Here is a 144179-nt window from a genome sequence, read left to right as displayed (position 1 = left end):
GTCTCGGCTAAAAAGGCTCAACTGTGTCGCCAGGCCGTGACTTACCTGGGCTATAAATTACAAGAAGGAAAGAGGACTTTATCAAAAGAAAGAATCCAGGCCATATTACAAATCCCATCCCCAGAAACTAAGAAACAGGTGCGGGAGTTTCTGGGAGCTGTCGGATACTGCAGACTATGGATTCTAAACTTTACTGAAATCGCTCGCCCATTGTATGACTCTTTAAAGGGAGAGACTCAAAAGTCGCTCGACTGGACAGATGAGTGCGAGCAGGCTTTCCAACAGCTCAAGCGAGCTCTGACTGAGGCTCCAGCCCTGGGGCTCCCTGATGTTACTAAACCCTTCACCTTGTTCGTAGATGAACTCAGAGGCATAGCAAAAGGGGTTCTAACTCAAGATATTGGCCCTTGGAAGAGACCTATAGCCTATCTTTCTAAAAGACTCGACCCAGTGGCAGGAGGGTGGCCTCTGTGCCTGAAAATTTTGGCCGCTGTGGCAATGCTACTCAAAGAGGCTAAGAAGCTCACTTTTGGACAAAAGATTTCTGTGGTAACCTCCCACAGCCTAGAGACTCTTATTAAAACCCCCCCAGAAAAATGGCTTTCAAATGCCAGAATTCTACACTATCAGGCCTTGCTTCTAGACCCAGAATCAGTAGTTTTCAAGACCTCCTCAGCTCTAAACCCAGCCACTCTCATGCCCGACGATAACCCAGAAAACCAACAGATGCCTCTCCATGAGTGTGCTGACATTCTCGAGTTACAGCAGAACTTGCGAGCTGATCTAACTGACCAGCCTTTTAAGGACGCTTACAATTATTTCACCGACGGAAGCAGTTTCATTCAGGACGGGAGGCGAGTGGCCGGCGCAGCAGTGACCACCGAAAAAGAGGTACTCTGGGCTAAGCAGTTAGAGCCTGGCACTTCTGCCCAAAAGGCAGAGCTCATTGCTCTGACAGAGGCATTAAAGCTAGCCTCAGGAAAGAGGGTAAACATCTACACAGACAGCAGATATGCTTTTGCTACTGTACATGTACATGGAGCTATTTACCATGAACGCGGTCTCTTGACCTCGGCCGGGACTAAGATTAAAAATGCCCCACAGATCCTAGACTTGCTAGCAGCTGTCTGGCTACCTCAGCAAGTCGCTATTATTCATTGCAAGGCACACCAAGTGGGAGATGACCCCATCATCATAGAAAACAATTTGGCCGATCAGGCTGCCCGAAAAATAGCAACCACATCAGAGGGGCCTGCAGAGAAAATGACTGCCCTGATGCTAGTCCCTCAAGCCTTGTCAGAGCCTGTTTATTCGAAGACAGATTTACAGCTAGCATCTCAACTTGGAGCCAAACCCCGCACTCCAGGGGGCTGGTATCAGCTGCCCGACAAGCGAGTGCTGTTACCCAAAGCACTAGGACGAGAGCTTTTGCAGCAAGCTCATCAGGCTACTCATTTAGGAGGAACTAAACTAGCAGAATTGTTCAGAGATCGATTTTTCATTCCAAAGCTCTCCAAACTAACTGCCTCTCTGAGCTCTAGATGTCCACAGTGTTTGTTGGTCAACCCAACCAGGAAACCTCCACTGGAAACCACCCGGTATCGAGGAACCTCCCCAGGAGAACACTGGGAAGTGGACTTCATGGATATGGTAAAACCTGGCTTACAGGGACACCGCTATCTCCTGGTGATGGTAGACACATTCACTGGCTGGGTAGAGGCCTTCCCCACTAAGTCTGAGTCAGCCCTGGTTATAGTTAAAAAGCTACTACATGAGATTATACCCCGATTTGGCCTCCCATTATCAATGGGGTCCGACAATGGCCCGGCTTTTATAGCCCAAGTTACTCAAAAGTTAGCCCAAGTATTAAAAATCAGTTGAAAACTCCATTGTGCCTATCGGCCACAAAGCTCGGGACAAGTAGAGCGCATGAACCGGACCATTAAGGACGCTTTGACTAAGCTGTCTTTAAAAACTGGTGACAATTGGGTGAGCCTTCTTCCCTTTGCATTGCTGAGGGCCAGATGCACCCCATATATTTCTGGGATCTCCCCCTTTGAGGCTATGTTCGGGAGACCCCCACCTATAGTTCCTAAGTTGTCAGAAGACAAATTAGCCGAAGTAACTAACCAAGATCTCATTAAGTCCTTACAGAGTCTCCAGCCTGTACTGACCTCAATTCACCGGCTGTTCAGACAAAAACATCCGAACCCCCCCTTGGGAACGCTGCCCCAAGCGTCAATTGAGCCAGGAACGTCGGTCCTGGTGCGACGACACCACCGGGATTCGCTTGAGCCGCGCTGGGAGGGACCGTTCACCGTGGTGCTCAGCACTCCCACCTCCGTCAAGGTAGCAGGAAAGACTGCGTGGATCCACCACACACAAGTCAAACCACTGGAAGCTACAGACGACGAAAAGGGTCCCCGATGGACAGTACAACGGACTGGTAACCCGTTAAAGTTAAAGTTTGTAAAGGACTCTCAGCCATAAAATTATGTCTGTACTATGGTATTTGGCTTGGTGCTCGATTATAATTGTAACCCCGGGAATGGGGACTAGATTGTTTCAGACGAAAAAACTAAAAGGGAACTAGGGAGAGCTAAAGGCACGATAAATCAAGTCACCATTGACCTATGTATACTTTTCAATGGGATAATAATTAATGATGACAGCCCAACTGGCAGGGTAGGTGGGTCGGTCCACCGTAACCTCTGCTCGGGCCGTGGGCCTAAAGCTCTGCAAGTTATGTTCCAACTCAAGCAGACATCCCTGTATGTATGTCCTAAAAACCAGCCTGACCCCAATTATAATGTGTACTGTGCCTCCGATCCAAAACATCAATATTGTTATTCGTGGTCATGTGTCACAGGAGGCCTAGATGGATACTATAACTCTGAAAAGTATCTCGCTGTCAAGTACATAGAAAACAAAAACTGTTATGGTGTTTATACTTGTAACCCAGTCCAGCTGACCTTTCTAAATCCAACGGATTTTAGGTGGCTGGGGCAGGGACTTACTTACGCTGTTAAAATTTATAAATCTAGACATGATCCTGAAATTAGTATCAATATCTTATACAAGCCACCTAGAAAGCCTCCTGTAGTCATTTACAGGAGAGGACGCCGCCCAGTGACAGCCCCCACTCAGAAGGCACCCATTAATTTCCCACTCAGTCGACCCCGGAGGCACACTCCGACGACTAAAGTGACTGAGGCCACATGCAATGGGAGCATTTACCACACAGACCAGCCCCAGATAAAGCTGTGTAAATGGAGGGGGGAAGGGGGCATCCCATACTGGATAGAGATTAGAGTGCCTAGCCTCGATCCAACCTCGATGCAACCTTCAACAAGGGCTACAAAAACTGGTTTGAGAAGGTCTAGACGGGCACAGACTGAGCCCAAAGCCTCCGCCCCACCTTCAATGATAGCGGAAATATTCCAACCTTTGGAAGTAGCAGCTGAGCTACTTAACAGTTCCCTCGATAGCGATTTAAAAATCCCATGCTGGCTGTGTATGTCCCCAGAGCCCCCCTTCTATGAGGGCTACATCACGGTCACTGACAAACTAGCCTCTGATCCCTCTAGATGCAAAATGCTCCTTCCCCAATCGCTATGGAAAGGCACCAGTTTAGAGGGGATAACTGGTACCTGCATATATCATTTTAGCCACACAGCCCCTGAGTATTGCGACCTTTCTCACTCTTATCGCATCACAGGAGCTGGTGACGCTACTCCCCTAATAGCCCCGGCCAGCCATTGGTGGGCTTGTACTTCAGGATGGTTCCCTTGTATGATTTCAAAAAAGTTTGTTGTTGACCAGGATGAGGTGTGTGTACTAACCCAGGTTCTGCCTAAAATCTACTGGCACTCCGAGGAAAAAGGGAACCGGGTTCTCATCCCAGCCAGTCACCAGATCAATAAGAGAAGTCCAGCCCTCCCTATTATGGCTGGGATCAGTGTATTCTCAGCCCTCGGGATGAGTGCTGCGTCCATGGGAGTTAGCATACACCAATACAATATGCTATCCCAACAGGTAGATAAAAAAATAAAAAGAGTCCAAAATGCTATTGAGGCCTTAGAGAGTTCAATGGACTCATTAGCTAAAGTAGCTCTCCAAAATCGCAGAGGACTAGACCTCTTGCTAGCTGAAAAAGGAGGACTGTGCTTGGCCCTGGGAGAGCAATGCTGCTTGTACGCCAATAAGTCCGGGGTAGTTAGACAAAACTTAGCGGAACTCCAAAGAGGCATACAAGAAAGAGAGAGACTAAGACGAGGGGCTCTAGGGTGGGCAGAGCAAATGTTCTCCTTCCCACCGTGGATAACCAACATAATAGCGACCATAGCCGGTCCTATCATTGCGATTCTAGTGCTAGCTACTTTGGGCCCCTGCATAGTAAATAGGCTGACTGCATATGTCAAGCGTCAGGTACAAAGTATAAAATTAATGATGGTCAGGCAACAAGCGTATGAGCTTGTCCCCAGCAGACCTTAAGTACGGCCAAGGATTTGGCCCAAAAGTCACAACATCAGAGGGGAATGTTGTACTCTAAGAAAGTAGCTTCATCATTTTGTGTATTATAGCAAACCTGTACCGCGGCTTACTAAATGTTTTCTTTTCTTAACTGATATGTTAAGTGACCCAATTGATATGTTGAGCAATACTCTCCCCTGTAAAGAATTGCAAGAATTTCACTTAATTGAGATGTTAATCACGGAGCGGCCCTCTACAAACAAGAAGAGTGGTGCTAAAACAAGCTAACAAGGGCTGTTAATCACGGGTAGGCGCCTCTAGTCTTCGCTAAAGAACTAAAAAAGACAAGAAGGCCCACGTTATAACAGGGATCAAACCCACAGCCTTGCATTCTACCAACAAATTACACCCCAACCCAAAAAATCTGATGCTCAGTCCTCTTGCCTACAGATTGATTTAGTGTTTGAGGTGAGTTCATATTAAAGGTATCTTGCTTGCTGATTTATCCGTTCCACATCCAGAACCTGCTTTCAGGGCTCATACCTTGTGAATTCATTCACTCCTTTCATTACTCAAAAAAAAAAAGAAAACATGCTGGTGGGCATTAACAGTAGGGAATTATACAGTAGGCAGAGATTCAAAGATAAACATGTAGCCAAGAATGGTAATGCAGTCCTGTAACCCCAGCAACTTGGAGACTTGGGTGGGAGAATCACAAGTTGAAGGCCAGCATGGGCAAATTAGTGAGACCCCATCTCAAAGTAAATGATGATGATGATGATAGCTAGGGTTGTACCTCAGTGATACAGTGCCCCTGGGTCCAATTCCCAGGACAGCCAAAAAGAAACAGAAGACAAGAACATATAAAACTTTGCATCTCAAGAAAAAGACAGTCTTGCAGCAGAGAGAGATATACAAACAACTGCAATGCACTCTAAGTACTGTAGTTCTTAACTACAGAACTAAGAACTAATGGAAAAGCTACAAGGAAGGGACTAATCCACAGTGCCTATAGAAGGATTGCGAGACCTCAGCAGCAGAAGGGAGCAATGGCCACCTGTAAAGAAGCCACACTGACTCCATTTTGTCCTGCACACATCTGGTTGACGGTGTTTTGGTAGAAGGTGCAGACCTTCAAACATTCCCCCATCAAGGTAAAAACAGGAGGTCCTGTAAGGACAAGCAGCAAACAAATTACATAACCTAAGTATGTGCAATATGTTTCTTTGTTCTTTATTTTAATAATGGCTGCTGGTTTACACTGGCATGACCATCCCTTCCCTCAATCCAAAGGATCTCAGCAGCTGGCTGGAGCATATAAGCTACTGCTCTCCACACTTATAGTACCTCAGTGGGCTGCCATCAACTACCTTTTAGAAGCCATTTTAGGGACAGCTCAACTGATCTGAGACTCTGAGCAGCTGCAGGTTGGCTTCATCTCAGTCCTCGTAGTGTTGAAATCCCACAGTGGCTGGGTGAGGGACAAGTGCAGGAGGTGTCCAGGGTCAGGGAGCCGAAGTCAGCCTGGTGAGACACATCCAGTGTGTCCTGGGCTGAACAGTTCAGTCAGCTCCACAGCCAGAGGCCGGGATCAGCCTAATCTTCTGTGGAGTTGAAAACACCAGAATCAGCACTCAGCCCTGATCCTATTGATATAGGGAATGAAATTCCCAGCCCACTATGTCCAGTGTGAGTTCATGTCCTCTAAAATCAAAGAATGCATTTTAGGAACCACAGAGGTTAAGAGTAGAATACATTTATTGAGAGAAAACAAGCTTCTGTCTGAGAGAGAGACAAAAGCGGGTTGCCAGGGACTCTATATTTTCCAGACAGTTCTAGGAAATCATGGCATACAAAGGGTTTAACATGGGGAAACTGGGTACTCACAAGGCAGATGGGCATAAGGTGGTACAAAACTAAGGCTAACCAATAAGATTAATAGTTCAGGTAAAATTGATTAAACTGAGGACAAAACAGGAAGGGAATCACTTAGAATGCAGGAATTCTTAGAGAGCAGTGAATCTTCCCTAAAGGTTTGGAATGTCACTCCTTACTTCCTCAGCGTGCTGGGGAACTCTTTAGAACTTCACTCCTTAGGATATGGATGTATTTGTATGGTCTTTTATCTTGAGGCTTGGCCCACAGCAGCAGGTGCTTGTCTTCCCCTTAGTTGCAAGGTATCTGAGCTTCTGCACTGGCTCCTTTGAGGACCTAGCCCTGTCTCACTTCCTGTAGTATTTCTAACTAACTCAGCTGCTTATAACAGTCCCTTCTCTGAAGAAGTAACCAGAACTACCATGAGGGCGTCATGGGTGATGACCGATCTGGCTTCTTCAGGCTGAAGAGGGTTGTAGTGGTGACCAGCAGTCAGAGATACTTCTGCAGAGATCCTGTCTAGAGGCCCTCAATAGATACCAGGCATTTTCATCATGGGTAGGCATACAGCTCTAAGTCTGGAGGAGACAAAGACAAAGAAACAGTTGAGTATGTATGGGCCAAAGAATAAAACCAGTAGAACAATTATGAGTATAGGTAACAAAGATTTCCACCAATAGGAACTAGTAATAGATTTCCATAAGAAGGAGAAAGACAAGGTCCAGGAGTCTTAAGAACCTTACATATTGTTAACTTGGTATCTAATGTCTTGAATAGCTACTGAGATATTAGCAGAAGAGTCAGGAGTATATATACACAGCATTCAGTTTTTACAATGGCACAAATGCCTCTGTGTGCTGGTGTTAGAATGTCTAATGTCATCTGAGTTTGAAGGACAGCCTGTCTCATTTTTTTTCCCTTATTTAAGAGGGACCAGCAGCAGTGTCATTTAAGGCCCACTCGGTATAGTTAGTCAAGGCCTCAGTACATTGCAAGATGTCTTCTAATCCTAGGGAAGGGATAAACACAGAAGCCAAATGATCATACCAGTGGAACACACTTCTGTACCTTCGATGTTGTACATGGGTAAATTTGCCGGTTTTTCGACATTTTTGATACTCCTGCCTTGTAACCATGCAAATCCTAGTGTGCATCTGCCTATCCATCCAGAGCCCAGGCAGGGCCACAGATAGGCTCCACAAGACCAATGAGTGCCATTCGGGGCTCCCCATTTGATTCCAGCGCCATTAAACCAGTCTGTTGCAAACCAGTCATTAGCCTGAAAAGTTACTTGTGTGTCCACATTGTTCAAGGGCTGTCCACCCCAGGTGGGTAGTGGCATTAGGCCAACCAGAATAAAAGTGGTGTTTTTGTTCCCAACATAAGGGGGATTTTCTACTGAGATATCCTATGGTGGGAGTTAATCATAGATACTCATCCCATATTTGAAAATAGCCATATTGATATCTATGGTTGTTGGTCCTTAGGATAGGACCTTTCTTTTTATCTACCAGGGGCCTTACAGGCCTGTAGAGAGGCTCCAGTGGCATTATAAGAAAAAAATCTGATTATGTCCAGGATCATTAGCAATGTAATTTACAGGATCATTAAGAATATAATATTCAGAGGCCATTTTATTACTATGCAATTGTGGGCTGAACTATGAATACTGAACTTCTTTGTTATCTCATTACTATAGTCCTGTAATTTATTCCAATCACATCCTTGAAGTGGAGACACCCACCAAGGAAGTCCTGATGTACTGGACAAGGGCAGTGAGCCACATATCCTGCAAGAGGTGTGTTGTAATGATTTTGCATATGCTTGTGCCCACATTAAAAAGGAGTTGCATCCTCCTTTCAGTGGTGAAGGGAACAGTAAAAGGGCTAATAGTAGCCTTACTTACCTGAAGTCTTTGTTTTCTCCTTGAAGAGGAATCTTAGGTCTTCTGTGGGTTCACAGGAGTATGTGGGTGGTTGTTCACATCCAGTGATAGTCTCAAGTTTCCAGGGTTTGTGTCAGGTGTGATGCATCCGAGTGTCCAGGCCTCTTGTCTTCAGCATGGAAGAAGTCGACAGGATCACTGTGTAAGGTCCTTCCCAATGGCTGATGAGGGAGGGGATTTTACCAGCACTAAATCTCCAGGGTGGAAGATAGGTTTTCCTTTCTCTGTAGGCTGAGCTTCTGTAAGCTCTTGAAGAGTTTGCTGGAATTTAGCCAATGAGGTGATGTCTTTTTATAAGGCATCTGTTTCTCTGACAAAGAGAAAATCATCAGTGAGGAAAGGGCATCCATAAGGCATTTCAAGCGGACTGAGGCCTAGGTTTTGAGGTGTATTTGTTATTTTGATAAGAGGTAAAGGTAGGATGAATCTGAACCCTGGTGGGGCCTTGGGCTGAGAGGGCAGTCTGACATCCAGTGGTCACCTTTGCAGTCAGGGCATGGCCCAGGGGGCTTTTGAGTGCAGTCCCTCTTAAGGTCACCTGGCTTGTGGCAGTGATGGCAGGTGAAAGTCATCGTTGAGCTCTTCTTAGAGACCTGAGAATCAGACTTAGGGTCTGTTTCTCTTAATGCTGTGCAAAAGCAGCTGCTTTTTCTCAGTCTCTTTGTTTTCTCTCTTTGACCTCCCTCTCATCACAGTTATAAAATACTGAGGAGGCAACTTTTACTAAAGTATCAAGTGAGCTGGGGGTTTAGCTCAGTAGCAAAATCACTTGCCTGTCAAATGTGTGTTGTGTTTGATCCACAAACTCCAACACACACAAAATGAATGAATAAATAAAGTATCAAGTGGACTATCTGGAGGAAAAGCCATCTTTTGTAGCTTTTTTCTAATAGCTGAGGCTGACTGTGTAATAAACTTATCTTTAAGGATAATTTGTCCCTCTATTGAATCAGAATCTAAAGAAGTATGCTTTATCAATGCCTCTCATAATCCATCTAAGGAGGCAGAAAATTGTTCCTTCTTTTCTTATTGAATAACTGATAACTTAAAATAATTGAATGGTTTAGTTCTCACTCTTCTTCAGCCTTCAAGAACACATGTCTGGAAATGATTTCTAATCCAATCACTCACCTGGTTGTGGGCCCAGTAAGAGTCTTGCATAGGGACTGTTTGTGATCCAGTGGGAACACAGCTTTTGCAAACTCCAACTGCACTGTGTCGCTGGTCCAAGACAAAATAAATCAGTGCTGCTTTTTAAAAATAAAAACATGTCTTGCCCATTTTTGAACTCAAGTTTGGGCTTTGGGGGCTCGTTTGTGGATTACAAGATTTAATGGCATATTTTTATTATTTTATTCTTGCACAAGTTAAATTTAAACTAGTTGCTAAAGTTATTTCCCTTTATCTTCTGGCCTTCTAAAATTGACAATATGGTATTCATATCCAAAGGCAATAGCAGCCTGTAATGCTGCGTGTCTCTCACTAGAAATGAATGTCTGATTTAAGAGTAACACTACATCTTTCCAATCTACTTAATATGCCTGAGTAAGTCCTCTAAGGACCTGAATGTACTTGTCAGGCTCATCTGAAAATTTCCCAAGATCTAATTTCTTTTTTTTTAGGTCACCAAGAGAGAAAGATACATGAATTCTGGAAGTTCCAGATCATCCATGTACTCCCTGCAAAGGATACTGCCCTTGAGGAGCTTGCTTAAACTCAGCTAAGGATGGGTATAGTCCTGGAAAGGCCTGGATTACAGCTGGCCTAGAAGCTTTATCCTTAAGGCTGGAAGGGCAGGTGGGGGAAACCTTAGGTTCAGTAAAAGTGGGGGAGGATTTGATTAAGGCTATTTTGTCCTCAGGTTCTAAAGGTTCAGGAGGTGCAATTTTTGGCTCTTGGGTAGAAGATGCCTTAAGAGCCCAAGGTGCTGAGTTTTCCTGTTACTCACATTTACATTTAGAATATAAATAAGAAGTATTTCCCAATGCATAGAAAGTCTGAATGTAGGACAGCACTGACCTTTTCCCCTCCTTTTCGTTGTATGTCTCTAGTTGTAAAAGAGGATCATAATTAATACTTACCTCTGTATTCCACTAAGGCTCTTGGGGGTAGGTAGGCCACACACTCATGCAGAGAAATACCAATTGGATCTTTTTCAACATGGAAGGCTCGAACATCTAGTGCCTAAGAATGTGTTCCAAAGGAGAATGGGCTTTGACATTTTGTTGTCCATGTCTATAATGTAAAAGCAAGGCATAAGTATGAAACCTTTTCTGTACCCAGGCATTGAACTAAGGACCGTTTAATGAGCTATGAGAGATATTGAGCTATCTAGTTATACATAAAATGAGTTAAAATAAGGTGTCCTTTTTTTCCCTGTTTGATAGATGTTCCCCACGTGTCTCTTGGGTTGAAACTGCTCCAGGGCAGGTGAATGCCTTCTGGAGAGAATGGACCATAGTTTCTGTCAGCCTATCCACCCTGGAACTGGCACACAATCCTATATTCCCAGATAGCTCATGAGCTTTGTTTCCATAAAGAATGTTTAGCGAAGGAAGCATGACTTTGTAAACATGTATTATAAGGGAGCATACATTAAAAGGTGAGTTGGTGGTAGAGTACTTTTCAGGTTTTTTAGAGTAGCTCTCCTCTAGAGATAGATAGAACACCTGACTGGAGGAGCATTACTCCTTAATCTGGGCAAAAGAGTCTCCAGACATTTGTCTCTCACTTAATTATCTAGGTAACTTTTCTTAGTAACAGGACAAGGCTATACTTCATTTAAATTTCTGTATCTTTGAAGCTCACAGGTTAAATTTATAAATTATCATCTAGCAGTCACATTTTAAGTTAGAAAGAGGCACATCAGTCTTCTAGTCACACAGAAAATCCTAGTTACTTTTTTTTAAAATTTTATTTAAGGAGAAAAGAGAAAAAAACAGTGAAAGGGTACAAGTTATACAGATTTACAGAAAAAAAATGAACAGTAGGAAATCACTAGTTAATGGATTACATATTGCCATCTTAGAAATAATTGTTCAAGTCACAAAATTAAAGCTTGTAGAGTGGACATTCCAACAATGATACTGCAAACAGTTCTGTTCAATGATTTAAAACTCTGTGATATCATTTTCTAACTTATACACTTAAATATACATGCAGTTATATAGTTTAGAGCACTTTCTTTTCCTCTCTTTTGTACAATGACTATTACACATTTTGGGTTTCATTGCTCCCACGGTTCTTATTGCTTTTTTGGGAGAGAGTAAAACCAAATGTGACATAACAACAGAATCGGTCAAGTCAAAAGGGTGGACATAATAGATAATGTAAAAACATAATACACGGTGATCAACAGTGGTTACCATAATGCCTCCAGCTATCTCTAATTGAATTGCCTATATCATTAGTTATAATACAATTGAACAAAACAGTAAAGAACAAAACCGACAAAAGCAAACCATTGGAGACTTTGTAGGTCTTCAAAAGTAGATAAAAGTCAACGAGAATGGGCGTCATAATGAATCTCATTATCTTCACAGCTGATGCCTAAACTTTCGAACCTGATACTATCCAGCAAAACAGAATAGGGGAACATCAGTCAAAAACAAGATGGTGAGAGTAATACAAGGCTTCAAATCGAGATAATAGAAAGTCAAAGTGGGTTACTATAATATATCCTGCTATTTTTTCCCTTTAATTAAATGGATAAAAATAAAAGAGTAAATAATGGAGTGGAGATTGGGATAAAAAAGGGCATAACAGCGAAACAGCGCAGATCAAAACATAAACATTTAAGCAGAATAGTGTTTCACCACCAGATAATTCCAACCCAAAAGTAATTACCATATTGAATCTTTCCTTGAAGTCCTTGAGTACAAGTTCATATACGGTAGCATTCAGTTTATCAAAACAATGTAAAACCATTTAAGAGAATGACAGCATTACAGAGTATTTAGAATCGACTAACAGAAAATGAACAATGGTTTCTGTATAATCTCCTTGTCTTTAAAAGGTTTTTGCTTATACTATCGTACATAATAAACTCCAATAAGATACAACCTATTTAGACCATTGGAGACAGAAGAACAAAAGCTAGATGAGACTTCAAAGCAAGATGATACTAAATCAGTATTACCTATTAAGATGTCATTTTCTCCAAAATAGCTGTTCCTATCATTCAATCTTCTCTGTCTCATTTCTGTTGAGCTCTTTTTCTGTCAGTAGCTGTCAGTTTGTCTTCTTCATTTTGTTCTCTGCTCCATTCGTTGTGGCCTCCCCACCACTATTTCTGGGTTCTTTGTATTTTTTTTTTTTTTTTTAGAATATCCTGCAATACTTTCTATAGAGTTGAATTGGTGGTTGCAAATTCCCCCAGTTCCTCTTTATCCTGGAAGCACCTTGTTTTTCCATCAATTTCCAGGGACAGTTGTGCAGGATATCTCAATCTTGGCTGGAGATTATTATCTTTCAAAGTTTGAATTGTCTCCCCCCATGCTCTTCAGGATTTGATGGTTTGTGCAGAGAAATGTGCTGTAATTCTGATGGGTGTTCCCTTGTAAGTGGTCTGTTTCTTGTCTCTGACAGCTTTTAATATTCTGTTCTTGTATTGAATTTCTGGAATTTTTATTATATGCCTGGGTGTTGCTCTGTTTGGGTTGTAGGTAGCTGGGGTCCTGTATGCCTCATACATCTGAATATCTTTACCTTTTGCTAAATTAGGAAAATTCTCCTGGATTATTTCTGTGAGTAGCTTTTGTAGTTCACTTGTTTGTGTCCCTACTTCTTCTTTTATGTTCTTAATCCTTAAGTTATGGATCCTCTTATCATCTTCTTGTCTTTGTATTATTGCTATTTGTTTCTTTGTTATTTTTAAGAAGTTTTTCATTTATTTCTCCCATATTACAAGCATGCCCTCCAGTTCAGATAGTCTGTCCTTAGTTTCCTTCAAGCTGTTATGCCAGTCTTGGATAGACTTCTTAGTTTCTTGATAGTCCCTTTGAACCTGCTTCACGTACTCTACGCTTTCTCTGTTTTCTCCATCAAACAATTCTCCCCTCTTTTTCTGTTCTTCCATTCTACCATCTGTTTTTTCCAGGGTGGTGCTTAGCATTTCTCTAACTATTCTGCATACTTCTAGCTTCAGGTCATTGATAACTTCATTCCTGAATTGGTCTATGAGGCTCTCTATATGGCGCTTTATGTCTATTGGTGCGGTGTCCGCTATTGCCTGTTTCTCAGAATTGGGGGCCGAGGAGCCTTTCTTGTTGCTGCCTTTTCCCATATTCTCTGTTCCTTATATATGCAAGTTTACACAGGAGGCCCAGCTTCCCTTCCTGTCAGCCACAGCCTGATCGAATTGTGCTGACTAGGTGTTCCTGCCCACCGCAGCGCACCAGGGAGTTACGGACTAGGCAGCCTACGTGGGAGTCGCCCCTCCGGGCCACCATCAGGCTCTGGGATCTGGGTTGGGCCAGCCTACCTAGTCCACCAGCAGCGTCACGCAGGCCAGGCACTTTTCACCAATCCCGTCCGAGAGGGGAATGTGTGGCTGGAGTCGCCACCGCGCCCTGCTCCCGCAGGACTGCCCGGGCCCAGAAAGTCCTCCACTGGAGTCAAACTGTGGTAGAGTGTCAGTTTCTCTCACTCACCTCACCACCAGTCAGTGTACGCCTCCCTGGCCATCCTGTTTTCGACTCCGTTCACAGACTCCCGTTCTCAGAGCTTCTGCGCGTCTCTCTCCTTGCCGAGCCGATGTAGAGGCAGCCAGCCGCAGCACGCCAGGAAACCCAAATCATGGCTTCCTTTGGTGCGGGGTCTAGACTCCACACCGAGGCTTTTCTGTTCCTGTTTTAGCACCAGGACTGCATTCCAAGTTGGTTTCTCTCAGCCCAGTTCGTTCCTGAGTCAGCAGAGCATATCTCTACCGGCTTATGTCTCCTTAGTCCGCACCATTCCTGACTTCTGAACCAAGCCTTTCAGAGAGCCTCCGTAGTATCTGCTATCTGTGCACCATGTTGTCCCGGAAGTCCTACTTTTTAAAAAATTTTATTTAAAGACAAAAGAAAAAACTTTTATTTAAAGAGAAAAGAAAAAACTGAAAAAGAGTACAAGTAATACAGAATTTCAAAAAAATAGAAATCACTAGTTAATAGATTATATATTGTCATCTTAGAAATAATTGTTCAAGTCTATTTAGTTTTAATTAACATAGGTAAATCATTTCCCTACTAGCTGCTATGGAATGTAAGCAATCGTTGCAAGCTACCTCAGTATAATCTCTGAAGGGATGGGTAGTCTAAGTGATCTAAAGATCTCTTGAAAAGTTTAGAATGTTTTTAGTCTACTAGCAGAGAAATAAGGATAATAGAAAAGGGGAGATTTTAAGTGGTCATGAGCAAATGTCCTTTGAGGAAATGTTGGGTGCCAACCAGGGTGTTGCTCTGGCCAGGAACCCTCAGTTCTCAGTTTCTATTGCCTCAGATAACCAGAAATCAGTCTCTAAAAAGGAATCCAGCTGCCTGTCTGGTCAACATTCTGTTGAATCCATTGGCCACTGGCTTCAATGGGGATTCACCTAACAGATGCTGGGGAAAGCTAGCCTCTGATTTTGAGGGTGGCAGTTGCTGTAAGGATGATTAGCTGGCACAGTGACCACTGTGTGTCAAAATTCTATAAGGGATAATTAAAAGACTGCAAGATCATTACCTACACATTTATCAATTTATAATAAAGGTTTTTAAGTCCATAATTTGAGAGGTTGGAAAGCCTCCTTATTCTAAATAGGTTTACGTCCCCTATGTGTGCTGCTTTTAAGGATAGCTGCTTCCATTGCCACATGGAAACTGGTTCTCCCCACTGTGTCTCAGGTTTAATTTCCAAAGGAGATTTGCCCAGAACACTGAGCTGGGACACAGCTTTCATGTGTATTCTCCTGAATAGGCACAATTCTGATGTCTCATCTGACCCAGAGATGGGGTATGTGTCCCTCATCTAAGATGACTTCCCTGTTCTTGGCATTAGCAAATGCTCATTTTCTATGGGCTTAACTCAAAAGGAAAAGGTTGGAATAATCTAGAGTTTTTCCCACTTTTATATGCCTTTATTAGGAAAATGTAAAGTGGCAAGAGAGTAAGAGATAAAGTGAAACAAAGGAAACAGAACAGGCTTGACATTCCTCTGGAGTATAAAGGAGGATCAGAGCCAGTCTGTCTCAATGAAACCTGTGCTCCAAATCCGGAAGCATGGCCACCAGCCTAGTGCTTCTTAAATGGTGGAACGAGTCCCATGTTTTATTGCAGGCATGTATGTTTTCTAAGTCTGAACTAGATTTCATTTAAAAAAACCATTTAATAGAAATTTATATTAAAGACTATTCAGGGTGTTCTATTATTATCTGTGGTGCTATTGTCTAAATATAGTTAAGCAAGGAATACCAGTAACTTTAGCAACTAATATAACATGTGAAAGGATAAAATGATAAAAATATGCCATTAAATCTTATAATCCACAAACAAGCCCCCCAAAGCCTAAACTCAAGTTCAAAAATGGGCAAGACATGTTTTTATTTTCAAAAAGCAGCGCTGATTTATTTTATCCTGGGCCCTGTAACACAGTGCAGTTGGAATCTGCAAAAGCTGTGTGTCCTCCTTAAAGCTTTCTAGCCTCTTGTAGAGAGCAGAGTTTACAAAGTAAAGGGGTTATGGGGGTGGATCAGGAAATCTGCTAAGGAAATGTTTTCCTTAGCAGAGGACAGAGTAGTCTAGCATTAGTTAATTCTTTGTCAGCTGATTTTAGCACCACATCTGTTATTAGTAGAGGGCAATGATGTTTAACATATCAATTAGGGTAGGTTCCCCGGGATTTACAATTTTTTACAGACGGGAGCATTGATTAACATATCAGTTAGGTCACCCAGAGGGGGGAAAATGCATACAAAACAGTAGGCGGCATTACAGGTACTTTGGCATAATACAAACGTAACAGAGCTCTTTTTGCTAGTGTACAGCATTCCCCACTGATTTTAGTCAGTGCACCAAATCATTGGCTCATGGGGTTTTCAGACATAAGTATCTGTTTATAACCTTGCATCTTTAAAATCATAAGCTGTATAGTTTGAACCTGATCTTTGACATAGTTTTCCAATCTGAGTATAATACAAGGCCCAATAGGAAGATTAACAAATTGCTTGCAGCTGTCATTATTAAAGCTGTTAACCAAAAGGAGAAAGAAAACCAACATTTAAATTCACTGTTTTGTCACATAATTAACAATTTTTTTAAAAGCCAGATAGAGGTTTCCTTGGGGTTTCTATAAGGGAGAACACAAGATTATTAGTTACATTTGGCAGTCTTGAGCTTTAAAGAGTCCTTGGAGGGAATGACAGTCCACTTATCTGTAGGTTGATCGCCTTTGGAAGCCAGGACCTGCTTCAAGTGGGAATGATGCATCGAGGCAGGCTTTCTGGCTACTTTGATAGCAGTTGGAGTGCTGAGGACTACAATGTAGGGACCTTTTCAATGGCTCAAGAGATCCATGGTGAAGCCTCTTGATGAGCACAGGTGACTCAGGCTCTACAGCAGGGTGTTTGTTCTCTCAGTGGGCTGCAGGTGGAGGATGTTGTTGTCAAAATTAACCAGTGGGTGGAAGTCAGAACTGGCTAAAGAGTTTGGGGAGACTTAATAAGATCTTGATTAGCTAAATCAGCAAATTTTTCCTCAAAAATCTTAGGTATAAGAGGAGTTCTCTCATATAAAGCCTCAAAAGGGGAAATACGAGTAACATAGAGGGTACACTGTGCATACAAGAGGTCAAAAAAGGAAGGAGACTCCCCAGTTCTCACCAGTTTCTAAGGCCATTAGTAATTACCATCTTTAATGTCTGGTTTATCTTTTCTACTTGTCTTCAACTTTGGAGGCAGTAAGCACAATGGAGTTTCCAATTGATCTGCAAGACTTTGGTTAGTTTTTGAGTTATCTGGGCCATAAAAACCGGCCCATTCTAAGGCCCCATTGATAAGGGGAGGCCAAATTGTGGGACAACCTCATATAAGAGTTTTTTGACTACTATCAGAGCTGACTCAGATTTTGTAGAAAAAGCTTTTACCCATCCAGTGAAAGTATCAACCATTATAAGTGAATACTCATATCATTGAAGTCCAGGCTTTCCCACATCTGTAAAGTCTACCTTCCAGTGTTCTCTAGGCATAGTCCCACTTAGTGAGTGGCTGCTTTGGGTTCACCAAATGGCACTGAGGGCATCTGAGACTCACAGACTGGGCAAGCTTTGATATTAGCCCCCAAATGCAAGTCTTTTCAAGTGCAAATAGGCTCTGACAAAGTAGGTGGGAATGCAGTGATGTCAGGGCTATCTCAAATCCCCACTGATTCTACAGCTGCCTTTTGGGTGGTGGCATCTGCCAAATTATTTCCTCATATAACAAGGCCATCTCCTGCTCAATGGGCTCTATAGTGGATAATAGCCACTCTTCCTGGCATCCAGATGGCAGCCAACAAGTCCAAAATTTGGGAAACATTTTTAATCTTTTGGCCCCAGAAGCCAATAAGCACCATTCTTGATAAATGGTCCCACGAACATGGGCAGTAACAAATGCATACTGACAACTTGAGGTCTCAGTGAGGGCAATGAGTTCAGCCTGTTGGGCCAATGTTTTTGGCTCCAGGCTTGGTTCCCATAGAATCTGAGAGTCTGTAGTAATGGCAGCTCCCACAACCCACTTACCTGGATAAATGTAATTGCTTCCATCGGAGAAATACAAAGGAACTCTGAATAGTGGCTCATCTGTCAAGTCTGGTCCCCAATACAGATGTGGAAGGGCAAGGAGGGGCATCATCAGGCAGCAGAGTGGCAGGGTTTGAAGCCACTGTCCCCTTGAAACTGATGGTAGTCAGATCTAGAAGTAATGCTTGATAATGCATGACTTGGGAGTTGGGCAGCCATTGGTCCGGCGGAGCTTTGATGAGAGTCTCCAGCCAATAGGAGAAGACAAAATAAGAGTTTTGGTCCACAAGTCAGTTTTTGTGTCTCCTCTATCAGGATGACTACCGAGGAAAACACCCACAAACAAGGTGGCCATCTGGCTGCCACATAATCAAGTGTCTTGGAAAGATAGGCAACAGGCCTCTGCCAGGGTCCCAAACTCTGCATCAGTCCTATGGCTCCTCGAAATTTTTCCACTCGGTTTTTAGTCACAGGGACTGGAATCTGTTGGATGGCTTGCATCTGCTGGGAGGAAAGAGTCATTTATTTTTATTTCTTTATGGAAAGTCCAACAACCAATGCAGTTTTTCTGCCCAGCAGAAACCTCTTAAGCCTGATCTTTAGGGTCCTCCCGGTTGTCAAATATCTTTTAAGCAACCTCTGATAACTGACTGAAGGGCATTTCCTCAAATCTCTCAAACTTTTGCAATTTTTGCTTAATATCAGTGGCCGACTGGGTTACAAAGGCAATATTAATGGCCCTTGCATTTTTAGGCACTACTAGTGTATAAATGTGATAGGCCTTTTGCACTCTTTTCAGAAAACCCCGAGGGAAATTAGTAAGTCTCTGTTGAGCCAATTGCCTCACCTCTGCTCTCTTGGGCAAAAGGTAGGTTTTCTGGGGTGCCCTAATGGCTACTGAGAACAACTGGCAATACCCATAAGGAACCTCCTCATCTCTGGTTGTCCAATTAGGGTGGGACAAAAGGAAAACATGGTTTTGGCATTCTGGATCACAGGCAGGTTTTATCTGGATGGCACACTGTGTTTTTTTGTTTTTGTTTTTGTTTTTTTGTCCCAGGGTGGGCCATTGCCCACATGGCAGGCCACTGTTTTACTGAAAGTACATACTTAACAAAAAAAGGCTTTTTCATAGGTAACAAAAGTAATTGTGCCGCATAATCTCCCAGATATCCACAGCACATGCAAGAACTTGTATTTTATCTCTATAATCACCAGTCACATTAGGCATAATAGTTATTTCTTTTAAATTTAGATCAGCTTATTGTAGTAGAAGACGAATTTTTTTTCTCTGTTTTTTGCAAGCAATCAAAATCTCAACTTTGTCTTTATAATCTATAGCATTCCTGGAAATTCCCCTCCCCCAAACTCACAATATTGCAAATCATCCTGTTGAGCTCTTTGCTCTTGATAGCCATAGCACAAAAAGCATTTTCTCTTTTACATTTTTATTTTAAGACAAAACCACTTTTTAAAATTTATTATCAGTCAATTACTTTTTCTCTTGATTTTTAGGTTTTGTTAAAACCTTTAACAAAATGCTTGAAATGACTTTCTTTTAGTAGTCTAAAACTTATGTAATCATTTTATTTCTTTTCACCACATTAAAATGCTACATTTTAAAAACTAACTTTTTTAACTGGCTCAATTATAGTATGACCTGGTTTTTACTTGCAAAAGTTAATATGATTTTTAAAAACCATAAATATACATATATATGCGCACATATATTCACATTTTAACCATAAAGAAAAATACATTTAAAAGACATGCCGAGGTTGCAAGTAATCAGTTGAGGATAAAAACATTAAACAAGGTGCCACAAAAGATAAAACCAACATTAAAGACATAAATGAAGGTTTTTCTGCCCCCAGTTTTGCAAGCTAAAGGAAATAATTTTTGTTATGAACCTTGAGTCCAATAAGCCACATTGATCCTGCAACAGAAATGGACAACAAGCTCCTAAGTTAGTAAAAAAAAAAATTTATCAGTACCAGGGATTGCTGAGTGAAAATGGGCCCTAAAACACAAACAGGCCCCAACACCCCACATGGGCATAGGTCCCCCACATGGGCCTATGCCATACACACAGCCCCAGGTCCCCCACACGGGTCTAGGCCATACACATGGGCCTAGGTCCCCCACACGGGCATAGGCCACACACATTACAAGTAGGCGAGAGCCCCCAGAATCCAGTGCAGAAAAAGCGCGAGCTTCTTGAAAGCTGTGGCACGTGGTAAGTGTGGAGGTGAAGTTCAAGCATACCCAGGTGCAGCTCAGTCCAGAGCCTGACACACTGTGTTCTGCCTCAGTTGTTGGATGAGAAAGGTGGTCTGGTGGATTTCTGTTATGTGAAAGGCTGCTCTGCCTTTCTGCATGCCCTTCATCTATCTAATTATTCTTCTCTGGACTCCTCCAGCCTTGGAAGTCTTCCTCAGGGTGTAAGGACCACCTTCAAGGGCCTGGGATTATATGTGCACTAGGTTGTGATACTGTGGAGAGTTTTTTGCATGTAAGGGCTGAAGAAAGCTGTTGGGCCAGTCTCTGTTGGAAGTCAGAGTCATTTCAGCCCTACCGTCTGACTTGTAGCTGATGGCTTGGATCCGTTGGCTTTCAGTAGTGGTTTGATTTATTCGGATTTCACGAGGCACAGATCTAATCTGTGGTTTTCTGCTCTATTCTGGCCTTTGACAACTTCCAAGGTTCATCTCGCTCAGCTTGTCATTTCACTGTCCACGTGAGCTGGGGGCATCTGTAGGCCTGGGGACCTTGCTGTGTCACCCCGTGACAGGCAGTGTGTAGGAATGTTAAGTGAGATTGGCCTGGAGATCAGTCCTGGAAGACCCGTACTGTTCAGGTTCTCCACAGTGACAAATGGCAGCTTTTCAGCTCAAGTGGCTTCACATTGGGGTTAGCATGAGAGAATTTTCTTTCCTTTCCTGACCTTGCCCCCTCCTTGCCTCCTGCTCCCTTCCACTTCCCTGCTTTCCTGTCCTCACCTAGCCAGTTCCTGCTTTGCATTTGCTCCACTGCCTGATGGCATTTCCCTCTGCATGACTCACCTGAAGGACACTGAGTCCTCTCAGGCAGTGTCGGCTGTTTTTTCTGTTAGCTACCTGACCCTTTTTACTTCTTCAACTGAACTCTCTGATATTTAGCCATTTGTCAAACACATAGTTAATTCCTTGGATGAATTCAACCTATCTACCTAATGAGCTAGGAATTTTCTGACAGGTGGTCGTAAAGAAATGTAGAGTAAAAGGAACCTTTTTGTTGGACTCTTTTTGGCTTTAAATGGCGCATAAAGAGCCTTCAGGAGAGGAGGTTTGTTTGTATCCACTTTGGCCTCTGACTGACTCAATGTTTCATTCAGAGTTTTTAAGAATGTTCACTTGCATGGTGATGAGGACATAATCCAATGAAATGAACATTGTCGTGGATAAAGCCCCACAGCGTGCAAGCAGCAGGTTCTCTAGCTACTGCTCCAAACCATGTTTGAAAACCTGAGAGGGCACCCCTGCCCCATAAACTCACAGTGATGGAGCTGTAGTTCTTTCTTCTGGGGTTTTCTGAACTTAACTGGGATGGTTCCACTTGTGAAAAGACTTTCTAATGTTTTCAGCTAAGAAGGCTTGTAAGAGGAAATAGCCTTGAACATTTCCACATCTGTCATCTGGTTGCAGCCGTTAGCTAATCTCCTACCACTGAAAGAAACTTGGCCAGAACAGGAAGCAGCACTGAACTCATTTCATGTAACTGTAGTCAAGACATGATGGGATTAGCGGGTAAGGCCGAAGGAGAGAGTAAATGTTTGGGGTACCTTATTGACCATACAGTCATCAACATTGCCCCCTTTCCTTCTTACTTTGAAAATACATCGGTTGTGTGTTGTTGATGAGTGTAGACGACTGCAAGTAGCAGGAGAAATCCATTGTTTGGGGTATTTTTCTCCCCCTGTAAAAGCCTGGAGGAACAGGGTGGAGTCTCAGGATATGGGATGTCATCATTCATCCCCGCTCCTGTGCTCTGCTCTCATTGTTGCGGTGCTGGCTTATCGCCTTGTGGTGATAGCATTGCTGCTGCCCAGGTGGCCGGGGATGGAAAAAGTTAGAAGCATGAAATGTCAAAGTCTATCCAAAGTCCCCTTTTTATCCAGAAATGTGTGCAACACTCTGGGAAGATTTCCACTGGTGCCTGTCAGTCAGCGCTGAGTACCTCCCTCCCAAGCCAGTCACAGGCCAAGGACAATGAGATGACCATGCTGAATTTGGTCAGTGTGTCCTTTGGCCTGGGATAGGGGATGGCCACCTTCAGGAATCCTGTCGGGTTTCATTAGTAGGAATGAAGGAATTTATGTGGCAGATGCTGTCAGCCTTAAATTAAGTTGAAGACATAGATACAGTGGTAATAGGAAATAGTCATGTATTTGGTGATTTTTATTTGACCCAAGCTTTAAGTAGTTGACCAACATAATTTCTTTCACTGACCAATTCCTACTATCTTGGCATAGAAATCCTACTAACACATAACACCCTTAAGATCATTTACTCCTTAGCATCCATGTTGTAAAATTCATTAGGAGCCTTATACACCAACTCAGTAGAAAGTCCTCTCAATCAGTGTGTGTGACTTCTAATGAATTTTATAAATTAAATGACAATAAACAAATGATCTTAGGTTAAGTACAACTGAATTGTAAAGATAAAAGTGTATATACTTTTTTTTTTAATGAGGAGGAGAAAAAAAGTCATGAAATCCGCAATTAATACAGAGCTATTTGCCTCCATGGCAAAGGAAGCAAATACTTCACCCTTATCCGGTCCTCCTGCCTGGCACATTCCGCTCTGTCAGCTTTTATGAGGGACCCTGGCCACCAGCACACACCCCTCGCTGAAGAATGTGGATGTGATGGGGAAAAGATGGTGGCAGCAGATAAAAATAATGAGTCAAACTTAAGCCTAATGATAGGCTATTTTTTCTCACACTTAATTACATAATAGAGAAACTTTTTCTCTCCTTATGATCAAAATAGCCTGCTATTTATCATACTGCCATTAAGGATTTAATTACTAGTGACTGAGGAGGGCGATTTGCAGGAACCTAAAATTAAGGCTAATCTCTGAGAAGAAAAACAGTAATTTAGTGCTCAGATAAGATAAATATGTTCTCATGTTGATTTCATGAATAAAGCAAGAGTTTAATGTGGGAGGCATTAATAGCTAAGAGTCACAGCAGCGAAATAGGGAATTTTGAAATAACCTCACTTAACATGTTTGTGTCTGGTTATACCTCAGGTCAAGTCATGCTCCCCCAGTCAGGTAAAATCTCCACTGCGTGCTGGTGTGTAGCATTCATATTAATGGTGTTGAGAGCCAGGTGGTATACACAATTAACTGTCACTTCTTGGTCGTAATTAGGGAGACTGTATAATTTATCATCAGAGCCGGGGTATTTCTCCCAGCCTAAGTATTTATAGTCTTGGGTAAATGAACACAACTTCATCACAGGGTGAGATAAATTTTAGCAAGTTATCTCCATCCTCTTGACTTGTCTAAGTTTTGGCTCCGCAGCTCTCAGATTGTGCTGCATTTAGTGTGACAATGGGATGGCAGGTCAGGGCCTTCTCCAAATTTCCTGGCTTCTTTCGGTGACTGCATTCATGCCAGGTCTTCCCCCTCTGGAGAAGGAAATGTCGCATTTTACTTCTGAATTTGAGGGAAAGAATGAGCATGTTCAGCTCAACCCCTCTGGGCTGATCTACCTGGTGACAGCCAGGAGGTGCGCTGACATGATGACCACCTGGCAGGCTTTCTGGGCTGATTTGCTCTTGGGGGAGCAGTGGAGAATGGAGAGGTAAGAGGTGCTCATATCTTGGGCAGGTTTGATTTGGGGACAGTTAATTAGTAACAAAGCCCGTGATGGACACATTGTGAGCCCCTCCCTCCAGTCTAGTGCAAATAGCTGAGAATGCCAATAGTGACCTCTATTTGTTCAATTCTGGCCTTTACTTCTTAAAGTGTCACATCTGTTCTGATGACTGCTTGGTTTCTACCTTGAGATTGGCAGCTCTTTCTGTTTGATCATGGACTTAACTGTTAAAGTCATTGGTTTAAAAATAATGATGAACTAGGTCCTTTGTGGGTGAGATGAAACTTGGGTTAGATGATTTCTTGGGGCAAGTAGGTCTCATTGTCTGTAAGTCAATATTCCCAACAATAATGAGACTTCTGCTTATTAAAATAGTCTTTCTTTAGTATGCTTCATTTGCAATTCTGCACTGCATATGAATGTTTAAAACTTATTTATTAGTACATGTTTGTGATACATAATGACTGTTTTCACTGTGGATATCTGGCATATGTATGCGACACATCTTAATTCCTTTTTAATGTCCCCTTCCCCTGTGGCCCTCCTCCGCCCTCCATGTCTTGGTCTCCTTCCCATTTGTAGTAGATCTATCTCCCTGTTTCCATTTATTTTGCTCTTTATTTATACTTTGGATTTCTCACATAAAAGAAACCACATGGTATTTAAGCTTGTGTGTCTGATTTATTTCACTTAGCATTATGTTTTCAAGGTGCTTCCATTTTCCCACGGATGATTCTGCAGCAGAGTAGTGCTCCATTGTGTGTCAGTACCACGTTTTCTTTATCTGTTTGTCTGCTGATGGACATGTAAGCAGATACTTCTAAGACTGAGGCATTATGAGTTGTGCTGCTGTGAACATGGGTATGCAGGGATCACTGTACCGTAATGCCTTTAAGTCTTTTGAGAAGATAGGTAGAAGCGGGATAGCTGGGTAGAATTGACTTTGTTTTGAGAATTAGTCCACGTTTGGATATTTTTTTCCTGTTTTAAAAAATGTTTAAATGAAAAAAAGAATAAAAATGATACAGAATTTCAAAACAAAGTGATAAATTAACAATGTTTAATATATTGCATATTGTTATCTTCAAAGTAGTTGCTCAGATTACAAGATACAGGCATGAAAAAATGATCAAATAATGAAAGCACAAACCATTCTTTTTGATGAACTAGTAGAGATTAGTACTATAATTCTCTATCTCGTGTATGTATATATAAATATTTATATAAAATCTTTTCTCTTTGAATATTGTTAAGAAAATGGACTTTGCCAACTGAATTCTCTGTTCAAAAAGTCCTTTACAAGTATTTTTCTTCTTTACCTTCGTATGTAAATTATTCTTTTTTAGATCCATTATAAAGAAGAATATAAAAAGTCTAAGGACAAGTGTACATTTGTGACTGACACTCCTATGCTGAATCATGTAAAAAATATTGGTGCATTTATTTCTGAGGTAAGATTCTTTACAAAGTGACTTGTTACAGTGCCTGCCTGGCAAATGCAAGGTCATGAGTTCAATTTCCAGTACTGAAGAAAAAGTCTTGTTTTTCTTTTTTATATTTTATATATATATATATTTGTTTTTCTGTTTTATATTTTATAGATAAAAGCTCTAGGTAATAAGATTGGAAAATATTTTTGAAAGCACCACTGAGTGTTGGTAATATCTAACTTAATTCTATGTACTATGTTAACTTATGTAAATTGACTTTATTATATTTGAGTAGATTTAGTAACCACTCTATACTTTGACTCCAGTCCTTTCTTATTTATACAGAATTACTTTTGAAGAGAGATAATTTTATTCAACAAATAGGAAGCATTGGCAAAATAGTTAACTATAAATGTTTCAACTTACTGCTTTCCTAATAGATGTATTAGAGATAAATGATTGAATTTAATGTTGAAAATAAATTATATGAGCTGATTCCATAAAGTGAAGTATCTTTGACTAATAGTTTCAAATTAATGTAAACTGTTTTTAGTGGGATAAAACTCAGCTCAACAGAGATACCCATTATGAAAGCACAAAGTGAGAAATACACTGTATTCATTTTCCAGCTGAAAAATCATGTAGTCTCTTTCTGAGGTCATTTCTAACTGCAGCTTATGCTGCACTATAAAACATAATATTAAAAATAATTTCTGTGTCAAGGCATTATGATAGCCAGTGAATAAACTTGAAAAAGCCAGCTAATAAAATAGCATTGTAAATGGACTGACCTCTAGTGTTTCTTAAGTTATGTTGGAAAAAGATCAGTGTGAAGTTCTCAGTATTATTTCTGCTAACATGAAACCATTTTGAGAAAACCAGTACTTTTTTTTTTTTTTATTATGACCAACATCTTAACTTGTGAGGGCAAAAGGCTCACACAGGATATGTGCTCAGTACATGAACTCCCATATCAGCCTCTGAATGGGGACTGATATGGGACTCTTCCAAGAATATGGTTCTGTTTATTTGTATTAGCTGTATTACTTCTGTGTAGGGCAAGTCTGGTGCTCTTGTTCTCTGTGATTGATTAATTTTCCTGAGGAGTTAACTGCAGAGCACAAATTTGCAAGTGTGTGATCTATTACCTTCCCTTGAACCTAATTTCCCCAAGAGGAAATGGTGAATGAGTGTTTGTCTTTTGGAGAAATGATGGAGCTTGCCCAGAGCCCGTGCAGGCTGGGGGGTGGGGAGGCTCACATAACACACAAACACCTTCCACCCTCGACTGTGACTGCAGGGGGATGAGAAGGTTGGAATAAACACATTTGTTTCTTTCCTTTTTTTTTTTAAAGAAAATTATTATTTTAGTCACACAAATCTACAGCATATAGTATGGTAATTCAATACATATATACAATGTATGATGATTAAATCATTGTAGTTAATGTTTTCATCTCCTTAAACATCAAAAAATCTTGGTTAGTGTGTACTAATTGTACATATTCATGGGGTAGAGTGTGATGCTTCAATACATGCATTGGGAGGTACTGATCAAGTTAAAGTAATTAATGTTTCCATGGTCCAATCACTGCTTTGTGTTTGGAGCCAAGCTTTTGTCTTCTAGTTTCTCATAAAATATAGAATATTTGAGTCATTTGTAGGGAAATGAATGCACCTTGAGACCATAATGATTTTATCAAGGATATGCTTCTCTTTGCATGGTTTATGTTCTTTATGCCATGTTATAGGTTAGTTAGAATAGCAAGCACATAGAAGTAGTGACTCTATGTCACTACTGTATACTTCACATGCATTTATTCCATTTAATCCTCACAATAACCAATTTTACAGTTGTGCGATCTGAAGCAAGAATTTTAAGCAACTTTTCCAAGGTCACAAAGCCAAGAAATGGCAGAACCAGTCCCCAAACATGGGTAGTCTGACTCCAAAGTGTGAGTTCTTAATCACACACCATTTCACATTTTCCTTCCATTTCTACCCGTCTTTTTCTTAGTAAGCAATTTTACTTTGTCTCCAGAATCTTTTTTTAATCAGAGGATACCTCAATGATTATAAAATTGCCTGTAAATCAAATAGTCCAAAAAAATACTGAGCATACTTATTTTTTGCAGAACATCTTTAAGTACTTCGTTATTACAAATTTAAACATCTACTTCATATTGTTTGGCAGTGAGCTAATCTCAGCTATGCGACATGAGGCTAAAAATATATGATGTCAAGATTCTGCATGGCTGGTTTGCCCCATATGCCCTTTATTTGTTCTGCCAACATCTGCAGTCATCAAAGTACTTGCTGGTAATACTGAATACTTTATAAAGCACATAGTTGTAATGCAACATTTGATATGGGGCAAGTAATCATTATGCCATAAATACAGAAAAAGGAAAAGAACCTGTGTTTTTAAGTTATTTGAGAAGCTAACATTTTCAAATATTCACATGCTTCTTTCCTTGGACACATACAGTTTTTCTCACCTTTGAATAGCATGCATGTTTTTGTAGTACATCCATACATGCAGTGTGAAATTTAACATGAAACATAATCCATGGTGGATATTTTGGGATTTTCCTACTGTTTTTGATCAGAACAGGTTCTCACATTGTTAATATGAGTCATCCCGTGATAGAATAGATGCCACTGGAGAGGGAATGTGTCTGTACTCATTAGCAGTGGTTTCCATTGAGGTGAATTTCTGAACTTGTCAAAAGAAAAAGCCTAGATTCTGAATAAAGTGTCTGTCTCAAAGATTTGCATAATTGCAATGATATTTCTCCAGATTTATCTGGATTAATTTTAGTATTGTTGAGAGTCTGTTTCTCTGAGTGCACCTTGCAGTCAGAGGCAGGGGAGCAGAAGAGCTATTTCTAAGTGTGGTAATTAAACAACCGAACTTTTACTGTGTCCACATAGTATCAGATTTATGGCAATATATTTCAGAGTATCAGAGGAATTTTGAAACTTAACGGCATTCTGGGTTTTAATGAGAAGCCTGAGGCTTTTGAGAAATTATTATCTTAAAGTCAACTTCCATATATCTTTAAGTGGTTACATTCAAGCTAATGTGAAAAGGTAAATCTATTTAGATTTTTACTTGTAGATGACTGATAAGGAAAAATGTCCTTGAAAAAAGAGGCCAAGAGAATCACAGAGTTTTAATAGTTACTCCCTATTAAAAATTTTTATGAACAGAGATTCCAAAGAAACCTGAAAATGGAATGGACTGTGTGCCAGGAAGTGGTGGGATCTCCTTCAGTGGAACTGTTTCAGGCGAAGACACACTAATCCTTTATAACTGAAGTAGTGCAGACTGTTCAGGCATCTGGACTGAGCAGCTTATTTATGTGCTGTAGGAGCTACAGGTCCTAATTCTGGAATTCAGAGATGTCTATTTTGCAGGATTAAAAGCACATGTACCTATATAGAATTACAAATACACTAGAAGGTAAGCATACACACATATTACATGTACCTGTGTGAATATGAGGTATGAAAACCTAGAAAATAAAATGTGCACGGTAAATGTATGTTACTCATATGAACATACATATACATGAATATTACAAGTATTCTTAATTCTTTAGGTGTTCAAAACCGGGACAGTCTGAATTCTCAAAGTTAGAAGAAGACAGTTTGAATCTGGAGACATACCATATAATAATGACAAATCCTAGAAATCAAAATTATTAGAAGATTTGTTAGCTTGCCATAATTTTCCATTAACTATTTTAAGGAAGAAAATTAATATAATAAATTTAAGTTAAGCTGCCTCCAATTTGATGTAATCTTAATTCTAAGTGGTACTTAGCAGCAGCTATAAATGAAATGACTATTTTAAAGCTGTGAGTAGAAAATTACATAGCCTTTTCAAGAAAGTGCTTTCGAAAATTGAACTTTGTGAGTCACTGTTTCTATGATTACTCATAAAGTGATCAACTGCACTGGTTATGTTTATAAAACCACAAGTGTGATAGTTGGTTGAAATACAAAATACAGCAGGCAACCATCAAAAAGGAGATCAAGATATACTAGCACTCTTAATTTAAAAGCAGGAACAAATCTCATAAAAGTTTTTCCTTGGGTTTATAGGCTTGGCCACCCATTAAGCTCCTGCTTCCTCCACCCAGAGTTATAATAGAAAGTGTAATGGAAATGAGGTAATGGACTTCTTAAGTTCTTAAGGGTTTTCCAGGTAACATTACTCATTGATGAAAATGTAAAGACATTCATCAGAGTTAGGTATCTTACTGAGTAAGTTGATGGATAGACTACCTGGAATAATGTGAGGTGCTACATTTGAATCCTGGTAGCCAACCAGATGTACAAAATTGGCCTGGGAATCTGGCTAGGGAGGACTGAATGTGACTTAATTGCATTAACTGACTGAAATCTCATTGTATCCATCAAAGGGAAAGTGTTACGACCTGTGGATGTATTCCTAGCAAGTGGGAGAGGCCAACCTGGATTAAATGAAATGATTCTGAATAGGTTTAAATCAGACTATTGTGGGCACCTTACAAAAGGGATGGATAGGTTGGGTTTTGGGTTAAAAAGAAGACATGGTGTCATCAGTTTAGCTCCTTCATCCACGTAGACAGTCTGGAGGAATTGGATTCGCTGACAACTTGGAAATTCTGTACTGTGACCTTGGCTCTTTCCCTATGGGCAGATGTAAGTGCAGCTATTGTGAGATAGATGGAGGTTTGATTAAATGAACTTTCAAATTTTAGAGACGTGATATTCCAAGTTGAGTTCTCTTGCAGTATAAGTTTTAAAGAGAAGGAGCTGGAGAGGGGATTTAAGTATGCATGGTTCTAAGATGACTAGTTTTGGATGGTAAGATTTGATGACTTTATTATAAAAATTAGTTTCATAATCACCACTTTAATCCTTAAATTGGTATATTACCTAAACTAATGGGTGGTTAATTCTGTTTATAAAAGCCAATATGGAGTGTTAAGTTTATGAGAATAAATTGAATAAACTCATTTGTTCATCCACTAAGTATTTATTGCACTTCTATTCTGGGTCATTCACTATGACAGGCACAGGATATTAAAAGATGTGTAAGATAGAGCTCTCAGGGAGCTCATTTTGGTGAAGAATTCTTCCTTAAGGCTAGCATTTTTTTTTCCCCAATGAAAGTTAGACCTGTTTTTTTTCTTTTTTTTTTTTTATATTTTTTTGTCTTTTTCTTTTTTAGTTTTTCTTTTTAAATTGCTTTTACTATGCTAAGTAATTCCAATTCTATTTCATACACTTTTAGTGTATTTAAAACTTAATTTTGTTTTTCCATCCTTTATCTACTACAGTTTTATTCTCATTCAGTTATTTATTCAATCACTTAGCAGATATTCATTCATACCAATTTTTTGTGAGATATAAATTCTGGACTCTGAGGATTGAGGGAACCAGAGAGTTATGTTTTAGTAAGGGTAGGCAGACAATAAGGCATTCTACAAATATTAAAGAAAGGAATTAGAAAATATGGAGGAAAAAATCAAGAATAAAAACTTGACTGTTGTCTTTTGGATGTTTAATTTCCAGCTGTGTTGTCGTTTGGTTATATCTACTTTGGTGTCTTTCTGGTGCCTTGCCCCGGCCTAATATGGAACAAATATGTCCCAATGGTAATGGATGGGATTGATGTGATGTCCAGATTCTCAACAGAGGGTAGAGCTTGACATACCTAAAAAGTTTGCTAATTTATTATATTTTCTCCTACAGGTTTGGCCATTTAATGAGGTTCACAGCATACAATAGCTTTGCCTACATAAAATCAGAGCTTTTCACTTAAAAAAATAAATAGTCCTCTTTGGCCTGGTCAATTGTTTTCTCAAGATTTAAATCTTGAACATTTGTAACCATGAAAACTTTGAGATGTGGGAGATTTCCCAAAACTGTATGTAAAGATTTAAGCTAGATGAATAGAATGGAGGTTTCATCTTCTCATCAAGGACATTTTGAATTAAACAATAAAATTGAAATTATGAATCTAAACTGAAGCACTAAAATGAGACCCTTGTGTATATTACCTTGGTGTGGAGATATAGACAGCTTAACTTTTGGAGGCAGTTCAATCTATGAAATCCTAACAAAACACTCAAGATTAACAGGTAACAATTTTCTATGCCACCAAAAGAAGCGAATAATTCTTGTATGTGTTTTAAGGTCGCCTATAAACAGAAACACGATGCTACCAAAGGACTCTCGGATTATGCCCGCATGAAGGAGCCACCTGTGGTCAAACACGCCATGGAAGTCACTAAACACCAAAGTAATGTAAGAAAGCTTATTCTTCACAATTCTCTGGAAAATTATAGTTAATACATCTTCAGACTTTTGATTACTGAAATTTAAATGTGACTCAGTTCCAAACCAACTTTAGATTTTATCAGTGCAAAGAGCATCTGAATTATTCTGATAATAGTCATTGGAAACCTTCAATTATCAGCTATTGAAAATTTTGTTTTACAGAAGATATTTGGATTCTTTGACCTGTCAAGTTGTTAGTGTTTGCAGAGCTTCTTCAGCTTGATGCTAAGGCTCAGGGTCCCCAGCCTGGAAAAGCAGAAAAAGCAGAAATCAGTGATTCAAAAGGCAGTTCAAATACGAGCTAGACTCAACAGATGTGAAATATAAATGCATCAGATGCCTAATAGCTGAGTTAGAAGCAAAAAACCAAGAAGGAGGGGAGAAACTGTAGAACACAAATTCCTTTTTGGTTACAAGTTTCCTGCCCCAGCGAGGCTTCCAGGGCACCTGCTCAATTACCACCACTGTCCTGTTGGTCTAGAATAATTTCTTCCTTGAGTTATAGTGGAAGCTTGTCTACCTCCTCTGAAAGAATCCTCTAAGAGCTTTCCAAAAGAAATGTGGGAACTCTTGGTGAAGTTCTTAATGGGTTACAACCAGTTCAAAATGCCTGTCCCAGCTGGGTCAACAAACTCCCGTTTTAGAAGAGTCTGTGTTGTATCTTTTTCATCCGCACAGAATCTTTTCCCTTCCTTAGTCCTCCTACTGAAGGTGCTATGCCGACTCGGAGCCTTCAAGGCCCATTTACTGTAGCATCTTTCTGCAGGTTGACAACAGTTATTTGGTATTAAGTTGCAATAGGTTGATGTTTAAGTAAAAAAGAGAGTGAGGCTTGACATTCTAACCCAAGTGTATACATCTGCCCATATTAAAACACTTCTCTGGGATGATTTAAGACTGACAGGAGTTGAAGAAGCTATGCATCTGCAATTATCAGACAGGGTCATTATGGTAAGGGGAGGCTTTGTAAGAACTGTTTGCTTACAGAATTACTATAATAATCATAATAACCACCACTTACCCAGCTCAGTCATGTACCAGGCATTGTGCCAAGACTTTGATCATTCATAGTGCTCAGAAAAACCCTGCACAAATTCCCATTTTGTAGATGAAGAAAGTAAGGCTAAGGAATCAAACTCCTGGGTTCACACTTTCTGTTGTGTATCACTAACTCCTTCCTAAAGGTCGCTGGCAATTAATCAAGATTTTAAATACATTTTTAAAAAGGAAGAAAGAGCATTCAAAGTTGTTATCAGAGTTCAAATGTACGACAGGAAAGAGAAATGGAGACACCCTGAGTTCCCATTCTTTTGATGCAGAAGAGAATTTGAATTCATAGAAAAGGCCTGAGGGTGAGGAGGGGGACTGGGGCTGGGGATGGTATCACACAGATCCCTGGGTGGCCCTTGCTAACTCTATCAGTCAATGAAATTCAAATACGGAAGTTCTTTATAGAACTGGGCTTATTATTTAAACTCTGCCTTGTCTTTTAAAAGGTCTTTGATTGAGGGATTGAGGGAATAGAGTATAAAGCCCTTTTCTCCTCCATTCAACACTGTGTACTTACGGGGGAAGACGTGTTTACTTACACCCCTCTGCCACCCGCTCAACCTTTACATGCAGAGTTTGTATGTATAATAGTATTTAGAAAGTGTTTAAAACTATTTACTCAGATTTAAAGTGAGAATGATATTTGTATTCTACCTGTGAAGTAGCTGATATTCCTCCAGAGCCAAACCACTTAGAATAATACAGTCATTGTCCCTACAGTATGAAATTTAAGTATAGATTTTGAAAGCTGCAAGGAAAGCTACTATGGACTTTCTTGGTTCAGTTGGTCAGTCTACAAGAGTTTTTTACAAAAAGCAGACAAAAGCCCATCTATCATAAAACTTTAGTCCAGTGAAATTCAGGGCGGAGACTTTATTAGTGGAATTATTGTTTTGTAATATGGAATATCTCTTTGCATTTAGCTATAAATGGCTTCAAGTTAAAATGTGCCATGATATGTGAATTTGATTAACCTAGAGACAATAAAAGTCAACATCGTTGCTTTTTATCTCTTCTTCCTTTCCTCCCTCTCCTTTCTTTCCTCCTTCCCTCCCTCCTTCTTTTGACTCCTTCCTTCCTTCTTTTCTCTCATCCTTTCTTCCTTCCTTTCCTTCTCTTTTTATGTAGATTGAATCCAAGGCCTTCACAATGAGCCACATTCCCAGACCTTTTTTCTTTTTTCCTTTCTTATTTTGGAACAGGGTTTCACTAAGTCAAAACTCCAGCTGGAGTGGAACTCACAACCTCCTGCCTCAGCCTCCCAGAGTGTACTTCTTATCTTTTTTATGTGTCCAACACATCAAGTCAGCTTTCAAAGATCTTTGAAACCAAGAAATTAGGACAGCTGTTGTTCAGAGCTTTTATTATTTTTTCCACCTTCTTGGTCAGATCTGTAAAATGGTCATGAGGGAGCCAGTGGTTTTTCATTCATATTCTTTCTCTCCTTTGTACCTTTAAGAATGTAAATATGCAGAACAGGATGGGAAAGAGGATTGATTGTAACTGTACCGCTGAATTCTCACCTCTGAACAACTGAGAGTTGACATGTGAAGAATGGCCTGGAGGGAGTAGTCTCTTGTGACACCCTAAAACTCAGTGATCACAGAAAAGAATATGTTTCTCAGAATGTCTTTCAGTGCAGTGTGTATTTTAAGCATGGCTAAGTGCTTACTTTGTGAAATTATGCAAGTTAATATTTCAGAATGTCAGTTTTCTCACCTATGAAACAGGGACAATAGTATTTACCTCTCCTAGGTTTCCTCACATAGTAAATGAATAATACATGCAAAGGGCTCCATCGAAGAGCTGCTTCATAGAATGCTGGGCTTGCTTGGTTGTCCTCCAGTTTTTATAAGGTGATCTGAGAGTTAAGGGTGATATCATAGTTAATTTAAAACATTTAAAAGAAATTTATAGGCGGGCCAAATCAATGTGAAATTAGTGTTATGAAACATATAGGTCAGAAGGGCAGTTGGGGGCTATTTTGTTGATACTATCATCACAAAATGGTTAAACACAGCCAAACTAAGCCCTTCTATATCTTAAGGGACGCACCTTTGCCAAAATTTTCTAATGTAATTAGAGAAATTGGAAGTATTGTCCTGTGCCTTTCCCCGAAGATGGGCTTATAATGAAAACTTCAGTTACATTATTAGTTCTAATCAGTCTTATCAGAGACATGGAGTCCAATAGTTTTGAAGTAAGTCCAACAAATCTTAAACTTTCATCTTGAGTTTTATAAGTCATGTGTCCATACAGACTTGTGATGAAATTGGAATGATAAGACTTTTCCCGAACTCCAGATTGGTAATCAGTTCAATGTGTATTAAAAAGAAATACTCAGCATGGGAAACAATAGACTTAATGTTCTTTTCAAGAATGATATATATACTGTCTTAAAAATTAATAAAAACTTATCAGTAGACAAATTTCTGTGAAAAAGCTTAAAAGACAAATCAGTGCAATAATACTGGAAAAACGATCTGGCTCTGTGCTGCTTCCCAGTGTGAGGTACAACAATAGTGCTTTAGGATTTAGTATTAAAAACATATTAATGATTTGTTCATCTTGCAGCCCTCTTCACAAGATAGTGGTGGTAATAAATTTAAATTATAAGCAAGAAAACTTTTGTGGACTATAAAATGAAGTATTATCAATAATGATAACTTGTCCTAGTCATACTACCATATTTTCCTTTATCTCTTAGAAGATTGAAAGTTTTTCTGCATGCTGAATATAGAAAATAATGTTCAAATAAGTATAATTAAGATAATTAAATTATTGCTCTATGGTAGAACATTTATTTAGCACGAGGTTCTGGGTTGCATCCTCAGCACTTCCAAATAAAGGGGATGCGATTCCCAATCCTTAGTGACCCCTTTTTTTTGAGAATGGTTGAACTTGGGCTTCAAGCTGTTACACTGTTTGCTTCTGTTCCCCAAATATAATATGTGATATATCCTATCTAGTTTTTTCTTCTCACCAAGAATCATTTCAAAATTCACCAGAGTAACAAAGGGATCGGTTGTGGGCTGGCATCTTGGTTTCCTCCAGGCTCCACCTGTCATGCTGTGCATGGTTGACTGGCGGTCTTGGTAGCTTTCTTGGAGGCTGCCACTCCTCACCCTCCAGTCTTCTTGCCTCCAAGTGATCGTCTTTTACTTCCCATCTGGTGGAGGCCTTGCTTCTCTCTATTTTATTAACTCCTCTACCACAGAGTCTCAAATCACCATGATGTACATATAAAAAGCTTACTAGCCGATCAGCATGAGTCCTCTGACAGAGCACTTAGAAAGTAAAGGCATTTGTATCTACTTTTAAAATCTCATAGGAGTTCCTTTTAACGGCCAAGTTTAATTCATAATGATCTAAGGAAGGGCATGCCAGAGAGTATTATGGAACCTGGTGGTTGTACACAGACCACCCAGGACAATGAGGTAGGGTGAGGAGTTCTTGAATTCATGCACTTTAAGGATGTGGTGCCTGGCACATTGAACAGGCTGTGTGAATGAAGAAAATGTGCAAAATCACAGCTCTTATGAAATGGAGGTAGAAAGAATATAAGAAGAGAACATGACCAGTTTAAGAGAACAATAAAAAATAGAAGCCAAAGGCAGAGGTGAATATGATGAGATAAAGAAGGAATTTAAAGATAGACTTTGATGGACTATAATTCTTTATTAGAAGTAGTAACAAATTCGACACCACAGGAAAACATGAAATATGGAGCTTTGTAGAGTTAGGGTCAGGAATCCATCCCAAGTGAGCTCAAGTTAAAAAGAAAAGTTGATTGTTTGTATACAGTTCCCCTTTAGTGTCTATGGGAGCTTGGTACCAGGACCTCTGTGGATACCAAAAATCTGTAGATGCCTAAGACTTTTATTTAAAAAGGTACAGCGTTTGCATGTAATCTCTGCATATTCTCCCATATATTTAAAAATCATCTCTAGACTGTTTATATCTAAGTGCTGTGTAAATAGCTGGTATGCTGTATTATTTAGGGCATAATGACAAAGTATTTATACATGTTCAGTACACATATTTTCACTACATTTGGTTGAATTCTAGATGCAGAACCCATGGATATGAAGGGCCAACTGTACTTAGAAAATTCCAGTTCCCTTCAGGCATCCCTGGATCTGGAGACCTCATGTAGCAACAAGCAGTCCTCTTCTGTCTTGTATCTTGGCTCTGATTGCTTCTGTACGATGTTACTTTTAGGCAGACTTTGTCTAAAAGGACTCAAGCTGTTGCTTCCAAACTTAAATTTTCTTCTAGTAACTGATCTTAGAAGAAAGAGGAGCAGTACTAGGAAAAAATTAATGCACGTGTTTCACAAAGGAATGAGTTAGGGAAAATGGGAAAGGCAAAGAAATCCAGTGGGGGAAAAAGGGCAAAAACCAGACATCAAATATTTCAATAACAACTGTAGGTAATTTTAGGTATTCCAGTAAGAATCACTATTTGCAGGTAAGACTGTATGCCTTCACCTACTGTTAAAAAGATAAAGCTTATCATCGTTACACTGGGTACAAGATAAATGTATAATAACTACTTTTTTCCATGGTCCTGGGGGTTGAACTCAAAGTCCTCACACTGAATTATAGCCGTAGCCCTTTTTAATTTTGAGACAAGATCTTGCTAAGTTGCTCAATTGCCCAAACTGGGCTTGGTCTTGAGATCCTCCTGTCTCAGCCTCCTGGAGTGCTAGGATTATGGGTGTGCACTACCAGGCCTGGCTGATAACTACTGTTTTTATTGAAAGATGCAGATTTAGAGAAAAGGAATGTGTTGTCTTCTCCCAAGAAGAGACTAAAACAATCCCAATATACCATTTTCTTCCTTAATCATTTTATAGAAGTAATGCGATACCTATGTACTTTACATTTGTTTCTGCTGTGGAATTTGCTAAACTCCTTCTGATGTTCACAACCAAGACTAAATGGTTAAAATAAGAAAAAATTTGAAGTAGAAGAGTAGTATAGGAATTTGGTCATAGCTACTATAGTCATTGAAAAAGAATGTCATTCAGAGTGAATTATATTTAATGTGGCACATGGTAGTTCTAAATGGAGACTATTTAAAACTATTATTACTGTAGTTTCTTTTCCTGCTCCCTTCCTCTTTCTGATTTCCTCCTTTTCCTCCCTTCTTCTTTCCCTCTCCTCCTCCATTCTCACCTGTGCCTGAGGACAGAGCAGGGAATAAAGCATCACAGAAGATGATGCATTACCAACTCCTGGCCGTCAAGTTGGCGCCCATTCTGTGTTGAAGCTCTTCTTTTCTCCCTCCTTAGTTGCATCAGCATTCTGTAGATCCCATATTGTCATAAGAAGACTGAAGAATATAGAGACCAGTTCACTGTTCCAGTATGGTTAGGACTGGGTCTTGGATTGGTTGGGAAAACTCTCTCTGTCTCTGTCTCTCTTTCTCTCCCTCCCTTCCTTCTCTCCTCCTCCTTTTCCCTCCCCCTCCCCCTGTGCTCTGTTCTGCAACATAACATTCTGATTCTTCCTGTGCTCCCAATGCCATGGACAAACACAGGTTGCAGACTTTTGAGGAAGGTCGGATGAGTTCCCTTAAACCTAATAAGGGTATAGGAAGTTAGTGCACGGAGGCAAGCACTCTACTGAGGATGCCACGTTGCTGCCCCTGTATGTGGAGACGCCCTTGTGGAGTGTGAAGTCAGGACTCGCCCTCTGGCCTGTTCTTCCTCATCCCGCACAGTGGCATTGCAGAAGAGCTCACTGGCGATTGGCTCCTGTGCTTTTCTCCTGTGCAGCTCTGTGGCGTCCTCTTGTTTGAATACGCAGCTCGTGTCAATCTTAATATTTGTTTTGAGTTGCATATGCTGGCCTCTAATTTGCAATTTACATGGATGATGGGGCCCTATTCAAAGTCCTGCTCCTGCAGCCTTTGTGCCGTTCACCTCCCTTCACGCAGTCATTAGGCTGAACAGCATATAATTAGATAACCCGTGTAAAGCGGAGATTTCTGAAAGGTTGCAGTTCTTTTCAAAAAGTAAAGATTTCCCTTTTTTCTCTCATTCTTTTCTAAATAAAAAGAGACATCCTCCCCACCCAGTGGTTTTCAAATGAATGCAGTAAGTTAGACACAGTCTTGGAGAAGGATAATAATTTCAGTTTGTTTTCACCTGAGAGGTGGTTTTTGTTTACATGGTTTGTGTTTAACTCAGTGTCCACTGAGACCAAGTTGCCCTCACTTGTAGATGAGTGTGTTGCTTTTTGAGGTCAATGAAATAAGCCTATTTTTAAATCCCTAAAGACTTAAAATTCACCAACAAAATACTTCACTTTCCAGATTATTTTTATGTTTCTTTTCTACCTGTGTGCACAAACTCATCTAAACTACTTGTTAAGGCAAAGCCTGTGAAAATGTAAATACTGATGAAAATAGATGTTTCGTGCTGAAATTGTACTAATTGCATTTAAACTGTGTTCAACTATCAGGCAGTTTCATGATTATAAGCGTGGCTTAAAGATTGTTGGTGAGAAGGCAGATGCAAGTTTATAAAAGAGTAAACCAAAGTGTATATTAATGTTTCGTTGACACAAAATAATACACAGGAAACCTGTTGGAGTATTAATGTTTTACCATTTCTTAACAGCTGATAACTATTTTGAAAGAAGTAAGAAAGTGACAACTTTTTTAAAAAGCTCTTCCAGGCTAAAAGGAAATAAATAAATATTACCTAGAACACTGGTTTGTAGTGATCAAATAGAGGATTAAAATCAGATTCTTAGCTTGATGTGGGGCACATGTCTATAATCCTAGTTGCTCAGGGTCTGAGGCAAGAAGATCATGAGTTCAAGGCCAGCTTGGGCAACACAATAAGCTGGTGTCTCAAAATAAATCACTTTGAAAAAGAAGCAGGAAAGTAACTTAATGGTAAATTGCCTCCGAATACAATCTCCAGTATTGGAGAAAAATCAGATTCCTGGCCTCATATACTGAAATTCTGTTCCAGAGTAGTATGGATGGAGCTTAGGAATCTAAATTTTTAATAAGCAGTGCAAAAGGTGCTATTACAGAAAGTTTATAGGTGACATTGGAAAGATTGTTTGTGCAAAATGTAATTGCATACTTTGTACAGATGTCCAGTGGTTCATATTTCTATGTTCTACCTATGTCTGAAAAAATGAAGATAGGTTTTTAAAATGGTCATTCCTGTCCATTTATCTTGCATTATAACTTTAACAGAATATATTATTACAGGGAAGTCAGCCAGCCTCTGATGATATTGCTGGATAGAATTATATTTAGCAATCACTGGTTTAGCTCAGGACAGATTTCAAGAACTAGAGAAGTGAACAGATGGGTCAGCTGTCGTCCATCAGACATTCTATCAATTTAATTCTGGTCTTTCCTCCCACTTGTCACTCAAGCTAATGTAAACAAACAACGTTAGCTAAAAGACTTTCCATTTGGCAAAATGTGTATGTTTTTCTCTTTAAAGCACTACTCTCTATCCTTTGGCTTGGTTGTATCTAACATGCATTCAGAGAAGGGACATTCCTTAATGTAACTGCTTTTATTTTAGAAGGGCCAAGTCATGGAAGTCATATGCATTTGAGAGTAAAACTACTGATATCCATGATTTGGTCTTCTAGGCATAAACTTTTTGTGAAGTGTCCAGTTGGGAAAGGGATGAAAGGGCGTAGCTGAGAAAGTTGCAGAGCTTCCACTGCTTCCCCTCCCTAAAAGAAGTGACCTGCAGTTTTTGTGAGCTGGGCTTAATCTGCATCCACTGGCGTTGCAAATGTGGGCAGGGGAAATCGAAGTGCTTGATTAGGATTTCCTACACATGAATAGAAGCATATCCAATTAGAAACAAACACATGCTAATAGAGAGGTGTATACAACATCCTTTATTCTTCATTCTTGTATTTTGTAGTTTTGTGCTTCATTCTTGCATTTCTTAGGTAGTATAAATTCATTTCAAAGATATTAATGTTAGTGAGCTATAGATATAGTAAAAAGTTAATATATCAAAACAAATGTTGTATGTCAAAATGTAATAAAGCAACTTAAGGTCAGTAGGGCTCTCTAAGCTTATATGACAAAGAGAAATAATGTTACAGATATGAAGGTTAGCAGCTACATGAAATTATTCATTTTTCTTCAATCTAAACTGTCTCTTTGATCAGATTTCTTATAGGAAAGATGCGTAGGACACCCACATGTACACTGCAGAGCTCGACAGGCCGGATATCAAGAAGGCAACGCAGATCTCCAAGATCATAAGCAATGTAATTTGTCTTTCTTAATCTGGTACAGAAATGATGTCCTTCATTTTTGTAAGAGACAAGACACACAGCTTTGGTGGTCGGGTTGTTAGTAAAATTCGTCTATCTGAATGCATGACATCTTTGATTTTCCCTAAAGTATCCATTTGATTATGTGAATTCTGTGGGTACATGCAGAAATGACCCAAGCTTCATGTGACTATGGCTAGTGGCATACTTTTAGAAAAATTAATTACTACTTAGATATAAAATCATATTCAGATGTCTTGGCCTGGAGGCCAAATTGGTGAGTCTTCTGGGCCATGTAATTTCTCACTTCATTCGATCCAAAGAACTTTGCTTGGGCTTGTTCCCATCTTGTTGCTATTAATTGCGCAGATTCTACTCCACCAACACTCACCTTTGTACATTTCCTGCATGCCATGGCTGTTTTTAATCTCTCCTAACTTTCTTTCTTATTAGTGCCATTTTACTTAAACATACCCAAAATCCTGGTAAAATGATTTTACTTAAACTAAATATTGGAATAATATAGAATATATATATGTACTTTAAAAATTAATAATGACTAAACTCAACTGCATGTTAATCAAAATGATCAGATCAGTTCTTGAGAACAAATCGAACTATAAGTGGTATCTATATGAAGCATACACGGTTCAATTATTGGGAAATTTCCCCTAGTATCTGTTTTTTTCAGTATCTATAAGTAAATATGGAGATGAAAATGACTCGATACTTAAGGCTCAACTTTAGCTATTATTTTACTATGAAAAGTCAAGTTTATTTAAATAGCTACAATATCAAACAAGTTTCTGTTTTAACAGTCATTATTTGATTTGTTATAAGGAATGTTTCTAATGGGATAAGAGTGTTTTATTTTGACTAATATTACTGTAGTTCTTCATTGGAAAGTAGGATTATTTAATACTTTCTTTTTATTCATTGTAGGCAGAATACAAGAAAGGGCAAGGAATAATGAATAAAGAGCCTGCTGTAATTGGAAGACCAGATTTTGAACATGCCGTGGAAGCTTCTAAACTTTCTAGTCAAGTAAGACTCTAGAGTGATAATTCCACAAGGACTATATTCAGAGATTCTGTTTCTAGGAACACAGAAAAATATTTCATTTTAGATAATATCTTTACTTGCAAGAATAAACAGAGATAATGTTTCTGAAGCCATTGCAGATAGGATTGCAATAATTACAAATTTCAGTAAAGGAAAAATCAGTCTAATTTTCAGCATAGAACAAAGTTTTCCTTTCTCCAGGCTCATTCCTGGACGTGTTTCAGTGAGTTTGGTCATGATGTCATATTAAGGGAATTTCCAGAAGTCTATAACAGTCATACCAAATAATTATATCCCTATTTATATGTATGCAAAGTAGATACATATAATTTTAAACTTAGTAATAAAAGTAGTTTGTCAGTTTTCACTTAGGACTTTGATAAGAAAATAAAACAGAGATGATAAAAATGAAGACTTTGGAAATTTATTAAAAAGCATAAAATAAGATCTGAAAAGAGTGTAAGGACCCAAAATGTGTATAGGTTAAGGGTCTCAATAGATAAAAAAAAATCAGTTTCTATAGTTATCATATGAATGTTGTGCAGTTTCACTTACTATTCAGTAGGTTTTTTTAAAAGTTAGATTAAGTGATCTTATAGTTTGTATGGAAAGGAATCACTGAAGAAAAGCCTTTAAAAGTAAGCAAATGAAGATCAGTGATGGAGAACTTAAATTATGAGTTGCCAAAAGAGAATCAAAAACCATTGAAATGAAATCCATGTGGGATTGGTGTAGTGAGAGGTAAAATAACCAGTGGGATAGAATCCATTCCAATATTTTAAAAATTTAATATAGGGGAAAAGTATTGACTCAATGGAAGAAAGTTATATGAGTTCATAAATGGTGCTGACATAACTGGTTATCCATCATGATAAAATAAAAATTGGGGTCCAGGTCTTGAACCATATGCAAATTCCAGGTGAATTCCAGGTGAATTAAAAATATGAATGCAAACAACCAAATAATTTTAAAATGTTGGAAACTCTCTGTGTATACCACTGAAAGGAAACATAGTTGGGCTTACATAAGACTGGAGAATGAGAAAATGTAAAAGAATACTTAGACACACACAGTGATCATACAAAAGTTAAAACCTGTTTCAGTGGAAAAGGTAACATTGTAGAGTCAACAAGTAATGTGTTTTACACATTTATAGTGTTTTCAGTTTTGAGATGATTCATTTGTCATATTGCAAAGGTCTTAAGTGAATTACATTGCAAAATATGAATGCTAAAAGATACAAAATCTGACTTGAAGAATAACAAGTCTTGAGTAAAGGAAGGGATATACTGTGCTCTTAGCTTGAGAGTCTTGATGTTCAATATTGTAAGAATGCTAATTCTTCTTAAATCAAATTTTAAAACTCCATGTAATTCTAATTAGAATCTAAACAGGCTTCTCAAAAATTAGAATAAAATGACATATTTGAATAAATTAAATAATAAGGTAATGTACAGAGAAAGGAAGGTTTGGGATTTATTTTTTTGGTATTGGGGATCGAACTTGAGACATTTTTTTAAAATATAAAAAATAGTGGTCTTCAAATATTTGGAAAAGTATTTGTAAACATATGGTAAAACTACACACACAGACACACATATAGCTCATAAATTCTTCAAAGTATAAACAGAAAAGACAGCCCAGAAAAAAGTGGAAAATGAGATGAAATAGACATTTCACAAAAGAACAAGCATAAATGGCCACTAATATGTCAAAAAAGATGCTCACATTAATCAGCAGGAAAGGAAATGCCAGTGAAATGAGAGAGAAATGTCACTCGTACCCATCAGCATTCTGTCTCTTGTTAGCGTGGGAGAAAAGGGCACAGTATTAGGAAAGGTTTTGTGTAGGAGTAGCTCTGAGCTAGACTGTTTTAAAGAGAGAGAGCAAACTCTGCTCAAGGTAAAACCCCCATTAAAGGAGAATCTGGCAGTAGTGGTTCTAGGCAGAGGATATGGATTGTGAACGTAAATGGATTGGAGTGGAGTTTTTGTAAAAAATGGGTCAGTGCTGTATTGATTTTGACTGTGGTCATCACTTTAAAGACTAGGAACCAGCAGTATTCACTGTATTTTTGACCACATCTCATAAAGACCCTCATGAAAGAACACTTCCAGAACTGATTCAGAAAGTGGGAAGAGGGGCCCCTGAATTTAGCTCAGTGGTGTAAGCACCTGCCTGGCAAGTGTGAGGTAATCAGTTAAATCCCTGGAAAAAGCGACAAGCACAATGAGATAAATGTGCTCAAAGTGAGGGGGTGAATTTTCAAGAAGATTGACAGCAATGTATCTTTTACATGTTTAATCTTTAAGCATTCTCTGTAATCTGTGATTATACCTCATAGATATGTTAACTTTATTTTTTGCCATGGTATGATAGTAATAAAATTTACCATGTTAACCATTTAAAGTTTAGCAGTATTAAGCACATTTATAATGCTGTAGTCCCATCACCATCATCTGTCTGAAAGGCTCTTTTCATCCTATAAAAGTGAAACTCTGTCTCTATTACAGAATAATTCCCCAGATCCACTCTTTCTAGAATAATAAGCACTATGAAATAAATGGAAAAGGAGACATTGATTTCCAAGTGTTAATTATGGTGGACATTTAGAAGTTAAATTCCAAGAACAACTTATACTTTCACTGTAGTCTCTCAGCCTCTACTTGTAGGTAAAAAATAAGTAGTTACCTCACTGAAAATGATGAGTAAGGCAAAGTTGTGCAAGTGTTTCTGCTGCAGAGAAGTTAGTGTAGGAGCTCTGCAGAAAGTCTGGCCTTGCAAGAGACAGGAGTCACCAAGGCCTGCTGGCCTTGCTGTGAACAATCACAAGTGAAGTGATTGGCTCAAAAAGTCCCTCTGCCTGTGGGTATGAAAATGAAGCAGAGAGAAGGGATATACAGGAGAGGCAGAAATGAGAGATTCCTGAATGTCACTGTCTCTTACTAAGAGCGTTAGAGTTTAAAAGGCACTTTGGCCTATAAAACAAAATTGTGACTCAGGAGGATACTGATGGACGAGGTTGGGGCACATGGGATGAGCCAGGCTGCACGGTGATTCCAGGCTCTTTGCGTTCTAGGTAGTGATTGTAGAAGAGATGGGAAGCCTCAGCAGTCTATCCTAGCTCCCTGACTTCTCACCACGCCACGCTTTTCTGAAAGCGAAGGCTTCCCATCTGTTACAGAGCAGACTGTGGCCAAGCAGGCTGCTTTGCTTTAGAGGTTAAGGAAATGGGCTCTGGAGTGCGGTCACTTGGGTTAGGTGCTGTTACTTGCTCACAGAGTGACCTGGACAAATTGATTAATTTCTGTCTTCAGCCTCCTCATCTGTAAATGGGGTTGACATCAATAGTATTTGCTTCTCGGTATTGCTGCTGTGAGTACTCAAAAGTGGTACCTGGCCCATAGATTGTGTGGCTTCATAGAAATCATTGCATTCTGAGGCCTCAGTGTTTTTTATTTTCCAGGTGAATTTACACACAGCAGGGAACAAGAACAGCACGCAGGCTGAGCCTGTGGTCTTACCTTCATTCTTTACCCATCCTGTTTGAAAGCCCTTGGAAGAAAAATTGGACATTTGAGCTTTTACTTTCACTTTTCAAAGTTTCTCTGCAAACATCCTACTACTTGATCTCTGTTCGAGTTTTTAGGTAGATTTTCTTTTAATTTCCAATTGTAGCAACTGAGTGATCAGATACTTAGGCAGATTATAATTTTTGAGTTGCATTCTATCTGTAATCTTTATTTTTTCATGAAACGCTTATTTACCTTATGGCATAGAAACTCACCAGAAAAAGGGAATCTGGGTAGATGGATAAACAGAAGTACTGGAATGACCTCAGTATGTTTGATTTCCATTCTCAGGGCTCTTACCTTGAAATAAAAGCAAAAGGTACAGTTTCTTATTTTCACTGACATCTCTGAAGACCATGTGTTCTTTGGTTACCCAAATGAATGACAAAGGCACATGAATACATAGAAGGGGAAATGAATGAGGAATTCACTTATCCAGGAAGTAGGGCAGGGGCTGGGGAGCCAGGAAGCAGGAAGAAACGTGCAAAGTAGCACCAAAGGAATTCTGAGGGGCCAGCCCCTGACAAGGCGGTGGGCATGGTACCAGGTGATAAGATGCACTTGATGAAAGACGACTCAACCAGTGGGCAAGTTGGCTTGCATTTTACCTGTAAATTGAGCTCGGTGGGATTTTGCTCATAAAAGCTCATGGAAACACATACCAAAACCTTCTTCTGTTAGCTCTTACAATAGCTTAGCTCTCCTTGTTGTAAACTTTCTCTTTTTAAACTTGGAAGGCACATAAAATTACGGTCAAGTCGTTAAAAATAATCAGTAAAAAATAAGCCTAAAGTTTCAAGTGCTAAGAAAACAAGATTGGCTTGTGTATACCCTGAAGTACTAATTGTTTTTTTTTTTTTTTTTTTTTCAATTTTATTTTGTCTTTTTCCTTTTTATCGGTACCGGGGATCGAACTCACGACTGCCTGCTTACAAGGCAGGCGCTTATGCCGCTGAGCTAAATCTCCAGCCCCTGAAGTACTAATTGTTAAAGCCATCAATTTAAAACAACACTCAGGATGATTAATTTTTTAACATATTTATATATCATATGAATTCTTTACTTGAAATTTACATGAATGAATGAATGAATGAATGAGTTCTTTGTTTAGTTTTATAACAGCAAAAAAGCTTATTTACAATATGGTGGTACCTCGGTTCATGAAAATTTTGTTTTTGTTTGTGAATTCTGCATTGGGTGACAAACATGATCATGGCCATCTTTCTCTCAGGAATGTGAATGTGGCTGTCTTTTCCAGAATCACAGGATGAATTAAGTTCACGAACTGAGGCATCACTGTATTTTATAATAATTAATATTGGTGATAGCAAACATTGCATTTGTTCTATCGATAAGAATGGGTTGTAAATTTAAAAATTACACCGTGGATTGCTGTAAAAATTTAGCAATACATATTGCCCTTAAATTGTAAAACGTGTTCATTGGTTTGGGGAATCTCCTATTCTCTCTTCCCAGCCCATACTCTGCCAACCTCCATATATATATATATATATATATATATATATATATATATATATATCACTTACCACTTGCAGGCTGCTGAGAGGGCTTCTCTATCTTTGATCTGCATTTTAAAATGGCACAGATTAGGCTGTCAAATATACAGAGCCCGATTAAGCAAATTCTTTCTGGGTTATTGACATTTGATGCATAGCCAGTTAAGGTGTTATTTTTGTAAAGAAAATGAGAGCAGAGATAGTATTTTCTTTAAAGTTCAGGCTTAAAAATATGATTGATTTGTATCATGGACTTCAGTAGAAATCTGTGGTGTCTTTTTACTCATTTGTAGTTTAATTTCATTCAAAAATGGTGAGGATTTATACAGATAGATACATAAAGATTTTTTTTTTTTTTTTTTTTTTTAGTTTTCATTTTCAGGGGGTAATTAAGATGCACTTAGTAAATTTCAATTTCCTGACCTTTGCTTCTGTGGCAACAGTGAAAAGGTCTTGTTCAGGGTCTAGATTTTTTCATTTTTGCTGGCTCTTGGTGCATCGCCTTATAAGTGAGATCATGGAGAAGCTAGGTACCTCTCACAGTGTGAGCTGTAATGCGTTTTGAAATCATGCTTATGCCAAGGTAACCCTGGCTCTGTCCAGATGCAGTTATGAAGACCAGTTTAAATGAAATCATTGAAGCTTAGCAATCACAGCCTCTGAAAGTCTCGCAAAGATTAAAATTCTTTAGAAAACTTTTAGGAGTTTGATCCTATATATCCATCACATGTGTATGTGTATATGTATATGTATATGTATATGTATATGTATATGTATATGTATAGATAGATATCAGGCCACTAGGTACAGCATTCATGATGTAAATAAAGCCAGTGATATGTAGTAAAAGTAACGCCATTAGTTTCTAAAATAATTAATCTAGGTATAAGTAGTATTTTGCTTTAAAACCAACACTTATCTTTTTTCAATGAATCATAAAAGTGAAAGGGCTATGCCTCAGGGAACCAGTTACAGTCAAAGCAAAGCGTTGTTGGAATCTCTGGGTGATGAGTGTGGGTAAGGAGATAGGACTCAGCTGTGTAGCTATTGGTTAAAAATAGGACAGAGGTTCAGTGTGTTTGTGCCAGTAGTGAGTGAACTAGTGAGAAAGGGAGAAATGTGACATGCTTAAACCCTTTGATCATTTATTAGTTCATGAATGCACAAACTTTATGGAAAGAGAAAAGCGAGAAACAGTTAATGTGTTTGTGTCTGGTCAATATATGTTAAAAATAATGCAGTTATTTTACTTTGCAGTTAATTAATAAGAAAAAACTGTATCTTTTGAATCAAATCACTCAGACTGTTAGAGATTAGAATGAAATAAAATTTTCCATGCTTTGTTTATTATTGCACTCAACATATCAGATGAGTGACAGATTGATTATTGTTTTTCAGACATACATTTTCTTGGAAGAGCAAATGCCAGGTTTAATAACTGATAAGCTACCATTTTTATTTCCAAATAATGCTACCCTAGAGATAGCCTGTGCTCCTAGTGTATTCATCCTGTGAACTCCTGGTTGCACAAAAACAGTGCAACAGCTCCTTGAACGCTGCTCACAGAATCTGTTCGTACCTTTTAGCTCATACGTACCAAGAAACTCATGATACATGAGGCTGGAGAAATGACAAACGCAGAGGAAACTCAGTGCAGGTCAGCATTTCATAGCTGGAGCAGATGGTGAGGTGTAAGCAGTTCCCAGCTGAGAGCAGTCAGTGGTTACTGGCTGGCAGGAGAGTTTGACTCAGAAAGGTGCTGCTGAATCTGGTGGTCAGGAAGCATTGTGTCAGTGGAAGCCAGTGGAAGAGTCACTACCTTTGCTGAACAAACGCCCCCTAGACATCAAAATCTAGGTGAGACAAAACCAGCCCTTAAGTGGTGGACTGTGCATTGCAGAGAGGACTGGGCTGAAGAACCTTTGTTTCTGTGACAGCCACGAGAAGAGAAGGGGAGGAAGCCTGCCTTAGCAATCTGTGCTCTTATTCCTGATTTCAGGTTATAAAATCATTTTTTTAGAGAGGCTTCTGTTATTGTCAAGTACAACTGCACAGAAAATATTTTCTGCAAGCTGCCTTGAAATATTTTCCAAATGCCCTGTTCCCACCCCGATTTTAACTGAGTCTCTCTCGTCGGGATTAGACATGGGTCTCCCAAAGAGGCTTGATTGAAAAAGATGACATGAGCCACTCCCAAATTGCTGTTCACTAAAGATTTCTGCAAGACAAGGTCTTGTAATGCACATGCATTACAAGAATGATGCAAGAAAGCAAAAATATTATAAGAATTGTATTGTAAAAATAGTATAAAAGAATAAAACAGCTTACTTTTCATTTTTGAAATCTATATCTTTTTTAACCACAAATCAAAGTGGTAGGAGATGTAAGTTAAGTTCATTTACTTACTTATTTTATTGGTAAAAGCCTTGTGTCTATATTCCAATTAATTATAGCACATATTCACATATTTCTTTACCAGTGGAGACAGGTTCAGTTCTATAAGGTAAGTGAGTAGTCCTTTTTGTTATTATATGTCTACTTAAAAAATAAAAATAATTTAGAGCAAATATGAGTGATGATTTTCCTGCTGAATAAATTATGGAGTTAAAATGGAGAAATTTAAAAATGAAGTAGATCTTTTGTAAATGGGGAGGTAAGTGGAGGGCTCCCCAAAAAGAATTGAGATGTGCTATGTACATGTACAAATCCATCGTGATGAATGTGATGATTATGTGCTGCAAAGATGTACTAATAAAATAAATACATTTAAAAAGCCCCCTGCCCCCAAAAAGAAAAAAACAAATACATAGTAGACCTAGGATATTTCAGAAATGTATTTCCTAAAAGTGAATTTTCTAACAAATGAACTATAGGAAATGATGAGAAAAACCACAGTACACACTTAATGCTTTATTTGGAATAATTTCCTTAAGTAAATTCATATTCAAATTCTAGGACCAAGAATCCATTGTGCATACACAATAGACTGTAAGAGATTTGTGCTCCAGAGTTCTGTTTGATCTAGATTGCAGAAGTGCAGAAATAGAAGCTGGCTTTTAAAATTTTTGATATTTTGATAGTGCTCATGAGTAGCATTTGAGTGCATGACTAACTGCATTTATGGTCAATCTTCAGGTGGCTCATTTAAAACAAAATTGTGCCTAATTAAGCTTTATGAAGGGTCATGGAAACTGGGAACTTAAATTGTGTTGCCATTCAATTTTAAGGTAGCTTTCCATTTGATCTCTTTAAAACTCAAATGTGTTCCTTTTCATTTTGAAATGTGTTATTTAATATAACCTATTTTTTGGGTGATAGGTTAAATATAAAGAAAAATTTGAAAATGAAATGAAGGATAAGAAACATCATTACAATCCCCTTGAAAGTGCTTCTTTTAGGCAACACCAGCTTGCGGCCACACTGGCAAGTAATGTAAGTTGTAATTCACAGAAAATTACTTTCACTATCTTTTGATTCTTGTTTCCTCAGAACTGTGTTGTAATTACCGATACTTAATCAAGATCATGTAATTTCCAACTAATTTGTAGTTGAAAACACTAAAGCATATTCTCCTGAAGCTTTTTTTAGAAAAAATATATTATTATAATTTACTATTAATGACTACTGATTACTAATTAGGTAATAAGTACGAATAGTAATGCAAATAAAATTATTATGCCTGAATAACAGTAGAAATAGATTATAGAGTTTTGCAGAAAAGCAGTGTTATCACAAATTAGTAGTTAAGACAATAATTAACTCACAATTAGGCCCATGACATTGGGTTCATTATAAAGTACTACCTGGTACATGGTAGTTTATCATAAAGAAATTTTTAGAAATTATACCATTAATGACATATAATTTCTTTTGTATCTCCTATGTAAAGACTGTTAAATACTTCGTTGTAAGATTTATTTTTATTTCATGTTTTAGAAAATAATCAGGATTCATTTGATAAGAAATAATGTCCTAAATTCTTACTAGAAGTAAGCAGAATATAAAACAGAAACATTGAAAAAATTGATTGCTTTGCTGTAGTTGAAATTGTTCAGAGAACCTTCTCAAGTATGAAAATTAAATATTATCCAACTGTTGCCCTGTTAGATCATTTAGACCTTTCAGTTCCCATCATCTCATTGGGAATTAGTTTATTTTGCTTTCATTAATGCTTGAAAGGTATCGTTTGTGCCCAGTAACCAACTTTTACTTATTTCCAGCAATTGAAATGAGTTTTTGTGTCTTAGGACTCATGAGAATATCAGAATGATTTTTATTTGATTTTTTTTGTTTGTGAATATACAAATGCAAAGGAACTAGAAATGAAATTTACATAAAGGAACCTTGAGTCTAGTGCTGAAAACTCAAGGTTTAGGGTCAGATTGCCTCAATTTAAATCCTGTTCCATTGCTCAGTATTATACCTTCATCTCTCTGTGTCTCAGTTTCTATTTGGTAACATAGAGGTGCTTAAAGTACCTACCTACTGGGTTGTTGTTGTGGGGATTAAATACTTCACATTTGTGAAATGTCTCTGGCTTATAGTAGTGTTTAACATGCAATAATAGCAATATTATTAATATTTTGTAACTTTATTATTAGTGTGATATTTCCAGAGCAGTTGGCAAAAACAAAACTCCCATCAAAGCAGGTCTGTATGGCAATAGGAGGAAAGATACCAAAGGGCTAAATCACCAGAAAACAAAATTGAAATAATACAGTCATGTCTGAAGAATAAAGTGGTTCTTCTCCCTCTTTTTTCTTTTTTATCTTTTGTGGTACTGGGGAATTGAACTTAGAGATTTTGCACTAAGCTACATCGCCAGCTCTTTTTTTAAAAAAATGAAAATTTTGAGGCAGGATCTCATTAAGTCACTAAATTTTTCAGGCTGGGCTCAAAGTTATGATCCTCCTGCCTCAGCCTCCCAGAATGCTAGGTTTACAGGCATGCACCATCACACTTGGCATCTCTTTATTTCTTGAAAGCAAGTTCCTGTATAATTACCTGATTCTGTTGATATCCTCTTTTCTGAATATGAAAACAATAAAAGGAATTAAAATATTTCAAGTCCTTAGAAAGGAAACTTTTAGTCATTCAGTAGTGAATCAGCACCATCTAGTGGTTGCTTATCAATCCATTTGTCAATTGACCCCTAAATGGTAATACTATTTTTATATCGTGTTAAAAGTAATAATGGCAGTAATGCGAAAGCATATTTTCTTCTCTTAGATGGTATTTTGTCCCATGTTATTTTCATAGGTGAGTTACAAGAAAGACATTGAAAATATGCACGATCCGGTTTCAGATCTCCCAAATTGGTTGTTTTTAGACCATGCCCTGAAAGCCAGCAAAATGCTCAGTGGAGTAAGTGGGTTGTTGATAGCAACTGTCTGTGTCGTGTAGCCCTGAGACGCCGGGCTGCCTGCTGTGTTCATGAGCTCATCTGTTCCTTAGTTGTCCTTGGCTGCACCCTCCGTGACTAACTCATTGAAAAGTAGTGAATGCTTGGGTAAACCCCACCAAAGCGCCCCTTTCCCCTCTGTACTCCAAACTTAGCTCCCAAACAGAGCGATGAGAAGCGGCTTCAGTTCTGCGTTGCAAGCCCTGTGTCTGAGGCTGGCTTTGATATGTTGGAACTTCTGCTCGTTATCTCGGTGTCTTATTTCTTCCACTTCACCACTCCTGTCATCCTTCACCACCCCTTCTCCTCCTTCTACTTCTTCTTTAAACTGGAAACATTTTTTTTAAAAAACTATGAATTTCAAAACAAAATAATAGGAGATTAGCAGTGGTTAACATATTGCACGTTGTTATCTTCAAGGTAATTGTTCAGATGACAAGATATAAGCATGAAAAACCGATGAAACAACGAAAGCACAAACCATACTTTTTGATGAACTAACAGAGATTAGTAACATAATTATCTATCTGTGACTTTTCCCTTTTCTTTTGTCCTTTTGTCATCCTTCTTAAAGTGTGTAATGCATATAAGTCATTCAAACTCCCAGAATTTTAATTCAGCCCCCACACAAATTGCTGATATTGTGTGAAAAACAATGTCATTCTTTCCGGTGTGGAGCACAAAATGAGAGATGGAGGTGTTTTGAGAGGCTCAGAATTCGCACTTGGTTCCTAACACTGAAGTCGTACTGTCCTGCCCTGCCCATGCCATGCCTACTTTTCTGTCCACATCCCATGACCCCTTGAGTGTCCCTGTTCCAGTTCCGTGGCTTTCCCCATGACTGAGGCACACGTATGATTCCATCTGTTCCCTTTCTCTGAAACCTCTGCTTTCTTCACAGTCACTTTTGGTCATTGCAGTGACATCTGCTGTTGCTGGTTCCTCATCCAGATTCAGGTTAAATTACCTAGGAACGTGGAGATTGAAGTGTACGTGAGCCAATAAAGATGCCATGCCGATATCTGGTACAATGTATGCCCACGTAACAAAAATACCTGAAACAAAGAACTTAAAAGAAGGAGAGAGTTGTTTTGGCTGAGGATTTTGCACCAGGTCACCTAGTGCCGTTTCTGGGGATGGAAGAGAGAGCATCATGGTGGAAGGGGTTGGTGGCAGAAGTTGCCCACCTCTGTGACAGTAGGAAGGAGACAGTGAAACAGAGAGAGAGAGAGAGAGAGAGAGAGAGAGAGAGAGAGAGACAGACAGACAGACAGACAGACAGACAGAGACACAGAGATAGAGAAGAGGAAGGACGAGGAGAAGGAAAAGGAGAAGAGAGAGAAAAGAGAGAGATGGAGGGGGAGGAGGAAAGGGCCAGAGGAAGATGTGGTCTGCAAGGCCCTATCCCTAGGACACACCCCTTCCAGCAGGTTCTGGGTCCCGTGTTTCCATTCCCTTCCCCAGCCCATCATATCATTAATGCCCATAGTGCATTAATTTATCAGGAAGGTCAGAGTCCAGTCACCTCCCAGAGTCTCATCCTTAAGCTTTGCTGCTTTGGGAACCAAGCTTGCCACACACGAACCTTTGGGATACATTTCATGTCCATAGTCTAGTACCCTAACAGGCTGTTTCTTTTCAAGAATGTTGACTTCTATTTTGTAATAATAATGAAAAAATTACAGTTTAGCATAAACTGTTTTCAGCATCTCTTCAATGAATAAAAAGCATCAAAATCATATGTGCAACTTTTTGGGGGGGTACTGGGGTTGAACCCAGAGCTTTTTTACTGACCTATTCTCAGCCCATCTTTTCTTTTTAATTAAGAGAGAAAAAAAAACACAGAAAAGAAAAACAAAAAGCAAAAGAGACAAACAAACAACAACAACAAACCCCAAACAATGACATTATAGGTTTTTCAAAACAGGATGATAGGAATTTAACAATGGTTGTAATATTGATATTGTTATCGTCAAAAAGGTTACTTAGATTACCAAATATAGACATGTAAAATTGATCTAATCATATAAATATTAACTGTTCTTTTCCAAGAACTGTTATAACTAGTAGTATAATCATGTTGGCTCTCTTATATATATAAATACAAATCCATGTCTTTTTCTTTTCCCCTTCCTCCTTTCCTCCTTTCCTCCTTTCCTCTATCCCACTTGCTTTTCCCCTTTGAGTAGCTTCTTAACTTTATGCAATATCTATTGTAGATTTTTGGTCATATTTGCTCTTTCAGTTTCTCACACTAGGAAGACAATATGGTATTTACACATGTGAGTTTGATTTATTTCACTTATGAGTATGATCTCAAGTTACATCCATTTACCTATAAAAATCTCAATGTGATCATTTTATAGCTGAGTAGTACTCCATTATATAAAAATACCACAGCTTTTATATCCGTTCTTCAGTTGATGGGCATGTAGGTTGTTTCCAAGATCTGGCTATTACAAATTGTGCTGCTATGAACATGGGTGCACATATATTACTGTGGTATGATGTGTTCATTTTTTCTGGGAAAATGCACAGAAATGGGATAGCTGGGTCAAATGGAACCTCTAATCCTAGCTTTTTGAGGAATCTCTATACTGACATGCGGGTGGTTGCACCAGCCTACACTCCCACCAACAGTGGAGAAGGATTCCTTTTCCCCATAGCTGCTCCAGCATTTGTTATTGGTTGATTTCTTGATCTTGGCAGTTCTTTCTGAGTGAGATGGAATCTCAGTGTCCTTTTAATTTGCATTTCTTAAATGGCCAATGATGCTGAGCATTTTTTCATATTTATTTGACATTTGTATTTCTTCACCTGAGAAGGTTACATTTATCTCAGTTGCCCATTTTTGGACTGGCTTTTTGAAGTTTGGGGGCCTGATTTTTAAAAAAATTCTTTATATGTTCTAGATAGAAGTCCTTTGTCTGAGGGACAGTTGGCTAAGATATTTTCCCAATTTTGGGGTTTTCTTTTTGATCTGTTGGAGATTTCTTTTGACATGCAAAAACTTTTTAATAAGATGAGATCCCAGGTGTTGATTCTGGGAAGTATTTCCTGTGCAGTTTGATTTTTGTTCTTGAACTCTGCCTACTCCTATGTCTTCAAGATTTCTACCTACTTTGTCTTCCACAAGATTTAGTGTCTGTGTTTTAATATATAGATCTTTGATCCATTTTGACTTGAGTTTAGTACCTGACGATAGGCATGGGTGTAGTTTTAGTCTTCGGTGTGTGGACAGCCAGTTTTTCCAGCACCACTTATTAAAGAGGCTGTCTTTCTTCCAGTGAATACGTTTGGCCCCTCTGCTGAAGATGGGGTGGCTCTCCGCCCGTCTTTCTTCCGTTTGAGACAGTTTTCTCTAAGTTGCTGAGTTTTCCAGGCTGGGCTTCAACTTGTGATCCTCCCACTTCAGCCTCTGAGAGGGCCGAGGTTACGGGCACGTGCCACTGTGAGTGGCTTGTTTCACCTCTTTTACATCATTTGTGCCGATAAAAATCTTTATTCAGGGAGTGTTTTTGCTTAGATCATAGATATTTGTTCTTCCCACTGAAAAATTGTGGCTGGATGATTATTTTACATGTCAGAAAGTTTGAGTGAAAAAAATACATTACTCCATAGCACCTGCTTGTTAAAATTGTACCATAATACATTGGCTCAAATTTATCCTGCATTAGAAGCTAGTCATCTTTTAAATTTTAATGTAAAGAGATTGAAATTTTCTTGATTTATAAGGACAACTTAATTTTAGTAGAAGATTGAATGAGAGATTTGTCAGTAAATACTTTGGCTAAGATTATTTGTCAGTTTGTTATAAATAGCTGGGTTTTTTTAACTTCTAGATAGAGGTCTTTGGTGTACATTGGAATATTTTTTATTTTACCATGTGTAGGTAAAATTAGTGCCTTATACATTTGGACAGCGGTACTCATTACATTTTAAGGAAATATTTTCCCCTGAAAAATGGAGTTCTCAAAAGTTTTCAGTTTTCTTAAAACTGTACATAAATTTAAACAATATATATTGTGTTACTCTGTGTGGCTTCCACTAGGAGGCAACAGAGACTATTATATATACAGAAGTACAGAATCATGTACTGGAAATTTCTTTCACAGATTTTAGCTCAAGTAGGTTTTGTTTTTGTTTTCTAAAACAGGATTTTCTTAATTTCTTCATAGCTGAAATAGCTTATTGTGTTGGGAACAATATTTAGCCACCCTTTCTTAGTTCTCTCCGTGAGTCCAAATATAATACCCTAGCTATGTTTAATTCCAATTTTAAACAATAGCATGTTTTAACTTACTACTTTCAAGTCATGATTATTATATAAATATATTATAAAATAACCTATCCAATTATAAAGTATATTAGGTACATCATTGTTTTTCAAGGTTTTTTTTTAAAAAATTTCTTTGTTTATTTATTGTTTTGAGACAGGGTCACACTACATAGTACAGGTTGACCTTGAACTCACTCAGTAGCCAGGCGGGCTCAAGCTCATGGCACTCCTCCTGCCTCAGCCTCCTGCCTGCTGGGGTTACAGGTATGTGGCACTGCACCTAGCTTTCTTTTTCTTTCTTAAGTTAGTAGAAAAGCCAATATTTAGAAGTTGTTGTCTTTGGTCAAGAGGTGCTCTGTGAACGGTATTCCTTTGGTGCTTTTCTCCCTCATTTTATTTTGGCTAGGGTTTGGGGACCGGAGTCTTGGCTTCCTAGTTGCCTTGGTGGCCCATTGCTTTGTCCCCCAAGGAGCAGCAGCTGTCAAGCTGCAGGTGACCTGGGTGTCCTGTCTGTCCGTCCCTGGTGCCCTAACCAAACCCACTGCCAACGAGAAATCCGCATTACCTTCTTCCGTCTCTGTAGCCTTGTGTGCCTGACAGCTGCTATTTGTTTCTAAAGCGTTTTCCAAACAGGGCAAAATAACCAAGTGTCCACCCTCCAGGGACAGCAGTCCCAAGCAGTTTGGCCTTAGTGCTGCCTGTTGCGTCTCAAGTACTGCCGCTGACAGACTGGATGCCCTGTCCATCCGGCCGCTTCTTAAGTAACCTTTTTACTTGGGTCTAAATGGTAGCCTAATTTAGACCCCCCAAAACCCCCAAATTCTTCATTTTAAAAATCAAAACAACTGCTCCCAGATTCCTCGGTTTCTTTTCCAGATACTTCTTACCCTTTGGAATTAGGACCTTCAGCGGACTCATTTTTCACTGTCTTGTTTTCCTTGTGACTGTCAGTCCTCGAGGCTGAGCCACCATAGATAGCTTTTTTCCTTCCTTATCTCCAGGCTTCCTTCTTTTTGTTTTCTTTCTTTCCTTCTTTCTGCCCTTTGGCCTCTCATTGCCAAGCCACCTTCTGTCACCAGCTCCTGCATTGCCGCTGCTCGGTGCTGTAAATGTGCCTAATGCTGTGTTCACAGCTAACTGTCCCCGGAGTGCTCCCTGTGCTGGCCGCCCTGCCAGCTGCCCAGTGTTGTGCTGCCTGTTTATCTCAGTGTGAGGAATCCCCTGTGTGCCCGCTGATCACCGATGGAGACTTGGTACTGGCACTGTCCCCTGTGGTGGCTTGCATTTTTGTTTGCTTTCATAAGCATTAATGGCTCTAATCAGTCTCTTCTACCCTAAAGTTGTTTCCATGTTCTGTGTTTTAGCGAGAATATAAAAAGCTGTTTGAGGAAAACAAAGGCACGTACCATTTTGATGCCGATGCCTCGGAACACCTGCACCATAGAGGCGTTTCCACACTTCAGAGCCAGGTAAATGCCCGTCACCATTGTGACACCCACTACTGCTCGCCACCACTGTGCACCTCAACTGATGAGGTACAGTCGTGAAAAGAACACCGCCAGGCAACATAAATGTTGCCTCGGGAAATCTCAGGCACCGTTTCCTATTTATAGGATCAGAAAAGCCTGACCTGTGTGTCCATACAAAGGCATTCCATAAAGTAGCAGTTACTCCACATAATCAAGAACTTCTAATGCAGGAGTTAAACTGTGGTCGAAGCTCAGTATTTACATGACTTGTTATTCTGAGCCCCCCAATTTTCCAGGTGCAATGTTTATTATTATAATTTCTCAGCTCACAAATGTGATTGAAAAAGGAAAACAATCTTGCTAGTATACTCTAAATTAATGTGTTTTGCAACTATGAAATCTTACGTACCTTAGAAAAGGCTTTTAAAAATATCTTCTTATGACACTTTAAAGCTGATAGCCATGTTTTAATTCTGAGTTTAGCTTGCTGAAGGTGCCATATCTAGCATCTAAGCATTTAAGACAAAAATTTGCATGATTCTCTAAAATGTATTCTGTGAAACATTATATGCCTACCTTCATTTATTTTAAAAATATGCAAACTAGCTCCTCTTTAATGTTTAAAATATACATTTTAATCTTTTTGGTTATTTTCATTTCATTTTTTCTTTCACCAAACTTTAAAATAGTACGCTGTTAGCTTCAACACTTTTGATGGTCATTCTGTCATACTTTTCTGCAATAAAAATGTCTACTAATGGATATTTATAAGTTATTTATATTTCCTGTTATCATAAAGTTCTACATATTGAAAATTTTCTCTGTTTAAATTATCAATATCCTTATTATTATAAAACTTGAAAAATAGTTTCACAAAGTTGTTATACCTAAGAATTTTAATGAAAATGTATTTCTGTATAAAGTAAATTCTGATCACAATTACTTAATTTAATTTTAAACGGTATATTGACAAAAAAGTCAACCGCTATTTTGTATTGTATGGCTAACATTTCTTATTTTTATATAGAAAATTTCACTCATTTTATAAACTAAGATAAGATGAGGACTGGTGATAATTGTAATACTAATTCACAATATGATATCATTAAGTAATGAATAGGAGAAAGAAAAGAAATCGCCTAAAAGTTTGTTTTATTCAGTGCCTTGTAGAAAAACGTAGCAGTTCTTTTGAAAAAAAGATAGAAGATCAAACCTGTAGTTTCTTAATAGGATTCCTCAGTCTCCCTTTCCAACCCTCCCTCCATGTATATCTTGTCAAATACCTGCTGTGTGCTTACATATCATATAAATGTATATGCACTATATTATTTGATGAGACTTTAGTCTCTTATGCAATTATGTTATTTAGTAGTTCTAAGTTATTTTTATTCCTCAAAATTTTTTATATATTACCCATTTACCTCCTTTACATGGCATTATTCTTAGGGAATTTAGTGATGATCCTAAATAGCTTGAATAACTTGGTTTTAGAAAGCAGTACGACTAATTTTGGACACTTATTTTACTTTGATCTGTATAGGGCTTTTGATTTTTTTAAATATAGTTTTCTTTCTTTTCATTTTCTCTTTTGGTGTGGACATTGAACCCAGGCTGTCGCACATGCTAAGCACACCCTCTACCACTGAGCTACCCCCATCCTCATTTTTATATTCTTTTCTTACTTTTTTCTACCAAGGTTAAATATAAAGAAGAATATGAGAAGAATAAGGGAAAGTCAATGCTTGAATTTGTTGAGACTCCGTCATATCAAGCTTCCAAGGAAGCTCAAAAGATGCAAAGTGAGGTAGGTCTCTGGTCTTGTTATTAGTTGTTTAGTGTTTATGGGATGTTTTGCCATTTGAAAAGGACTGGAAGGTGGCTGAGAATGTGTAATGGGCCTAGCAGCAGGAGCACAGCTCTGCACAGATTTTGGAACCTACATTCTAGGCCTGGTGCCCACTGGCCGGAGTCTTGTCCAGGGCTTTGATGTTGGCTTTAGTTTTTCTCATTTGGTAAATACAATTACCAAACCAGATAAGCTCTTAAAGCTCTTATCATGATTCTGTGACTATAGAACTGACATTTTCAGATTTTACTGCTGTAAAACTATGGTGAATAACTGAATGTTAAAAAACATTGAAAGGCTGGTTGCTTTTCCTTTTTCCCTTCGCAATAAAGTAGAACCAATATTTATTAAGTTCTTATTCTATGCTGGGTAATATACTCAGAGCTTTATGTCTTCTCATTTAATCCTCAAAGTAATGACACTCAGAAGGTATTATTTCTGGGTTTGTAATATATCCACTGGAATTAATCCTGTCAAATACAATTATATATCTAGTAAATTCCAGTGCTTTAGGATGGAGTCAGACTCATCTACAATTCCTTTTTTGCTACGAACTTATTTCTTTTTCTTTCTTAGTGAATACTTGAATTATTTTCCTACTTACTTTGTTCCTAACCTAAGATACAGCTGAGTCACATCAAGATATTACTCGCACTGGGTTTTCTTTGTCCCAGTGAGATTTCTTCTCTTCTGTTGTGGAAACCGGACATACAGGTAGAAGGTTTTGTCAGTAGCCAATATCCAAATTCTATGGAAACAACTGAGTCATTACTTCCAAAGGGCAGAAATATGTTAAATATGTGTATCAACTAGTTGTGTTCAGTGGTCAGGCCTTTTTTCCAGTAATAACATCAAAACCTGAGGAAATGATGATATCTGGACAAAACCTTGCGTGGGAATTTTGTCAGCATTTGCTAGTTGTGGAGATGTTATAGTTCATCTTCAGATACTCCTGAGGTGTGTCAGGAGGGAGACAGCACCTCCACATGGTCCCAGGCAGCCTCCATCTCGGTTTCCCTCTTCCCTTTGTTGGTGTGTAGTCCTCATTTGTGCTGAGGACCCTTTTATCGTTCTTGCCCCATGGCCCCTGATTTCCATACTCTTAAGAAGTTAACTCTGCCACCACCCACAAATCCTGGACCTTACAGTTCATGGTTATCACATTATGATGCCGTATTTGTGAATTGGAAATGATAGTAATTTATGGTGTTGGATTTTAGCTCTACATCTCTTACCATAGTTGCTGTCTTTTCTTCACCCAGTTGATTCTTTCGGTCCTGTCGAGTGAGACCTGTTTTCCCTTTCATTATAGCCCCAAGTATTAGATTCTTTTAGTTCCTCCTTTATCCCTTTGCTTGGTGGGGCTGGAGGAGAGCGAATTCTTGCAGTAGAAAATATCTTTGGACCACATTTATCCTCTGAAGACCTGAGAAAGAAAGTATCCAGAACTCTTTAAAAAGTTTGCCGTAGAAAGGCTTTAAATATAGGACCAGTGAAGGGCCAGGAGAGTCAGCTGTCACTGCAGGGTTTCATTCCCTAGACAGGTGCATCTCCGCATGCTTGTGCAGCCTTCCTGTGAAGCTGAGTATTCAGACTCGGGCAAAGCCTTTCACACTGCCTCACACTTTCTTCTAACGCCGGGCGTAGGTTTCATCATCGTGTTTCTTTCCTAGAAGAAATTCCTGTATCTGACCTTGAAAAGTTTCTCATCTTCCCTCACACAGATGTAGCTCTTCTAGTCAGAAGTTTGAGGATATTTTCCTTTTTCTTCAGGCTCTCGCTGGCTGGTTCCAGTCGCTGTAACTTTTCTTAATGACTTACTTCAGTAATATTGTTCAGCATTAAGTGCTTTTTGAAGTGAAATAGCAAATATACATAAATAAATGCACAAACACATATATTTATATTTCACTTTATAGAGTCCCCTTAGCCTGGAAATGCCCTGAATTCAGCCTTATAACCATACTATCTTGATTAGATTCAAATTTTAAAAAAGAGAAAGTTTTTCACTTTTGTTTTTGGGATATCTATAGTTCTTTAATTTTGAAGCCTCCTAGAGCAACTCCATAATTAAATTTACAAGATGCTCATTGTAGATGTACAGAGATGCTCAGAGAGGAGGTGACATACTTATTTTATTCTCTCTCATGGTTTGGAGAATTTCTTTATTCATACAATTGCTTTCTCTGTAATAAATACATAATAAACATAGATAACTTCTCCCTTTGTGAGAATAACATTCTCATTTAGAATTTGTTTTTTATGATATAATCTGAATAAAATATTTGACTAAGTAATCTGGTCCTTGCTTAGTAAATACTTTGCATAAGTGGATATTTTTATAATTTATAGAAACTGTGTTTTCAGTCATAAAACATGATTTTCTTTTTTTAAATCCATTTTTTCAAGGGTAAAATTTTAAAAAAAAACAAGAAAAGAAAAAAACTACAACAAAATTTCAAAACATGTCAATCAAGGGGCAACAATGATGCATACATTGTACATTGCCATCCCCAAATCATTCACCCAGAGCACAAGACAGCTGCATTCAGTTATCTGAGCAAGACCAGCACAAATCTTTCTCTTCAGTGAACTCAGAGAAATCAGTAGCATAACTGCCTTAACTATTTTTTGGTACACATATACATACACATATATATATATGTTTTTTCTTTCAGTTTCTCACACTAATGAAACAATACGATGTTTACACATGTGTGTCGTATCTCACTAATGAGTATGTTCTCCAGATGTATCCATTTAACTACAAAGGTATCCATTTTATCCTTCATTATAGCTGAATAGTACCCCATTGTATAAAAATATCACATCTTTTTTATTCATTCTTCATTCGATGGGCATTTAGGTTGTTTCCAAGATCTGGCTATTACAAACTATGCTGTTATAAACACGGGTGAACATAAATCACTGTGGTATAATGTTTTTAATTTTTCTGGGAAGATACTGACAGAGAAATAGCTGGGTTGAATGGGACTTCTAGTCTTAGTTTTTTGAGGAATCTCCACACTGATTTCCACAGTGGTGGTACCAGTCTGCACTCCCACCAGCAGTGGAGAAGGATTCCTTTTTCCCCACAGCCTCTCCAACATTTGTTATTGATTGATTTCTTGACAGTATCCATTCTTTCTGGGGTGAGGTGGAATCTCAATGTTGTTTTAATTTATGTCTCGAATGACCACTGATGTTGAACATTTTTTCACATATTTATTTGTTGTTTGTATTTTTTTATCTGGTAAGTATGTATTCATCTCAGATGCCCATTTTTGGATTGAGTCTTTAAATCTGGGATTTTTTGCATTCTTTATATGTTCTTGATAGTAATCCTTTGTCTGAGGAACAGCTAGCAAAAATTTTCTCCCATGTTGTGGGCTGTCTCTTCACTCTGTTGGTGGTTTCTCTTGCTATGCAAAAGCTTTTCAGTATGGTGAGATTCCAGTTATTGATTTTTTGTGATAGTTCCTTTGCAATCAGGATTTTGTTCATAAAGTCTTTGCCTATACCAGTGTCTTCAAGAGGTTTACCTACTCTGTCTTCCAGAAGACTTCATGTTTCTGCTTTAATATTAAGATCTTTGACCCCTTCTGATTTTAGTTTAGTACATGGTGAAAGATAAGGGTCCAGTTTTAATCTTGGGCATGTGTAGAGCCGGTTTTTCTAGCACCACTTATTAAAGAGGCTACCTTTCCTTCACCTAATGAATGTGTCTGGCCCCTTTGTTAAAGATAAGATTGCTCAGGGTGTCTGGAGTTGTTTCTGCCTATCTTCTAATCTGTTCCATTGATTTTTAGGTCAGTTTTTTTTTTTTTTTTTTTTTTTTTTTGCCAGTACCACACTGTTTTTATCACAGTAGGTTTATAGTATAAATTTAAGTCAGGAATTATGATGGCCCATGTCTTGTCTTTGTTGGTCAGGAGTGTCATTGCTATTCTAGGTCTCTTCTGGTTCCAGATGAATTTTAGATTTTTTTCTCTATTTCTGTGAGATATGCTATTGGAATTTCAATTGGGATTGCATTGAATCTGTATAACAGTTTTGGACGTATGGGCATTTTCACTCTATTGGTTCTTCCTACTCAAGAGCATGGAATATCTCTTTTTTAATATCCTCTCCCATCTCCTTTTTCAGAGTACTATAGTTTTCAATGTAGAGGTCTTCTACCTCCTTTGTTAGATTGATTCCTAGGTATTTCATGTTTTTGGATACTATTGTAAAAGCTGTTATAAAACATGATTTTCAAAGTCATAGCTCCAGTGCTAGAATTTTGAGAATCTTAGTGAAAGGGTGTCAGGGCAGATAAAGGGCAGGCATTTTCACAGTCTTTTAATTTTTAATTTCTGGTGGTGAACTCTTACCTAAAGAAGGATTTATCCAAGCCAAATGTGGTGGCACGTGCCTCTAATTCCAGAACTCTAGCAGGCTGAAGCAGGAACATCACAAGGTTGAGTGTTGCCTGAACAACTTAGTGAAGCTGTCTGAGAATAAAGAATGAAAAGGGCTGGGGATGTAGCTTGGGGATAAGGTGCCAAGGCCCTGGGTTCAAACCCCAGTACCAAGAGGTGGGCGTGGGGAGAGAATGATTTACCAGGTTCAAAATAAAATCTTCCTTAAAGCGTAACCTGATTCATGTTGAATTGCTTAAATGGTAGAGAAATGCTCAATGCCACAATTATTAAAAATTACTCCTCCTGAGCCGAGGATTTAGCTGAGTGGCGTAAGTGCCTGCCTTGTAAGCACTAGGTCGTGAGTTTGATCCCTGGTACCCCCCCCCAAAAAAAAATTCCTCCTCCTTCCCCAGGGCCCCTCCTTTGCATTTTTGAAATGCTATTTACTGAATTCACAAAAGATGGAGGATGAGAAGGATGAAGGTGCTGTGACTGTGAGTGCTACTTTGGTTTAAGTGGATCTCAGCGCCACAGAGTTTCTTCCAGGGCACGGGAGAAACTTCCTTTGGAGTGAACCAATCAGATTATCCCATCAAGTAGCCATGCTTTCTGGTCCTGCCCTAGAGTGGGGTGATGTGAACCAGATAGGAGGGTGCTGAGCCCCTGCATGCAGAATGGTTTATCAGAGGGATGGGACGATCCTTGATGTTTCTGCTTCTATTTGGTAGAATCTTGAAATTTAGGATAAAATTGGAATTATTTTCCTGTGTATAAGAGTCTGAGATGGTAGAATTATATAACAAAACATTGATTTGTTCTAAGAATTCTTGCTGTCATGTCTTTGTTTTAATTTCTAAATTTTTATTAGTACCTGTCTGCAGTACATAATATTTCTGTTCCTTGTGTGAAGTTGGAACATGCACAAAACACATCTGATTTCTTTTTTCATTCCCTTCCCCCATCTCTTTATCTCCTTCTCTTTTGAGAAAGATCTACTTCTCTACTTCCTATTATCTATCTTTTGTTTTTCTCTTTACTTATAACTTGGGTTTCTCATATAAGTGAAACCTACAGTCTTACTCTTGTGTGTCTGATTTGTTTCACTTAACATTATGCTCTCAAGGTGCATCCATTTTCCTACAGGAGATTCAAGCTTAACCTTCTTTATGGTAGAGTAGCACTCCATTGCATATAAATACTACATTTTTCATTGTCCATTCTTCTGATGATGGACATACACACTGCTTCCAAGATCCAGCTATTATTAGCTGCTGTGAACTTGAGTATGCATGAAATACTGAAATGTGATGTCTTTAACTCTTTGGGGAAGATATGCTTTCTTTTTTTTTTTTTTTTTTTTTTTGTCTTTTTCCTTTTTATCGGTACCGGGGATCGAACTCACGACTGCCTGCTTGCAAGGCAGGCGCTTATGCCGCTGAGCTAAACCTCCAGCTCCCAGAAGATATGCTTTCAGTAGTTGCTAGAATTTCCTGCTTTTTAAAAGGATATGGTCTCATTTTACAGAGAGTTTACAAAGAGGATTTTGAGAAGGAGATTAAAGGAAGGTCCTCACTGGATTTAGACAAGACTCCTGAATTTTTACATGTAAAGTACATCACCAACCTTCTGAGGGAGGTAGGCTCTTGCTATTTTCTGTTAAATATCAAAAAAAGAAATCTAATGAAATAACTTAGGAAATATTTACTGAAAAATTGTCTACTAATTGAGTGTTTGAGATTTTTAACATTAACCCTTTCAAGTGTGTGTGGACACATCTATTTAAAATTAAGGAAAAATTTACCTAGATTTCTGGAAAAACTTGAAAAATGTCATGATTTTGCTTCTGATTATAGCTCAGAAGCTCTAAAAGCACTGAGTTTTATAATGTCATGACAATTAGTTTTTTAAAAAATTTTATTTAAAAGGAAAAAGAGAAAAAAACAAAGCGGTGTAAGGGTACAAGTAATACAGAACTACAGAAAAAAAAAAAAAACAGTAAGAAATCACCAGTTAATAGATTACACATTATCATCTTAGAGATAGTTGCTCAAGTCACAGTTTCTTTTTTTTTTTTTCTTTTTCTTTTTTTTTTTTTTTCATTTAAGGAGAAAAGAAAAGAAAGAAAAAAAAAACAGTGAAGGGGTACAAGTTATACAGATTTACAGAAGAAAAAAATGCGCAGTAGGAAATCACTAGTTAATGGATTACATATTGCCATCTTAGAAATAATTGTTCAAGTCACAAAATTGAAGCTTGTAGAGTGGACATTCCAACAATGATACTGCAAACAGTTCTGTTCAATGATCCAATAAAACTCTGTGATATCATTTTCTATCTTATACATTTAAATATACATGCAGTTATATAGTTTAGAGCACTTTCTTTTCCTCTCTTTTGTACAGTGACTATTACACATTTTGGGTTTCATTGCTCCCACGGTTCTTATTGCTTTTTTGGAAGAGAGTAAAACCAAATGTGACATAAGAGAACAGAATCGGTCAAGTCAAAAGGGTGGATATAATAGATAATATAAAAACATAATACAAGGTGATCAACAATGGTTACCATAATGCCTCCCGCTATTTCTAATAGAATTGCCTATATCATTAGTTGTAATACAATTGAACAAAACAGTAAAGAATAAAACCGACAAAACCAAAGCATTGGAGATATTGTAGGTCTTCAAAAGTAGATAAAAGTCAACGAGAATGGGCGTTATAATGAATCTCATTATCTTCTCAGCTGATGCCTAAACTTTCGAACCTGATACTATCCAGCAAAACAGAATAGAGGAACCTCAGTCAAAAACAAGATGGTGAGAGTAATACAGGGCTTCAAATCGAGATAATAGAAAGTCAAAATGGGTTACTATATTATATCCTGCTATTTTTTCCCTTTAATTAAATGGATAAAAATAAAAAAGTAAATAATGGAGTGGAGATTGAGAAAAAAGAGGGCATAACAGCGAAACAGGGCAGATCAAAACATAACCATTTAAGCAGAATAGTGTTTCACCACCAGATATTTCCAACCCAAAAGTAGTTACCATATTGACTCCCTCCCTGAAGTCCTTGAGTACAACTTCATATACTGTAGCATTAAGTATATCAAAACAATGTAAAACCATTTAAGAGAATGACAGCATTACAGAGTATTTAGAATCGACTAACAGAAAATGAACAATGGTCTCTGTATAATCTCCTTGTCTTTAAAAGGTTTTTGCTTATACTATCGTACATAACAAAATCCAATAAGATACAACCTGTTTAGACCATTGGAGACAGAAGAACAAAAGCTAGATGAGACTTCAAAGGAAGATGGTACTAAATAAGCATTACCTATTAAGATGTCATTTTCTCCAAAATAGCTGTTCCTATCATCCAATCTTCTCTGTCTCATTTCTGTTGAGCTCTTTTTCTGTCAGTAGCTGTCAGTTTGTCTTCTTCATTTTGTTCTCTGCTCCATTCGTTGTGGCCTCCCCGCCACTATTTCTGGGTTCTTTGTATTTTTCTTTTTTTAGAATATCCTGCAATACTTTCTGTAGGGTTGAATTGGTGGTTGCAAATTCCCCCAGTTCCTCTTTATCCTGGAAGCACCTCGTTTTTCCATCAATTTCCAGGGACAGTTGTGCAGGATATCTCAATCTTGGCTGGAGATTATTATATTTCAAAGCTTGAATTATTTCCCCCCATGCTCTTCGTGATTTGATGGTTTGTGAAGAGAAATCTGCTGTAATTCTGATGGGTGTTCCCTTGTAGGTAGTCTGTTTCTTGTCTCTTACAGCTTTTAATATTCTGTTCTTGTATTGAATTTCTGGAATTTTTATTATTATATGCCTGGGTGTTTCTCTGTTAGGGTTGTAGGTAGCTGGGGTCCTGTATGCCTCATAGATCTGAGTATCTTTACCTTTTGCTAAATTAGAAAAATTCTCCTGGATTATTTCTGTGAGTAGCTTTTGTAGTTCACTTGTTTGTGTCCCTACTTCTTTTATGTTCTTAATCCTTAAGTTATGGCTCCTCTTATCATCTTCTTGTCTTTGTATTATTGCTGTTTGTTTCTTTGTTATTATTAAGAAGTTTTTCATTTCATTCTCCCATATTTCAAGTCTGCCCTCCAGTTCAGATAGTCTGTCCTTAGTTTCTTTCAAGCTGTTATGCCAGTCTTGGATAGACTTCTTAATTTCTTGATAGTCCCTTTGAACCTGCTTCTCATACTCAATGCTTTCTCTGTTTTCTCCGTCAAGCAATTCTCCCCTCTTTTTCTGTTCTTCCATTCCACCATCTGCTTTTTCCTGGGTGGTGCTTAGCATTTCTCTAACTATTCTGCATACTTCTAGCTTCAGGTCGTTGATAACTTCATTCCTGAATTGGTCTATGAGGCTCTCTATATGGTGCTTAATGTATATTGGTGCGGTGTCCACTATTGCCTGTTTCTCAGGATTGGGGGCTGAGGAGCCTTTTTTGTTGCTTCCCTTCCCCATATTTTCTGTTCCTTATAAAATGCAAGCTTACATAGGAGGCCCGGCTTCCCTGCCTGTCAGCCACAGCCTGATCAAATTGCGCTGGCTAGTTGTTCCCGCCCACTGCTGCGCCCACTGTTGCGGAGGAGGCAGCCTACGCGGGAGTCAGTCGCTCCTCCGGGCCACCGTCAGGCTCTTGGATCTGGATTAGGCCAGCCTAGGGAGTCCGCCAGCAGCGTCACTCAGGCCAGGCACTTTTCACCAATCCCGTCCGAGAGGGGAATGTGTGGCTGGAGTTGCCACCGCGCCCTGCTCTTACAGGACTGCCTGAGCCCAGAAAGTCCTCCGCTGGAGTCAAACTGTGGTAGGGGGTCAGTTTCTCACTCACCTCGCCACCAGTCAGTTTTCGTGTACGCCTCCTTGTCCGTCCTGTTTTCGACTCCGTTCGCAGACTCCCGTTCCCAGAGCTCTGCGCGTCTCTCCTTGCCGAGCCGCTTGTGGAGGCAGCCAGCCGCCGGGCGGCGGGAAACCCAAATCGCGGTTTCCAATGGCGCGGGGTCGAGCCTTCGCACCGAGTCTTTTCTGTTCCTATTTTAGCGCCAGGACTGTATTCTAAGTTGGTTTCTCTCAGCCCAGTTTGTTCCTGAGTCAGCAGAGCATATCTCTACTGGTTCGTGTCTCCTTAGTCCGTATCATTCCTGGCCTCTGAGCCGAGCCTTTCAGAGAGCCTCCGGTAGTTGCTGTTGTCTGTCCGCCATGTTCTCCCGGAGCCCAAGTCACAGTTTCAAAGCATACAAAGTGGACATTGAAACAGTGAGACTGCAAACAGTTGTGTTCAATGATCCAACCAAAAACATTAATATGGTCAGCTATTTAACACCCCTAAACACACTTGCAGTTGTATCCTTTAGAGCACTTTTTTTCCCTCTCTTTTTTAACAACAAAATTTACACATTTTGGGTTTTATTACTCCTTAGTTCTTATTACTTTTTTTTTTTTTGGAAGAGAATAAAGTCAAATATGGCAAAACAAAGCTGTCAGTCAAAACCAAGGATAGACATAGTACATGATGTAAAAACAGAGTACAAGGTTATCAACAATGGTTACCATAAGACAATTAGTTTTTTTTAAAAATATATTTTGTATATAGATGGGCATGCTTGATTTTTCAAATTTAGATATTATAAAGGTATATTAGAACTAGCTTCTTTGGTAGCTTGTCTGTGTGGTGTTCTGAGGTGCTCACATGAGAAAGTCTGGAGCAGTGGTGTATCCAGCAGAAGACCTTGTGCTGGGAAAATTATGCAGCTAGCATATGGAACTGAAGAACTTGTATTCATTCTTCATTTCATCTTTCTTCCCAAACATAGAGATACATTTTGGCTTAGAACTGATGTACTGAATTTGCTGATCATTAAGGTCTTCTAACTTGTTAAAAATATCACTGCGTGTGATCCATCCCTGTTAAATGTGTGTTTCTTTTCAGTGGCTGAAAACTACCTCATGCTCTTTCAACTCTGCTTAAACAGAAAGCATTCCTTGATTGTAACTGGGATCATAATAATGGCATAAATATAACAAAGTAATTATATGTCAAGTAGAGCATGTATTTAAAAGATAGTGAAATTCCACCTCAGGTGAATTTTTGAACTGAAGAAATGATTTCTGAAAGAAGTGTCTTCAAGCAGTGAAAGAAATTGAAGCCTAATTTCTATGGAGAAGCATGTCAGCGAGAACTTATTTAATAAACAGACGCCCGCTGGCTGGTACCACGTCACTGAGTACCGTGCATTGAACCAGTGGTGCTTCCTGGAAACAGGCGTGTAATTTCTGTGTGATTACTCTTGGTACTCTATTTTTTTCATTTCTAGTTTCAATAAATTTTTTGAAGTTGAAGTTGAATCAAATGACAATTTCTTACTGTTACTGCCTTCTGTTTAGAAAGTATATATTGCTCTCATGAATTTTTGAAGGGGTGTCTTTATAATTGGGACACAAATGGCAATGTAAGAACTATTTTGAGATCCATAAATGACTGATGCATGCCATTGTCTTTTTCTTCCATTCCTCTTGTATAAGGGGGAGAAATACAACTAATTATTGAAAACAGGTAATGTAAGAATAATAATGCTAGGAATTTTTCCATTTAACAAAATCAGCAGGATTAAGTTGATAACTACATAGACTTACTGATTCAGAATAGGTGCACAGAATAGGATTATTGTATTGGTGTGTTAGTGGCTGCTATAATAAAATACTATAGACTGGGTAGCTTAAGAACAGATATTTTTCATAGCTGTAGAGATTTGCAGTCTCCAGGTTGAGGTGCTGGTAGACTGGTTCCTGGTGAGGTCTCTCTTCCTGGCTTGACAGCTGTCTTCTTGCTGCATTCTTAGAAGGAGAACTTCGTTCTCTTCCAATAAACCCATTAATTCCATCATGGGGGCTGCACTCAAAGCCTCATCTAAACCTGATCGTCTCCCGAAGGCACCTCTCACCTCAGAACACCATTACATTGAGAGTTAGGACTTCAACATATGACTTATGAGCGGACATGAACATTTAGTTCATAAGAGCTATGATTTAGTATCTTAAATTATGGAAATGTCTAACTTCCAATGATTTAATTAAGTTATAACTTCTCTTTTTAAGTGTAACCATTGCGCTGTAAGTAGACATTACTTTCCTTACTTTATGGCTTTTACCTTCACCTTGCCACTTGGGGTGTTCACGAATCATTTTATGCTTAATCTCATTTGATTCCTTGTGCTGGTCTTTGAGATTGGTAGAACAGAGATTTTTTATTTTCATTTTTCACATGGAAATCAAGGCTGAGTCATATGACCAAGTGAAGGAAAGAGCTTAGCTGCCAGATCATTTTCCTCAGCACTGTTTCTAAGATCATGGGCAGACCATGACCATGCTCATAAGCTCTTAGTTGAGAAGAGAATGGGCTAATTTAATTACAGAAGGCAAAAGGGAAATAGCATGAAATGTACCCTAGAATTAACTGGAACCCAGATTCTTATCATTAAATGGAATTTCATCTTTCATCTGGCAAACAATCATAAATGAAACAGTTTAATGGGAAGAAGAGACTAATTATTTTATAATGCACTTAAGGGAGATAACAAGCAACTCATGACCAGAGAACAGCAAGTTCTATAGAAGCATTCGTCAGACATTTGGAGCTACTTGAAATATAATACTATAAAAGGAGAAATTCAAAATATGTAGTATCAATCTGTGGGAAATGATTTGGTTTTATAAATCTTTGAATAAAATGGAAACTTAAAGAAGTATCTTTGGCCACAATAATGCTTTTGATTGTGTAATTTTCCATTCCTTTCCAGCTATATTCTTTTGGTAATTCCTTTTTAATGGACATTTAAAAAACTTTATAAATATACAGTAGCATGCAGATCTTAAGATTTTCCTTACCACATAGAGGAAAGATAGCTTTTTCAGAAATGCATGGTGTCTCCAAAGCTTTGGGAGAAAGCATAAGAGAAAAGACTGAAAATACTAGATGGCACTCTCACAGGAGAAAATGAAATTTCTGTGGGAAATAAGCATGAATATTTAGTAGTTTAATTTCTTCCTTCCTAGTCATAACTTCTCCTATCTGTGATCTCTAGGAAAAAAAAACACTTAATTTCTGGTGAGCTTTGAATGGTTATATCTTTATCTTATAGAAAGAATATAAAAAAGATTTGGAAAATGAAATAAAAGGGAGAGGAATGGAAGTTAGTTCAGAAGTTCTTGATATTCAAAGAGCAAAACGAGCATCTGAAATAGCCAGTGAGGTGAGTACGTTTATATCACAACTTACGTGTACACATTTTCCGTTAATTTTCTTACCAAAAAATATTCTGCAGTTTATAAACATCCCACAATTGGTAGGTGTTGATGATAGTAATCAACTATATTCTTATGTTCTAGTACTAAATAGTCTTCTGTTACACTAGTATGAGAAAAATAACCTTTTGTTCCCTTTTTTTCTTGAGAAAATGTATGTAGTATACCAAAGTAGTTTTATGAGATTTGACTTGCTCTTTCAAGTCTGTAAAAAGCAAAAGATTAGGAAGATATGTTCTCGTGATCTGTCAGAGGTGGCAGTGGAAAGGTTCATGCCATCCCGCCCCGAGCCCTTTCTGTGTCCCCGTCCTCATCCAGCTGCTCAGGTAAATCTTTTCATCAAAGGCAAGTGGCCACCTCTCACTTTCTGTGACATTTATAAGAAGAAATGAAGTTTTCCCCTCCTATTTGGCTATTGTTCTGGTCTCATATAGTGGCAACATGCCTTGAGAAAACTGTAGCTGAATTTAGTGGTCAAAACCTTGAAGCTTCTTCTCCATCTATTACACTGTAGTGATGATGATGAGGAGGAGGAGGAGGAGGATGGTAATGATGACAGCCATCTTACTTAAGTATAGAAACCAATTTGAACTAGGTTATGTGACAAAAGAATATGTTAGTCGACAGGATAGAAAAGTCCAAGATCCAGTTTCCTTCTGGTGTTAAAGGGAATCCCTCTTCTTTATCTGGCAGTTCTGTTATCTTCCCTGTGAACCTCATTCTTGGGTGGCTGTTGCCATGAAATGACTCCTGGGGACAAAAGAATAATTCATTATCTATGGCCAGTTATTCCAGTTGGAAGTGAATGTCTGGTTTATGGAGTTCCAGTGAGGGTCCTAGGATAACATCTGCTCAGATCAGCTGTGTTCTGTGTTCACCACTGACCCAGTCGTTATGCTGGGGGTCAGAAGAATGCAGTGTGCTGATTTGGCTTTTCATGGTGACACATTGGTTTAGTTAACTTCCTATGTTACCTAACAGTGTCCCAGGTACAAAATAGTCTACATTTACATGTAATTAAAAACATATTAATCTTGGCTATATTTATACTCTTTAAATAAATGATTTTTAAAGCATTTTAGTGGAATTAGAAACACATGGGAAAAACCTGGTGGCGTGGTACATGCCTGTATTCCCAGCCCTTTGGGAGACTGAAGCAAGAAGATTGCAAGTTTGAGTGCAATCTAGTCCCAGTTTTGTCTTGTAATAACTTGTCAGTAATATTTGGAAAAATTGTACTAATGGCAGAGCAGTTGAGTGGCAATATGACAATAGGAGCCACAAAAAATTGGTCCTTAATAGAAAGACCTGAAAGGGTGCGGGACATAGTGATGAGAGACCAACGAAAGCTCTCACTGTTGATATGTGTCTTCGGCTCTGTGCTGTGTATGAACTCACAGATTTTCATAATAGACTCTGCATGAATCTATTACCATCCCTGCTTTAGAGATGAGCAACCCAGAAATGATAAGAAACATTCCCAGGGTCACACAGCTATTGAGTGTTCTGGCTCCAAAGTCGGCTCTCTTTCTATATCAGCAATCCACTTCCACCCATGTTCTTGTCCACCCATCCCCAGAACAATCTTCTGTGAAGATTCTCACCTGGTAATTACCTTTTTGACACTGAGAATCTTCAGAGCTTATACATCCTGCTTCAGTAAGAATAGCACTATTTACTTCTATGCAACGCAGAGTATTTAGTTCTAGGTGATCAGTCAGAGCACAAACTAGACTGTGTGCTGTCCTTTTTTAAATGTTTGGCTATTTTTTACTATCAGAGACTGTAGGTACTTGTTTGTCTGTGGAATGTGTGAGTGTTGTAAAATGGTATCTTTAGCAAGGATACAGGAAGGACCTGGAGTCAGTAATTAAAGGGAAGGGAATGCAAGTTGGCACCGATGCCCTGGAAATGCAGCGTGCCTAAAAAGCTACTGAGATAGCCAGTGAGGTGAGTATGTAGAGTTAAGATTTTGAGATCTTAAATTTCTGCTTTGAAACTTAACAAATCATATTAGCAACTTAATTAGTGTATGGAATTCTCAAAGTTCTCTGGCTGGTTTGACAGTTAGTAATGGAAACCATTTCAAAAGCTGTTGTGTTTATTTGAAAATTTATAGTTTTTGCATTGCTCATATTCTTTAAATACATCAAAGAAGGCTTGAGGAAAGGCATTTTAATAGAATACACACACGTGCACGCATACACGCAACATACTCCTACATACTTTATTCCCCAATACAACAAGCCTTGTGTTAATGTAGGTCATGATAAATGTTTTCATACTGTGTTTTCTTTAGAATGGATCATGGTGTGCTTGGCATAGCTGTGTTTCCCACTTACTGAGAACTCGAAAACCACATGTTGAGACACATGAGAACAGTTGCCATTTCTGTGTGACTGCAAGTTCTTAAAATACCCTCTGTTGACTTCATCGCCCGGAGTCACTAGGGTCAGCATTTAGGGCGGAGACATTAGTCATCCCCAATGACTGTGTTTATTCATCCAGCATCATTTTTGCTTTATGCAATATGTGTAAATCCTATTAATTTAGAAGTTTTGTCTTGATGCTGAGATATGGTAGATATCACCTAACAAAATTACAGAAGTTGGAATGTATGTGTGTTGTTCTAAAGAAATATCCTACTACTGGCTCTAAACCTCCTTCACTTCCCCAGAGATTCTGAGAGGAGAAGAGAATCATAGAAGGGAGACTGTTTTGGATGAGGTGTTTTTGTGAGCAGTGTTTGTGGAGAGAAATTTGAAGTGCAGGTTAAGGGATGAGAGTTAGGCACCTCAAAGTTAGGTGGGGTTTCCATGGGACTATTTAGAGCTCTTCTGTGAGTTTTAGGATTAGGAAGACCTGCCTCATTATTGGCTGCTTCCCAGGGAGTCTATGGGCCAGAGATAGCTGACTCACTGCCTGGGGAATTGCTATGTGGGAGCTGCCTGATTCCCAGGGCTGGGCACTGGCTGGACAATGAGGTCCTTGTGATTGGTTCAGACAGAGGAACTAGAAATGGCAGGAATTCCTAACCAATAAGGGTTCTGTTTTGAAGTGGCAGCCAGGCATGAACAGCAGGAAGAGCTGAATAGACTTGAAAACTCCCTGCTGCCCCTCTTTGATTCTGTTCTCTTCCTAGGAAAGAACCATTTTTGTAAGTTTTGGAGCCTTTCGTATCTGTTTTGATATACATAAATGTACACATGTAGCCTTTAAAAAAACTTACATATGATCATATATTGTTTTGTGGTTTTTTTTCTCCTCACTTAATATTATGAGGCTGCTCTATGTCACTATATAGGGGCTAACCTCATTCTTACAGAAACAGTAATGAAAAAATAAAGCTGTGTGCTACAATTCAGTTTGATGAGTCACCATTTACCTTGCGTGTCCAGGTGGAAGATGTATCATGAGATCTTCACTGTTTATCACTCATTCCCAGTTTGTTTTCTCGACCCCATCAGTTAAGTCACTTTGATTCTTGTCAGTACCAAGTGTTATTCTGTAGCCTCATAATGGTGTTCTGAATCCATCTCTTCTTCAATCTAGTCTAAACTGCCACCTCCATCACCAGGATCATTGCAGTGGTTCCCTACCCAGAATACTCTTTGCATTCTTACCCTTTTAATATGCATATTTGAACCCAGCAACCATAATCACAGAATTGTCTGAAAGTTTTTATTGTGAGAAGGAGGGACTGTCCAATACCACTTCACGTTACTGAATTGGCGCATGGGGTAGCAGAATGGCGGGGGGCTTCAGGGCTGGAAGAGAAGCTTTCAAAGTGATCCTCATGGAATGAGAGTGGAAGCCAGTTGAAAGTATCCTTTCCCTAGAAAAAGGAACATGAAAACAGTAGATATTTTACCCTTTTACCTAGAAATAGACTGTTAAAATACATGCCTTTCATGGAAGCTGGCATTCAGAGCTTTCATTACTATGTTAATTAATTTGTTTGTTCCATAATATGGTGATTTAGATTTCTCTTTGTTGTTTAGGACAGATATAAGGAAAATAGTGCAAATTTTGTTCCTGAAAACCGAGGGGCAAATAGGTTTAGGGGAGGCAGTTGTATTAGGGTTACATATAACTCAAGCCAATATTGGTGATGCTACTATCTATAGAATCTGAATATCTGATTGGCAAATAATCATAGTTGTATCCAGTTTTGCTAAATTAAAATGCTTTAAATTTCTTTCAACTAAAGTTTGGGACTTCGTGTGTTTTATTTTTTAATATCCAAAGCTTATTTTTCAAGTAAGGTTAATATAGTACAGTAACACCTCACCGCATGAATGCTTCTGTTTGCAAATAATTCAATTCACAAACAAACATGTTGGGCAAAATTTTGCTTTTGTCGGAAAACTCTGCATCATGTGATAAACATGACCACAGTCATCATCTACACACAAACACAAACTCAGCCATCTCCCCACCTTGTAAAACAAATAAGTTTGTAAAACAAATTAAGTTCATAAGCTTAATTTGAGGTGTGACTGTATATGGTTATGCTGCTGATCCCCCCACTAGTCAAACCTTCCTGCATCTTTGGGCTTGGCCAGGCAACATTAGCAATTTGACGTGGACAAAGGCTACCAGTACACTTGTGCATTAGGATTTGTTCTCTTCGAACACAGAGGGGCATGTCTTATTATGTAGCAATAACAAATACGTGATATAATTGGTGTCTGATGTAGTCTGTATGCTTTAGAACGCTTTTAGATATGACAATTCATATCACAAAATTGAGTGACATATTTCTACCATGGAATCTTGGTGGTGGTTTTTAAGTAGTGCCTCAGGTTCTACGTACATTAGCCTTCAAATTAAGTGTGTTGTTTTAGGGCTTTATATAGATCTACTGAAAACAGAGTGCTTTTATCAGACACTATAATAATGGAATATTATTTTTGGTAGTTAAACATTATTGCTTGACTTTTTAATTAGCAGAGTGCAACTGAGAGTGTGTAATCTATTAAAAACAAGCCAAGTAGGGCTAGGGGTTTAGCTCAGCGTACAATTGCCTGCCTGGCAAGTGTGAAGTCATGAGTATCCCTGGTACTAAACAACAACAACAACAAAAACAAGCCAAGTTATGAACACATAAGGGAAAATATAATATTTCTCTATGATTGTGAATTTTGTTTTCAACTTATTTGAAATTTTTAAATGGCTTTAAAAGGATTAGTCAGAACAGCACAAATAAGCGAACCAGCATTTACCTTATACCAGAGAATCTACCAATCCTAAGTGTGTAAATATACAACAATTATTGTTAGAAGAAATGTAATGTTATAGTTCATATTCTATAAGTAATTTTTTAAAGAATGACTTACAGAAAAAGCACAAATATAAATTGCTTGCTGACTTTTATTATCAAATTTTTTTTTGTCTTTTTCGTTTTTATTGGTACCAGGGATCGAACTCACGACTTCCTGCTTGCAAGGGAGGCACTTAAGCCGCTGAGCTAAATCCCCAGCCCCTAAGCTGTCTTTTAAAAAAGCAGATAACTTATTGTTTTTATGACTGAACAGTAGACAAATTCTTAGCCCTGGCTTCATCAAAGGCCCAAATACAGTCACGCACGACATAATGACTTTTGGTCAATGAAAAACCGCACATTTGATGGTGAGCCCTTAAGAGTGTAATAAAGCTGCAAAATTCCCACTACCTAGCAGCACCACAGCCATCCTAATGTTGCAGTGCAACATATTTGCAGTTGTGCTGGTGTAAACAACCTACTGCCTTGCCAGTTACATAAAAGTATAACACATACCATTATGTTCAGGCTATAATTCTTGAAAATGAACGTAAGTTTCTTTAAACTGATCTGTGTGTTTACCATACTTCTTATCAATTGTGTATTCTTTCTATTTATTAAAAAAGCAATTTAGTATAGAATAGCATATTATGTTATTCTGGCAGCAGCCTCATATATCCTATGGTTACCAAGTCTTCCGATTGCATTGTGTTCTCCTGTGCTTGATTTGACCTTGCATTGTTTGGCGTAGCCTGGTCCTGGGAGCAACAGACTAGATGCCATAAATGCCACATTATCTGGGTGGGTAGTGAGCAATCCTGTGGAAATTTTTGTCAATACACTCTAAGGTATTCACCCAGGAACAAAATTTCAGAGTAACGTATTTTTCAGAATGTATCCCCTGCATTAAGAGATGCATAATTATAATGTGATTCAGTTTCCTTCCTGACTTTCATTTCTAAGGGAAGTTTTATTCTGTTTGTAAAGAAAGTTTCAGCAGCTGCTTGGCTGTATCCTTCTTTGTTCATGTCCAGAAGGAAAGAGGATGTCTGTGATCTTCAGTAGAAAAATAATGTGCCTATCCCTGAACCAGTCACTCAGAGCCAGGGATGGATTATAATCATTTTAAGCCTTACAGGGCCCAGAGAATTGGGCCAAACTCATTCAAGCAGACTGGTTTGGAGTGGGGAGCAGTGAGTTGCAACCACTGTGAAAAGCAACAAATTTCAATGACTTTTTGTTAACATTCTTCAACTGAGTTGTATGTTAACCAGTAATTTATGGAGTTTATTATATTGTTATATAACACCGCCCTGTTCTATTCTCTTTCTTAATTCAGATTTGTAGACAAAATCTTCCTCCTTACTTACGACTAATTCTCTCCATGTCGTATTTCTACAAAAAGTTAAAACTCTCATTCTAATAAAATAAAAGAAATAAAGTATCCAAGTTAATTCAGATAAACTGGTCCTCACCTTCAAATGACAGCATAGTTTTTCAGCGAGATTCTAAGTGATTACAGGGCACTAACAGAGTGTTTCATTTTTTGCAGAAAGACTACAAAAGAGACCTGGAGATTGAAGTTAAAGGGAAAGGAATGCAGGTCAGTCCAGACACTCTCGAAGTCCAGAGAGCTAAGCGAGCATCCGAGATGGCCAGCCAGGTGAGAGCCTCACACATACCGGGAGTCCTGTCCAGAGAGTATAAATGGGCCTTCCACAGGAAGGCCTTTGCTGCTGAAAAATGTAGATGTCTACATTGCTCTTAAAGATGAAGCAGTCACCATGATCATTTTCTACTCTTTTAGAAACAGTATAAGAAAGACTTAGAAAATGAAATTAAGGGAAAAGGAATGCAAGTGAACATGGATATCCCAGATATGCTTCGAGCCAAGAGGGCATCTGAAATCTACAGCCAGGTGGGTAGAAGTTGTAGGTGTTTAGAATAATGTACTCTTTAAAAGTTTTTTATTAACGTGTCTGCAGTACATGATAATGACACTCCTTGTGAAGAGTTGGGACATGGACATAAAACATCTTAATCCTCAGCACATTCCTGTCTTCCCCTCCAGTCTCCCTCTGTCTCTTGGTTTCCTTTTCATTTGTGAAAAATCTATCTTCCTACTTTTCTATTGGTGATATTTTTTCCTCTTTAAATTATTTATACTTTGGTTTCTAATATCCAATCCCTGTGTTTTGTGTGCTGCTGTGAATTATTTTTGAAGACATTGCATCCAAAGTCAGTACATTCTATTATTAAGAAACCGTTGGCCAAATGATTAAATTTATTAATTAAAAGGACACCTCAATTCAGCAGACATTATACTGTGCCAGAGGCCCCCTTTTTGAGTCCCTTTGTTTTGAGTACAAAGACATTTGACCTTCTTTTTAAATTTTTGACTTCATTACATTCTTGGCTTGAATGTTCTCTGATCATAGTCCAGGAAAAAAAATTCCAAAGATTTGACTCTTGACCACTTCATAATGAATATTGTTGTTAGAATAATCAGCTCTGAATAAAATAGTAGTGGCTAAACCTGCACAAAATGTGAGGTGAAATTGAATGTTAACTAAAAGTGAAGGAAGAGCTTTTTTATAGTAAAATTTATATCTCACAAGTACATGCCTGTAACATAGTGTCTTGAAAAAGCTGAGAGAAATAATGATCTCAAAAGAAAATTTTTTGCAGAAAAAAGAGGTTACTTCTATATTGATTTGGGCAAAAACTTTCATTAGTGAATACTATTTTTGCCGTAAAAATGACATAGAAAAGAATGAATCTTAATGGAAAAAATAGTAAAGGAGAATGAAAACAAAAAGAAATTAGTTATAGAAAATAGAGCAAGAGATTAAATTTGATTAATAGAATTTATGCCGAGAATAATTTTTGACAAAATCTCATCACATTTGTTAGAATTCTGGTTAAAACCTAAGTAAAAGTCTAAACATCTCAGATTCAATGGGAGTGTCAAGATGGCAGGGTGGAAATGTCACATGTGGAGTGTTCGAGTGTGACTCTTAGGGTACATCTGACTTTTTGGGGTTTTAATGCCGGAGGAGACAGTGGAATACTGGAGAGGATGTCCTGATGCTGTGCTGCATTTTCACACGGAGAGCAGGTGTTTTCCTTCCAAGCACAGAATTCTGTCATGTTAACTTCACTAGCCAGGGTGCCTAGTTTAAATCGTAGCTCTGACATTTAGTAGCTGGGGTCTCAGTTTCCCCTTCTATAAGACGGGTATGATTAGGGGATTGATTAAATAAGTTAATGTGTGCAAAGTATTTAGGACAATACTTACATTCTAAATATTACATATGCATTAGTACTATGTATAAGCTATTGTTCAGGTTTTGTCATTATTATAGTAGATAGAAAATTGAAATATTTGTATCTCATTTGCAAAAATGCTGACACTGTTACCTTAACTAAACACATCTTTACATAAATTAGTAACAAAAAGCATAAATAGTAGGTATAGGGTCAGGTTACTTCAGCAGTGCTGCTGGGCCATTTGAAAAAGGTCCCGAACCCCACCCGTCAGAGTAGATCCTACAGTTAGGAGACACATAGAGATCACCCGGAGTGTCTGGGTGGACCGAGGTGCCAGTAAGTTTGAGCAGAGCAGAGGCTGCCTGGCTGGACTGTCTTCTTGCTGCTGTTGGCTTTCCTGTTGCATGAACAAGTCTGACTTGGGAGGCACGACTTAGAGCTGTGTGGTGCGCTAGGGTTGGCAGGGCCAGTGCCATTCTGTCCCTCTGCCTCCTCTTACCTCCCCAATTCATATCAACTGTTTATATTCTTAGAAAAAGTATAAAGGTGAAGCAGAGAAAATGCTTTCTAACTATTCCACCGTGGCAGATACTCCTGAAATTCAGAGAATTAAGACGACTCAACGAAACATTAGTACGGTGAGTAGGCGGTACAGAGTATCCCTTTTAGGTCACGCTGGGCACCGTGCATTTTGGAGGTTTTAGGTTTTGCAGTATTTTCATACATACAGAGTGAGCTATTTGTGTTTCATATACACATTATACCCATAAATGGAAAGTAAGTTTGAGCAGTAGTTTAGGTACAGCTGTGTATTCACTGACGTCCATCACATGAGCTCAGGTATGGAATTTTCCAAGTGTGGTAACTGAATGCCACATACAAAATTTTGAATTTGTTTTTGAAAAAATGTTTTCAGAGTTTGGGTTTTGAATAGGGATGCCTGAAAAATGATTTTTTCCCCTTCCTATTACTTCCTTAAAATTTTATGTTTTGTAAGGAATGGGTTTCCTCCCTCCTTATCTGACATTTTGCTGATTGTTTGAATATTCTGCCAGGTATATTATGTTTATTTCTTCAAAACCATAAAAGTTCCAAATATTCTCTTGAATTAGTTTGTCATCATTGTTTGGAGTTACAAATTCAAACTGTACATTAGATACAATTGATAATTAGCTGAATATTAAAGTTTAACTCATGGAAGAAGTCCTAACCTCCTACACAGATTTTACTTCGAAAATGGAGGAATTCATATGAAATCATTTTCTTCCTGCTCTTTGAGTATCCGTGTAGATAACATGTCTACAGATTTATAAGTTCATAGCTAAGTCCTAAAGTTTCGTATTTTTATTTTGAGGAATAATGGGTGCATAACCTTGAATTCTGTTTTAAAATTATAAAAATGGATCATGAGTCAATATCATAATATAGAATTGGCCTGGTCATTTACAGTGAAACAAATGTCTAACTAAAAATATAAATTCTATGAAGCAAGGGCTTCAGGAGTGTTTTCTCCTTCCTGATGAATTAGCAAGCCCAGGCTCTCAGGTGTGTTGGTCAGGCAGCTCTTCGACCTCGACCAGGGGGCCAGGCTGTGCTGAGAAATGGAAAATTCTCTCTGAAAGGGTTAAAAAAAAGAGGTTGTTTGGCTCTTGATGCCTGTGATCTGTGATGTTCCTGATTTTAGCCTGCTGAGGAAGACATTTCTCTTCCACCTGCACTGGGGCCCACGGGATCACCCAGTGTCCTGAGGTGGAGTCATTCTGTCCTCACCTGCTTTTTCCCAAATCCCTTTTCTTTTGCTGGAGCCTGCTTCCGACTTTTATTTCACTTTGTGTTTGAAAGGCACAGACGGTGTTGATAGGCCTGGAGAGAGAAGGGCTAGGGGAACCGAATGAGGAAAATAAACTTTGAATTAATGTTGTAATAGAGCCAATGTTTTCGTGGGAAAGAAGGCATCTTTGCATTTAGAATAGCAGTTGCTGAAAATTTCATGTTATTTTCAAATTAAATGTTAATTTCTTAGTGAGCTTTTGTAATATGTGCTTTGATTTTTCTCTACTCACATGTGACATATATGTATATTTAAAGAATGAAACTCTAGTTTGGCAATTTATATTCTAAAAGCGAATGACCTACAGCCTACTAAGGTGTTGGTCAAGATTTAGAGCCACCATTAGAGGGTTACTTGTATGTTTTGGGGATATGAAACCAAAGTTAGACATTTATGATCATAATGAACTATTTCATTGATTCACATAATGTTGGTAATCATAAATAGAAGCAGTATTCACATTACTATACAACCTGAGAGATGGCCTTTTATAACTGCCGGATCTAGGACTTGAATTCTAATAAGCTTATAGTTCTTTTTCTTCTCTTATAATAAAGGTATTCTATAAAAAGGAAGTAGGAGCTGGCACAGCAGTAAAAGAGACTCCAGAGATTGAATGAGTGAAGAAAAATCAGCAAAATATTAGTTCAGTAAGTTCTCCTTCACATTAATTACTCTTTCCCAGAGCAAACGGGAGCTCAGGAAATGTTCTTCTTTACTCAACAGGCTCCCCTTTTCTTTCATTCTTCAATTTACTGTAATAGGACTTCATCAGAAATCAAAGATCTGACTTTCAGAACGAAAACTATAGCCTTCTGCCTTATGAACTTGAAGCAACGTTGCATTTTGCTATATCAGAGAAGAGAAGACGCAGGCCATTTGAATGAAATCTAGGGTTAGGTTTCATGTTTTTGAATAGAATTTTAACTGTATTAAATTTTGCAGGAAAAGGATACATTTAGTGCCTTTCTGCAGCATGGAGACAACTTTACCCTGATAGAATGATCAAAGGCCCCACAACATTTATTTGGTGGCTTAAAGGAAGGTTATAGACTTAAAAAATACATAGTAGCAATTCACTTTTATCCTGTATCGGTTACATTGCTGAGATTCCTCTTAGATGTATTCCTTCTTATATTTCTGTTTTCTGTCCCCATTTATCATTTACTTCTTTCATCGATGAAAAATGCATGTTTTTACTAGAAATTGTAAGATAACCTACTCTTTAGTTACTTTTGAACTGAGGGAAGGGTAGAAGAGGGGGTTAAGGTTAGAAAGAACAGTCCTTCAATTCAAGGCTTCACACTGTTCTCCATACCAATAGCTGCTCTTCCATATGTGTTTAGAATCCTTTCTTGTTGAGGAAGTGAAAATGATTCTTCCTTAAATCTCCGCCCCTGACCTATCTCATCCCTTCGCCCATGGAGACAGTACTTTCCAGAGCTTTCCTTCAGGTTATGCAAGTAGAACTGCTCAAGCTGCTCCTCCGAGGCCAACCCTGATGGCCTCTTGCGAAAATGAGTGTATGCCTGCATTTATGGAGACGTGCAGGTGAGGCCAGGTGATGCTACAGTAAAATGGTTTAAAATGAAATTACAAGAATTTGTTTGTTTCCTTCAGTTCCAAGTGATAATATTTGAAACATATCTGTCAGTATATAAATGTTCTGCAGTGTGAAATTATGAGTTCTGTTTGTTTCTTTCACTTCTGAGTGATAATATTTGAAACATACCTGTCAGTATATAAATGTTCCATCTCTTAGATATAAATGCTCTGCAGTGTGCATTTCTGCAGCCTACAGTGAAATAAGTGGACCATCTTGATTGGTTCAAGATTTTTGAAAAACACAAATGTTCATCTTTAATCATCTTGTGCCTCCTACCCGAGGAAAATCACACAAAGCAGCCCAGCATACCATTTTTTCTCCCAGCATCCTACAGCCTCTTCTAGTAAACAGTAAATGCCCAGTTCTGTATCTTTGAGGGTCAACCATGAATGCCTGTTTAGTATTCAAATGGAAAGTTGCCCTTTCGAAGATTAGGCAGATCTGTCAAACCAAGAAGTGATTTGCTAACATTTAAACATCTCGGCATTTTCCACGTCTGGGAACAGGCCGTTCTGCTATTAGCTCTCTCTGCTGAGAGCTAGTTTAGAGTTTTATTTAGAGGAACCCTGTCTCAGTTTCAATTTAACTATTCTGGATGCGGACTAGTACAGCCCTGGCATTGTTACTTATATTAAACTCTCAGTTCTTGAGGTGTAGTTGATATCTGAGATGTTGAGGCTTTATGACAAGCAGTGTAGATGTCAGCGTTACTCATTGTAAGCATTTTCAAGTGATTTCTAAAACATGCAGATTTAAGTCTTTGCTAAATTTTAGCATGTGCCCATTAAGTCTAGTATGTGTGCTTTTTTCTCTGAGGGGATCTTCTGTGAGTTGTAGATGTGTGAGCAAACCACCTGAAATGATGACCTCATTAATTATGTGGAAAAGCCAAAGAGCTGCTTCTTGTCTGATCCTGTGTGTGACAGTGTGGTGGCATGGTCACTTGTCCAGTTGATCTTCCTCTAAACAGACTTACAGGGAGGTCAGGGTGGAGTGGGCGCCGGGACACAGGAATGCTCTGCTCTACCTAGCAGGGTTGTGTGGTTTGAAGACACTTGTGACTGTAGTGTGCACCTTCCATGCAGTGGTCGGGATGTGCGGACTGTACTTTCAGTCCATTTTTCCCAAATCCACCTTTCTCTTATTTGTGGTCACTCCAATTTCTTTTCTTATTATAGATGATTGGTGTATGCTGAGACAAACAACAGTCCCATGAATGTATGATTATTTCAATTTGTGACTTTTGTCCCTAATTAATATATTAATAGAAACTGCTTTTCAGATAGGAAACAAACCATTACTTTAAGAGGATATCCAAGGTTTTTTATGCATTTGCCTAATGATGAAATTTATGTTCATAATAGGCAACATTCGCTTACTTTAATTAAATTTCTCTTCTAGTTATGAGCAGGTGAATAGATAACAAATTTATTTGCACTTCAGGATAAAGAAATCCTGAAAGCATCAGAAAAAATAAATTTTGTTCCCATTGAAGGAAAATCAGTGTTAGCATTTTAAAATTTTCATTATGCAATAGTTACTAATGAAGGAATTCATAACATTAAAAGCTGTAAGTAGGCTATAGTTAACGTATTTTTATAAACTATTGAAGTGAAATACAAAGAAGAGATTAAACATGCAACAGCTTTTTCTGATCCTCCAAAGCTAAAGAGAATTAGACAAAACCGAGGAATATCAGTAATATGATAATTTTTCCTTAGGCGTTTTTTTCTATTTTAGTGAATACCAATATGATAGGAGGGCAGTTGCCCAGGTAAAATCCCATTACAGTGGAGACCACTGTAAGGGTCGTCCTTGTATGTGGAGATGTCTCACCCGTCTTTATTTATGTTCTTCTCCATTACACCCAGCCAGTGCTCCATGGGTATTTGTTGTTGAATGTCTACTCTCTCCTTGTTCTTAGAAGAATTAAAAACTGTAGTGTTTGCGCCTGTGAGCATTCTCAAGATCTCCAGGAGAAACAGACATGGAATGAATAACTGTCATGCATTGTTTAAGTGCCATTACAGTAGTTAGCAGTGTTCTCTGTGCTTTTTGAAGTATTTTTCAAGTTTGTATCTTGCTACAAGCACTTGTTTAGTTACAAGTACTATTACCTGTTGTGAAGTGCTGTGGTTTAATGGCAGAGAATGGCTGTGCTGGGGAAGAGGAAGAGAACTGGAGGAGTAACATGGGCATTAGGTCTTGAGGGATTCATAATTGCTTGGGTTGAATTTTATGAGGAAGGACTTTCCTGGCAGAGCGAACTGAATATGTGCAGGATCCACAGCCTGCTCAGAAGGAAAAGATTTATGTGATGAGTACCTGGGGAGAGGTGGCAGGAAATGATAGTGTGGGAAGCTGTGACACAGATCAAAAAGGTGTAGTGTGGAGTCCCTCAGGCTCACCACTAGGATGTTTGAGAAGACGTGGCCCTGTCAATGCTCAGTCCTTGACTTAGTGATTTCATTGTTTTAATGTATGTCTTCTTTTATAAGAAAGGTTACTAGGCTTCAATGGGGTGGAAATTTGTACTTCATTGAAATAACTCTGTGAAAATAATAGTTCATTTAATGAAAAGGTTAAATAACAGCCCATCTGTTGTAGCACATGGAATTCAGTGTGCCAATGGCAGAAATATGGGAACTTTTGAAAACAGTGGCGTGGTGGAAAGTAGTATATATCCTCAACTGTTGGTTGCTGTGGTCTCCAGGCCTTCCTTGTTTAATCTTTCTAAGCCACCAACCTCTGGAAACTCCAAATCCTCATCTATAAAACAGGGCTTAGAGTGTGAAAGAGACATTTCCTGTAGGGGTCTGTGAGTGGAGTATTGCATGATATGAAGATTCTGTCTTTCAAATTGATGGCCCCAGGTTTATATCTGCTAAAAACTGGTTACAAGATTTTCGCTATCAGTGATGCCATTCAAGTTTTCTCCTTCTGGGTTCTCACTAGAGAATTGTCTTAGCTGCTTTTCTCATTACTGAGACAAATATGCTCAACACCTGAAGTTGAGGGAGGAAAGGTTTATTTAGCTCAAGTTTGTAGACCTTTCAGCTCATAACTGGGTGGCTCCAAGGCAGGGTGGCACATGGCAGAAGGGCAACCATTCATAATGGCAGAAGACAGCAAAATAACAAGAGACCTTAAACCATCTTTCTGCCCCACTTACCTTATACAGACTTCTGGGATTAGAGCAGGGCCAAACCAATCAGTGGACTGATTTAGTAATCATACTCTTAATCCTACCATTACACCCTCTAAATTCAGCCACCTCTGAAAAAGCCATATGACTGCATGTGGCTTTGGGGGGACATCTAGACACAAGCCACAATACAAATCTTTCCTTGTATCTTGCTTCCAGTAGTGATTAAATTGAAATTTCTCCTCACTTTAACTCAGTCATCTCAGTCACAAGTGTAAAGAATGGCACAAGGCAGAGACTAGCTAAGACTACTGGATTTGTGTAAAGGCAACATGGTGTGGAATTCATTGTGCCCGAGTGCAGGCAGACAGAGGGCGAAAAGTTCATCTGTAGGGAGCAAAGAGAAGCAGGCTTTTTTTTTTAAATAGGGCTTGAAAGAAGGCAAAGGGACATTCGGTGGGAGGATCTCAGTAAAGCTCAATGGTCAAACTTCCCTGGATGTTTTATGCCTCAGTGGGCAGTGCCCTTGGGGTGTCCAGTGTCAGTGTTTGGGTGTCTTCAGATATCTTGGTGTTTTGGAAGATTCCATGCTCCATCTCCTCTCCTGTGCTTGCCCAGAGCACTGATGCTGAGCTGAGAACAATACCTCTGCTGGCAGACAGGTTAGGTACTGAGAGAGTCGTGTTTGAATCAAGCCTTACAACAAGAATCTCTCTAAACTGGGCATCATGGCTTATGCCTATAATTCTAGAACTCTGGGAGGCTGATGCAGGCGAATTGCAAGTTTGAGCCCAGTCTGGGCAATTTAGTGACCTATTGAGACCTTGTCTCAAAATAAATTAAACATTTAAAAAAAGGGCTGAGGATATAGCTCAGTGTGAAGATACTGAGTTTAATCTCGAGTACACCTAAGCTAAATAAATAAACCTGCAAACAATTTACCTGGTCTCTCAAATTTGACATACCATTGCACAAGTCTCTCATTCAAGATGGAGCTTACCTAGAAAGAAGCCCATCCCTTCCTGTTCATTTTCCAGGCCTCTCTTCATTTGCATATTTACTACTAAGAACATGCATTTCAAGTCCATGTTATTTGCAAGTCCTTAACATCAAGTTTGAATTCTAAAAATTCTAAAAAAAAAAACCATGATTGTGTTCGTCCCTGCGAAGTTCCTTGCAGTGGGACTTTGACTGTAGCTCTACTTTTGCTCATCTAAGTTGATTTGACAGACTTGGCCACATGCCATTCTCTTTCTCCAGGTCCAGTGCTCCTAAGTGGAATCACTTTCTCACTCCACTCTCTCACTCTCTGGGAAAGCCAACTACAAACCGCGGAGTGTGATTCTCTTTAGCTAAAAAGGACACTCGGTGCATAGGCTGGGAATGTCCGTAATTCTGGGTCAGAGGGCAGGCACTCCAGGGCTGGAACTTAGAGAAACACTGAGCTTCATGGTATCTTTAACAGTGATAAAGTGTTACTGAGTTGGAGGCAGAGCTAACTCTTCTTCCCAATGATAAGGGAGAAAAATTATTTTATATATAAAATGATAATTTAACAAACACTGCTTCAATTCTAAGAAGGGAATTCACAGAGGGGATAGTTCTTTATGACAGTTAAGCTCAAACTCAGCGAGGCCACCAACAAATGATACAGTTTGAAAAATAACCATGGAGGGTATCATTTAAACATTTGACAAGGACAAGCTGAGCCATTGGTGTCCCTGAGAAGATGAAATCTATTTGCCATCCATATTCCATTGTTAAATCCTAGTGGATATTCCACTGATGACCGCTCTGTGGCCATGTGACATTTCTTTCCATCTATTCCCATGTGTCAGTAATGTTCATTTCTTATAACTCCAGCCTTCCTCCCATCTTGTCCCCTAGCTCCATTATAAAGAACAAAACTATAAGGCCACACCAGTCAGCATGACCCCAGAGATAGAGAGAGTGAGGAGAAACCAGGAGCAGCTGAGTGCGGCAAGTACAGTTTTTTAAATTTTACCTAAAATTGTACTTTTTTAGTTTTTAAAAATGCTTTTCGATAAGCTGTAAAACCTCCAGAAATCTGAATCCGCCTTTTGGTATTCACTTATTGAAGAGCAAGACCTGTGACTATCACTCTGGCCCGAGAGTCTGTGACAGTGGTTGCTATAGCTTAGCCATGTGTTTTTATTCAGAAGTTCTTCCATGAGCACCTACATGGTCAGGTATTGTCTAGATGATCATTGGGACAAAAAGTGGACAAAGACCCATTCTGGCCTCATGAACCTCATGGTTTATTGGTAAACTTCTAGAAGTATGTTCAGATTAGAACCTAGAGAGAGGAATCTCTTACCCATTGAGGCAGGAAAAAAGTATTTGTTGGAATAGGACAAGAGAAGATCTGGCTTGATTGGCATTTGAAGATGTGTAGCATCTGAAAAAGAACCTTATAAATAAAATGGAAAACATTAATGAATCAATGATGTATTGCTAAAAAAGCCATGCTAGTTAATAATTACGTGCACTTCTAGGAGGCTCTGGGCTTAGTGCTCATGTTTTGTATGAACCCCCAAGTTCAATTCTGCTCATCTTTCCTGGGTCAGTGTGGGTAACAGAGTCACAGCAAATGCTAGGAATCCATAACTGGTAAGGGTAGAGCTGGGATTTGACCCAGGCCTCCTGGAATCCTGAAATTATTTTATGCTGTTCCCAGACAGTTATTTTTCTCATTTTGTGACTCTTTTATGGAGCTTTTTCTTTTCTTTTCTTTTTTATTTTAAAGAGAATAAAACCAAGCAAGACAAAACAGAATAAAGGCAACCGAAACAAACCAGAATAAAGCTAACCAAAACAAACCAACACAGAGCTTCAAAACGATACGAAATCAACACTGATTCCCATAATGCCCCTTGCTATCTTCAAAATAGCTGCAGATACCTTCAGACATAGTAAAAATCAAACAAAACAGAACAGAACAAAACCAGTAAAAACAAAACAATAAATACAATAAAAGACTTCAGAACAAGATAATAGTAAATCCAAAATGGCTACCGTAGTGTATCTTGTTACCTTTGAAATAGCTGTCCATGCCATTGGATATAGCAAAATAAAACAAAATAAAAATCAACCCAATAAAACAATGAAAATGATTCAGGACTTCAAGATAAGATGATAGGGAATTGACAATGGCTACCACCCTCAGAAAGAGATCCCCCCTAGATGCGCATTGTTACCATCTGACCAGATGAGCAGATTACTGGCTTTAGACCTGCAAAGCCAGTGAAACATTAAACACTACAAGCGTTAAACTGTATTCTGCCTCAGCAGCTATCATCACAGCCTGTGTTTCTCCAGATCAGCTGGTCACTCATTGGGTGAGGGGGCAGGGTGGTTGGGTCTTCTTGTTTCCCAGCTCGAGCACTGGAAGGGGCTGGTGTGTAGCTCTTTCCCTGAGGCCCACATATGGCGTTGACTCATTATAGAGCTTTAAAAAAATAAATAAAATCTTTTCTTCCAAAACAGTTAATTTTGAAAGTCTTTAAAACTTAAGAATAAATCCTGCTTCTGGGCATTTTCCCAGAAGAATTCAAACTATCATACTACAGTGATATATGTGCACAATTTGTAACACCCAAATCTTGGAAACAACCCAAGTGCCTATCAGTTGAAGAATGGATAAAAAAGATGTGGTATGTTTGTATAATGGTGTACTACTCAGGTATAAAGAAAGTTGCATGAGCCTTTTTTAAGTAAATGGATACAATTTGAGATCATACTCATAAGTGAAATAAATTAAACACATATGTGTGAATACCATATTGGCTCCCTAGTGTAAGAATCTGACAGAGCAAATATGATGCAAAATCTACAATAAATATTGTGCAAGGGTAAGAAACTGCTCAAAGAGGAAAAGTAACTGGGATAGGGGAAAGGCAAAAAGGAGGAAGGGAAAAGGAAAAAGACATAAATTTTTATCTATATACATAAGACAGCTAAGATGACTACACTACTAATTGTATTAGTTGTTGGAAATGAACAGTTAATACTCATATGATTAGATCAATTTTACATGTCTGTATCTGGTAATCTAAGCAACTCTTTTGAAGGTAACAATATGCAATATTACAATCATTGTTAAATTCCTATCAACTTGTTTTGAAAACCTATATTGTTATTGTTTTGGGTTTGTTTGTTTCTTTTGTTTTTGTTTGTCTCTTCATTTAGCATGTTTTTAAAAATATTTGTTTTCTCTTCATTTAGTATAAATAAACATGCCTTATTTTGGGCTCTGGAGATGCACGGCTAAAGGGCACTGGAAGAATTCGTCTCTGCTCTTTACTGGGAGAAGGGTTAGTGCTCGGTGTCCACAAAGTATTTCTAGTGCAATATGATTCCTGGATAACTCTCTCATGGTGTGAAGACTTAGCTTTGAAACATTCTAATTTACTGTAACCCTCCTGGTTATTATAATGTCTAAATCAACAATTGTTTGATTTTCCACAAAGGTTTTAAATTATACATAGCCCACTCCCAATATAAATATAAAGCATGAGAACACCTTGTTACCTGCCAGCAAGGCTCTGCCTCTCCTCGGCCTCCAATGCACTGCCTATCTCCTGAAAGGGCTTGCCCTTGGCTAACCTTGCGGGAAGGGACAAAACCAGGACTCTGTTCCAAACTCAGGGCCTAGCCACACAGCCTCCTGTGTCCCAGCCTCAGTTTCCCACTTGTGGAAGCACTGGGGCTGAGGTTGGGGATCGAGATGTTGCTTATTGTGCCCTTTGGCACAGCTGAGAAGGTGGCACGCCCTCTTTCTGTCCCCTGAGGATCAGGGTGGCTTGTGCTGGGCCTGCTCCAGGTGGGGGATGCGGGGATGACACGGGCTGCTCTGTAGCTGCGTGGCTGCATGGGCTGTGGCTCCAGTGGGAACCAGGAAAGGCTTGCTCTTCTGATCTGGTTTTGAAACTGGAGACCGGAGGTGACCTGAGGGCTGTGGCCAAGTGGACCTACTGCCACTCATCATGCCAGCCACCCAGATCCCCAGCTGCTGTCCCTGCCCAGGTGTGGACAATGGTGAGGACATTCCCCAGGAGACACTGATTGGGCTCTATGAGCGAATCCAGCAGCAGGAGCGGAAGACAAATGAGGACCACATGTCCCAGCTGCCCCCAGAAGGTGAAGAAGCTGATCGTGGGGAAGAAGCCCATACATGCTTGGCCCTCAGGCATGGGGCCGCCTGCCCATCATTTTGGCCTCTGGCAGGCAGAGCTGGCGGGGGACTCCCAGGCATTCAAAGCAGTGCCTGCAGGCTTGAGGAATCCTGGCTGTTTGCTCGGGTTGCACTTGAGGCCCTCAGGTCCTTAGTGATGGCCCAACTCTGCTAACTCTAGGCTCTTTCCTTAGTGATCTGAGCCCCCTGTCCCTGACAGGGCACTACAGTGAGCTTTACACCTTGGCCACTCCCTGGTATCCAGGCTGGTGGAGCTGAGGACCTGGCGCCCTGGCTGGGCATTGCTGTGCCCATCCCCAATGTCCCAAGGTGATTGTGGACGTTAACATCGGTCCCTGTGCTGTTTTGCCATAGATCAGATCACTGTATCACCAGCTTGGCTTGTGAGTACCTCTCTGCTTCTCCTTCTGGCCACTGACCACCCACCCTGGGGAGCCTCCATGTGTCCTGACGTGTCCCTAGCCAGTTCCCCGTGCTCTGGGAGCCAGACTTCTGGCTGCTGAGTTCATGAGTGACCAGCATTTTCTGCTTCGTGGTTCCCTGGACTGACCTCTGGCATCCCTAAGACCCACAGCCACAAGGGTCAGGCTTGTGGCGGAGACACAGCTTTCAGCCCTTGGGGTGGCCTCTGTGGGCGTCCACACCATCGCAACAGCCTGCTCTTGGCCTTGAGACCCAGGGTCTATTTCTCCTAGCTCTGTCTCCATCATGCTACTTGTGACTGCTGCCTGCTCTGTGACCCCCACTAGCCTGGCAGATTGAGGCATGTCCCCATCTCTGTCCCCATCCGTGGTGCCCTAGCAAAACATCCAGATCCCCTCCAGTCCTCTTCCGTCCTACTTCTGCCTTCACACTTCCATTCTCAGGCACCAGGGTACACCAGTCCCCTTTGCCCTGTCTCCTAACAGTAGGTCTGTGTCCTTTGAGAGCCAAGGTGCTCCCCAAGGCAGGCCCAGGCCTTCCTGATGGGTCCCCTAGTGCAAGGCCCCCCATCTGGCAGGTTGGCTGCAGGTTTCAGGGCAGCACCACTGCAGTGACAGTAGGGTGCCTGAGCCTGGTGAGCTTCTCAGAAGGGGCCTGCTGCTCTCAGCCCCCAGCCAATTGCTGTGGCTCCTAGGGACAGTGTGTTCTGATTGGCTCACATGAGCCCTGCCCCGTGGACCAGAGGAGGACCAGAGATTTCTCTCCTCCAAACAAAACTGAGGGCTGTGAGGGTCTCAGGTGCAGGCATGGCAACTGTTCCCCAGCCCAGGGAAGGCTCATGCTGGGCCTGTGCGTGATCTGGCTTCTCTCCAGGGTTAGTTCTTTAAAGAGCAAGGGCCCTTACTGCCCGTCCAGGAGAACAGGCACTTCCTGCTTGACAGGGCCCTAAGGGGGCCATGCACAGCCATGGCAGCATCTCTTTGCTGTACCATGGGGCTGAGGTGCCAGCTGGGATGACACTGAGACTCAGATGGATAGGAAGCACTGTCCCCAGCGTAGTGTCTGCCCAGATCAGCTGAGCCCAGACTGCTGGCCTCTGGGCCTGATCGAGGTTCCCAGGTGCCCTGCCATCCTTGGAGTGCTGAGACTTAGCTGTGCCTCAGGTCACCAAGACCTCCCAGAAGAAGAAGAACTTGATGACATACAGCTTCCAGGAGTCCTTGTACGGCCTACAGATCTTGTTCTTCCAAAACCATTGTGAATCTGTGCTGAGGGTACCTGTGTCCCCTGCCCTGAGGCATCTTCTTCCACTCTGTGCCCACCTCAGTACAGCAAGCAGCTGACAATGTGACTGGCCAGGGGTCCCAGGTTCCCAGGCACAACCCCAAATCCTTGAGCACGGTTGAGCCCATATTTAAATCTTCACATCAACATTTAAACATCTCGTACTTCACTTGAAAAATCAGAAGGCTTGGTGTCACCTGGAGTCCCTTCCTATGTGGCAGCAGGAAAGCCGTGGTACAAATGGACTGGTACACATATCCAGCACACCACAGTGGCTTGCAGCCCCACTGGGCCAAGACCCCCAACATATCCAGCAGGAGATGCTCAGCCAAGGGATTCCCATGATGAGAGCCAAAGTCCAGATGGCACTAGGAAGGCACCACTGGGTGTTCCAAGAGCTCAGGGAGAACACTCAGGGGAGAACAACTCCCAGCCTGTGGTCCAGCACTGCCTGAGTGATGGGATGATGCCCCACCCTCTCTGTTCTGCTCTGGGACTCAGATCCTGGCAGTGGGTGAGGGTCCCAAGGTGAAGGCCATCTTCCTGACCCTCAGGCAGGCCTGGGCACCTTCCCTTGCACTGGGCTGTCACCCTCACTTGGTGTGCAGGCAGGGCCCAGGTCAGGGACATGTGACCATCCATGCTCACCCTGATTCTGCTGCTGAGGCAGAGCTTAGAGCACTAGGCTCTAAGGCTACCATGTCCCAGGCCCTGTGACCAGCGTGGCCACTTCATGGATGTACTGCACCCATGCCCACCCCTCTGCCTTACAGACTACCCCAATAGCATTTGGCTCACAACTGCCATGGCCGGGGAAGACCCCAGAGTGTGAATCACCTCCAACACCCCTACCTGCAAGCCCAGAAGTTCACCAATGACCTGTGGGAGTCTGTGGAAGAAGTGTGGGAGATGGAGAAGCAATGGATAGAAGCACAGGGAGGAGGTATCATCCCTCATGTCTCCTGGATTCCCCAGGCCACCTGGGCTCCTGACTTGGCCTTTCTGTCTCTGACCGCAGGAGAGGTGCCTCTTGTCCTTTCTGGCCTCCACAGCCACCTGGAGGGACAGCAATACCAGGTGAGGGGCTGGGAAGGGGAAAGGAGAACCCGCTTCCCTGGGGACACAGTCCTGCCTGTGTGAGCACAGCCCCTGCCTAGGGACACTTCCTTGCTGGTCAGTCACCCATGGACAAAAGCCAGCAGGATCCGAGGTCAAGAACTTTGCCCTCACCATGATCCTTTGCCACTGGTCCTGAGGGTACAGCCCAGATCACTCCCCAGAGACAAGTGCTGTCCCCACCTCTGTCCTCTCTGCAGAAACACCTGACTGAGCTCTGCTTCCCTGCCTGACCTTACCAGCCTTGACCTCTCTGCCTGCCCAAACTGAGCCTGCCCTGGATGCAGCCTGGCCTGCCCTGTGTCCTGCCCACGTCTCCATCTGGTAGATTGTGATGTAGGCCAGTATCAGCCCCGAGAGAAGGCTATGGTCATCTGTGTCTCCTGCCAGAACTGCTTTCCCCAACAGTGACCCCCTTACTTGCCTGTCACCCTCTCTGTTCCAGCGCAGCTCAAGAAGCAGAAGGCTGTTTTGCAGGCCAGCATGTCCCAGTGCTCCAGCCTCAACAAGGAGCGCAGTGGGCCAGGGGTTTAGCTCAGTGGCTCAAGCTTCTTCCTGGAAAGTGTGAGGCTGTGAGTTCAATGCCATTACCAAAAACAAAAAAAAACCAAACAAACAAAACCAAGTAGCCCCAACACAGGAAGCTAAGCCAGGCCTGCCTGGATGACAGCTACATGGGTGTCAAGAACCTCAAGTGCAGTGTGCTCAGAAGCTTTCTGTGCCACATCTCAGAAGCTGGTAGGAGCCTGACCATAGCTGCCTCCTGCTGTAGCATTGGCAGTGGAGGATGAGATGAGGGCACGTGACCCAGCAGCCACATGGCTCTCACAAGGGTGTCTAGCCAGCCAGCTTCCACTGGGGGAAGAGCCTCTGGAGAGTTGTTGCAGGGAACTTTCCCTCCTGATGGCCTGTAAGACCGTCAAAGGCTGATATAGGCCTTGGCCACTGAGATACTCAAAGGCTGATACCCGCCCTCTTCCCTTCCTGGGGCTCTCTGCCCTGGCCTTGGCCAATGTGGGACCCCCAGAGTCTGCTCAGGGTGCCATCCCATTCTCCACCCATGACCCTGCCTCCCACAGTTTACTCATTTCTCAGAAAGGTTTTATCCTTGTTTTTTAGTGGAAAGTTTTCTTTGTTTTTGTCATTTTTCCCCCATAGCAAACCCCAAAATTCATTGCCAGCATGAGGGTATAAGGCATGGCTTCTCAACTGGGCACTGTGGGCATTTTGGCTAAACAACCCTAGCTTTGCATGAGACTGTGCAGCACCTCTGGCCTGTCCTCACCATCCCTGGCATCTCCACAAGCAGCTGGGTGACCCTCAAGCCTGGGTTGAGAACCCCTGGCTATCCTGGTCATCTTGTTCAGCCACCTACATGTTGTGGGACTGCTTGGGCCTCTGCTGGTGTGGCCTGGCTCTGTTTGAGTTTGCACATTGTGGCAGGACCTGCTCCCCTTCCTTAGGAGCTACTAGGAAGCTCCTGTGCTCCACCCAGGTGTCAGGCGCTCCTGGTGGCCAGCCACAGGCTCTCCACTTGATTCCCGCTGCGGAGGTCTGTATGCTGTCCAGGGCACTCCTGTGCCTGGAGAGCCTGGAGTACACCCAGGAGGGATCCTGGGAGGCTGCTGGACAGCCAGCTTGGAGGCTGCAGGACTCTTACTCTGCACCACCTGTGTGGTGAGCACCATGCGGGCAGTGTGATGCCCTGGCACCCTGTGATCCTCATCATGCAGACCCTGGGGAGTGACACCATGAAAGTTGCTGCCTGTGACCTTTCTGGTCCACATCCATCCAGGATATGACACACCAAGGACCCAGCTTTAGCCCCACACAAACTGAACCGGGCAGACTAGTCCCAGTCTGCTGAGCCTGGAAAGAGTCACTGCCACTCCAAGCTGGAAAGGGAAGGGCACTGGGCTCTGGTCTCAGCTGCTGCCTCTTATCCAGGGACATAAGAGCCAGCTGTGCCCAGGCCTCAGTACATGCCCCACCTCATGTTACCCATCTTGTGACAGTGGATTCTGGACAGGTTGTCACCCCCCACTGAACATCCTCCCCTGAGCTGACCGCCATATGTTCCCACTGGAAGGATGTCTCTGGTGGTACTGGTGATGGACAAAGCATCCTCTGCAGGCACTGTGATGTACCTGAGGCCACCTCCGATGTCTCGCATCTGGAGTCAGCCTGCCAGGCCATGTTCCCTCTGCGGCATGGAAGGTCAATGTGTGCAGAGCATGTGGGGCTGGTGTGGCTGCCGGGCCCAGTGAGGGGGCCATGGTATGAGGACCACACAGCTGCGTCCCATCCTGCTGCAGTTGCCCAGGTTGTGAGGACCAGGAGGCCAGGTCTGACCTGATCCAAGAGGACACCACTGGACCCCACCTTAGGTCCCACAAGGTCATGGAGAAAGACCCATGGACAGGATGCAGTAGGTGGCACGTCTGGTTGAGTGTGTGGGTCAGCAAGCCAGCAGGGCTCGCTGACCACAGGGATGCTGGCTGTGCCTGTGAGCCAGGGTTCCCTCCACATCCTGGGCCGAGTTACAGGTTAAAGATCATGCTTTGGAAACATCACTCTGAGCCCAGGAGAGGCCCTGTTGTCTGCTCCACAGTGGGCAGAGGAGGAACAGGGGGATGGGCTTTGTGTGAACAAGGCCTTCCCCATCCCTGTTCACACCAAGCCCATCCCTGCTGGCCCGGCCCAAGACTGCCAGGTACAGCAGGAGGACAGAAGTGGGTAAGGCAGGGACAGGCAGCTGACTGTCCTCTGTCCCTGGGTTTTATTCAGTTGCAGGAGTCCACCAAGCCTTTCAAAGGCCAGGGAGCAGATTTTTAAACCCCAAAGAGCTCAGCATGGTGGGGCACACCTGGAACCCCAGCACTCTAAGAGGCTAAGACGGGAGGACACAAGTTCAATCCCAGCCTAGGCAACTTAGCAATACCCTGTTTCAAAATAAAAAAGGGCTGGGAATGCAGCCCATGCAGAGGCTCTGGACTCAGTGTCCTATACTGCAGTAAATAACCAAATGCCAAAGGCAGGAGAGCCCAGACTGCTTTCATTTCCTATAAAAGCCTCAAGGTCATTTTTATTGCACTATGCCTTTCGAATTTCTATTTTTCTGTAGGAGTTCAAGGTCAAGTTAACGTGAAACCTGTACTAAATGCAATGAGATTTTTGTTAGCTATCGAGGTCAGTGAAGTCTCCTCAGGAACTGCTTTGGAACCATGCACAGCACCTTTTGCCTCTGCAGTCAGTGTCAGCCATCAGGATGAATCACGGCCATTGCTTGACCAAGGTGCTTTACATGAAAGCTTGGGAGATTTTTTTTCTCCTGGTGACTCTCCTTAGGCACACCATTCATCCAAGACTGTTTTACTCTGTGTTCTCATAATCTTCTTGACCAAAACACCAGGGACTCACTGAGTATCTGTGGATGACACAAGCAGAGGTGGTTTTGTGTCCTGGGTCCTCATTGACTTTGAAGAGCTGGGACCAAAACATTGGCTGTCTTCTTAGTCCATCTGTCTCTGATTTTTGGTCTCTTAGTTGTTGAACATCCAGAAGAAAAGATTGATAGCAATATAGTGTATCAGAGGCAGTGAGCTTAACATTGCTGTCTTAGCTAAATATGAAACACCTTAGAACATTAAATGAAACTTAGTGTCTATTATCCATGGATATTTCAACATTTGAATATGTATACAATGTTAACAGTTATATATTTTACACAGAAAATCAGAAGCCAAAACCATATATAACATTATTATCGTGACATTTTGCAATATATCTGAACTTCTATTTTGACATAAAGTTCCCCTTTTAGTCAGTCATCCCTATCTAAAACATGAACGCTTTGAGCTAACTTACTGACTTTTAGTGGAATGTGAATCTCATAAGTTTTTGGTACCTGCAAAGGTTTGAATATGAAACAAAATTTTGTTACCACAAACAACCCCTGTTTTACATTTTGGAAAACCTGCATATATGGGAGCCTGCATACATTAATATACCATGGGGCTAATAACAGTCTGTCACAGCCATATGAAACTTTTGTGTCTGAACATTTTAAAATCAGAGACCCTACTGTATTATTTCTTTTGATGATGACCAATGTGAACATATTATAATAATATATTTTATATAACTTTAGTCGGGCTGTCTCCCATAAGGCTGTGGATCACTCGGGCCTCCGCTCAATAAACAAGAGCTGGTTTAAAAAAGTTAACAGGCAGCTGCTTTCTTATTTGTCAATCAGCGTCCTGTCCAATAATCCCAGCCCCAAGGGATTTTGTTTACTCGTCTTAATAAAATATAGTTTTTATTTTTATTCATTTCATTTATTTATTTTTATTTTTGATGACTGATGAAAAACCCAATCATAACATTTAACCCATTAATTTTTTAAACAATGGGGCTCTGAAATCCATAATAAACAACAATTTATATTATATTTGTATTTCCGGTCTTTGGGTTATTTGGACCAGGTGGCAACCTAAGCTTTGTAAATCTCTAACTCCAGTCAACTTTTGGTCAAGTGATCCAAAAATTCAAAAGAAAAAGGAAAACAATTGTTGAGCTCAAAATAAAAGGAACAGCTGTTTACAGAGTGTACAAATGGACAAACATGGATAGACGATTTCATAAACGATTTGTACAGATTCAACAAACACAGAAACAGGCACACAATTTGTTGGGGTCTGTGCAAGCCCTCTAAGTTCCTCAGGGGCTATTTATATACTTGTATCATGCCCCCTTGATGAGCTGGCTCACTTCTTACACGCTGTGTTCTCAGTGTTGGAGCACCTGTTCACCTCCATCACCCCGTGCCCTCAGGGCACTTGTCAGGTGCTCTGTGCCACTTGGGCACTCCTGTATGGCACTTGTGCTTGGACTCCATATGCATGAATGATCACTAGTTCATTTGACTCCCAACAACTCCTTAAGTAGACTGGGTGAACAGACAACAGATACACAGACAGACTGACAAACATCTTACACATCAAAATGCAAATATATTTTTAGCCAAATTGAATTACAATAATTGCTTACAATTTTAGAATTTGTAACTATAAATTGACTAGTCCAATTTTTATAGGTCAATTAGCAGAGAACTCACATTTAAAAGAATTGAGTAAAGACAAAATCTTATCGATAATTAACATTTTTATATTTTATCTTTAGAATACTAGTAACTCGTGTGTCCCTTTCTTTCATTAAAGTTTCAGTTTGGTGATCTTTATACACTCAACACCTATTTAGACCTTTAGTTTTTTTTTTTTGGATACCATCTCCTGAGCATCCTAGGTCAGTTAAGGTTCATTTTAGTTTCATCCTTTTCCATCAGTTGTGTGGTTTCTGAGGCATCACTGTCATAGGACTGAGTAGCAGCTTCTGGAGAGGTGGAATCACCTCTGTGCTTTCGGGTCCATGATACAGCCAGACTCTGGCACCCAGATAGGCCAGTCAGCGTTCTCCAGAAAAACACAAGCACACCTTCAACCGCACATTAGCACTGGACTGGTGCTTTTAATGTCCAGTATGAAGGTCTTTCCAATGGACTTTTTAGCTTTTATTTGATTATATTATCTTTCTATTGCAGTAGCTACATCTTTATTTGAATTTTAAAAATTTTAGATAGTATTTTCTGACAAGTGAAATCTATTATGAGGTGAACTCTCCCTCTTGTTTTTTGAAATTTAAATTGTGAGCACATTTAATTATTTATGGACCTGAAGATTATAAGTGATTTTTGTGGTAAGGTATAGAGAAAAAAAGAAAACTGCATTTTCTACTTAGGCACTTTGGGCTCTCTCTTGCTGTGGTGACACAGGTTGTGTTCCTGCTCTGGCCTGGAGGCCTCACTGTTATGGGGGACCCCAGGGCCAGTGCAGTGTAAACTTTTGATGCATAAAGTTCATATGCCAGTGATTGGAAAAACCGAGATGGCTCCGGCTGACCAGAGCTGGGTCCCACCTTTCAGGAACCTCCATCTTCCCGGCTCTGGGCCCAGTGCTGTGCTGCTGCCAGAAGGCCAGCCATTGAAAGGCATAGCTGGCCCTGGTGGTGCTCACTCCTCAGCATACTGGAGGCAGGACTGTAAGCCCCAACTCCAAGGCATGGTCCCACCTCACAGAGCCAGGCCAGGCCAGGCCAGGCCAGCAACAGTTCTCTGTGCCTGACACCATTTATATGTACTTTTAAAGGCAAATTTCTGAAATGACGTTAGCTCCTGAAGGCTAGAAATCAAATCTTGGGATGTCTCTCTCACCCACTGAAGAAATTTTCCTCCACACCCTTGTGGCTGTGATTCTAAATTGATCATAAATTTATAGCTCAAAAGTAAGGCAATTGCATATGGCAACAGAGGCATGCTGTATCCCTCCAGGCTAAATCAATTTAGCATTTTTACTAGGGTGAGAAACATTGCTCAGACCTGTAGAGCTGTAGTGGTCACATCCGAGGCCAAGCCACAGGCCCACGGTGCTGGGCAATAGCTGAGGCACTTGTTCCTCTGTCTAAAAGCCCTTTAAATGCTTTTTCTTTACTTGTCAATTGTATATTAGGATTGGCCTGCTTAATCTGTGGAACCCAATAAGTATCAGAAGATCCAAAACCTTTAGATACCCTTTTTTAATTTACAGATTTCCCAATTTTTCTCAAGGGAAGAATAACAAATTGAGCACTGCAAGAATTCGGGGAGATTTGAACAGTGTTTTGAGTAGGTTGAACTGTAACCTTGATTTTCCCTTGCAGCAAAACAAGCAACCTTGTTTCTTTACGTCCTTGTCCTTGCTCTAGTTGGGATTTGATTTTGAAGTGTTGACCCAAGCCAGTTTCCTTGTGGCCATCCCAACAAGCCCATAATCATCAAGACACCTTTTAATCAAAATCTACAAAAGGAGAGTAAATACTGGAATCCAACATACAATAAACAGTTGCATATACATTTGTGATTCTTTAGAATGTATTTGTCCCATTCCTAACAACTGGTAAGATAGAGACACTTTTTTCCCTTGGTTATTGTAAGCCAGTTTTCCCTTTGAATTCTCTTAGCCTGTTTGTGTCTCTGGCTTCTCTCAAGCCCATCTGTCTTTCACTACCTATTCATTTCTCTCCCCTGTCAGGTGCAAATGAGAAGTGTCCCTTCCCCTGCTGTTTCTTCTTACCCTGTCCATGTCTGAATCAGAATTTACTGAGTAAGCGCTCTGTAACAGACTTGAAACTGAATGAAGTGGGTTCCAAACTGAGAACCTCTTAGGGGGAAATGATTTTTCCCCTATTACGTGCCTTTTTAAGATTTTTTTCAACTCGTTCCCAATGATGAATATGTATAGTGCCTATCTGAGGAAACCACATATTATATTTGGTTACTTCTTTTAACCTTTTTCTAGGTCTTTTGTTTGGCACATAAACCTTCGGACCTTTAAGCAGGCCTTAGAGCAGCCATACATACCTTTGCTCCTCCGCTGAACGCTTTTGCCTATTTTTGTTGTTGTTCCTAGAAATAGAACTCATGGCCTTGAGCTTGCCAGGCAGATGCTCAGCCACTGAGCTACATCCCTGGCTCTGGTTTTACTGTTGGATAAAACAGCTTGTTCACAGCAGGAAGACTCAGCCTTGTTCTTCCCTCTCTTCTCCTGGTGTCCCCGGTGAGGTTTTTCATCCTGTGAAGACCTCCTCCTTACCCAGACTTTCCACTCAGGGTGGGCTTACTTCTTCAGGCTACAATTCCTAGTCCAGGGTTTCAGGTTTCCGTTCCAGGCACCAGTTATCAGGTACCTGGCCTAGATCTCCAATATCCCCCAAATGAGTGTACAGTGAAGGCTTAACCTAAATGAGGTAAGTGGTATGCTTTTAGGGCTCCAGGAGGATCACAGCCCTCTACAGAGTTCAGGGACTCTAGTGGTTAAGACAGGGAGTGTCTCTGGGTCACCCATGTTTACTTAGGGGGTTAGAGTAGAAAACCCAGGCAAATGAACAGATCTGGGAGTGGTCCAAAGACTTTGCAAGTAGCAAATGATGTTAACAAGGGTAAGTATCTTAGGAGAAGACCCTCATGTTGCATTTCAGTACAGGGGTGAAATGCCTGTGGCTACCGTCCTTACATAACTGGAGCTGGAGCCAGGTGTCCTCAGCCTTTATCTTGCCCCAGGCTTGCATCTGCCCTGTACATGTGTTCAATTTCCAGTTTTTATATGTATATTTATTTATTTTTCATTTTAAAGATAGTAAAATATAGCAAAACAAGACAAAACAAAGCAAATCAAGACAATGCAGTGAAATTGGTACAGAATTTCAGAGCAGGATACTGGGATGGCAATAATAGCTACCATAGTATGCCTTGTTTTCTTCACAATAGTTGCCCATTCAATCAGGTATATAAAAATCATACCAAAGACTGAGCAATATAAAACCAATCAAACAGAATATTGAACACAGCAAAACAATCAGAACAAAGCAAAAGAGTGAAAGCAATATTTGCCTTCAAAGACAAGATAGAAGGAAATCCCCCTATTTGCCATATTGCATACAGTCATCCTCCCAAGAGATGCTAAGACCCCTGGCTGCAGGTCAGCATAATAAACCAAACATACAAGCACTTAGTTGCTTTATGTATCATAGTTGCTATCAAAGCAGGTTGTCCTCAACACCATCCAGTGACTAATGGGTGGGGCAGCGTGCAGAGTGGGATGTTTGATTCTAGGCCCACATGCACGTAGGCCCACAGGAGACACTGACTTGTTTTCCCCCCTGGTGAGCCTGCAGCTCTCAGTGCTTAGCAGTAAGGATGGCTCGTTGCTTTTTTGGTGGGTCCCCCAAGTTCCAGCATGGCTGATTCTCAGGAGATGCTGCCTTATTCTCTTCCTTTCAGTGGCTCCTAACAGCCGATGTTCTTCAAGCCTATTTGCACACCAGAATCTTGGTGCTGTGTGTCTATATTAAATAATAGAGACAAGTGAATCTTAGGGACACCAAACAGATTATCCTTCCTCCCCCCCCCTTCTCCTCCTCCTCTTCCTCCTCTTCCATTATGTTCCAGTGGACTGGGAAAGCCTGGCTAAGCCAGGTGGGGATACTTCCTGAAGGAAAGTTGGGAGTCAGTAGGTGCTATTGTATTAAGGTTTCTCCTTCTCTTTGGCTTTACTATCACTTTTTTCCTCTTTGTAAAAACTAGTGAGTTAACATGCTGGCTCTGTTTAAACTTCTCCGGGTCTGGCAGTCTGCTTCCACAAAGTCCCTGGGCACCGAGGAAGGGCTGTGGTACAATCTGCCTGGCCTTTCTGACATTTTTCTCCTGTACCGTCTCCACCTTTCCTGGTGACTAGACAGCTGGAATCTGGCCACAGGATGGTGCTTCTGGGCTCAAGTTCTTCCTCATTCCATTTCCCTTGGGGTGTGTTGGCAAGAGGCGAAGATTTCTGTCACTTGCAAGGGAATGTTATGTCAGGCTTTCCTAGCTGTATGGTATTAAGTTTATCATTTCTTAGCTCTTGAGTAACTCCACCATCTCCTTGCTGCAGGGGAGGCTGGCAGTGCCCTGTGTGGCATGTGAGTGCGGCTCTGTGAGCTCTGAGGCTGAGGCCAGACGCAAGGTCTGGAGGTTTGCTCCTTTGCTGGACGGCAGTGTTTGCCCCTGTGCCAGGTGGGCCTTGCGTTGTGGATCTCCATCTGCCCAGGCGTTGGTCTCTTAAGGTCTTTGTTCTAACTAGTTGTGTTCAGACTGCGTTCTCTTTTTCTCTCTTGGTTTTTCCCCTTTCTCCTGGAAGAGACCTGTGCCACCAGGAGGTGCTAATCTGTCCTATTTGGCTCCTTCTGAAAAACTACCATTTTAATGATAATGAAAATCCTTTTCTTACAGGAAGAGAAGGAAGTGCTTAAACCTCCTCTGGCCTGAAAGTCTGTTGTCCTCTTGTCCTACTCTTCATCCTGGGTGTGCAGCCTGGACCCCGGGGCCTCTAGCTATGTGTGAAGCCAGGCTGCCTGGCACAGACAGCAGGCCCAAGGTTTCTGTTGTTCTTTTCTTTTCTTTGGTTTTGCTTTTTGCTTTTCGGGACAGGGTCTGATTTTCTAGTGCAGGGCTGGCCTTGAACTCATAACAATCCTCATGGCTTAGCCTCCTGAGTACTGGGATTCCAGGCTTGTGCCACCATGCCTGGCTTCAAAGTATCTAAATATTGTTCTGTGTACACACCAGCTGGAACTGCATTACAGAAAGAAGCAGGGACTCAGGATGGGGCTGTTGTTCTGAGACCTCATCTACCCTGCTCAAAGCTGCCTGTGGGGGTAGAGCAGAGGTCATCACAACCTGAGAGTCTTTATTGGTAAATGAAAACGGCAGCTCCCAACCTCTGGACTGTACCTAAGCAACTCCTCTGGCAGGATTTCCTCTCCTATGCACAAGTTAAGACTGTCTGACTTTATTTTAATTTTGAGACAAGGCCTTCCTAAGTGGCCAGGTGGGACTCAAGCTTGCAGTCCTCTCACCTTAACCTCCCAGAATGCTGGGATTACAGGTGTGTGCCACCAGGCCTGGCTTACTGTGCACAAGACATTCTTAAGGACACTAGCCTGTGTGTGTGTGTGCGTGTGTGTGCTCCTGCATGTGACACATACATATATGATTACATGCTTGTGTGGAGAGAGTGATAAGATTAGTGCTCGATGACATTAAGCAGGATTCTGCCTTGAGTCTTAAGCTCACAGACTTTCACTGCTTTGGTTAAGGAGTATTGCTACCTTTCTTAAGGTCCTTGCTAAATTCAGTTGGTAATCTCCTGAGACATGAATCTAGCAGAGATAGCATGTGATGCATTTCACTCCCTATGAAGGCTTTTCCCTACAACCTCCAGGATTTGCTCCAGCTCCTCAGATCCATCTCTAGCATCTGAGCTGCTGCACAGTTCCTGCCCAGGTGCAATCTTTTATTGTTGTTATCATGAAAAACTAGAAAAATACCCATTTGTGAAGTACCAGTTGATGTCTTTGTCTTGCACCTGTACTTACTAAGGGTTAGATTTATTGGTCTCTTTTGGCATTGAGTTTCAAGGGCTGCTTCCTACAGTTGCTAGTGATTATGATGTTGCTAGCTCATCCCTGGACAAAGTCCTCAGTGGGCAGGGGCCCTGGCACCCAGCAGTGTTATCAAGCAGGGTCACAAGCCCCTCACTTTGTGGTTTCTGAGTCTTTGAGAAGTGGGAGTTAACCTGTAATCCTCAGTGAAAGGAGCCACAAAGCACACATTGATTCTTTCTCTCGCCACTTCTCTTGGTTACTTTTCTCTTGTTGCTGAGACAAAATACTTGACACCCAAAGTGAAGAAAGGAAAAGTTTATTTAGCTTACAGTATTTGGAGGTTTCAGTCTGTACTCTGCTGGCTCCAAGGCAGGGTGGTGTGGCACAGGGGCAACCCTTCATGGTGGTGGCAGGTACCAAAGATGACAAGAGCTAGCAAAGGGAAAAAAGGGAAGAGATTGCCTTCTTCCTTATATTGTATACAAGCTTCTTGCCCCAAGGTGGGTGCAGCACTCACACAGCCAATCCCAGCATTAGACAATGAACCAATCACAAATGCTAGATGCAGTGACTTCCATGCCTGCATGAGGCTTTGTGGGGACATCCAGACACAAACCTTGACACCTGTCCTGCTTTAGGTGATTATGGTCTCTGAGCTCTGTTTACCCTGTGAGTCCTAGTCTCAGTTCAATACTTGGCTTTGCTCTCAACTTTCATTGTGAGGATGCAAAAGCTTTTAAAAAATATATATTAAGCTAAGTAGGAAGGACCTTAAGCTGAGGCATGGATTTAAATTAGGCATAACAGAGGCCTTACAAGTATTAATTTTATAAAACTCTCTCTCTCAAAACTTGTGATATGTCTGGCCATAGCTGCCTGCTTAGCAGTGTGCATAAGACTGAGGTTGAGCACTCAGTAGGGGACAGAAGGACACCCCAGAAGGGCCAAGAGAGCAGGGCCCTCTGTGGCCAGAAGGGTGTGCTGCATGGGCCAGGCCTCCCCTTTCCCTTCTTCTTTCACTCGGCTTTTGGAAACCACTCCAAGGCCAAGGGCCTGGCCAGCATGTGTCGCCTGTTGTCTGTTCTGCGTGTCCCATGTCTTCTGCTGATGAATGAAACTGAGTGGAGCCCTCTCAGCTGCTTGCATGCTCCTTTCTGGGTCCCTGTACATACTTTCCCTGCAGGGGCCCACCCAGCCCAAGGGAGCAGCTGCAGCCTGCATGGTGGGCGTCAGGGTACTGGGAAAGTCCTGGTCAAAGTCCTGGCTGTTGGTGGTATTTGTTTCTATGTGTGCAGAAATTCCTGCATCCATCGGTTTCCAGAAGATGGGCACCATATGCCTCAGGGGGCTTCTGAGAAAGCCTTTTGTAGCTTTGAATAGCAACAGAGCACTCAGCCACCTGCTGTAGCATTGTCAGTGGAGGACAAGATGAGGGCATGTGCCCCAGCAGCCACATACAACCCACAAGGGTGTGTAGCCAGCCAGCTTCCACTGGGGGAAGATTCTCTGGGGGAGTGGTTATTGCAGGGAACTTTCCCCCCTGATGGCATGTGGGCCCCAGAAGCCTGATACAGGCCTTGGCCAGTGAGACCTTCAAAGGCTGCTACCAGCCCACTTCCTTTCCTGGGGCTTTCTGCCACTCTGCCCTGACCTTGGCCAATGTGGGACCCCAGAGTCTGCTCAGGGTGCCATCCCATTCTCCACCCATGACCCTGCCTCCCACAGTTTACTCATTTCTCAGAAAGGTTTTATGCTTGTTTTTTAGTGGAAAGTTTTCTTTGTTTTTGTCATTTTTCCCCCATAGCAAACCCCAAAATTCATTGCCAGCATGAGGGTATAAGGCAGGGCTTCTCAACTGGACACTGTGGGCATTTTGGCTAAACAACCCCAGCTTTGCATGAGACTGTGCAGCACCTCTGGCCTGTCCTCACCATCCCTGGCATCTCCACAAGCAGCTGGGTGACCCTCAAGCCTGGGTTGAGAACCCCTGGCTATCCTGGTCATCTTGTTCAGCCACCTACATGTTGTGGGACTGCTTGGGCCTCTGCTGGTGTGGCCTGGCTCTGTTTGAGTTTGCACAGTGTGGCAGGACCTGCTCCCCTTCCTTAGGAGCTACTAGGAAGCTCCTGTGCTCCACCCAGGTGTCAGGCGCTCCTGGTGGCCAGCCACAGGCTCTCCACTTGATTCCCGCTGCGGAGGTCTGTATGCTGTCCCGGGCACTCCTGTGCCTAGAGAGCCTGGAGTACACCGAGGAGGGATCCTGGGAGGCTGCTGGACAGCCAGCTTGGAGGCTGCAGGACTCTTACTCTGCACCACCTGTGTGGTGAGCACCATGCGGGCAGTGTGATGCCCTGGCACCCTGTGATCCTCATCATGCAGACCCTGGGGAGTGACACCATGAAAGTTGCTGCCTGTGACCTTTCTGGTCCACATCCAGGATATGACACGCCAAGGACCCAGCTTTAGCCCCACAAAAACTGGACCAGGGAGGGTCCCAGTCTGCTGAGCCTGGGAGGAGCCACTCTCACTCCAAGCTGCAGATGGAAGGGTACTAGGCTCTGGCTTCAGCAGCTGCCTCTTATCCAGGGGCACAATAGCCAGCTTTGAGTAACAGTGGCTCCTCCCAGGGAGGCAGGAGGGAGGGGATTACAGGGAGCCATCATGGCCATGGTCACAGGGAAGGACTCATCAGATTTTGTATAAGAGCTGGTGTGTTTCACTTTGACACCCCGATGACCTGCACAGTGTGGACTGTCCTGGAAACGCTTGGTTCCCACTTCTGCCACAGGTGCTCCTGTCTTTCTGAGGTGATCCACTTCCTCCATTTCCTGTGATCTCACTTAGACCCCAGCCCACTGGACCTCACCCTCCCACAGCAGGCCACAGGGTTGGAGTGGGGCAGTGCTCTGTCTAGTTGTGCTGTAGTGAGGTTCTGGTCCCCGTGGGGGATCTCAGCCAGCCCTCCATGGGATGGCAGGATGGTTAGCAGCATCGTGGACCTCCACCTGCAGGATGCTGAGCCCACTTCCCACCCCTGGGTCTCCACAACCCAAACCAGAACTCCCCAGGCAAGGGGGTGAGATGGGGCCTCGCTGGGAATTGTTGCTCCAGGGCTAGAGAAAGAAGGGTCAGAAAAGTCTCACAAAACCCAAGGCTCCTATATTTTCTTGCTATTACTTTTCCACCCCTGACAGCAGCTCAGCGTCTGACCAGCACCCCCAGATAAACTCACACAGGCTGGGGAGTGGGGAAGCTCTCAGGGATGGTGAGGAAGGCCTGTCATTTAACAGCACGGACACTGCAAGGACACAGGCAAACACCCGACCCAGGCACCATGGAAGGAAGCCAGGCAGTGCTGATCTGTCCCAGCTCCCTCTTTCAGCCCAGGCCAGCTCTAGGCTGGGCACCAGTGGCCGAGCACTCACACAGGGATAGCGTTGTGACCCTGGAGCCAGCCCCTGGTTTTGAACAGTCAGCCCAGGCTCCCATGGGTCTATTCATAGTTAAATTGCTTTTCCTTTTGAGTCTCAGGAACATGGGTTCACAGTGTGTGTGGTCTGTGTCTGGTCCCCTTCTCTCAGGGCAATGATTCTGACTCACACATGTGTCACACAGATATATATCTCCCAGGCCTGCCAGCTGCTGCTGTCAGCACAGAGGCCTCTTGTGATGGCCTCAGACACATGGGTGGCCAGGGTGTCCCTCCTCAGCAGAGCTGCTCAGCAAGGGAGATGACAGGAAAGCTTCCCAGGAAGGCAGTGATATGAGTGTGAGGATCACCAGGAATGGAACAAGTGGTGGTCATAAAAACTCAAGTTTATCATTCTCCCAATTACTCATGAAGTCAAACCAACACTTCATAGAGGATAGCAGCCCTGTGGAGGTGCAGGCAGAGATGGTCACCCAGCACCCTGAGGTGCCCAATGCCAGGGGCTGTGCACTTGAGGGCAATGAGGGTGAGTTCATGTTAGGCACCTTCTGTCCCAATGGAAAGAAGAATAATGGCCAGGTACAGTGAGGTCCACGGTGAGCACAGAAATAAAATGTAGGAAACAGCAGCACACAGCCTGGGAAGGCAGAAATGTCGCACTGTTTCCCTGCACACACGTGGCCTGGTGGGTCGCTGCTGAAGGGAGGCCTGGCTGACCAATGGCACACGCTGGAAGGCAGCAACATACATGCAACAGGATAGAGGCTCAGCAGGGTGAGAGACGCGAATACTAATCCAAAGGGAGGAGGAAAATCAGGGAAGAGCAAACAAAGGGTGGAAGACAGGCTGGAACCCAGCTGAGTGAACACAGGGCAGTGATTTGCATTCATCACCAATTACAAAGCACAGACTGTCAGGTGAGATTAACCATTGCACCTACAAAGAAGCTGCTTATTAGCTTTATTTTCCTTTTATGTAGAAATAGTTTCAGATTTTAAGAAGGTCATTGAGTTCCTATACACTGATCACCTGGCTTCTTCAGACAGGAGGAACGTAAGAGATCCGAAGGACGATGAGTGACATTAGGAAGTGGACGTTCCTGCAGTACTGCTAAGTACAGTGGACAGTTCACCTGGGCTTCTCCCATCTGTCTTTTACAGGACCTATCTAGGACTCCACATTGTGTGCAGTGGCGGGACACCGCTGTATCCTCCCATCTGTGGCTGTCCGCTGTCTACCAGGAACGCTGTCCTTGTTCCTCTGCACAGGTCCCTTGGCTGGCTGCCTGACATTCCCTCATGCTGAGACTATGGTGATGTGTTTCTATCAAGAGCACTGCAGAGTTGACGGTCCCACCCCAGGTGTCACACTAGGAGGGTCATGATGTCCCTAAACACAACAACTGCTGATGTGATGCTGCATCTTCTTGATGGTAGTGTTTGCCAGGATTTGCACAAGAAATTATTATTTCCCAGCTCTGCTATGGATACCATGGGCTGCTACTTGGAAACTACCTACGTAGACTACCCCACTTCCAACTTCTGCTCAGTCAGGGCCCTGTGCTCTACTGGAATGTGCCTGTCTACTGTGTGCCTAAGGGGAATTTTCTCCTTGCGTGTTGCTATCTCTACCTCAGTGGACCAGAAATCCCCTCTGAATATAAGAGTACAATTTGCTCAAAAGAGGATACACAAAGCTCTGGCCAGTTCAATGCCCAAGGCAGTTGCAGTGACAACAGGAGCGTCAGGGAAAGTCAATTTCTGAGTGAAGACTGCATTCCCAAGGATAAAACAGGTTGTTTCAGGAGAAAGACACCAATTGACCACAAGTGTGTAAGAATTCAGAACACATGTGCACAGAGCTTCGAAATGTGCAAAAAACTGATAAAAGGACAACTGAATACAGAATTATAGTCAGACATTTCAATGTCCTCACAATTTAATAGAAAAATTAAACACAATTTTTAGGGATCAAAAGATTGTATTTTTTTCAGAAGATAATTTTTTTTATTTAAGGAGAAAAAAGAAAAAAAAACAGAAAAAGGGTACAAGTAATACAAAATTTAAAAAATAAACAGTAAGAAATCACTAGTGAATAGATTACATATTCTCATCTTAGAAATAGTTGTTCAAATTAGAAAATTGAAGCACATAAAGTGGACTTTCAAACAGTGAGAGTGCAAACAGTTTTGTTCAATGATCCAAAAAAAACCCCACTCAGTAATATGGCTATCTTATACACTTAAACATATATGCAGTTATAACCTTTAGAGCTTTTTTTTTTTTTTGTAGAATGGCAGTTACACAGTTTGGGTTTTATGACTCCCACAGTTCTTTTTTTTTTTTTTTTTTTTTTTTTTTGAAGAGAGTAAAACCAAATGCGACATATCAGAACAGTCAGTCAAATCAAAAGGATGGACATAATAATGTAAAAACAAAATACTAGGTGATCTCTATATTCATGGACATAAGAGGCCACATATACAGAGTTCTTAATGAGTTTTCAGGCTAATAAATCCTAAGTGTCTCACGGAATATTAAAGGTCAACCTATGCCAGTTACAAACAGGGCCTATTTTATATAGGCCCCAGTCCTAAATCTTAAAATGCTTTTATTCCCTTTTAAACTGCCATCCTGATTTCACATCACTCAGGCCCTAGATCTAACCATACTTTTGATACTCATCTCTGCCTTACGACTCACAGGTTTTCATGTTTTGTCATCCACTTTGGTTCTTAATTTCTTACATTCTATTAATGATCATTTCTATAGCAGGACTCTCTAACAGGATTGCCTACAGACTCCAACATCATATATACCAGAGACAAGCCTTACCTACCTGTCGTGAGTGTCTAGGGCACTCTGAACTCCGGGCAAGGTAAACATACACGCACGCCTTGTCGGGACACGGGGGGTACAGCGCTTGGAAAAGAAAGACAGGAGAGACACCTTTGCTGTCTGCACCGCGTTACACTGCACTGCACTGCACACACAATCTTTATTTTAGGATTCATATATAGTAAACCCGATCAATTCACAGAGCCCAGATAATTAAGTAGTGAAAAGGCATTCTTTGTGGCAAGCTACAACGTGACAGACTACAATGTTTATTCTAAAGCTATCTAAGTGAGGTAAATAATCACAACCAGTTCTCATAACCTCTCTAGCCCAGGAAGAAATTCATTAGCTCAAGAATGTTGTTAATTTGTCTGCTGTTAGTGTCACAAAGGGTGGCCAGCCACTTCCTCAAGACTTCTGCAAAACAAAGCCAGCTCACAGTATGGATTCCAGAGGGTGAGGGCTCACTGAGAACAGGCATTCCTATTCTACCTCCTTCTCGCATACCAGGGCGGCTATTGTAAATTGCAGGTTAGAGGGGGTTGGGCCTACAAAGTGACACCTCATCCCCCACACTTCCTTCCTTTTTATTTTTTAACAACAATTTCCATAAGATCAGGTTATTAATAGTATTTCGTCTTATGCAGTAAAAATACACAAGAACTATGGCAATGAGAACTATAATTAAACTAAGTCCCATGCCACTAAAAGTGTGGGTTATGCTCTGCCAGATTCCTTTGGAATCTAATCCTTTCAAAGATTGAGCAAGCAATTGCGCGAATTGTGCTAGGGATTCATCATCATTTTGCTTTGCAAAATCCTTGTCAATTTGATTATGCAAAGATTCTATTTCCTCCTGGGCAGAGGTGTTTCCATTTAGATACATTCTAATCATTTCCCATTCATGTTCTGTTTGATTATAAGGTCGTTGGGTTATACAGAAAGTAGTTGAATTCCAATCACATTTTAAAAACACTTGATGCTGAAGAGCCAATATTTTTCTACCCATCCATTCAACTGTTTGTTTAAGGAGGTCTATTTGTTGTTGTAGTCTGGCGTTTATTTGCCACTGAGTTAACCAAAGTTCATGAGAATTTTCATGCCATAATTCTACAACATGTTTTTCTTGCAAAGAGGTTTGTAAAGCCATTCCTGAGACTGCTGCTAGGGAGGCTACAGTTATCAGACTTAACAGTACAGCAACCACTATTCCAATAAATCTTTTTGTACGTTTTAACAGATGTTTAAAAAATTCAGTAGTAACAGAAATTACCGGGTCTTGAGACCATGGTCGAGTTAAATTTACAGGCAACCAAATATGAGTTTTTTGTTGTAACAGCATAACTGTATAAGGCTTAGTGAAATTTAGTGTGCTATTTAAGCATGTAAACAATTGACAATTTAAACAAGTACAAGAAAAATGTGTAAAATTAAAAGTTCCCACTAAAAAGACATAAGGCAGAGGTGCACAAACAGTAATATTATACATTTTAAACCTAGTAAAATTATAATTAGTAGATACAGATCGACTAGTCCCTGAATATGAAACATTGTACAAGGTTACAGGTTGCATAGCGGCTGGGATCTTCCAAATATGATTTTGAAGGTGATGAGGGTATTCTTCGGCTGCAACAGCAGGGTTAGCGATTCCACCATCTCCCCACCACAAGAGAGCCGTCTTTTGATGAAATATAGGAGCTCCGTCAGTTATTTTCTTTGGATCTGGAAGACTATACACAACAGAGAGATTACATCTTGTCTCATTCCATTCAGCACATCCATTAACGAATTTTCCAAATGGTCCCCAAATAATATACCCATCAATATTTTTAGCAAATTTTCCCATACATAGTTGCCAAATTATGGGATTATAAGAAATATTTTTATAAGTGAATTCAGGGCATACAGGAAATGTATTTGTATCAGGTGCTGTTAAATTTCTCCAGGTAACATTAAAGGTTTGAGCAGCCAAGGCTTGAAGCCTTGTTCTTTTGTTGCCTGCTTTTATTCCATGTTGAATCCAATACTGCCATCCCAGAGGGATGCAAGGCGGTTCCCCAATGCAAATAGGCCTTTGATTACCATAATAAGTAAAATTGAATAATGTCCCATCATCTTGATTGTGGGGGGTTAAATCAGCCCACGGTGCTGACAAAATTTCTCTAGGTGTGGTATAAAGTAAAATATCACTAGTTCCCCATTTTACAGGTTCTAATAAAGGGGGGTTTGGAATATATGCCCAGTACGAATGTGGAGGTACCTCAGTCCCCGACGCAACAGTGAGCAAGGCACATAAAGCTAAAAACAAGTTTTCAGGGTTTAAAGGCTTTCCTGCTTGAAGGACAAGCCGTTGCCCTTCTATGGTCAATTTCTTTAATTGTCCCCATGTAGGGAGGGGATTTAAATTTGGTCGCTGTGAGCGGCGGGATTTTCTTAGCTTTAATCTGGCCATGGCTGCGATAGGAACAAGCTCAGCATCCTCAGCCTCTAGCTGGTTTCGCACTCGCTTCTGAAGGCACGGTTCCGGTTCCTTGGGGAGTTGTCTCCGGGGCTGGCGAACAGGGTCTGGAGGCGCGGATCCTGGTCCATCGTCCAGGGACCCACTGCTGAATTCCATTTTCTGTGGAGATATAACCAAAACCTTTCCCCTTATAGAGCAATGTGCCCCTCTCCCATTCAGCCTCTGGAGCTGTTTTAGTCCAAATAGGTTCATTAATCACAAAGGGCTGTTGTTGCTGTTCAAAATGTTTTTCAGCTCTAGTTAATATTTCACCTTGTGGTAAATTGAGAAAATTTAAAATAAACAATGCTTGATGCAGTAATGTTTTTGGACTGTTTTGCAATTTAAACAGTATTGGTATCTGAATATCCTCCTGACTCCTCCTTTTTAATTTTTTAATTTGTAACTTAAGAGTGCCATGTGCTCTTTCAACAATAGCTTGACCCTGGGGGTTATATTCAATCCCTGTAATATGAATAATATTATGGAGATCGCAAAATTGTTTAAATGTTTTGCTAGTATAAGCAGGTCCATTATCTGTTTTGATTTTAGAAGGAATTCCCATAACTGCAAAAGTCTCCAATAAATGTACAATAACATTTTTAGTGGATTCTCCCTGTTGAGCAGTAGCCCATAGAAATGAAGAATAGGTATCAATAACTACATGTACATAAGAAAGCCGACCAAAAGAAGGTACATGTGTAATATCCATTTGCCATAACTCATTAGGTTGAATTCCTCGAGGGTTGACACCTGCGGGAATAATTCTTAAATGTAATGGTCTACAAATAGGGCAAGCTTTTACAATCTGTTTAGCTTTTGTAAAAGGTATCTTATATTTAAGATGCAAATGTCCTGCATTTGCATGATTAAATTGATGTTCTTCAACGGGTGTGGTGAACATAACTAAGGAATCCACTGCATTGTTACCTGATACTAATGGTCCGGGTAACTGAGAATGAGAACGTAAATGAGTAATAAAATAAGAATGATTTCTTTTTTGAACATGTATTTGTAAATTTTGAAATAAAGACAATAAAGCAGGCTTATTAGAATATAACACAGCTGAATAGATATTTGTCACTACTCCAACAGAATAGGCTGAATCGGCTATAATGTTAATAGGTTGGTTATGAAAATCTAAAAACACTTGTAATATAGCAAAAAGTTCATTTTGTTGTACAGAGTTAAAATTTGTCTGACGTACCCAGTAAGATTTTTGAGTCCAATATGCAGCTTTATTTTTAGATCCATCTGTAAATATAGTCAAAGCTTGTGGAATTGGCTGTACAGCTAATAAGGTATTAACCACAAATTGTTGACGTCTAAAAAAATCCCATAATTTACTTTTAGGAAAATGATATGAAAAAGTTCCCATGAAATCTGCTAAAGCAATTTGTAAGGTTTCAGTAATTGACAACAAATATTCCCATTGTTCCTTAGTTAAAGGGATAACTATATTGTTTATATCTTCTCCTATCAAAGTTATAGAACGAGCTCTACCATTCATAATTAAAGCTGCAACCATGTCAATATAAGGCATAACATTTTTAGATTGCTTAGTTTTAGTGAATACCCATTCTACTGGCATAGCATTTTGACCTAAAACTGCAGAGGGATATTGAAAAGTATTAATAATATATAAAGTTAGAGGCAATTTAGGATCAATCCTAATTAAAAATGCATCCTTAATTCGTTGTTCTACAAACTGTAATTCTTGCTCTGCTTTTGCTGTTAAAGAACGAGGGCTGGATGGATCTGAAGAGCCCTGTAGAGTAGCAAACAAATGCTGTAATGCATGGGTAGGAATACCTAGTGTGGGACGAAGCCAATTAATATCCCCTAATAATTTTTGAAAATCATTTAAAGTGGATAACTTATCTCTCCTAATAGACATTTTTTGTGGAATCACCTTTTGTCTAGTAAGAATATATCCCAAATAATGACTAACTTCTTCCTTTTGAATTTTATCCTGTGCTATTACAAGTCCAAACGGAGAAAAATATTGAGGTAAAGTTTTTAAAATATCTTCTAAAACATTTCTATCACTATATGAGAATAAAATATCATCCATGAAATGAGCCGTATAAACCTGAGGCCATCGTGCACGCACTGGTTTTAATGCTGCATCAACATAAATTTGACATATAGTTGGGGAATTTTTCATTCCTTGGGGTAAAGTCCTCCATTGATATCTTTGATAAGGTCTTTGATAATTTGTTTGAGGAATTGAAAAAGCAAACCGTTTTCTATCTTCTGGATGTAATGGGATGTTAAAAAAACAATCTTGTAAATCTATAACATATACAAACCAACCAGCAGGGAGCGCTGAGGGTAAAGGAATGCCGGGCTGAAGGGCTCCCATTTGAATTAAGGATGAATTTACAGCACGTAAGTCCGTTAAAAGTCTCCACTTGCTTGATTTCTTTTTTATCACAAATATTGGAGAATTCCAAGGAGATGTGGATGGTTCTATGTGATGTAGAAAAAGCTGTTGATCAATCAATTCCTGCGCTGCCTGTAACTTTTGAGTAGTCAAAGGCCACTGATCTATCCAAATTGGGTCATCATTTTTCCAATTAAGCTTTAAAGGATTCATTTCCCTAGGCTGTAGAAACATGCAAAATATTAAAAATGTATATAAGCTCCCCATTGTTCTAATACATCTCTTCCTAAAATAGAAACTGGCACCTCTAAGATATAAGGTTTAATAACAGCAACTTGACCCTCTTCATTTTTTATATGTATATGCATTGTGGCTTGTCCAATTGTATTTACTGGAGTTTTACTTACTCCTTTTATATTACATGGAATAATAGTATAAGTAATATGAGAAGGCCAATCAGTAGGTTTAACAATAGTAATATCCGAGCCTGTATCTATAAGAGCCTGAATTTTCTTATGCTCAATAAAAATATTAATAAGAGGTTGTTGTTGAGATAATTTAGCTGTCCACATTACATTAATAGGGTTAGTGCTGCCGAACCCTCCTGTTCGCTGAACAACAGAGGATCCTATTGGGATATAAGGCAGTAAAATGAGTTGAGCTATACGTTCTCCCTTTAATAATTTATAATCTGTAAGTGAGGACATCAGAATCTGAATTTCTCCAGTATAATCTGCATCTATAATTCCTAAGTGAACAGTAATGCCTTTTTGATTTAAACTAGATCTACCCGTGAGCAAGCCAAAAGTTCCCGCAGGCAGAGGACCAAAAATTCCTGTAGGAATTCTCACGGGAGATTGTCCTCCTCTTAATTCTACATCTTTTAAGGCTGGTATGTCCACCGCGGCACTGTGTTGGGTGGCTGGCTGTAGGGAGAATACGGTAGATTTACCCCATTGATTTGTCCGGGGCCCGGGGTAGGGCCCGTTCTCCCGTTTCCCTTTTGTTCAGCTGAATTAACTTGTTTACTCCTGCATTCACGAGCCCAATGATTTCCCTTCTTACATTTTGGACATAAGCCGGGAGCTCTAGATCTCTTTTTTTGATCATTGCCTACAAGTTTTGGACAGGCCCTCTTTACATGTCCTATCTGACCACAATTAAAACATTTTAAAGACTGTTCCTTTTTAGATTGCCAATTAGTCCACGTGGTTGCCATGGTCTCAGCAAACAGTTGCATTTTCCTAGATTCTGAATTTAAATCTTTACATTGTTTTATAAAATTGTCAATCGTTCCAGTATCTTTTATTGGAATTAAAGCCCTTTTGCATTCATCATTAGCATTTTCAAAAGCTAACATTTTTAAGAGATGCTCTTGTAAGTCTTGTCCAACTACTGTTTTTTCTATAACATTTTGAAGTCTTGCAACGAACTCAACATACGGTTCATTGGCTCCTTGCAGAACTTTAGCCCAAGATCCATATTCTGATCCTTTAGGCCGTATTTTATCCCAAGCTTTTAAAGCAATATCTTTTAATTGAGCATGAATCTCTCTTGGAGCTCCTGCCTGATGCTCAACAGTATCAAAGAAACCTGTACCAGAGAGCATGGGATAAGAAAGGAGTCTAATATTCGGATCTCGATCGTCAGCATTTTGTCTTGCCTTTTCCGCACAACCTTCCATAAACCACATGTGCCACTGTAAATATTCTGGCTCCTTTAAAAGAATTTTGGCCAAGGCTTTCCAATCATAAGGAGCAAGATTACCATAGTGATCTGCTACCGATGTTATTAATTCTCTAGTGTAATGAGCCTGAGGGCCATAAAGGGTTACAGCCTTTTTTAATTTTGCTAAATCATCCATATTAAATGCTTCCCATCTAGGGGGAACTGCCTCTCCATCTATTGGCTGAGGCCTGATTACAGGGAAAGCAAAGGCAGGCTTTTCCTCATCAGAATCCCCTAATTTTGGTAGATCAGCCAAAGCTAGCTTGGCTTTACTCCAATTAGGGTTAGATGGAGGAGGTGCAGAGGGAACTATAGGCGGGTTTTGCTTAACGGAGAGTTGTTTCACCTCTTGTGTTAAATGTTGTATAGCCTGTAAAATTGGGCGATTGTCATAATTTGATATTGCTGCGGCAGCTAAAGCTGAGTCGGCTGTAGTGGATTTTACTTTTAGTTTGGACGCCTTTTCACTACTTAAAGCGATAGCGTCATTTTGAACTACATTCTGCTCCTCCTCTGTGAGGGGCAATTCCTGAATAACTGGCTTAATTTCTAGTTGAAGATTTTCTACAATATGTTCATCTTCCATAGCTTTTAATAAAGAGTACACAACCGACCAAATAGCCCAAAAACGTAAAGGAATCTTTTCCTCCTGTTGCATAGCCCTTTCTATACTAACCCTTGCCTTCCTCCATACTTCTACATCCAAAGTTCCTTCATCTGGAAACCAAGGATTATATTCTTTAATTGTATCAATACACATATCCAAGTCAGCTGACCTGAGCGATATGCCATATATAGATAATAAATGTTTAAGAATTTTTAAGAAAGGAGAAGAAGCAGATTGTCCCATTTCCCCGTAATAAAATTATACTTACCTTCCTAAGCGACCTTCGGAGTCCCTGAATTCGGGCGCCACTTGTCGTGAGTGTCTAGGGCACTCTGAACTCCGGGCAAGGTAAACACACACGCACGCCTTGTCGGGACACGGGGGGTACAGCGCTTGGAAAAGAAAGACAGGAGAGACACCTTTGCTGCCTGCACCGCGTTACACTGCACTGCACTGCACACACAATCTTTATTTTAGGATTCATATATAGTAAACCCGATCAATTCACAGAGCCCAGATAATTAAGTAGTGAAAAGGCATTCTTTGTGGCAAGCTACAACGTGACAGACTACAATGTTTATTCTAAAGCTATCTAAGTGAGGTAAATAATCACAACCAGTTCTCATAACCTCTCTAGCCCAGGAAGAAATTCATTAGCTCAAGAATGTTGTTAATTTGTCTGCTGTTAGTGTCACAAAGGGTGGCCAGCCACTTCCTCAAGACTTCTGCAAAACAAAGCCAGCTCACAGTATGGATTCCAGAGGGTGAGGGCTCACTGAGAACAGGCATTCCTATTCTACCTCCTTCTCGCATACCAGGGCGGCTATTGTAAATTGCAGGTTAGAGGGGGTTGGGCCTACAAAGTGACACCTCATCCCCCACACCTACCTACCTTTTAACTTTTATGCTTTCATATGGGGGAGTAAGCACGTCTCATGACTTCACTCCTCCTAATCCCACATTTAATTTTTCAGAATTCTGCCTTGCCATAAAAATGTTCCCACCTCAACGTCATCCTGATAGAATAACATGTCTAAATCAAAGATACCTTTCCCTCTACCTCTCTTGGGTCCATAAATATGACAGTGCCATGTCTCCTCATAACATCTTGTCTCTTTGTGTTTTTCAGTCTAACATACGTGCATTCACCAGTGAAGTTGTCATGGCTAAAACTCCTGGCACCAGCTTCTACCTAGCCATCAACTGTCATCCCGTCCACTCCCCTAGACTCCAGTACAGTGCCCTCGGCCAGCAGGAAGTAGTTAAAGAGAGAAATCTTTGCCCCTTTTCCTAATAATCATAAGATGGGATATGAAAGGGTTGCTGGCCCAGGCCGGATACTGTAGCCAGTAAAGCCAGGGAGCTCCTATCTCCCCCCACCTTTAGAAATTACTTCTGGCGCCAAACTAAGACCAATGGGCTACCTGTGCATCCCTAATGCCCCTTAGGTTCCACCCCAGGCTGAGGTTACTTATATGCCTCACTCCACGTGTTCCACAGAGAGATCGCTGGCCCCGGGGTGGAGATGCCATGCCCCAGGGGGTCAGGGGTATCTCTCCCCGCATTCCCAAAATAAAGGTTACTTATATTTTATACTTCTTATCTTTTCAGCCGCCGCCAGTCCTCCTCCTCTTCCTTCCACTCCACAGTTCTATCAGTTACCATACTGCCTCTTGCTATTTTAAGAAGAATTGGCAGTTATAATAAAATTGAACTAAACAGTAAAGAATAAAACCAAAGCACTGGAGACAGTACAGGATTTTAAAAGAAAATAATAGTCAATCAGAATGGGCATCATAATGATTCTTATTGTGTTCACAGTTATGCCTATACTTTCGATATTGGTACTATCAAGCAAAGCAGAATAGGGGAAAAATCAGTCAAAACAAGATGGTGAGGGCAATACAGGATTTCAAATCAAGTTAATAGGAAATCAAAGTAGGTTACTATAATGTACCCTGCTATTTTTTATTTATTTTCCCTTAATTAAAAAAAGAAAATTAAAAAAGTAAATAATTTAAAAAAGGGGGGGGGGACTGAGATAAAAGAGGGCCTAACAACAGAACAGCGCAGGTCAAATCATAACCATTTAAGCAAACCAGTGTTTCACCACAAGATATCCTGACATAAAAATAGTTACCATAGTGTCTCTTTCCTTGAAATCTTTGAGTATAACTTCTTATACTGTAGCACCAAAGATATCACGACACTATAAAACCATTCAAGAGAATGACATTATTGCAGGGTATTTAGAACCAATTGACAGAAAATGAACAATGGTTTCTATATAAACTCCTTGTCTATAAAAGTTTTTGCTTATACTATCATATATAATAAAATCCAATAAGATACAACCTTTTAACACCAATGGAGACTGAAGAATACACATTTGATGGGACTTCAAAACAAGATGATACTAAATCAGCACTAGCTATTATGATGTCTCGTTTTCTCCAAAATTGCTGTTCCTACCTTCCAATCTTCTCTACCTCATTTCTGTTGAGCTCTTTTTCAGTCCTTTGTTGTCAGTTTGTCTTCTTCATTTTGTTTTCTGCTCCATTCATTGTGGCCTCTCAGCCACTATTTCTGGAATCTTGGTATTTTCTTTTTTTAGACTATCCTGCAGTATTCTCTGTAGAGTTGAATTAGTGGTTGCAAATTCCCCTAGTTCCTCTTTATCCTGGAAGCACCTTGTTTTTCCATCAATTTCTAGGGACAGTTGTGCAGGATACATCAATCTTGCCTGGAGGTTATTATCTTTCAAAGCTTGAATTATTTCCCCCCATGCTCTTCGTGATTTGATGGTTTGTGCCGAGAAGTCTGCTGTAATTTTGATGGGTGTTCCTTTGTAAGTGATCTGTTTCTTGTCTCTGACAGCTTTTAATATTCTGTTCTTATATTGGATTTCTGGAATTTTGATTATTATGTGCCTGGGTGTAGCTCTGTTTGGGTTGTAGATTGCTGGGGTCCTGTATGCCTCATATATCTGAGTATCTTTACCATTTGCCAAATTAGGGAAATTCTCTTGGATTATTTCTGTGAATAGCTTTTGAGTCTATTTGTTTGTGTCCCCAATTCTTCTCTTACATTCTTAATTCTTAAGTTATAGATCCTCTTATCATCTTCTAGTTTTTGTATTGTTGCTGTTTGTTTTTTTGTTATTTTTAAGAAGTTTTTCATTACATGCTCCCATATTACAAATCTGCCCTCCAGTTCAGATAATCTGTCCTTAGTTTCTTTCAAGCTGTTATGCCAGTTTTCAATAGAGTTTTTAGTTTCCTTGTAATCTCTTTGAACCTCCTTCATGTATTCTATGTTTTCTCTATTTTCTCCATCAAACAATTCTCCCCTTTTTTTCTGTTCTTCCATTGTACCATCTGTTTTTTCCTGGGCGGTACTTAGCATTTCTCTAACTATTCTGCTTATGTCTAGCTTCGGGTCATTCATAACTTCATTCCTGAACTCCTCTATGAGGCTCTGGAGATAGCACTTTATATCTATTGGTCCCATGTCTACTATTGCGTGTTTCTCGGGATTGGGGACTGAGGACCCTTTCTTGTTGCTCCCTCTTCCCATATTCTTTGTTCCTTATATTAAGCGTGTATAGGAGGCCCAGCTTCCTTCCCTGTCAGCCACAGTCTGTTTGAATTGACGGCTAGGTGTTCCTGCCCACTGCAGTGTACTAGGGAGACACAGACCTGGGCAGCCTCTTCTGGGCCCGCCCCTCCAGGTCAACCTACCCCCAAGGCTTCACTGCTAGGGTGCGCCTTCAGGTACTGGGACCTGAGTTGGGCTATCCTATTGGGTCTCAGCCAGCGGCTTCTCACAGGCCAGGCACTCCCCACCAATCCCGCTTGAGAGGGGGATATGTGACTGAAGTCACTGCAGCTTCTTGTTCCGGGAAGTCTGCCTGGTCCGAGTATGTACTCTGCTGAAGCCTCCTTCTCTATGTAAGGGTCCAATTCACTGGCAGGTCGATGCAGGGCACTGGCCAGTCCTGCTCCCATCTCCTTTCAACGCTTCTCACTCTCCGAGGTTTTGCGCCTCTCTCCCTGCTGTGCCGACCGGGATGCAACAGCAGCTGCAGGTAATTCAAATTGCAGTTTCCAGTGGTGCGGGTCCAGCTTCCGTGCTGAGACCTTATCTGTGCCTGCTATCTTGCCAGGATTGCATTTCCAGATGGTTTCCCTTAATTTAGTTCATTCCTGGGTCAGCAAAGAATATCCCCCCTTGCCTGGATCTTCCTGTCCTGCACCATTCCTAGATTTCAAGTGCAGTTTCTCCGAGAGCCTCAGAGGCTGCTGCTATCTATCCGCCATGTTCCTGTGGTAAAAAAGGTTGTATATTATGGACAAACTTATACCAACTGCCACTGACAGAAGCATCCCATCCAAACAGCAGTGCAGTATTCACTGCTGTACATGGAGGAAATGTTTCCAACACAGTCACAAAATAAACCCCAATCAATTTAAAAGAATTTCAATTATGCAGAGAATTTTGTCTCACTATGATGAAATACGTTTAGAAATTAACACTAGGGACAGCACTATTTACCTAGAACCTGAAAGAGTAAACAGTTAAGAGGAAGCATGGGAATGGAGCTCAGTGACAAAGTGCCTGCCCGGCAAGCGCAAGGCCCTGAGTTCAATTCCCAGGGCCAAAAATATAACCTAAAACAAAGGAGAGAATGTTAGCGGATATGTTTGAAAGCTTTGATGCAGGGAAAAAATTTCCTGAAAGACAAGAAGGGCCCAAGTCTATGGGCCTGTGCCTCATTTCCATGGAAGACACTGAATTCGTTAGACCTTTCTGAGTAACTTCAGGCTTGATGAGCTTCACTGCTGAATTTTACCAAACACTGAAGGTAGAAGAAGTATCAGTTTTATACACTGTCATAGGAATTTGAGGAGCAAAATTTCCCAGTTTATGAGGTCACTGTTATTGTGATTATTCAGAGCAGACACAAGTATCAGAGAGATAACTACACATCAATACCCTTGAAAAGAACAGACACAAGTGTTCTTAAAACTTAAACAATGGAGAGAAACACCTCTTAGAGCATCACTGAAAAGCACTAACTAAAGAGATTTCCACAGTAGTGACAGTGAATTATCATCTGAATTATTCAAGGTGATAAAAGCTTAAATTCAACAGAATGATCAGTACATTTACAAAATACACTACTACAAAATTACCTGAGCTAAAAAAAAGACATGATACACAACGTAAATGAGTGACTTAGCAACGAATTTGAGTCCATAAATGGTACCAAACAGAAATCCTAGAGAATTAAACTTGTATCCAAAGTGTGGGCAACAGAAATGACCACAAGGACAGAGCCCTGGAGTTAGAAGACAGGGCTGGTGTCAGTGCCCAAATACTCAGGGACACCTTACAAAACTGGAACATGGACAGTAGATCCAACAGCTATTAGATGGTGCACAGACAACTAACTGGAATAAGTGAAAAACCACAAGACAGCACAGATGGCATAAAAATCTGTGACAGAAACAATAGCAGAAAACTTTCTGAATATGGGGAAGTAACTTGACATGCAGATAAGAAAGACAGATGAAACCCCAAGTAGCCACAATCAGAAAAGGATCTCCCCATGACATATGACAGTCAATACCTGGGAAGTCCAAGGTGAGAACAGAATCTTATAACCTCATAAAGAAAAGCAAGGAATCACTTATAAATGTAAAACCATTAGAAATACAGCACACTTCTCAACACAAACCATTAAGACCAAGAGAGCTTGGAGTGAGGTATTTCAACACATAAAAGAAAGCAACATCCAACCCAGGTGATATATCCTACAAAACTCTCTTTCAAAACCACTCTGCAGGACTTCAGGGCAACCACTTCCCTCGCTGGAGCCCAGCCAGTCCTGTCTGAAACACACTGTGGATGGCCTGGCTGTAAGGCCTCTCTAGCTTCCCTGGCCTTGAAACTGTCAGATTGTTGGACACTGTTAGTGTAGAAACAGGAGAAGTGACTGGGAGGCCCTGGCTTAGAGGAGCAGTGATCTCAGTGCCCAGGGATTTCCCTGAACTCTCAGAGGACGAGCAGGAGTTCTCCCAGGGCCTGGCACATGTATGACCGTCTTGATGTTCACCTCAGAGACAGAATACTGAACTCCAGTTGCAGGAGGTGTGTTGCCTCCCAGGATTTGGCAACTGTAGATAGAGAGCTTGTCTGCATGGCAGGATGTAGGTGAAACCTCCAGAGGAGTCTTCAAGGTTAGATGATGACACTGTGAACAGCATCCCTGCAAACTTTCCTGGTCTTGACTATTTCAGGAGCATAACACTAACTTTGTCATAAAGGTGCAGAAACATAGGTTTACCAGACATACACTCATTCTTTAGAATATTTCTATTGATGAGTTATTAACTTTACTTTTATAAGTGATGTTATATTACACAGTGGCTTACCAGGAAAAAAAACAAAAAAATATAAAGTATTGAATTTTTAATATTTATTGAGTGTTTATAATAAAGCATCAAAATTTAAAACATCAACAATTTTTTGGCATAAAGTCTACAAAAAATAACAAAAATATTCCTATACAAATTACACTGAAAATACCAACAGCAATTTACAAAAAAGTAATCTTCACTTCAATTATCACATCTAAATCAGTCTGTGCACATGACCACAGCGTATTCCATAGACACATAATACTCACACTGGGAGCACACGTTTTGCTGTCCTACTCTTTTTGTAGGATGTACTTGATATCTCAATGGTTTTGCTGTTTTGTCAAGGTTATTGTGCTATAGAGTGTGTAGCCAACAGGAACATAAAATATCAAAAGAAGTTCTTAAATTCTTACTGTGTGTTGTGCCTTTAGAATACACATCAATGGGGCTGGGGGTTTAGCTCAGCACCATAAGCACCTGCCTTGCAAGCAGGCGGTCATGAGTTCAATCCCCGGTACCGATAAAAAAATGAAAAAGACAAAAAAAAAAAAAAAAAAAAAAAAGAATACACATCAATATATTTTCACATCAAAGATAACATCAAAAATAGAAACCTATGTGAACTGCAATGTAAACAGAAACAAAAATCTACCACATAAATAAGCTTTGCTTCAACTGTCATATCCAAAGCAGTCTTTGCACTTGCCATACCCAAGGCAGTCTTGCATGTTCCATACACGAGGGACACTTCCACTGATAGCATGTTTTGTTTTCCTGTATTTTCTTGTAGGACACAGTTGAAATCTTTTTGTTTTCCTCTTATCATCGTGGATCTAGGAAGCTGTGTGTGCCTGTTCACCTGTCAGCTCACCAGTGCACTCCACAGTACTTCACATAATTCACTGACAAGAAAAGCTGGATTTTTCTCTGCTGTAAATAATCTCATATGAACTGTAGTCCCAAACCATAAGAACATTTCTGTTCATAACATCATCTGGTTTATTATTCTATGAATAAACACCTTGTGGCTAAGTTCAAGCTAAATGTCTAAATTGAAAGCACAAAAAGTCCTCACATGCACAAGGGCATGCATTATGCCAGAGTTGACCCATCATTTTCCATGAGGCCTTTACATTCCTGCAATCACTATGAGAAATCCCTCCTAAGCACACAGATCCATAAATGCTTTCAGTTCAGCACCATGTCATAAAACATTTTTGAATATGGCTAATGGTGCATAGAGAACACTTTACTTGAATTTTAACCTCTATATTTCACAGAATCTTGTAACATTTCATGTGTTAAAATTTCCAACTTTGAATAGCAGTATCAGCATTCGTCCAATACATTTCACTCTTGCCAAGTCCCTCACTATATTTTTGGACTTAGTATTAACATTAGATCATTTCATTTGGTTATGTGGCCATTTTGCAACATTTTCACTAGTCAAATATGTATTCACATTGTTTTGTCATCTTAACAAAGGAGGTCAGTATCAGTATCAGTTGATCTTTGCTCCACTTCACTGTCCCAGGAAGTTTGACTCACATGGCCAATTTCAAAGTCCTCTTCCTCCTCTTCATCGACATCCATCCATCCACAACACTCTTCTGTTATGAAAGTGTTTTGTCATAATGGATCATCTTCATCACTCATGCATGAGTAATCTGACGATTCATTCACTTGTGACCTCCTCCAAGATATAGTTTTCACATGCCATTGTACAGAACTGGGCTATTTCCACCAGAAAAATCAAAAGAAAGCTTTTAAAAAGACAAATCCTGGAGTAATGGGGGATTATTGAACCCTCTTTGATGCTTGAATAAACACACAAAAGCAGTTAGATGGAGCACAACGTGGGTGAAAATCCCATTTTGAGACTTTTGCACTTGCTCACACACCTCATTGTTTGACACAGCAAGTTGGTAATCACATAAACTGCTTTCCAGTGTCCCTCAGGGGAAGGTAGTGACATGCCCAGCTGGCTATTGCAGTAAAGTAAAATTTACTGGTATAGGATAGGCCTGCTGCATGTAGTTATGTTGCTACCTACACTCTAATATGTCCCTGTGTCTCCTGAAACCTTTTCTTAACCAAAGACCCACTCCAACAGTAGAGTGGCCAACTCTTCTGTATTTGGCACAGAGGACTTTTACTTTGTACTTTTTCTACCTTCTTGCTTTGCATCTAATTGGGTGAGGTTTCCCATCTCGTCTCCCAGTCTCTGCTTTTGATTGGGAAGACACTGCCCCTTCATTAGAAGGGAATTAGAGCTTGCAAGAGTTTGCCTCTGTCAGGTGGCTGTTTCATGAGCTTGCAGCATCTTGTCCTTGCTCTTTTTCGTCTTCTTCTTCTTTATTTTTTAAAATTTTATTTTATTTTATGTTTTTCGTATCAGGGATCAAACTCAGGACCTCACACTTGCCAGACAGATCTTATGCTGCTGAGTTGAATCCCTGGCCTAAAAAGAGGATAAAACCAAGGAAAATAAAACAGAATAAAACCGATCAAGATAAACCAGTATAAGTGATACAGGTCTTTAAAACTTAGAAAATCAGCAATAGTTACCATAATGCCTCTATCATCTTCAAAATAGCTGCAGATACCTTTGGACCTGGTAAAAATCAAACAACAGAATAGAGCAGAAACAACAAACACAAAACAATGACTGCAGTAAAGGACTTCAAAACAAGCTCACAGTAAGTCCAGAATGGCTACCATAACACGTCTTGCTATCTTTTGAACAGTTGTTCATGGCATCAGATTTAATATAATCAAACAAAATGAAAGAATAAAACCCAACCAACAAAGCAATGAAAATGACATGGTTTCCAGGCAGGGCCCACCCCCTTGTGAGGCCTGGTTGTCGCTCCACAGTCTGCGAATGCTGCTGACTGGGAGAGAGGCTTGGGCGTGGCTGTCCCCACTCCAGCAGCAGCTGTCCCGCTCTTCTGCAGGAGTCATTCGTTTTGGAGTCAATGGGCTCGTCACCTGTGTAAAAGCTACTTATGTTTTCTTTGAGGATGCCGTGGATATAACTTTGAAAATCCCAAGGCCACCCCAGGGTGGTGTGAATCCGTGGCAGTTAAACATAGCCATATACAGGATGCTGCCCCACATCTGGGGAGTGAGTTTGTAGTTTCCTCCACGTATGCCACACTGTGTCTCAGGAAATACAGTACTACAGGGTGCATTGTTTTCTTTTCAATATGTGAGCCTCTAACATGTAGAATACAAAACCAGTCCTGATTTTCATAAAGGTCCACCTATTCAGCTTTAACAGACTTTTCTTCAGACTTGAGTTCCTGCAAAAAAATTCTCCTTTGTGAGCCAGGGTCTTGCTCTGTAGCCCAGGCTGGCCTTGAACTCACAGTGATCATCTTGCCTCAGCCTCCTGAGTGCTGGATCACAGGCATGTGGGACCAGAGCTGGTTCTTCCATTTCAACCTAAGGGACTCCTCTACCCAAGGCAGGCCTAGTAGGAAGGACGGACATTCTTCAGTGCTTGCATCTAGGAATGTCTGAGCTTTCCCCCTCATTTTAAGGACAGTTTTGCTGGATGTAAAATGCTTAGTTGAGAGAGCTTTTTGTTTTGTTTCACTGTTTCATTCACACAGCACATGTCCACCTGTTTCCTTCTGTCCTCCTGTAACAGAATATCCCGCACCCCAGTCAGTATACTGCAGTTTCTTAGTTGTCCAGGTAACAGTTCTGTCTCTAAGAAACGGCTGGTCACTATGATGCCTAGCTGGTCACTGTGATGCACACTGCATAAACCAGCCCCAATCAACAAGCCATTTTGCCCCTGTACTCCCCACTTGCTTATCCTATACAGGCCTCAGACCATCAGAGATCAGGGCCTGATATTCTGGGAATGTACCAATCAGTGCCCGTTGGTGTAAATAAATGTGTCTCCAACTCTTGGGTGTCCTTTCTGTGACTGTGCTTGCCGCTGCTCTCCAAGGATTTTGAGGATAAGTCTAATGACTATGTTTTTGGGGAATTGCTGTCAGCTGCACAGGCATTAATTTATTTGTCATATTTTATACACTGACCGTTACGTTATTCTAATGTAAGTGAAGTTGCAGCATCACTTTGACACCAGTAAGAATTAAGAGCAAAAGGAACTGGAGATGCTGAGTGTAGACATCATGGGATCTCTAAATGTAAGAGGTATTACAGATGCTGAGAACAGATTCTCAGAACAGAAACAAAAGGGATATTGAAGCATCCTACAGGTTTGAATTTCAAAAACTCAAGTGTCAATCTCCATAACTCACATTAGTAAGACATTTTGTAACATTTTTCTGTTAGAAACAAAAGACCCTCATGGCCAAGAGTGTGAGGGGTGAAGTGGAGGTGACCAGCTCTGCCTGGGCCCACTGGTACCATGACTTCACAAGATCCCCTGTGAGGTCACAGCAGATAGCTGTATAAGGTAGGGTTTTCAGCCCAGAGACCCTTTGTGGGTGAAGTGGAGTGGTGTTTGGAGAGTAGTTGGTGATTTGAGATTCGAAATTTTGATAATTGATTTTATAAAGTCTAGTTCCATCAAGGCATCATTTGTGGCGTGTAAAACGTCTTTGCTGGACGTCATGTCATCGTCCACAGGAACATTCTTTGAGGACTATGACATGCTGTTGCCCCTTGGTGAGGGTCACTTTGCCAAGGTGGTTCTCGCTGAACATGTGTGCACAGGGATGCTGGTAGCTGTGAAGGTACTTCAAAAGGAGAAGTTGAGGCCTACTGCTATTATACGGGAGGTCAGCATCCTAAAGGACCTTCAGCACCCCAATATCATCAAGTTGCTGGAAGTGTCAGAAAATAGTACCTGTGTGTTCCTGGTGTTGGAGTATGCGCGCGGGAAAGACCTGCAGCGCTTTATCAAGTTTGCTGAGACACAGAAGCTGGAGGAAGAGAAGGCCCGGCTGATATTCCGAGAACTCCTGGAGGCTGTGCAGTACTGCCATGACAGCGGCATCATCCATGGGGACTTGAAACCGGCGAACATATTAATGGACCGTGAAGGCCACCCCAAGCTCAGCGATTTTGGCTTGGCTTTCAGGTTCCTTCCTGGCCAGGAGGTGACCGCGTGTGGATGCACCCTACAGTATGCTGCCCCAGAGTTATTCTTACAAAAGAAATACCAAGGCCCACCACTGGACATTTGGTCTTTAGGGGTAATTTTATTTGAGATGGTCGCTGGGGTACGCCCATTTAGTGGGACCAAAACAGAATTGATGAAGAATGCCCTAAAGGGGCAATACCAGTTTCCCCAGCACTTCTCCAAAGAGGTGCAAAGCTTAATTAAGGGTCTTCTCAACCCTGACCCTAGCATGCGTCCTACCTTGGAGCAAGTAAGGCAGCATCCATGGCTTCGGCTTGAATCTGTCCCTTGTCGACCTCCTCAACTGCTCCCCAAAGCCAAAGAAAGGGCAATAGTGGACTTTTTGGATGGGAAGGGGTACAACCCGCTGAAGGTGATTGATGCAGTGAAGTACAGAAAATACAATCGGTACATGGCGCCCTTCCTGCTACTACGGGGCATGGCACTCCGGAAATTCCACTTCGGGTCTGAGGTGAAGCCCACACACAAACGTGAGGCTGAACATCTGTTTGAACAGTCCACAAACAAAGGTGACAATCTGCTATCTGCATCTCCTCCCCCTGTGGCTGCCCCACCAGCTAGGAGGGCCAGTGAGCCCTGCCTCTTCACTGGCCACTTCCTCCCCGAGGTGAAGCCTCTCGGCCAGCAAAGGAAGACAGTCTCCCTGCCAACTGACATCAGCAGGACTCCCCCTGCTCGCACATCCTGCCAGCCCGGTCCAAACTTTATTGGTACCTCTGGCCAGCCAGGCCCTGCTTCTCCCATCAAGTCCTATCATCCAGAACCTGCTACCCCTAAAGCATCCCGTCAACCAAGCCCTGCTTCTCCCAAGTCCTACTATACAGGACCTGCTACCCCTAAAGCATCCCGTCAACCAAGCCCTGCTTCTCCCATCAAGTCCTATCATCCAGGACCTGCTACCCCTAAAGCATCCCGTCAACCAAGCCCTGCTTCTTCCATCAAGTCCTACCATTCAGGGCCTGCTACCCCTAAAGCATCCCGTCAACCAAGCCCTGCTTCTCCCATCAAGTCCTACCATTCAGAACCTGCTACCCCTAAAGCATCCCGCCAACCAAGCCCTGCTTCTTCCATCAAGTCCTACTATCCAGGACCTGCTACCCCTAAAGCATCCCGTCAACCAAGCCCTGCTTCTCCCATCAAGTCCTACTATCCAGGACCTGCTACCCCTAAAGCATCCCGTCAACCAAGCCCTGCTTCTTCCATCAAGTCCTACCATTCAGGGCCTGCTACCCCTAAAGCATCCCGTCAACCAAGCCCTGCTTCTCCCATCAAGTCCTACCATTCAGAACCTGCTACCCCTAAAGCATCCCGCCAACCAAGCCCTGCTTCTTCCATCAAGTCCTACTATCCAGGACCTGCTACCCCTAAAGCATCCCGTCAACCAAGCCCTGCTTCTCCCATCAAGTCCTACTATCCAGGACCTGCTACCCCTAAAGCATCCCGTCAACCAAGCCCTGCTTCTTCCATCAAGTCCTACCATTCAGGGCCTGCTACCCCTAAAGCATCCCGTCAACCAAGCCCTGCTGTTCCCATCAAGTCCTGTAAAACCAGCCGTGCCCCTACTGAGTCATACTGGCAGCCCAACCCTGCCTCTCCCGGTGAGTCCTTCCAGCACAGCCCTGGGACTCCAAATGCTGCCTTCACTGCTGCCCCAGCCCCTGTCAGCAGTAGGAGGTGGGGCTGGAAAACTGTCAAGAGAACCATGAGAGACTGCCTAAGGGCCCTGTGCTGCTGCCCCGTATCGACATGCAAGTGTCACAAACACAAGGTGGTCGAGGGTAAGTACTGCACAGTAGAGAACCAGAGGTCACTCAAGGAGTCTGAGTGGTCCGGCTGCTTCCTCAGAATGTGCTGTGTCTCGATATCATTTTCAACTGTCAGGGAAGAACTGTAGGGAGGGGAGGGAGAAGGGAAGGTGTGGGCAGAGGCCAGGTGTGGGTAGGAGGAGTTGCAGTGGGGTCTGCTGCAGAGGAGGCTGGAGTGACCACAGCCACCACTGTATGCTGTGTTTCCCAGTGAGCGTGCATTACACATGTCTCCTTGCATTTGTAGTGCAGATCCATGATCCCTCCTATGGACGTGGTCATCCTGACAGCGAGGTCAGCCACGCAAGTGGAAGCCACAGTGAGTTGCCTTGCAGCCCTTTGTGCAGGGAGCTGGAGGGGAGAGGAGGAGTCAAGATCACTAGTGTATCCTGTGGGTGAGAAGCAGAGGGAGGGGTTGGTGCACAGCATGGGAAGGCTGCACAGGCACCAGGAGCTGAGAGCCAGTGAGAGGAAGACAGGAGGAGCAGGGGGGAGAGTCACCTGGCTTGTATCCTGCTGTCTGAGGGAGGCTGTCCCAGGGACAGGGAGGGCTGGGCACCATGGACCTGACCACAACCTCCCATGAGGATGCAGGGAGACCTGGGTACCATGGACCTGACCACACCTGACCACTACCTCCCTTATTGTGCCTGGAAGTAGGGTGTGTTCTGGGAAGAGCAAGGGGTCATCTACCATCACCCCCACACATCCCCATGAAGAGACATGGACCCAAACCCTGGTCTTCTGAATGCTGTCCCCAAGTCTGTGTCTGCAAGCCTTTGAAAGGAGCCCATTGAAGTCTTGTGTCAGTAAACAGAGACTCATATCCAGCCTTGAGGGCACACAGGCATGCGTGTTGTGGGGACAGAGTTTGGAACAAGAGAAATCTCCACACGTGAGGGTGTTGCTTGCCACCGTGGGAACAGTGACATTTGGTAAAGAGAAGACATTCGTGGCTTCCAAACTGTGGTCTGTGTTTGCAGCACCTGGGGCAGGATCTGAACCAGAGAGTGTTCAGGGCAAGTTGGAACATGCACATAACACATGTCATGGTGCATCTTGCTTCTGCATTTTCTCATTTTCTATCTTTGTACTTGTTTTCTGCCTTGAGGCTTGTAAATTGCTTATGGTCAGTAGTTTATTACTAGTATTGGGACCTCTTTAGGAAATGACTATTTTCAGAGATGTTCTGTAGGGGTAGCTGGCTTTGGATTCTGTCATCCCAAGATTTTGCCTCTTCTTTTCTTAAAGGAACTTTTTTTTTTTTTTTTTTTTTTTTCAAAACGAGAAACTATGGAATTTCTTTTTTGGTACTGGGAGTCAAACTCAGGGTCTTGTGTTTGCCAGGCAGGAGCTGTGCCACTGAGCTCCATCCCCAGCCCTGCCTCTTCAGTTCGGTAGGAATGAAGGGCTGCTGCCTGTTTGGCCCAGCACCCAGTTCTTATAGTTCTGTAGTCCAGAACTACAGGATTGTTTGTGCCCCTCAGACAACTGAGGTGGTGGTGTTCAAAGAAGATCAGTTGATGCCAATAACTCTGTCACTTTGGCTAACATAGTACAATCAGCTATAACAACTGCAACCAACACAGCCAGGAAATGATAAACTCTTATGACCAAGGACATGCCTGCTTTAATCACAGGTATGAGATTTGTAGTTACACAGCCAACTATAAGGCAAAGCAGAATATTATATACAGTAAGAATATACTCAGTAGAGCAATTTGCCCTAAAGGGAGAAAATTTATTAGGGATACCAAGAAAATATAGAAAAATAAAAGAGAGATAAGAAGACTGAAGTACAAAGGGAGATTACCAGGCCTTAGAAAACGAGTGATAAAACAGGAGCAAAAAGCAGGACCAAAAAAGAGAGAAAAATACAAAAGCTGAGAACAATGTACACAGGCAGGAAAAACAAAACACAAAGACAAAAAGTTCTCTGACTTTAAACCTGTGGCAGGCCTCTGCGGTCTGTGGTCTTATTGCAGTGTCCAGTGCAGAGAAGACAGTGGAGGCACTCCAAGCCCAGCTGCTTGCTGTCAGATCCCAGCAAGCCTGCAGTAGTGTTTCGGGGCCCTGAGTTAGCTAGAAATACTATAGGCAGGGAGACAGGGCTAGGTCCTGAAGGAGCCAGTGCAGGAGCTCAGATACCTTGCAGCTAAGGGGAGACAGGCACCTCCTGCTGTGGGCCAAACCTCAAGACAAAAGATCAAACAAATACATCCATAAGGACTGATGTTCTAAATAGCTTCTTAGCACCCCGCGGAAGTCAGGAGTCACCATTCCAACCCCCTAGGGAAGATTCACTGCTCTCTAAGAATGCCTGCTTTCTAAGTGGCTCACTTCCCCATTTGTCCCCAATTTAATGAATTTACCTGAACTATTAATCTTATTGGTTAACCATAGTTCTGCCCTACCTTATGCCCATCTGCCTTGTGAGTTCCCAGTTTTGCCCACAAGTCCATCTCATCCCATGATTTTCCTCTATAAACGTCCCTGGGAAAGACAGAGTCCCACTGCTTGGGACTCCTCCTGTCTCTCTCAGACAGAAGCTTGCTTTCTCTCAATAAATATATTTTACTCTTTACCTCTATTGTTCCTAAAATTTACTCTTTGATTTTAGAGAACACGAATTCACCTTCAGCCGGTTGTACCCCTTCCCAGCCATAATGTGCAGTATTGCCCTTTCTGTGGCTTTGGGGAGCAGTTGAGGAGGATGACAAGGGATAGATTCCAGCCGAAGCCATGGATGATGCCTTACTTGCTCCAAGGTAGAGCGCATGCTTGGGTCAGGGTTGACAAGCCCCTTGATTAAGCTTTGCACCTCTTTGGAGAAGTGCTGGGGAAACTGGTATCACCCCTTTAGAGCATTCTTTGTCAACTGTGTTTTGTTCCTCCTGACATAGTAGGTCAGGAGTTTCACTCCCCTATATCATTTGGAGGTCTTCCACTGAGATCAGCCAGCTTGGTGCATGCTCCAGTATCTTAACAGTATTGAAAGTATGGCTCACATCATGAGTCACTTAGTTAAAAATGTTCACAGTATGTTGTACATCTAAGAAAGCACAATAAATACAACATATTATGGACCTTTTTTTTTTTTTGTCCCAGGGATTAAACTCACAACTTGCAGTTGTCAAGCAGGCACTTATGCCACTGAGCTAAATCCCTAGCCCGATACTACAGACTTTTAAAACTAACTGTGTGGTCCTTGAGACAGTAAACTGTCTGCATTCAAGGCCTGGATCCACCTGAAACTGCATGTACAATTCAGGTGAACTTACGTCTTGGCTTGCTGGCCTTAAGAACAGTAAGGATACCCTAGCAATAATTAAAATCTGTTGTGACTGTCACATCTTTTGTCTTTTTTTCCTTTAGATCACCTTATCTCCTAGGTTACTGAATTAAACAGTGTATGTAAAGGTCCTGGAGGAGTGATGTTCCATCAAGTGTCACACATGTATTTTATTTTAATTGTGGTTTTTGTTAATCTATGTTCAAGCAGAGGTAGGAAAGTTTATGTTCACGTATAGAAAAATCTCTTGCATGTGTATTTCAACAAAAGAATATGTAATAGAGCAGTAACCCTTCTTCACTTATTCTTAATAATAAAATAAACTGATTACTATGTGTACTGTTTCAGGCACTTAATAAAGCCCAATATAACACAATACAAACCATACTGATGCCACTGGATATTAAAGGAATTAAGCAACTGAGCTACACTAGACTTCATTTCAGCATTTTAGATCCTTTCAAAGGACTACACTTGAATGTCTTTGCATGATGACCACTTAGTTCTTTATACTCTGACCTTGGTTAAGCCCAAGGTCAGCCCAGTTATGTTCCTTTTGTTACCAGGGTTCTCCAGGTGATCAGGTGACTGATTGCTCCACTCCTGATTGGTCAGCTTCCCAACCTGAAGAAGAATCTTGCTTGGAACCTGTCAAAATCCCACCTCCATTCCTCCTCCTCAGCCCCACATCACAAGCATCGCAGCAGTATGAGTCAAGGCCTCTCCAGGCAAGAGACATTTGACTCTGAAACTCAGGAGAGTGGAGACTCTGCCTACTTGCAGCCAAAAGATTATTCCCGTGAACACATGGACCACTATGCCCCACATTGTGATCACAACCACCGAGATGAGACCCATGGGAGCAGTGACCACAGACACAGAGAATCTCGACACCGCTCCAGGGACATAGATCGAGAGCAGGACCACAATGACTGCAACTAACTGCAGAGCCATCATAAATCCAAATAGGGATGTTTACGTCCGCCAATGACCTTCGCCTTTTTCTGCTTTTTCCATGGTTTTGTGTAATAGCACAAACAAAACTTTTCAAGTCTACCCTCAGTCATGTGACCCGTCTTGTATATTTTGTATTGCTGTTGCTTCAATAGCAATGGCATGAAATTAAGAGCATTAATTTCCATTTTGATTTTCCTAAGTGCTATACACATTTGCCTGGTGCAGCTGCAGTCCTCTGGTTTTACACTAGACCCTTCAGAAACTGGTTTGGGTAGCTGTTACTTGGGAAAAACCTGCCATCCCAACAATGTTAGTGTTTCAAGAAATATAGGTGTATCCAGCAATCGAGAAGTAACACAGATCAAAAGTGGAAATTGTTTCTCCAGATTTTTAATACTGAGACACCTGATGAGCATATTCATTTATTTATTCATGGACCACTGTTTCTTGCTTGTACCTCTGGCTGACTAAACTAGAAACAGATTCAGTCTTGCAAGATTGTTGCAAAAAACAGAAAAAAAAATTCGTCTTCTACTTGAAAAAGCCCATCTAAATTTAAAAAATATAACTATTCTTCCGGGAGAACATGGCGGACAGATAACAGCAACTACCGGAGGCTCTCTGAAAAACTAGGCTCAGAAGCCAGGTATGGTGCGGACTAAAGAGACATAAGCAGGTGGAGTTATGCTCTGCTGACTCAGGAACGAAGTCGGCTGAGAGAAACCAACTTGGAATGCAGTCCTGGTGCTAAAACAGGAACAGAAAAGCCTCTGCTGGACCCCGCGCCATTGGAAGCCGCGAGTTGGGTTTCCCACCGCGCGGTGGCTGGCTGCCTCCATATTGGCTCAGGAAGGAGAGAGACACACAGAAACTCTGAGAACGGGAGTCTGCGAACGGAGTCGAAAACAGGACGGGCAGGGAGGCATGTTCTGACTTGTGGCGAGGTCAGTGAGAGAAACTGACACTCGACCACAGTTTGAGTCCAGCGGACTTTCTGGGCCCGAGCAGTCCTGCGGGAGCAGGGCGCGGTGGCGACTCCAGCCACACATTCCCCTCTCGGGCAGGATTGGTGAAAAGTGCCTGGCCTGTGTGACGCTGCTGGCGGACCCCGTAGGCTGGGCCAACCCAGATCCCAGAGCCCGATGGAGGCAGGGAGGGGCGGGCCCCGCGTAGGCTGCCTGGTGCGCAGAGGTGAGTGGGAACACCTAACCGGCGCAATTCAATCAGGCTGTGGCTGACAGGGAGAGAAGCTGGGCCTCTCATATAAGCTTGCATATATAAGGAACAGGGAATATGGGAAGAGGCAGCAACAAGAAAGGCTCCTCGGCCCCCAACTCTGAGAAACAGGCAATAGCAGACACCGCACCAATAGACATAAAGTGCCATATAGAGAGCCTCATAGACCAATTCAGGAATGAAGTTATCAATGACCTGAAGCTAGAAGTATGCAAAATTGTTAGAGAAATGCTAAGTACCACCCAAGAAAAAACAGATGGTGGAATGGAAGAAGAGAAAAAGAGGGGAGAATTGTTTGATGGAGATAACAGGGAAAGTAAAGAATAGGTGAAGCAGGTTCAAAGGGACTACCAAGAAACTAAGAAGTCTATCGAAGACTGGCATAACAGCTTGAAAGAAACTAAGGACAGACTATCTGAACTGGAGGGCAGAATTGTAATATGGGAGAATGAAATGAAAAACTTCTTTAAAATAATAAAGAAACAAACAGCAATAATACAAAGACAAGAAGATGATAAGAGGATCCATACCTTAAGGATTAAGAACATAAAAGAAGAAGTAGGGACACAAACAAATGAACTACAAAAGCTACTCACAGAAATAATCCAGGAGAATTTTCCTAATTTAGCAAAAGGTAAAGATACTCAGATGTATGAGGCATACAGGACCCCAGCTACCTACAACCCAAACAGAGCAACACCCAGGCATATAATAATAAAAATTCCAGAAATTCAATACAAGAACAGAATATTAAAAGCTGTCAGAGACAAGAAACAGACCACTTACAAGGGAGCACCCATCAGAATTACAGCAGATTTCTCTGCACAAACCATCAAATCACGAAGAGCATGGGGGGAAATAATTCAAGCTTTGAAAGATAATAATCTCCAGCCAAGATTGAGATATCCTGCACAACTGTCCCTGGAAATTGATGGAAAAACAAGGTGCTTCCAGGATAAAGAGGAACTGGGGAAATTTGCAACCACCAATTCAACTCTAGAGAGAGTATTACAGGATATTCTAAAAAAAGAAAAATACAAAGAATCCAGAAATAGTGGAGGCCACAACGAATGGAGCAGAGAACAAAGTGAAGAAGACAAACTGACAGCTACTGACAGAATAAGAGCTCAACAGAAATCAGGCAGAGAAGATTGGATGATAGGAACAGCTATTTTGGAGAAAATGACATCTTAATAGGTAATACTGATTTAGTATCATCTTGTTTTGAAGTCTCATCTAGCTTTTGTCCTTCTGTCTCCAATGGTCTAAATAGGTTGTATCTTACTGGATTTTATTATGTATGATAGTATAAGCAAAAACCTTTTAAAGTCAAGGAGATTATACAGAAACCATTGTTCATTTTCTGTTAGTCGATTCTAAATACTCTGTGATGCTGTCATTCTCTTAAATGGTTTTACATTGTTTTGACATACTTAATGCTACAGTATACGAAGTTGTACTCAAGGATTTCAGGGAAAGAGACAATATGGTAACTACTTTTAGGTCAGGATTATCTGGTGGTGAAACACTATTCTGATTAAATGTTTATGTTTTGATCTGCGCTGTTTCGTTTTTATGCCCTCTTTTATCTCAATCTCCACTCCATTATTTACTTTTTTATTTTTATCCTTTTAATTAAAGGAAAAAATAGCAGGATATATTATAGTAACCCACTTTGACTTTCCATTACCTCGATTTAAAGCCCTGTATTACTCTCACCATCTGGTTTTTAACTGATGTTCCCCTATTCTGTTTTGCTGGATAGTATCAGGTTCGAAAATTTAGGCATCAGCTGTGAAGATAATGAGACTCATTATAATGCCCATTCTCATTGACTTTTATCTACTTTTGAAGACCTACAATGTCTCCAATGTTTTGGTTTTGTCGGTTTTATTCTTTACTGTTTTGTTCAATTGTATTATAACTAACGATATAGGCAATTCTATTAGAGATAGCGGGAGGCATTATGGTAACCATTGTTGATCACCTTGTATTATGTTTTCACATTATCTATTATGTCCACCCTTTTGACTTGACCGATTGTGTTCTGTTATGTCCCATTTGGTTTTACTCTCTTCCAAAAAAGTAATAAGAACCGTGGGAGCAATGAAACCCAAATTGTACAAAAGAGAGGAAAAGAAAGTGCTCTAAACTATATAATTGCATGTATATTTAAGTGTATAAGATAGAAAATGATATCAGAGTTTTATTGGATCATTGAACAGAACTGTTTGCAGTATCATTGATGGAATGTCCACTTTACAAGCTTTAATTTTGTGACTTGAACAATTATTTCTAAGATGACAATATGTAATCCATTAACTAGTGATTTCCTACTGTTCATTTTTTTTTCTGCAAATCTGTATAACTTGTACCCTTTCTCTGCTTTTTTTTTTCTTTTCTCCTTAAATAGAATTAAAAAATAAATAAATAAAAATAAAACAATAACTATTGTGCCCAATGTGACTGGTGATTATAGAGATAAAATACAAGTTCTTGCATGTGCTGTGGATATCTGGGAGACTATGCCGCACAATTACTTTTGTTACCTATGAAAAAGCCTTTTTTTTTTTGTTAAGTATGTAATTTCAGTAAAACGGTGGCCTGCCATGTGGGCAATGGCCCACCCTGGGACAAAAAAAAAGCAGTGTGCCATCCGGATAAAACCTGCCTCTGATCCAGAATGCCAAAACCATGTTTTCCTTTTGTCCCACCCTAATTGGACAACCAGAGATGAGGAGGTTCCTTATCGGTATCGCCAGTTCTTCTCAGTAGCCATTAGGGCACCCCAGAAAACCCACCAATTTGCCCAAGAGAGCAGAGGTGAGGCAATTGGCTCAACAGAGACTTATTAGTCTCCCTCGGGGTTTTTTGAAAAGAGTGCAAAAGCCCTATCACATTTATACACCAGTAGTGGCTAAAAATGCAAGGGCCATTAATATTGCCTTTGTAACCCAGTCGGCCACTGATATTAAGCAAAAATTGCAAAAGTTTGAGAGATTTGAGAAAATGCCCTTCAATCAGTTATCAGAGGTTGCTTAAAAGATATTTGACAACCGGGAGGACCCTAAAGACCAGGCTTAAGAGGTTTCTGCTGGGCAGAAAAACTGCATTGGTTGTTGGACTTTCCATAAAAAAATAAAAATAAATGACTCTTTCCTCCCAGCAGATGCAAGCCATCCAACAGATTCCAGTGTCTGTGACTAAAAACCAAGTGCAAAAATTTCTAGGAGCCATAGGACTGATGCAGAGTTTGGGACCCTGGCAGAGGCCTGTTGCCTATCTTTCCAAGAAACTTGATTATGTGGCAGCCAGATGGCCACCTTGTCTGTGGGTGTTTTCCTCGGTAGTCATCCTGATAGAGGAGACACAAAAACTGACTTGTGGACCAAAATTCTTAATTGTCTCCTCCTATTCGCTGGAGACTCTCATCAAGCCTCCACCGGACCAATGGCTGCCAAACTCCCAAGTCATGCATTATCAGGCATTACTTCTAGATCTGACTACCATCAGTTTCAAGGACAGCGGCTTCAAACCCTGCTACTCTGCTGCCTGATGATGCCCCTCCTTGCCCCTCCACATCTGTATTGGGGACCAGACTTGACAGATGAGCCACTATTCAGAGTTCCTTTGTATTTCTCCGATGGAAGCAGTTAAATTTATCCAGGTAAGTGGGTCGTGGGAGCAGCCATTACTACAGACTCGCAGATTCTATGGGAACCAAGCCTGGAGCCAAAAACATTGGCCCAACAGGCTGAACTCATTGCCCTCAGTGAGACCTCAAGTTGTCAGTATGCATTTGTTACTGCCCATGTTCATGGGACCATTTATAAAGAATGGTGCTTATTGTCTTCTGGGGCCAAAAGATTAAAAATGTTTCCCAAATTTTGGACTTGTTGGTTGCCATCTGGATGCCAGGAAGAGTGGCTATTATCCGCTGTAGAGCCCATTGAGCAGGAGATGGCCTTGTTATATGAGGAAATAATTTGGCAGATGCCACCACCCACAAGGCAGCTGTAGAATCAGTGGGGATTTGAGATAGCCCTGACATTACTGCATTCCCACCTACTTTGTCAGAGCCTATTTGCACTTGAAAAGACTTGCATTTGGGGACTAATATCAAAGCTTGCCCAGCCTGTGAGCCTCAGATGCCCTCAGTGCCATTTGGTGAACCCAAAGCAGCCACTCACTAAGTGGGACTATGCCTAGAGAACACTGGAAGGTAGACTTTACAGAAATGGGGAAGCCTGGACTTCAATGATATGAGTATTTACTTGTAATGGTAGATAGTTTCACTGGATGGATAAAAGCTTCTTCTACAAAATCTGAGTTAGCTGTGATAGTCAAAAAGCTCTTATGTGAGGTTGTCCCACAATTTGGCCTCCCCTTATCCATCGGGTCTGAGAATGGCCTGGTTTTTATGGCCTAGATAACTCAAAAACTAACCAAAGCCTTGCAGATCAATTGGAAACTCCATTGTGCTTACTGCCTTCAAAGTTCAAGACAAGTAGAAAATATAAACCAGACATTAAAGATGGTAATTACTAATGGCCTTAGAAACTGGTGAGAACCAGGGGAGTCTCCTTCCTTTTTTGACCTCTTGCATGCGCAATGTACCCTCTATGTTACTGATATTTCCCCTTTTGAGGCTTTATATGAGAGAACTCCTCTTATACCTAAGATTTCTGAGGAAAAATTAGCTGATTTAGCTAATCAAGATCTTATTAAGTCTCCCCAAACTCTTCAGGGAGTTTTGACTTCCATCCACCGGTTATTTTAACAACAACATCTTCCACCTGCAGCCCACTGAGAGGACAAACAC

The 144179-nt window shown here is 40.8% G+C and overlaps 2 protein-coding genes and 1 long non-coding RNA gene across 4 annotated transcripts in view; 2 read left to right on the top strand and 1 right to left on the bottom strand.

Moving 5' to 3' along the window:
* Nucleotides 1-6213: 6213 nt before the first annotated feature.
* LOC134473491 (uncharacterized) lies at nucleotides 6214-18255 on the bottom strand. 2 transcript variants are annotated; one of them, XR_010043738.1, is made up of 4 exons: nucleotides 18035-18255; nucleotides 10375-10528; nucleotides 8255-9514; nucleotides 6214-6926 (listed from the first exon to the last, which is right to left on the bottom strand). It is a non-coding gene; the product is annotated as an uncharacterized LOC134473491 (long non-coding RNA). The 2 variants fall into 2 exon arrangements; XR_010043737.1 differs by lacking the exon at nucleotides 6214-6926 and having other exon boundaries at nucleotides 7868-9514.
* A 5468-nt stretch (nucleotides 18256-23723) lies between these two features.
* On the top strand, nucleotides 23724-112872 carry LOC100720307 (nebulette-like). The gene is given in 16 exon segments (XM_063237586.1): nucleotides 23724-23798; nucleotides 25249-25353; nucleotides 31525-31635; nucleotides 40887-40988; nucleotides 41937-42038; nucleotides 50464-50577; nucleotides 52405-52509; nucleotides 58190-58294; nucleotides 59991-60098; nucleotides 66068-66178; nucleotides 72698-72808; nucleotides 79676-79786; nucleotides 79931-80041; nucleotides 81927-82031; nucleotides 83782-83874; nucleotides 111617-112872. Coding segments are annotated over 15 exon segments (1539 nt in total). The 3' UTR covers nucleotides 83845-83874; nucleotides 111617-112872.
* An 8530-nt stretch (nucleotides 112873-121402) lies between these two features.
* Nucleotides 121403-144179, top strand: part of LOC101788502 (MAP/microtubule affinity-regulating kinase 3-like) — a 23792-nt gene continuing 1015 nt past the window's right edge. The window contains exons 1-5 of the mRNA XM_023562116.2: nucleotides 121403-133845; nucleotides 134120-134191; nucleotides 136493-136640; nucleotides 137731-143024; nucleotides 144160-144179. The exon at nucleotides 144160-144179 is cut by the window's right edge and continues 1015 nt beyond it. Of these exons, the coding sequence (XP_023417884.2) occupies nucleotides 131535-133845; nucleotides 134120-134191; nucleotides 136493-136539 (2430 nt within the window). The 5' untranslated portion in view covers nucleotides 121403-131534 and the 3' untranslated portion in view covers nucleotides 136540-136640; nucleotides 137731-143024; nucleotides 144160-144179. The remainder of the gene's footprint in view (nucleotides 133846-134119; nucleotides 134192-136492; nucleotides 136641-137730; nucleotides 143025-144159) is intronic.

Source organism: Cavia porcellus, unplaced genomic scaffold, assembly GCF_034190915.1.
Source record: "Cavia porcellus strain 051 isolate PalLab524CR breed Dunkin Hartley unplaced genomic scaffold, mCavPor4.1 scaffold_27, whole genome shotgun sequence".
Classification (NCBI taxonomy): domain Eukaryota; kingdom Metazoa; phylum Chordata; class Mammalia; order Rodentia; family Caviidae; genus Cavia; species Cavia porcellus.
The sequence above is the reverse complement of the archived record's forward strand: the minus strand, read 5'-3'. Positions and strand labels throughout refer to the sequence as shown.